Source organism: Peromyscus maniculatus, chromosome 2, assembly GCF_049852395.1.
Source record: "Peromyscus maniculatus bairdii isolate BWxNUB_F1_BW_parent chromosome 2, HU_Pman_BW_mat_3.1, whole genome shotgun sequence".
In the NCBI taxonomy this organism is placed as follows: Eukaryota; Metazoa; Chordata; class Mammalia; order Rodentia; family Cricetidae; genus Peromyscus; species Peromyscus maniculatus.
Genome location: NC_134853.1, coordinates 7,168,688 through 7,312,484, shown reverse-complemented (window position 1 = coordinate 7,312,484; position 143,797 = coordinate 7,168,688). Strand labels below are relative to the sequence as shown.

Sequence of the window (143,797 nt, the reverse complement as noted above, 5' to 3'; positions counted from 1 at the left end):
CACAGACAGTCACAGTCACTAAAAGCTACAGGACTCGCCAGGTGGCGGTGGTGCACACCTTTAATCCCAGCGCTCGGGAGGCAGAGCCAGGTGGATATCTGTGAGTTCGAGGCCAGCCTGAGCTACCAAGTGAGTTTCAGGAAAGGCGCAAAGCTACACAGAGAAACCCTGTCTTGGAAAAAAAAAAAAAAAAATCTACAGGACTCCATCTTCCCCAAGCTTCCAACATGGGGGTTCTTCCCAGGAGGAACAGATACTTCTTCTCTTGCTTCTGTCTGGCTGTTGCTGAGTCTGATCTAGACAAGTGTGGCCAAGAGGTGAGGCTTCCTTCTTCTGCTCAACCCCTAAGTATGGAACCAGGCCATGGTCCACAAGCAGAGTACACCAATAATACGGGGACCCCCAAAGACACGCAAGTCGAGATGACCTCAGACTAACTCCTGCCCACTCTAGCCACTCCATACATCTTCTACAGGGAAGGAGGGTCGGAATGGTCCTCAGCTCTCAAAGCAGGCAATAAGGACATAAGTCTCCTAACCACTTCCAAGGATGTAACTTCATTCAGAATGCCATTCCTTCCTAAGGAAAAGTTTAACATACTAGGACTGTCAAAGCAGGAGAGCAGGGCCGGAGTGGTAGCTTTGTGGATAAGATGGCTTGCTCCTCTCCCAGAGGATCCCAGTCCTGTCCCCAGCCCCCACATCAAAGGGCTCTAGCTCCAGGCGATCTGTAGTCACATATATACACATGAAAATAAAAATGCTGGAGAGAAAAGAATCAACAAACGGGAGGTTATGTGAGAAACAATCAGGAATGAAGCCCTGGGTTGCTGCTCAGATTGCTAAATGGTCTTTCTAATGGTCTTATAATAAAAAAAACCCCGACCTAGATATTGGGGTAAATGCTGAGAGATCAGAAAGACAAAGGAACAAGCCAATGCCACGTCTCATCTCACCAACTCCATGAATCTTCTGACTGAAATCCTCTGAGTCCTCACCCGAAAGGCTCCAGCTGAAGAAGCCCCTAGCTGAAAGGGACGCTTCTGCTTCTGCCGAAAAGCCTTTAGTTCCTGCCTCCTCCCACCTTATAGACCTTTCTCTGCCCAGCCATCACTTCCTGGGATTAAAGGCGTGTGTGCTTCCCAGTGCTGGTATTAATGGTGTGTGCCACCACTGCCTGGCCTCTATGTTTAATCTAGTGACTTGTTCTGTTCTCTGATCTTCAGGCAAATTTTGTTAGGATACACAATATATCACCACACTAGGTTCAATCTTCAGTACTGGAAGAAAGGAAAGGAGAAGACAGGAGAGAAGGGGAGACAGTGGAGTTAAGGGGAAGGGATTAGGAGACTGGAGAATCTAATTAAGAAGTCTAAACTGGCTAGCTAGTTTTGAAGGAGAAAACTGAGAAATAAGATAGATGGGAAGGTGGCCCCTTGGGTTCAGGTCAAATGTCAAGTACTGACTACAGAAATTATTGTTTTCAAAAAGTCACAGTTTGACTGGATTAGTATATAGGGATTTATGTTCCAGAGCAGACAAATGGGCCAGCAATTGATGGAGTCCCACAGCGGGTGTGGTCAGGGAAGCGTGGAAGCCAGAGTACCAATGCTGACTGTCATTCTAAACTGGGTCTCAAGAGGAGCAAAGGCAGACGCTTAACACTGTGGAAGAAGAAGCCTCCAAGAAGGATGGGGAGAGCCAGTCACTAAACAAATAAGCAAAGAGCAGCACCACACCCAAAGTAGGGACCATTGCCCATGTTATCTATACTATATTATCCACCAACAGAAAGTTACGAGATACACACAGCTCCAGGAAAAAAAAAAAGTAGATATTGCTTGTAAAAGCAACCTAATGTCCATTATGAGAAGGAAAATGTATAAGTAGCCACCTGAAGCCAAGGCAGGAACCCAGAGACGGGAACTAAGGCAGAACAGTGGAGGGAAGCTGCCTACTGCTCACTCCTGCTGGCTAGCTTGGCCACCTTTCTCACTTAGCCCGAGCCCACTGCATCACCCATGGTGGGCTGGGTCCTCCCATGCCAATTAGCAATAGAGAAAATGCCCACACACACATGCCCACAGGCCAATCTGATAAAACCAGCTCATGAGTTGAGATTCCCTTTTCCCAAAGGTATCCAGGTTTGTTGGCAAGTTGACAAAAACTATGACACAATTGTAATAGGGCCCCAGACCTTGGCACAACTCCATGATGAAAGTGCCCTTCAGACTGTAACACTCAGACTCTAGCAGACAGCACAACCAGGCAAAGCATAAAGACCTAATCCATCAAAGCACATAGTTCTTAGAAAGTCTCTAAATGTACTAACCTTGCCTTTTGGCTTCTGTAGTTCCACTTCTGGCTAACTGTTCTTGTTAACTGAAGTATACCAACTCAAAACATGATCTTTGTGTTTAGAAGTTTACCATAAGAAAGGGTTGGAGCTACACTGGGATTCTGAACACCCAGTATATTCACCAGCCAGCTAAAAAAGACTTCCTATGGGCTTAAATCAGTGTCCAAGGAATTTTCTCTGGTGAACACCCTGTAACAAGCCTCATAATATATATTTGTAGAAATAAATGAAAGCATGATTTATAAAGGAAATAAAGGTATATTTCCAGCATTATACCACATAGAGACTACAAATAAAGAGATAGAAATTACACAAAAAGAATAAATTAAAATCCTAGAGTCATACAGGGCAATGACCACAGTTTTTAAGATGCTAGATAGTCTGTACAGTGCACTGGGACTGAAAGAAAAAAGAATTAGTGAGTTGAAGATAAGCTGGTAGGGACTACACAAGTCAGAGAACATGGAGGAAACTGAACAGAAATGTGGCAAAGTACTAAGTGTGTTAATATGCACCTGTCTTAGTTAGGGTTTCTCCTGCTGTGAGTAGACAGCATGGCCACTCTTGTAAAGGAAAGCATTTAATTGAGGTGGCGGTTTACAGTTGCAAAGCCTCAGTCCATTATCATTATGGTAGGACATGGTGACATGGAGAGGTAGCTGAGAGATTTACATCTTGCAGGCAACAGAAAGTAGACTAAAACACTGGGTAGCATGTTGAGCATATATGTGCTGGGGATGTCTTTCTGTATGCTGTGAATGTGTTGCTCTGATTGATTGATTTAAAAAAAATGCTGATTGGCCAGTAGCCAGGTAGGAAGTATAGTATAGGTGGGACAAGCAGAGAGGAGAATTCTGGGAAATGGAAGGCTGAGTCAGGAGACGCTGCCAGCTGCCACTGCCATGAGAAGTAAAATGTAAAGTATCAGTAAGCCACAAGCCACGTTGCAACTTATAGATTAATAGAAATGGGTTAATTTAAGATATAAGAACTAGATAACAAGAAGCCTGCCTTGGCCATACAGTTTATAAGTAATATAAGTCTCTGGGTGTTTACTTGGGTCTGAGCAGCTGCGGCCTGAGCAGGACTGGAGAAAATTCCAACTACATATATGAGACATCCACAGTAACACACTTCCTCACACAAGACCACACCTACTCCAACAAGGCCACACCTCCTAATAGTGCCATTCCCTTTGGGGGCCATTTTCTTTCAAACCACCACAGCACATAAGAGCTGGTGGCACTTGTCATCAAGCCTGATGGCCAGAGTTCAATCCTCAAGATCCACATAATGGGTCACATTCTATTTTTTTGCTGTACTTGTACACACACACACACACACACACACACACACACACACACACACACACACTGTAAAGCTAAATGAAAACAGTAAGCAATAACCATGATACAGCCCCATAGGAACCTGAAGCTGTGATGTCTAGGGGCAGAAAGAGACTAAATTCTGCTCTAGAAAAGAGCGTTCAACTCTCCACTATTGCTTTGTTTTTTCTATGGTATCAGCTGGTAGATGTCACCAACCCTGCCCACACGGGATAAGAGCAAATTCTCCTTGCTCAGTTCACAGGTTCAAATGCCTTTCTCTTCTGCCTTACGAACACTCCTAGAACAATGCTTTACCAGTTGCCTTTCTTCATCACTGTGACAACCACCAACAGAAGTAACTTGGGAAAGAATGTACAGTGGCACTCAGTTTCAGGGTTACATATTGGCAAATTAGGAAAAAGAGCTTCGTCCAACACCAGAAGTGGATATAACTGGCAGGGTCTGCTCCTAGCATCTCACCTCTGCTAGCTAAGCCACAGTCCCAAAGGTTCTGCAACCTCCCAAAAATGGTCCCACCAGCTGGGAACCAAGTATTCAGATACACGAGCCTGTGGGGATCATTTCACACTCAAACAAGAGCACCAGCTATCTGAAAATCCCTTAATCCATTCTTGTTCTCACCTAAAATTAACTATTACATGGACTTTAGAGGCTGATAAACCCAAAATCTCCAAAGTAGGCCAGTAGACTGGAAACACAGAATGAGCCAAGGCTGCAGCTCAAACCCAAAGGCCAGAGTTTTTTCCTTGTCTAGCAGAGATCAACAGTCTGTCTATCCAAACTCTCAGCTGATTATATGTGGCGCCTCCACATTAAGAGAAGGGAGATGATATGTTTCAAGTTCTTTAATTAAGTGCTAGTATCATCCAAAAATATTCATAAAAATAATAATTCTTGACCATGTATCTGTTGTACCTGATGGTCTAGGCTATGCTGGCATGTATAATTAACCTAATTAATTATCACAGAAGTGATAGTTAATGGTAAGGGTTTCTTTCTGAGGAGGCAAAAATTGTTCTAGGCTTACCTACAGAGATGGCTGGAGTTCAGAAAAGGTCAAGGCCAAGAATTCGAAACAGATGAACTGTATAGTACAGGACTTACATACTGATAGAGCTATTTTTGGAAAAGAGCAGACTGCAATAACCATTTTCATATCCTTGAAGAATGCCAAAATGTTATGTCATCTACGATTTGTTTAAAAAAAAAAAACAAAAAAACAAAAAAAAAACCTAGTTTTTATCTACCGGCCATGAGGAAACACAAATCATTCTCTGGAGCAGTGGTCTGTTAATTAAGCACCCAGCCTTTATTCAGGCATCCTAGCACTGTATTGAACACTAGCCAGCCCTCGGGAAGACGTACTGATAGACTGATTCATTGTTATCCCTGTCATAATTGCTGTCGCTTGACACAAACCAAGACTTCCCTGGGAAGAGGTGAATCTCAACTGAGGAACTGCCTCCATCAGATTAGCCTGTGGGGATATCTGTGGAGCATCTTCTGGATTGTTGATTGATGGAAGAGGGCCCAGCCCACTGTGGGCAGTGCCATCCCTGGACAAATAATCTTTGCTGCATACAAACACTGGCTAAGCACAAGCCAGAGAAGAAAGCCAGTGAGCCGTCCTCCTCTGAGGTCTTTGCTTCAAGCTCCTCTTTGAGTTCCTGCTTTGGCTTCCCTCAGTGAAGGAATAAAAACTGTAAATTAAGTAATCCCTTCCTTCCTCCAAGTTGTGTTCAGTCCATGTTTTATCTCAGCAGCCCCCAAACCAAGCCAGGATACCAAAAGAAAGTAGATGATTATCCTGTGAAATGAAATATACTATATTCAAATTTTTTGAGTTTCATGTAGTCTGGCCTTGCTCTGAAATCACCAGGTATTCGAGGATGATCTCGAACTTCTGATTCTCATTTCTCCACTTTTGAGTTCTGGATCACAGGCAAATACCAGCATGCCTGTTTATGTGGTGTCGGATGTTGAAGTTGGGGCTTTGTGTGCGCTACACAAGTACTTTACTAACTGAACCTATATTCGCTTTTCTAGAGATTCAAAATGAGTAACCAAATTCGACTACTAACAGAAAACCTTGTAGACACTATGCAAAGCTGTCTGAGGGACATGGAATTATAATCCGTTATTCAAGTGGTCTATACTCAAGTTTATGAGCACACAGACACAAAATAAAATGTAAGTTGGACTTTTCTAGGTGAGTATTTCCCCATGATTAATCTTAGAGCAAACATAACTCCAGAAACCTATGATCTCGAAAAAAAAGTAAGAAAATAATTTGTATCAATATACATTGAATGAAATCTACTAGTCATCTAAGTGTATGCGTGCATACCTACACCACAAACATTCTCAAATACTTCAAATGCCAGAAACGAACTTGCCAACTAATCTTCCTTCATTATCTCGTTCATCACGAACTGGTAATACTATGAGTCTCTGTAAGCCAGGCATGGTGGCACACGCTTTTAATCTCAGTATTCGGAAGACAGAGACAGGCAGCTCTCTGTGAGTCGAAGGTCAGCCTGGTCTACATAGAGAGACCTTCTTTAAAAAAAAATCTATATACTACATTTTCTACATGTCAGGAATAATATGCAGCATACAACATTCTAATGCAAAGCTAATATGTTTATGCAAAAGGATTAAACTTGTCACTTGATTTCCAACTTTTCATAAGATTATTGTTATTTTATACCTACATAGTTTTAGAAGTATATAATAATAGCATAAAATCATGCTAAAAATCCTGTATACTAGAGGGGAAATTTCAAAAATAGAAAATCTAGGGGACTATTAATAATTCTCAAAATATTGTTGCATATAGTATCTCATAAACTTTTCACAACAGTAATAACAATTATTATTATTATTGCTACTACTGTGACTACTCCAACTCCAAGAATTGAATTTGTATTTTTGGATTCATACAAAAGTTCTCCAATAGTTGGAATGGAAGTACCCTACATTGGTAGATGAACCTGTTTCCAGAAGTCGTAGACTATTAAATGAAAATCTCATGTGTCATGGGTGGGCTACCGCCATAGCTGTGAGAAAGGTCCCTGGGGCTCCCAAACAATACGGGCAGCTGCCACTTCTGTTGGATTTCAACCTGCTCAAAGTAGTGATAACACATGACTATTGAATGCTCAGCCGTAAATGGGAAATCTATATTATCCCCCCAAGGTTTAGGGAACATCAAGGAAAAAGGAGAAAAAAATCTAGAGCCAGCACAAGTGTGGAAATTGGTGTTCAAGCTGACTTCAGTCATGACAAAGCTGTTGCACTCTTGAGCTCATGGTAGCTGTGATTAACTGCACAAGATGGGGCCTGCCAGCATCCTATCATGTGGTGGGAAGGGCCTCAGGGGGCCGATTCTCTCCGTGAGGATTTATATGCAGTTTTGGTTGACTGGGAAAGGAGCAACATTGTCTTCAATGGTGTAGCCATTGCTCAGTTGACCATATTCCTGTACACAATCCCTCACCTGTGCTCCTGTAAGCAACCCTAGTAAAACTGGATCAAACAGGAAGGGAGGGGGGAGGGAGGGAGGGAGGGAGGGAGGGAGAGAGGGAGGGAGGGAGAGAGGGAGGGAAGGAGAGGGGAGGGGAGGGGAAGGGAGGGGAGGGGAGGAGAGAGGGGAGGGGAGGAGAGAGGGGAGGGGAGGGGAGGGCAGGGAAGAAGAGAGGAGGGGAGGGGAGGAGAGAGGGGAGGGGAGGGCAGGGAAGAAGAGGGGAGGGGAGGGAGAAGAGGGGAGGGGAGGGGAGGGAAGGGGAGGGGAGAAGAGGGGAGGGAAGGGAAAGGTAGGGGAGAAGAGGGGAGGGGAGAGGAGGGGAGAAGAGGGGAGGGAAGGGAAAGGTAGGGGAGAAGAGGGGAGGGGAGAGGAGGGGAGAAGAGGGGAGGAGAGGAAAGGGGAGAGCAGAGGGAAGGGGGGAAGGGAGAGGAGAGGGGAGGTGAGGGGAGGGGATGGGATGGGGGAGAGGAGAGGAGAGGGGAGGGGAGGAGAGGGGAGGGGAGGGGAGAAGAGGGGAGGGGAGGAGAGGAAGTAGCTTGGAGGCTGAGGACATTCTCCTGCCCCAGTGCTATGCTGCCGTCTCCTGACACAGGCCAGCAGGCTCTGTGGGGTCAGAGAGCATCTACTTGCTTCTCCTTCAGTGAAGGGGTTTGCGTGGACTTAACGCCATACAGACATGTCTGAAAATTACATGAATGTTTTGAAGTTTGCTCCCAGTTAAGTGTATCCACACAGCAGCCCCCTTTAAATAATGCTTCTCAAAATCCCTGGTCCCCCCACGCTACTTGACACAGTAGTGAACAGGGTAGAAAGTCGGCATTCACTAAACCTTTGAGCTAAAACGCCTTAGGCTGGGACATGTTGCAGAAAGACATAACATGGAAACACAATGCTGCCCACCTCTGCCTCTGGTCCCGGAAGAGGCCTGTGCAAAGGGACATCTCTGCATCTCCAGTGTGATGGTGCCACCTCATACCCGGGCAATGCAGCTTTGCAGTTACCACTGACTGCTCCAAAAGCTGGGTTGACCAACAACCTGGGAAGCGTTCAACTAGTAGTCTGTATCACTTTATGTGGACTGACCATTAGGTATTGGATAACTAGCTGGTGTGCTCTTCCCCGAGGAAGACTGTTTCTCCCACTTGAGCATTCCTTAGGTGCCTGTAGTTATCACATTTGCCCTACTAAGACTAGACTGCTTGCTGACATTATGACATTGTTAAGAAGACACTTATTTCCCACACCACCAGACTGTGTTAGTGGAAAAGTTAGTTTCACTCATAAAATAGCCAGCTCATTCCTCCTTGGTGTTCCCACTGGATAAAATTGTCTGGCCTGGAAGATTACTGTGTGAGAGCCAGCAATGGATGGTATCCAAGCAGGGCAGGAAAGAACAGCATCCCAGGAGCACAGTGGCCACGGGAATCTCTAGCTGAGACAGGTATCATGGATGAGGTGCAAACTAGGAAGTTAAGCATCAAGCAGAGAAGAGCCGAGCGCTCCCCTCCCCAAAGGAGAGAGAATGTATCGTGAGTCTGGACCTTCAGTCAGTCACACAGAAGAATCCCAGATCAAGTTTGGAAGCTGATGTGGACAAGTGGTGGGTAAGAACTGGAACAAGTGCCGGCGGTAGTGGCTCACACCTTTAATCCCAGCACTCGGAAGGCAGAGGCAGGTGGATCTCTGTGAGTTCGAGGCCAGCCTGGTCTACAAAGTGAGTTCCAGGAAAGGTGCAAAGCTACACAGAGAAACCCTGTCTCAAAAACAAACAAAAAAAATCGAAAAAAGAACTGGAACAAACTGGAAAACCTAAAACTAGGGTGCTATGGCGTGAGGAGCGATGGGTGGCATAAGTCCAGTCAGTACCCAAGCCATTCTAAGTGAAGGATTCCCGTCTTTTACCGAATTCACGTGTCATCACTGTCTTCTGAATCCTCCTTATCTCAGGTTTACTGGGTTACACCTGTGGACAACATGGATCAAATGTCCATCCAATTAACACAGCCAACAATAATCATAACAGTAATGGTAATGATATTTGCGAGAACTGGCACACAACACTCTGTTCTCAACATATATTCATTATAGAATAAAGGTAATTGTGTGTATAAAAAAAGAAAAGAAAGGGGAAAAGGACAGGGAAGTAGGAGGGGCTGAGGGAGAAGGAAGAAGAGTAACAGGAGTGGCAGAAGAACTAGGTAGAGTGCTGGGGCAAATATGGCTGAAAACATTATGTACATGCATAAATTACCACAATGAAACCCATCGTTATGTACAACCAATGTTAGCTAATGAAAAGTTTAAGTTCTACAATACAATGAAAAGTAATTGCTGATCAAGTCACTAATTAAGAAGGGTGTTGTACTTGTTCCATTGCTGGAAAAAACAACCCACATGACACAAAAGGAAGGATTTAGCTTGACTTCTAACTCCCAAGAACACAGTCCATCGAGACACGGAAGGTTTGGTGCCAGGACCGGGAGGCAGCTGGTCACATCGCACCCATATTCAGAAAGCAGGAATCAATGGCTGCTGATAGTCAATGCTTTCTCCTTTTAATTCTGTCCAGCAATTACAGTGGGTCCTCCCACATCAATCAATCTAATCTAGAAAATCCCCCACATATATGCCGGACACTTGCTTCCCGGATGATGCTAGATCCTGTTGAGTTGACAGTCAACGTAGCCTGGCACAGGCATTTAACATTAGCCACCAGAAGAGAATTTTAAACGGGCAACAGCATCAGTAAAATCAGCTTTCAGTTTCTACACCAGACCAGACAGAAGATCGTTTAATGTCCTGGCCGACATCTTTTGAGTGTCTATATATATATAAGGAATTGCAAACTCACTATATTCTGTGATACTTACCCTCTGCCCACTTAGGTTTCTTATACATAAAATTCAATATTTTAAAACATGTTTCAGCTTTACTTTCACAAACTCAAAAGCACATATCTTAAAAGAATAGATACCACACAATATGCATGGAATTTTCTTCTTGATAAAATAGATCTGATATCAGAATGGAGTATCATTGGAAACCATAAATAGTTCCTGTTAATCCTTCAAGACTTCTTGGTACATGTGCAAACATCTACCCACAAAAGTCCATGTTTGGCTGTATTGTGAGTATTAAATAGGCATTAATCAGATTAGGAGATGCAGTGTACTCCACAGACTCCCGCAGTAACAAAACAAATTTTGCCCTACAGTACAGTTGGGGGTGAGCAATAATGTAGGAAACTGATGCGTGCTTTTTACATTCTCCTGGCCTGTGGTGGTCATCACTAGCAGGCCGAATAACTGAAGGAAGAACAGCACATCCCATTTGTCCAGGCTTCCATCGCCCTCTAGCGGTTATTTTGGAAGTAGTTCTTAAGAGCTGCACCTCAGAACTCAGGTCTCAGGTCGGATGGGAGAGTGGCATCAGCAGTACCTGGGAACTTCAGACATAAATGTTCAAGTCTCACCTTGCTCTCTGATAGAGACACAGTCAGTCTGTTTCAGTGACTGCCCATGTAATTCTGACACAAGCTAAAGGTCGAAAGGCACCATTCTAAGAGGAATGCATCCGTATTTGAAGTCCACGGAAAAGACTTAGGAGTTGACATGAAAGATTTATGCATATTTGGATGTTCTTTAGTAAAGCTATTGCTCATAATTCTCCTTTTATGTTTTTTAAAATTGCATTGCAGTGTGTGTGTGTGTGTGTGTGTGTGTGTGCGCGCGCGCGCGCGCGCGCGCGCGCATCGCGTGCCCATCTGCACATTCAGAGGTAAAGTAGACAACTTTCAGGCTCTGGCTCTCTCCTTCCACCATGTGGGTCCTGAGATGGAACTCAGGTCACCAGGCTTGGTGGCAGGTGTTTCCAACTGGATGTGCCATCTCAGTAGCCCCTATTTTCCTAAACTTCAAAAAGTCTTTTATGCATACAGAGTTACCAAGAAAAAACTTAAACGTTAATACTTTAAAAACTTAAAAGAGATTTAAAGTTCTATAAGGCATAAGTGAATGATACAGGAAACAGGGGATACATAGATAATAATAAATATATTAGATATTAAAATTCACTAGATATTAAAAATTCATCTTTAGAGTGAGCAAACTCAGCAAACATCTAACTAGGATCTAGCCACTTATTTAAATATCTGGCTATTTGTTTTGTTCATACTCCCAGTGACACCATCCCAGCTCTATCTTACACTAAGACTGAACATCACCAGGGCAGAAATGTGATAATTATATTATGGGCAAATAATATAATTATCACATTTTAAAAAGTTTAAAAACATGCATAACAGTGTCAGCTCTAGGCTTCTCACAGTAACCTTAACTGATTCATCGGCTAACGACTGCATGATACCATAGGAAGGAAGTAACCGTGCTTGAGGTGAAAAATCAGAGACTCCCAACAAGTTACCTGTATGAAACTGTTGGTACCAGTACCTCACCCATCCCTCTCCTCAGTTTTTCATGATCTCCACAGAAAGCATTCAGAGCAAAGAGAACAGAGTAGAGAAGACAGGCAGAGTTTATTGCAGAGAAAAAATGAGGCACCCTTAAGGTCTAGAGTTGGCAAAGGGCAAAGGAACCACCGAATGGGCAACATTCCCAAGGGGTGAGAACGGCCAGGGGTCAAAAAGATCATTGTGCCAACCTCCATTTGAGGTAAGCTTTATGCTATTTCTCGGAGTTTCTACAACAGATAAATTCCAAGGGGGTAGTTCTCCCGCCCAGGTGGCTTAAAATCCCACTTGAGACTGACTCTTAAGGGATGGAGGACAATGGTGTGTCTTTGTTCATTATTGAAAGCCTCCAGACAGATGGTACTCATGATCTTTTGGACAGTCTAGAATGTTGTGTCTCATCCAGGGCCAGGGGTCTGACTCAGCCTCCGATCTTCTGCAGTCTCAGGACCTGGCTTTCCAAGCTACTGACTGTGAGGAGGACTCTACCCTCAGTGTCCTTGAGTCTGCTAGTATCTGACTAGCAGCCTAACAGGTTTTCCAGTTTTCTATGTTGTCAAGTCTTTTTGAGGGTTAAATAAGCAGGCATAAGAGAAATCATTGCTAAGAACAGTTTAAATAAGATGTTTCATTAAGGTAATGTGGTAGTAAGATTGGCAAATATTACAGAAAAATATTGAAAATGTTAAAAATGAATTAAAATACAATTATAGCTACTGTACCCGTCATAACCACTATGAGCTCTACAGAAAATACCTCAGAGTGCTTGAAAGATAAACAAAACCAACCACAGAAAGAGATGGACTTTTAAGAAAGAGCACAGCAACTCCAGACAGGGCTGGCTGGGGAGATGGCTCAGTTGGGAAAGCCCCTGCTGTTGAAGCCTGAGGAAGTGAGTGTGGATTCCTGGAGTCTATGGAAACTGGGAATGAAGACATACCCTTGTGAATGCAGCTGGTGGTCGTGCAGAGACCGGCAGATCCAGAAAGCTCACTGGCCACCCACATGGCCACATCAATGAGCTCCGAGGTCAATGACAGACCCTAGAAAGTGGCCAAGGAAAGTTTCCACAAAGGGACCTCTGGCCTCCACACAAATGTGCACACCCTTACACTAAGAAGTACATACACACACAATACAACATGCGTACACAAGACATACCACACACACAAATAAAAATTACAAGCACAAATAGAAATATTTAAAAAAAAAAACTGCTGGAACTTCTACAGTCTTGGTGACTTTGAGGCCCAGGTGACAGAATGTGCTGTGACCCCAGATGCTCAAAAGGGGGGAGGAAAATCTTATGAGAAAACTAACACGGAGGAGAAATCACTCCATATACTAACTGTGCTAGTTCTGAATTCTGAATGTGAAGGACATAATCCAAGCAGCCCACCGAAGGATAAACATTACTTAATGTTCAAAATTTAAAATTCAAGTAAGCTGACTGTCAAAAGGAAAATCAAACTACCCTGAGAAATGAGGCAGCCAGGACGGCTCAGCAGATAAAAATTCTTGCTGCCAAGCCTGACTGCGCAAGTTCAACCCCCTGGACCCACACGATGAGGGAGAGAGCCCGTCTCTAAAGGTTATCCTCCAGTCCCACCCACATGTCCCACCTCCACACACACACAAGACAAATAAACATAATTAAGATGTTCAAAGTTAAAAAGGGTCTGGTAAAGATTATTCATAAAGCCAAGACACAATTCAAAATTAGTATATGTACAAGGAAACAAAAATGTGTCCCAGACCCAAGGTAAAAAAGCAGCAAATGGAGACCAATCCCAGAATGCCCTGGGCTATTAGAATTACCATGTAAAAATTATAAAGCAGCTTGTAAGAGCTGGAGGAAGGAGGTAGTGGTGTAGAACAGTTTTTTAGTCTGACATGGCTCTTACAGCCTGAAACTCACAGTCGCTGTAATATCTACAGGAAACTGAGTCCATCAACACTCTGTCGTGGAGGGATCATGGAACTGAGAGGCCCACCCCTCAGTAAGGACTCACAGTCAGTTATGGCTGATGAGAAGAGAGGGGGGCATAAAGTGACGGTGTTCCTGTAAACAACCACAATGAAACTCACTGGGTCGTAAAAAAAAGAAAAGAAAAAACTAAACTAAACCAAGATATAAAAGCAGGGAAGCTAGTTGGGAAGAGGGGGGTCATCAGGACAGAGAGGGATCAGGGGTGAACCTGACTGAAGTGCATTATGTGATTTATGAAAACGCTATAATGACACCCATTGTTATACATAACTATTTATATACTAATAAAAATGTGTCTATAAAGCTAATAATCAGTAAACAATGAATTTTCACAGCAGCATAAAAAGGAAATTATTTTAAATAATAAAACATTATTATGGTCTTATTTACCATGTACCATAACTCATTCAAGTTAAAGGTGACAAAAATAAGAAACAATGCATGAATATAACATTTTCTTTACTAGGTGATGAAACAAAAATAAAACATTTCTCATAAATTCATAACTTAGTGCATTAGAAAATATCTCATTCTACAATCTCTCTGTGCTGAGTTTCCATCAGTTTCATCATACTGTGTTTCTGCATTTCTGTTTGGGTGAAAAATTCCATAATAAACAGTAAGAAAAATAATCCCAAGGAGAAGAGCGAGAACTATGGTAGCACTAATAGGAATAAAATAGTCTGAATTAAAAATAGAGAGAGGAAAAGCCCAGAACACAGTCAAGATTCCCAGAGTGCCTAGCACCCTTACAATATAATAGCAAGACATTGGACATTTGGTATTCTGTCCCTTGATATTAAAAAACGTAAACACAAGGATGAATCCAACAACAATCCTATATAAGAATTCCATACTTAGAGAATTACAAAACTGTGTTTGCTGTATAAATGCCCAAATGAAACCCATGAGCCAAAGAAATAACAACAGAGACAAAGCAACCTTCACGTCCATAAACAGCAGAAGCACAACACTCAGCGCCCATGATAACAAGGTAAACAGCTTATAAAAGAGATATGTGAGTTTGGGGCAGACTCCACCGAGCAGATTTTTATCAGGCAATGATTTTCTTAAAGCTACTTGATAATCAACTGTTGACCAAGAAATAGCACAGCAGGAAATCATGATGACTGCATCTACAAAACAAAAGAGAAAAGACATATTGGTTTAGGAATGGTAACACTAATATTAGTAAGAATAGTAATAGAAGCTGGGTGGCGGTGGCGCATGCCTTTAATCCCAGCACTCGGAGGCAGAGTCAGGCCGATCTCTGTGAGTTCAAGGCCAGCCTGGTCTACAGAGCGAGATCCAGGATAGGCACCAAAACTACACAGAGAAACCCTGTCTCAAAACACAAAACAAAACAAAAAAGAATAGTAATAGTAATCGCAATAGTAAATTAGCATGTGCCATGCATGCTTTAGCAGTGTAGACACACACCAACACGCCCGGCAGTTTACTATCTAATACTTTGAGGGTAGATTTTGATATCTCCACATGGCATTAGGGGAGCCAAGGTTTGAAGAGATTCATTACTTGATTCTTATCATGCAACTGGAAAGTGATGGGACTGAAATTTGAAACTAAAGCTGTCTGAAAGTTGGTATGTTAGTGAATGATATCATACTGCTTTAGAATAATCTTGAATATATTCAGTAACAATACTTTGGCTAAACACTATAAGTCACGTTTTCTACACTCTTTGGCTTTGACCTTGTACACATGCCTAATTCACTGAGAGTAGCTTAATGGGGTATGAGACAGTTAAGCAGAAATTTGACATAAGTATACATCATGAAGAAAATCCTTTTTCGGGGTTGGGGATTTAGCTCAGTGGTAGAGCACTTGCCTAGCAAGCACAAGGTCCCGGGTTCGGTCCTCAGCTCCAAAAAAAAAAAATCATTTTTCATAACCTATAAGCACTTAGTCACGTGAACAAATATACTCTGAAATTCACAAAGTTCTAGAGGTTTGACATCTTTACTGTTTTCTCCCAACAAACACTCAAAGAAGAAGTTCCTTGCTGTTCTGGAAACGCAAGCCATTTCTAACCTCACTGTCAAAGCAGAGAATGTTCTCAAATAGATGAGAAATCAGAACGAAGTAGTCACAGGAGAAGACAGAGTGTGAGTGGCGCTGAGCCGCATCCACGGTCTACACGTGCCTAGTCAGCTCTCAGTGGTGTGTTTCTTTTTTTTTTTTTTTTTGATATATATTTTTTATTTTACAATATCATTCAGTTCTACATATCAGCCATGGGTTCCCCTATTCTCCCCCCTCCCACGCCCTCCCCTTACCCCCAGCCCACCCTCCATTCCAACCTCCTCCAGGACAAGTTCTCCCCCGAGGACTGTGATCAACTTGGTAGATTCAGTCCAGGGAGGTCCAGTCCCTTCCTCCCAGACTAAGCCAAGTGTCCCTGCATAAGTTCCAGGTTTCAGACAGCCAACTCATGCAATGAGCACAGGACTTGGTCCCACTGCCTAGATGCGTCCCAAACTGATCAAGCCAATCAACTGTCTCACCTATTCAGAGGGCCTGATCCAGCTGGGAGCCCCTCAGCCTTTGGTTCATAGTTCATGTGTTTCCATTCATTTGGCTATTTTTTTTTCAATAATTGAGTAAAACTGAAATTTATTATATGCCACAGTCGTCCTAGGGACCTCCATGCTATATATATAGCCTCTATGGTTCTATGGGTTGTGGTCTGATTGTTCTTTATTTTATATCTAGAATCCACCAATGAGTGAGTACATACCATAACTGTCTTTCTGGGTTTGGGTTACCTCACTCAGGATGATTTTTTCAGTGGTGTGTTTCTTGCCAGGGCCTTATAAACACCTTTCTCCTCTCTGGATTTTGGCACAAAACACGATGGAGCTGGACCTTACTTTCTCCTCTTGTTTAATTGAAATATCACTTTCCCCTAAATTGCCCAGTGACTTTTTAATTTTTTCAAATCTTATGTCTACAGGTGTTTTGCCTGCATGTGCCTGATGCCCATGGAGGCCAGAAGAGGGCACTGGGTCTCCTGGAACCAGAGTTAGAGATAGTCGAGTCATCTTATGGCTTCTGGAACCTGGACTTGGTCCTGTGCTGTGGAAAACCTTTTTCATTTTGTGTAGCTCCATTTGTTGGTTCTGGAGGCTAGCTCCTGTGCTGCTAGAGTTCTGTTCAGAAAGTCCTCGCCTACACCATTCCCTGTTTTCCTCTAGCAGTTTCAACATTTCGGGTTTTAAATTATGGTCTTTGTTCCACATTAAACTGATTTTTGTACAAGGTAAAAGATATAAATCTCACTTCATTCTTCTGTGGGTGACTCTGCAATTTTGTCAGCACCATCTCTTATTATTAAAAATGTTATATATTTTTAATAAAAAAACACATCATTTCCCCTTTCCCTTCCTCCCTCCAACCTCTCCCATATACCCTGTGCCTTGTTCCCTCTTAGAATCATGGCCTTTAAAAAAAAAACTGTTACTGTTATACATGCACACACACACACATACACACATGCCTCAATATATAAATTCATTTAGTGTTGCTTGTATGTACACGAGTTCAGGACTGACCACTCGGTATTAGATAACCAACTGGGAGAAACGATTTCTCCCAGTCCCGGAATTCCTTAGTTGCCTGGAGCTCATTGCTACGGATGGGGCCCTGTGAGATTCCCCGCTCCACGTTAGCATGTCTATTGGTGTTCTACTTCTTCGGGTTTGGTTTAGGCAGCCATATTGTTGAGGTATTGTGGGTGAAACCTCCCTGTCGTTTCTAGGAAACACATCTCACAGCAGACTCCCTGGACCTCCGGTTCTTACAAGAATCTGTTCACTCTTCTGCAATGTTCCCTGAGCCTTAGGTGTGGGAGTTGTGTTGGAGACGCATCAGCTGGGGCTGGGTGTCTCACAATCACTTGTTCTAGAACAAGGTTGCGACTCTCTGTAACAGTGTCTACTGCAAAGAAAAGGTTCTTTGATGAGGGTGAGAGCTCCATTTATCTGTGGGTACAAGGACAAATATTGCAAATACTGTTGGGAATTATAATGCTTAGTAAGATGACAGTGGTAAGCTCTCCTCTACGGTCCTTGACCTCACTAGTCCTGGGTAGTTGGCTAGGTAGGACACACATGATTTTCCTCCTGTTGAGCTGGCCTTAAGTCCAATTAGAGAGCTGTTGGTTACTGCCAAGATAATCACTATTGCGCCCTTAGGATTATCATGCCATCCTAGTTGTGATTCATAGGTATTACAGTTGGGTAGGAATATTGGCTGCTTCCCTCCCTTGGAAACTTGCATAATAAGTTCCAGCACTATGAAAGCTAGTTCTCGGGCAGAAGGGGCATGGGGGTGGGTGGGGAGGCAGAACTGTCAAGTCAGATCCCGCCTGGGTCCTCCTGGCCTTTTACTCAAGTGCCTGGTATCTTCAGAAATAGTGCATTGGCTCTACCTTTTGGAGACAAACAAGGACAACAGCAATAGCCTATATTGTACCACAACTGGAAAGGGGGTGTCTCGCGCCTGGTATTGCAGTTGTTTTCAGATATCTGTGGCTCTTGCAGGAGCACTGTTAGGCCAAGCCAACACCATTTCTTGAATAGACTGTCTTTTTCCACTGCATGTTTTAGACAACTTTGTCGACCATCAGGCAGCCATAGCTTATTGGTTTATTTCCAGACCCTCTATTCTGCTCCATTGGTCTACCTATCTGTTTTTATGCCTGTCCAAGACTGCCTTCATTACTACATCTTGATAGTACAACTTGAGATCAGTTATTGTAATAACTCCAGCTGTGTTCTTCCTCCTTATTATTGCACTGGACATTTGTTGTGTGGACTTTGGTGGATCCCCATGAGTTCTTAGATTACTTTTACTAGTTATGTGAAGGAAGGATGACACTGTAATTTAGATAGAAATCACATTGAAGCTGTAGATTACTTTTGGTGACACAACCATTTTTACAACCTTGGGTCTGCCAAGCCAGGAACACGGCCAATCTTCCCATTGCCTAGTATCATCTTTGGTTTCTGTTTTTCAGTGTCTTGAGTTTTCATTGTAGAGGTTTTCCTTCCTTAATTGGGTTTATTCCTAGGTTCTTTATTTTTGTAAGCTATTATAAATGGGATGCTTTCCCTAATCTCTTTCTCTGTGAGTTCTTTATTGGTATATATGAAGAGTTCGGATCTTTGTGTGCTGATTCTGTGTCCTACAACTTTACTGAAAGTACTTTATTAGGTCTAAAGTTTGTGGTAGAGTCTATGGAGTCTTACAGTATAGAGTCATACAGTCTGCATTAGGGACAGCCTGACTTCCTCTTTTCCTATGTTTATCCCTTTTATGTCTTGTTTATCTGACTAGGACTTTGAACTCTATTGAGTAAGAGAGATACGAGTAGTAATCTTTGTCTCATTCCCAATTTTAGAGGTAATGCTTTCAGTTAGTCTATTAGTACAATCTTGGCTATAGTTTTATTGTATATGGCCTTTACAATTTGAGGTATGATCCATTCATTCCTAATATCTTCATGATTTTCATCATGAAGGTATGTTGAATGTTTCAGAATCTTTCCTGCATCTCCTTCTTAAATTATTTATATAACATATTACATTTATTGAATTGAGTGCATTACACTAACACAGTATCTCTGGAATGAAGCTCATTTGATCATAATGTATGATATTCTTCATGGCATAATATGATATTTTTACATTTTGAGTAATTTTTATGATCATCAAATAACATCCAAAAAACAAAAAAAAAAAAGATGAAAAAAATCATTCAAAATTCCACTACCAACCACAGCCATACTTAATATTTTGGCACACTTTCATCCAAACATGTTTCTTTCTAGTCATTTCTTTGTATCCTTAAGAATACATTGATAGGCTGGGCAGTGGCAATGCACGCCTTTAATGCCAGCACCCGGGAGGCAGAGCCAGGAGGATCCCTGTGAGTTTGAGGCCAGCCTGGTCTAGAGAGCGAGATCCAGGACAGGCACCAAAACTACACAGAGAAACACAGAGAAATCCTGTCTCGAAAAAACTAATATATATATATATATATATATATATATATATATATATATATATGGAAATCCTTATAAACAAGTTTAATTAAATTTGATCTTATAAATGCTTTCTTACATCATTAAAATTCTCTGAAAAGACTCTTCTAAAAGCTATATGTTTTATTCTAAATGTCTACATAAATTTGTTTATCAAGTTCTCTATTGCTAGATAATTGCTTGCTTGCTCTCTATCTTTTGTTTTGTTTTGTTGTTTTGTTTTGTTTTGTTTTGTTTTGTTTTGTTTTGTTTTGTTTTTCAAGACAGGACTGTCCTGGAACTTACTCTGTACACCAGGCTGGCCTTGAATGCACAGAAATCTGCCTGCCTCTGCCTCCCAAGTGCTGAGATTAAGGTGTGTGTCACCACTGCCCAGCTACTATTTTAAATTAACTCTTCAAATTCTTCCCTTAAGAAGAAAAAGCAATAAAGTGGACACATGCATCCATCCCTACCCAGAAGCTATCTCAAATTGACAACCCCTTGCAAATGAAAATTTAATTTTCTCCAAGGGAGTCTCACTGGAGAAATAAACTACTCTTAAGTGTAGGCTGCATGCCCAACAGTAGGCGGCCAACAGAAAATGAGCTCAAAGGCATCTTTGGAGGTTCCTTGTCTCATAATGTCATACCAAGGCTTTTTCTTTCTTTTTTTAATTTTTAACTTTTTATCTATCTATCTATCTCTTTATCTATCTATCTATCTCTCTATCTACCTATCTACTACCCTACAGGTCCTTCGCACATATATTATGGTATTACTGAGTGTGTAAACAGTGGGTCTCTGTGTCTATATCTGCTTCTTGGGCTCTTTTCTTTCTGCTTTTTTACTTTGTCCTATTCTGATTTGTTTGGTTTTCTATCTTATTGTATTTTATTATTATCCCTTAGATGCTTGTTTGATTTCTACGGAAAGACAGAAAGAGAGTGGGTCTAGATGGGAGGGGTAAACTGGGAGTGGTAGAGAGAGGGGAAACTGTATTCAGGATATAGCATATGAAAACATTATCTTAAATTTTAAAAAAGATGAAAAGAAAAAAACAAAGATAAGGACAGAATCATAACATAAAGTTGCAAAAATTTGCTTGTCACGTCATTTTATAGTCAGATATTTTTAAACAATCTAAATTAACATAAAGAACAGAGTGGCTGGTAAATTATGGTTTATCTGTCATTTGTAGCATGATGCATGTGACAAGAATGAGGGAACCTTCCCTGTACTGATTTGTACAGCTCTGAGGATGTACAGTTGAATACAAAACAAAAAGCCAATTGCTATATTCTTTGTCTTACACGTAAAAAAATAAAACAAAACATAGCATACACTTCTTCCAGGTTCTCTGAAGGATTGCCTAGCAACCAACAGCAGTAGTGTCCCTTCTAGGCAGACAAGGGAAGAAACATAAAGAACAGAAATAGAAATTATATCTTTACATATTTCTTAATATTTGAAGCAAGTTGCTAAATTTCATTTGAAAATGCCATTTTTAGGATTAAAACATTCTAGAACAGTCCTGAGATTTATACAGCTATGATAAGATCTCTAGCCGGGGGTATCAAGGAAGACTTACACTGACTTAAGTTTGCCTGGCCGCGCTCCAGAAAGGCGTAGAGCTGAAGAATGAGCTGTGGGCAGCCTTCCAGGTAGGTCTCAAACAGCCTGAGCATGCTCAAGTCAGTGGCTGCGTCTATGGCCTCTTTGTGAGGATCCGTTTGTCCCTCCTTAAAACTCCTCGTTCTGCTGCTGTGTTTGAAAACCACATGGTAACCCTTTCTCAAGGCAAACCAATACCTATAAAGTAAACACAAGCATTTCTCCTCAGTCGCATACTTTTAGACATTACATTCATTTTAAATAACATATAAAAGATATAATTACGCATATGTATGAGATACAGATGTTTCAAAACAGATACATGTTCAGTGTTTAAATCAAGTTAAACATGTTTATCACTTCAAATATTTATTACTTCTTTATAGTGAAAAATACACAAAAATCCCTCTAGCTTTGTGAAATATACATACAATATCATTATCTATAGGCATCCTACTGTAATGGGTAGCCATTCCAGCTTTGATCTGGAAGTTCCAAACCCCATTGAGGCTTCAGTAACTGTCACGCCTACAAGGCGGGCCTAAGGGAGGACCCTGGAGACCCGAGATCTGGATGGGCCAGCTCTCTCTGTTCCTGGACCCTGGACGGTGGAGGTTGACTGAGCAGAGCTCCAGAGAACACCGCTGGACTGTGATACATCTTCCCCAGACCCTGCGACCTACCTATCCCTTCATTTGTAAGTTACACCACTAATAAACTTTCCTTTTAACTACATGGAGTGGCCTTAATAATTTCACCAATATCCTACCATGCAACAGATCTTCCTTTTTATCTCTTACTATTATTTAGCACCTATTGATCAACTCTCTGCACTTACACATTTTTATGATGTGTATATTTATGGACATATTGAAGCAATATATAAGTACAGAATTTTCCACAAATAATCCATTCACAGGCTTCACTGAGATTCGGGTCTCATGAAATTTTAACACCTGAGTGATGTGTGTATTAAGCACAGATGATCATAACTCAATTTTTACAATTTTTTACAGTAATCCTGAGATAGTTAGGAGCTTTTCTAATTTTTCAGTTGAGAAAGCTAAGGCTGTAAAGGGTAAAATGATTACTGATATTTATACAAAAATAATGGGATGACCAAAAGTCCAAATCCAGATTCTGTGATCCTTAACTACTGCATTCCAAAGGACAAGCTATAATTTAGTGTTGTGGTGCTTTGAATGTAATCGGCCCCCATAATCTTATAGGAAGTGGCACTATTAGGAGATGTGGCTTTGTTGGAGTGAGTATGGCCTTGTTGGAGGAAGTGTGTCACTGTGGGGGCAGATTTGAGGTTTCCTATGTTCAGGATACCACCCAGTCGACTTCCTGTTGCCTGCCAAATGGAAAACTCTCAGCACCATGTCTGCCTGTGTGCCACCATGCTCCCCAACATGATGATAATTGGCTGAACCTCTGAAACTGTAAGTGAGTCACCCCAATTAAATGTTTTCTTTATAAGAGTTGCCATGGTCATGGTGTCTCTTCACAACAATAAACACCCTAATTAAGACAAGTATTTATCAATTTATCTTAACTACAACACAAAACATTTCCCTACAGAATGTGAAGGCCAAAGAGGAGATTGAATCTTTTCCATTTTGTTTAGTAAATCATTAATGCCAACGAGGGGTCTATGAGCATTTTTATAGTAGAAATACAAAAGAAAAACAAAATAATAAAACCTTTCAAGGACTCCTAAAGTACCCCTGCTCAGGCCCTTATCCTAAAAGAACTCTTAAACAAATACTAACTACCAACCAGAGATAAAATTAATAATAAAAAAGTATTTAGAAGCAATCTAAGACTAGAATAAAGGCAACCAAGACACTATTTCAAAACTTATCAGAATTCCTTATTCACAGTCAGTTTCTTCACACATATAATAATAGACAGAAAGACAGATAGACAGAGATAGATATATAGCTATAGATAGATAAATACATAGAGATATGGATATAGATTTAGATATAGATGATCTATATATAGATATATTCACCATGCTGTTTAAACTAAAACCATGGAAAATTTGCAGACCCTGTAAAGTTCTTTCCAAATTTCCTAGATTCTAATTTCAAATATATCCAGACTCTAAACACTTTGTACCACTTATGATATGACTCCATCCCCAAGTTAATCAGACAACCCCTGACCCGAATTATTTCATTAGCTCCATAATAGTTCTTCCTGATTCTACTCTTTTTTCTTTTTCTTTCTTTCTTTCTTTTTATTTTTTTTTCCGGGACAGGATTTCTCTGTGTTGTTTTGGTGCCTGTCCTGGATCTCTGTAGACCAGGCTGGCCTCGAACTCATGGAAATCCACATAGCTCTGCCTCCTGAGTGCTGGGATTAAAGGCGTGCACCACGACCGCCCGGCTCTGGTTCTATTCTTTGGGGGAGGGTTGCCACAGCATATAAGTGGAGTTCAGAGAACGGCTTTGGGGAGTGGGTCCTCTCCTTCCACCATATGTGTGCCGAGGATCAATCTCAAGTTGTCCAGCTTGGCAGCAGGCACCTTTACCTTCTGAGCCATCTTGTCCACCCTGGTTCTATTCTTGTTCCTCATCTAATCTAGTCTCTTCACAACATCTAGATTGAACCCTTTAAATATAATTCATATGTCACTCCTCTAGCAAAATGTTCCAATGATTTCCATCAGATTTATAAGCCCAAATTCTTACCATATCTTCGAAGGTTCTCCATGACCTGCCTCCACACATACTACCATCACTGTCTTTCCATTTTTCTCCCCAACTCCAGTGTGCCTCCTTGCTATTTTTCACAACTTAAAGGCCTCTGTCTTCACTACCAAATCTACCTAGAGCTTTTCTAAACCCAATATGTTTTCATAGTTGGCTCCTTAACTTAAGTTTCTACTTGGTTGTCACGTCTATGAATTTTATTCAGTATGGGCTAGATGCCAGGGTAAAGAAAAATGTCAGCAACAATGACGACTGCATGGTCTCTGTCCTCAATGATCTTACAATTCAATAGGCATATCAAGTACATATACTACTAGCTGCAATATAAGGCAGAAGAAATAAACAATTGTTAGAAATATAAATACCACACCATCAAAGTATAGCACAGAAGGAAAACTAACACTGCCTGGGCCTAATTTACAATAGAAAGCTTCACTTGAGTCTCTTCTGGGTATCTAGCACAACAGAAAATATCTGGTTCCTATTTCTGAAGTGGTTTATAAACCAGTAGGTTAACTACTATTTAAAAACATGAGTTGGGTGGTGGTGGTGGCGGTGGCGGCGGCGGCGGCGGCGGCGGTGGCGGCGCACACCTGTAATCCCAGCACTTGGGAGGCAGAGGCAGGTGGATCTCTGTGAGTTCGAGGCCAGAGAGATTTCCAGGAAAGGTGCAAAGCTACACAGAGAAACCCTATCTTGAAGCCCCCCCCCCAAAAAAAAGAGTAGAAACTCAGCCAAATGTGGCAGTATGTACATGTAGACATGGTATATGTATACACATACAGGAGGATCACTTGAGCCCAGGGTGACAGTGAGACCATGTCTGTATCTATAGATAGATAGGTAGATAGATAGAAGACAGATAGATAGATAGATAGACAGACAGACAGACAGACAGACAGACAGACAGATAGATAGATAGATAGATAGATAGATAAACAGATGTTTTCATGGTTAGCGGTAATTGTCTATTTGACAGAATCTAGACTCATCTGGGAGAGGGGCATCCAGAATCTAGACTCACCTGGGAGAGGAGCATCCTAGGGGGATTATCTTGACTTGGTTAATTGGTGTAGAAAGATCCATCTTACCTGTGGCCAGGGCTATTCCCCGAGCAAGGGATGCTGGCCTCTATAAAATGAAGAGCTTAACACCAGCATGCATTCACTTCCTGTTCCTTGCTTTGAATACAATGTGACTAGCTATTTGAGATTCAAACTTCCTTGACTTCCCCACAATGGTAGATTATACCTTGAATTGTGGGCCAAGATAAATCCTTTCTCTCTTAAGCTGCTTTTTTTGGAGTAGGGAAAACTGAGAGAGGCAAAAACTCTAACAACATCAAAATGGCTTGATCCAAATCCAGATTCTGCCCATCTCTAACCTCTCTTTGCTCAGTTTCCAAAACTGAAAACTGGAGTTCTTCATCTTCATTCTGCTCAGTGAGCTGGGCTCCACATGAACTACCACATGAAAGATGCCCACCTGGACCATGTCAAGTGCTGTGTAAGCCCCTGGGAAACAAGGTGGACAAGCTGTTTACACTTCCAGGGACAGGAGGAGGAGTTGTGCTTAATAGTGTAATGAGTCATGGAAATTTTATATAAATCTTTGTTTGAGGTTAATTTCATAGAAAGGAAGATTTGAGTATAATTTCCTGATTGGTAGAACACTGTTTCAGTTTATGGAACAAATAGTCAATAAGCCCAAGAGAAAGAGAGTGCTTTCTTGGCATAATTTATCCCCATATATTCTCTTATTTTCCAGTGATGAATTAGTATTATCAAGTGAACTTTCATAGTGACAATAGGTGGCTTCTGGGAAACATACACATACCAGCAAGAAAGAGAAAAAAGAAAAACAACCCAAATCAGGAAGGAACCAAAGGGGGTTGTGTGAACTGCCCTGCATGGTTACTTGGGTTTTCCTCTGAATGCACCGGCAGTCCAAATGACACGAAGTAGATCCAGCTCAAGACTGGTCAAAATATCCCAATGAGAAGCCTGGGTGAAGCCCACAGAGACTTAGAATTTCAGGGTGTCCCAGAAAAGGAAACCAGGGGAAAAGAATCCCAAATGTGCCTGTTCCTCTGCACACGTGGGGAGACTCACTCTTCTCACGCCTGTGTCTGTGTCTGTTCCTCTGCACACATGGGGTTAGACTTGGAGAAACAGGGGAAACAAGTGAAGGGAACCCCTAGAGATTTCACCAGCCAGCTATATTAGGGAAGAGCTTAGAATATGACTCTCACCAAATTAGAAGTGACAGCAAATATCTCAGCAACTCCCCAAGTCCCAGAGAATGTCAAATGTAGAAGCATAAAGTATATCTCAAAACTAAGAGATTTTACCACAGGGGAACAGCAAAAGAGACTTGCCCAATCTAATACTCAACCAAGCTCCTGCAAAATATCAAGGGAATTTGCCTGTTATTTGGCTGTTGCTTTGAAAGAAACCAATGTCTTTACAAGTTATCAGTCACCTTGTAACAGTCACAGCACAATGGAAACATTCCTTGACATACAGCCAACGAGGAAATGCCACTCAAAGCAAAGTGGGAAAGCAGTTCCAGAAACATCAGTGAAGAGAAAATGCAGCCACACATGACACTCATGTTGAGATCAGCAAACAAAAACTAAAGTAAGCCTGAGAACTATGGTGATATAATATCTATGATGATATTATGGGTGAAAGGTGGGAAATGTAAAGAACAGACATGTAAACTAGAATAAAGTATTTAATTGAACTCTTATACAAGTAAAATACACAAAATCAAGATTAACTGGATGGAATTAACAGCAAATTTAGTCAAAACCAAACAGATCATTGAATAAAGATGGGTGTTATAGCTTGAATATTTGTGTTTCCCAGAATTCATACATTGAAAACTAATTTCCATGTGATGTATGGTGGGAGGGGTGTTCAGAGATAACTCAATGATGGGATTAGTGCCCTATAAATAAGACCCCAAAGAGTGTCTTACCCTCTCATCAACCAGACAACTAGAAGGCAGCTCCTAAGAATGGTAAAGCAGGACCTATGTGTTTGTTTGAATAAGAATGCCCCCCCCCTTGGTTCATATCTTTAAATGGTTAGAGAGTGGTGCTATTTGAAAGGATTAGGAGGTGTGACCTTGTTGGAGGAAGTGTGTGACTGGGGGTGGGCTTGGAAGTTTCAAACCCCAGGTGGGCCCAGTGGCTCTCTTCGCGCTGCCTGTGGATCCAGATGTAGAACTCTCAGCTCCTTCTCTAACACCATGTTGGCCTGTGTGCTGCCATGCTTCCTGCCATGAGGATAAAGGACCAAACCTCTGAACTATAAGCCTGTCCTAGATAAGGCTTTCCTTTATAAAAATTGCTGTGATCGTGGTGTCTCTTCATAGCATCACAACAGTGACCAAGACACTAGACCTTAACCTGCCAGGACCTTAGTCTTAGAATCCACAGCCTCAGCCAGGCGGTGGTGGTGCACACCTTTAATCCCAGCACTCGCGAGGCAGAGGCAGGCAGATCTCTGTGAGTTCAAGACCAGCCTGGTCTACAAAGTGAGTTCCAGGAAAGGCGCAAAACTACACAGAGAAACCCTGTCTCAAAAAACCAAAAAAAAAAAAAAAAAAAGAATCCACAGCCTCTACAACTGTAAGATATGAATTACTTTCACTTAAAGGCCACCAAGTCTGTTACCACAGACCATTTTAAATGTTATAGGAGCCTCACCAGACTAACATAATAGCTCAATAGAAACCAAAGGAAAGCATGTAGAAAAGGGGGGGAGGGTGAGATGAACTTGAAAACACCGTGTAGAATTTAAATCCCCAAAGAAAAGGAGACTAAACCAGGAAAGTCAATTTGACAAAATATTGGTGAAAATATGTTTCCTTATCATTAAAACAGCAATTTACAGATCCAAGAAATGTAATGAACCCAGACAGAAGTAATATAAATAAAAGCCACACAGGGCCACATCATTCTTAAATGCTCAGAGTTCAGTATATAGAGAAAAGACATCTTCTACACAGGAAAACAATGAAAATGTTAGCTGATTTCTCACCAGAAATAAGGTAAGCCAGAACACCATATCAGTAAATATACTAAGTAGAAATAGGTTCAGCACCCCACCTTAAAGAGGCTGTCAGATTTGATTTTTTAAAAAGGTGGGGCAGGGCAGAAAGTAGGTCTAAGATTAAAAGCAGTGGCAGCTCATCCAGAGGACCGATTCAATTCTCAGCACCCACATGACAATTCACAGGCATCTGTAAGTCCAGTTCCAGGGGATCCAACACCTTCTTCTGGCCTCTGCAGGCACAGTATGCATGTAGAACATAGACATAATGTAGGCAAAAATACCCATACACATGAAATAAAAATAAATAAATCTTTTTTTAAGATGCAAATTTATGTGACTAGAAAAATACTCACACATAAAACACAAGTAGTTTCAAAGGAAATCACACAAGAAAAGTTGACTATACTGACATCCCAGACAAAAATAGACTGGGGGAGGACTAACAAGAATAAGGAGGGAGTGTTATAACGACATAAGAATCAACTCATGATAGCATAACACAGCCAGCGGTGGCGCACGCCTTTAATCCCAGCACGTGGGAGGCAGAGGCAGGTGGATCTCTGTGAGTTTGAGGCCAGCCTGGACTACAGAGTGAGTTCCAGGACAGCCAGAGCTGTTAAGAGAAACCCTGTCTCAAAAAAAAAAAAAAAAAAAAAAATTGGCATGATAGCATAACACTCCTAAATCTGTATACCATAAAAAACATACCATATTTAGAAGCAATAGGCATATATACTTAATAAATAATTCATGGAAACATTCCTTATCATCCACCTACCAGCTCAAACACTATTTGTTCTTATTCTTAAAGGAAATGATCCTACGGTTGAGGAAATCCCAAGATTTCAAATCTGGACAAACCTGTGGATTTAAGGAACTGCTCTAACTTTGGCTTACATCTTACTCCTTGTCTCAGGAGTTTTCACTTCCTAGACTAAGAAATTATAAGAATAAATATTAACAAACGAAGGGGCATTTGTTACCTATCTTTCACTAACAGCCAACATAATTCAGTGGTTTTTCTTTCTCGGCTCCATTTAGTTGTTTGCACAGGAAACACATTGACATAATATTTAAAGCCATATTGTGACTAATCTCCATCCCAAGCCTATGATCCTACCTCTTGATCTCCACGACCACAATTCATTATTATTTGTTTCATGTGGACCTTCTCAACTCTCTTTGTGTGCATAAAGCAGACATGAACATAGACATCTTTCATGACCTTTGTCATTTTACTCAGCTATAAAGAATGAAATCGGCAGCAGGCAGAGGCAGGCAGGCCCAGCAGAGGCAGACAAGCCAGGCCCAGAGGCAGGCAGGCCCAGCAGGCGGTGGTCGGAACACAGTTGCAATAAAGACCAGAAACTGAGCTATTACCCGCTGAAGAGCTAGCGAAAACCAGCTCTTAATCAAGAGCTTGGAACAGGGACGCCTCTAATCCCAACACCTGGGGAAGAAGCTATCTCCGTGGGACGGAACCAGAACCAATCTGAACACTCTGTCTGAGGCCATCTCAGGGCCCAGCTGCTGATCCTGTGAAACCCAACAACTTGGAGGTGTTGGTGAAACTACCCTGCTCAGGTGAAATCCATCCGGGAGAGGATTCAGATGCCTACAGTTTGAAGTCTGAAGAAACAAGATCAGCTGAGGAGTCAACAAATGAACAAAACGTGACCTGGGAACACAGAAGAAGGCGCTGCCCAGCCACCAAACCAGATCACCAGAATCATAAGTATATGCTTCACCGACTGAGATCAGCTGCTCCTGAAGAAACAGCCCAGCAGCACCAATTTAACCAAGAACTCCTAGTAAACCAAGACTAAAAACTAGAACAAGAGAGGCACTCTCAGACACAGACACCACCTGCACAGAGCAGAGGAAGAGTAGACGCCAGTGCAAAAATACAGGCAACAACATAAAGACCTATATGGCAACATCAGAACCTAGTGATTCTACACCTGCAAGACCTGAACATACCAAGACAGAAGAAATCAATCCTAAAAATGACTTTAAGAAGATGAGAGAGGCCATTAAAGAAGAAATAAAAAAAATCCCTTAAAGAGGAAATAAAAAACTCCATTAAAGAGGAAATAAAAAAAATAACTTCCTTAAAGAAATGGAAGAAAAAAAACGAACAAAATAATGGGAAGAAATCAAAGAAAGCCAAGAAAAAGCAATTAAACAGATGAAAGAAACATTCCAAGATCTGAAAAATGAATTTGAGACAATAAAGAAAACACATGCTGAGGGAATGCTGGAAATAGAAATCCTGATGAACAGGAACTACAGAAATAAGCATAACCAACCGATTGCAAGAGATGGAACAGAGAATCTCTGACACTGAAGACACGATAGAGAAAATAGATTCGTCAGTCAAAGAAAACACTAAAGACAAAAAAGTCGTAACACAAAACGTCCAGGAAATTTGGGACACCATGAAAAGACCAAACCTAAGAATAATAGGGATAGAAGAAGGAGAAGAATACCAACTCAAAGGCACAGAAAATATATTCAACAAAATCATAGAAGAAAACTTCCCTAACCTAAAGAAAGAAATACCTATGAAGATACAAGAAGCTTACAGAACACCGAATAGGCTGGATCCCAAAAAAAGTCCCCTCGCCACATAATAATCAAAACACTAAACACACAGAACAAAGAAAAATATTAAGAGCCGCAAAGGAAAAAGACCAAGTAACATATAAAGGCAAACCCATCAGAATAACACCAGACTACTCAATAGAGACTATGAAAGCTAGAAGATCATGGACAAATCTCATGCAGACACTAAGAGACCACGGATGCCAACCCAGACTATTATACCCAGCAAAACTCTCAATCACCATAGGCAGAGTAAACAAAATATTCCAGGATAAAACCAGATTTAATCAACACCTGTCCACAAACCCAGCCCTACAGAAAGCACTAGAAGGGAAAATCCAACCCAAAGAAGCTAAACACATCCATGAAAAATCAAGCAATAGATAATCCCACACCAACATACACCAAAAAAGGACAACACAACACAACCACAAAAAATAACAGGAATTAACAATCACTGGTCATTAATATCGATCAATATTAATGGTCTCAACTCACTTATAAAAAGACACAGGGTAAGAGAATGGATAAGAAAACAGGACCCATCTATCTGCTGCATATAAGAAACACAGCTTAACTTAACTTCAAAGACAGACACTACATCCGAGTAAAGGGCTGGGAAAAGGCTTTCCAAGCAAATGGACCTAAGAAACAAGCTGGTGTAGCTATCCTAATATCTAATAATATAGACTTTAAACTAAAATCAATCAAAAGAGATCAGGATGGACATTACATATTTATCATAGGAAAAATCCACCAAGATGAAGTCTCGATTTTAAACATTTATGCCCCAAATACAAAAGCACCCACATTCATAAAAGAACACTACTAAAGCTTAAAACACACATCAAACCCCACACATTAGTAGTGGGAGATTTTAACACACCACTCTCACCGAAAGACAGATCTACCAGACTGAAACTTAACAAAAAAATAAAGGACCTAACAGATGTTATGACACAAATGGACTTAATAGATATCTACAGAACATTCCATCCTAACACAAAAGAATATACCTTCTTCTCAGCACCCCATGGAACCTTCTCAAAAATTGACCACATGCTGGGCCACAAAACAAATCTCAACAGATACAAAAAAAAAAAATTGGAATAACCTCCTGTATCTTCTCAGACCACCATACCTTAAAGTTAGACCTCAACAACAACAAAAATTATAGAAAACCTACAAACTCATGGAAACTGAATAATGCCCACCTGAAACATCAATGGGTCAAGGAAGAAATAAAGAAAGAAATTAAAGATTTCCTAGAATTCAATGAAAATGAAAGTACAACATACCCAAACTTATGGGACACTATGAAAGCAGTGCTAAGAGGAAAATTCATAGCTCTAAATGCACACATAAAGAAGATGGAGCAATCCCACACCAATGAATTAACAGCACAACTGAAAGCTCTAGAACAAAAAGAAACAAACTCACGCAAGAGAAGTAGACGCTAGGAAATAATCAAATTGAGGGCTGAAATCAACGAAATAGAAAACAAGAGAACAATACAAAAAAAATCAATGAAGCAAAGAGTTAGTTCTTTAAAAAAATCAACAAGATAGACAAACCCCTAGCCAAATTAACCAAAAGGCAAAGAGAGAGCACCCAAATTAACAAAATCAGAAATGAAAAGGGAGACATAACAACAGACAACAAGGAAATCCAGAGAATCATCAGATCATGCTTCAAAAACCTGTACTCCACAAAAATGGAAAACCAGGAAGAAATGGACAATTTTCTGGATAAATACCACATACAAAAATTAAGACCAGATAAACCATTTAAATAGACCAATAACCCCTAAAGTAATAGAAACAGTCATCAAAAGTCTCCCAACCAAAAAAAAGCCCAGGACCAGATGGTTTCAGTGCAGAATTCTATTAGACTTTCAAAGAAGAACTAATATCAATACTCTTCAAAGTGTTCCACACAATAGAAACAGAAGGAACACTTCCAAACTCTTTTTATGAGGCTACAATGACCCTGATACTCAAACCACACAAAGATGCAACAAAGAAAGAGAACTACAGACCAATCTCCCTCATAAACATTGATGCAAAAATACTCAACAAAATATTGGCAAACCGAATCCAAGAACACATCAAAACAATTATCTATCACGACCACATAGGATTCATCCCAGGGATGCAAGGATGGTTCAACATACGAAAATCTGTCAATGTAATACACCATATAAACAAACTGAAAGAAAAAAACCACATGATCATCTCATTAGATGCTGAAAAAGCCTTTGACAAAATTCAACACCCCTTCATGATAAAGGTCTTAGAAAGATCAGGAATACAAGGAACATTTCTAAACATAATAAAAGCAATTTATAGCAAGCCAACAGCAAACATCAAATTAAACGGAGAGAAACTCAAAGCGATACCACTAAATTCAGGAACAAGACAAGGCTGTCCACTCTCCCCATATTTATTCAATATAGTACTAGAAGTTCTAGCTAGAGCAATAAGACAACAAAAGGAGATCAATGGGATACAAATTGGCAAGGAAGAAGTCAAACTTTCACTATTTGAAGATGATATGATAGTATACATAAGTGACCCCAAAAACTCTACCAGGGAACTCCTACAGCTGATAAACTCCTTCAGTAAAGTGGCAGGATACAAGATCAACTCAAAAAAATCAGTAGCCCTCCTATACACAAATGATAAAAGGGCTGAGAAAGAAGTCAGAGAAACATCACCCTTTACAATAGCCACAAATAATATAAAATACCTTGGGATAACACTAACTAAACAAGTGAAGGACCTTTTTGATAAGAACTTTAAATCTCTAAAGAAAGAAATTGAAGAAGATATCAGAAAATGTAAGGATCTCCCATGCTCATGGATAGGTAGGATTAACATAGTAAAAATGGCAATCTTACCAAAAGCAATCTACAGATTCAATGCAATCCCCATCAAAATCCCAACACAATTCTTCACATACTTGGAAAGAAAAATACTCAACTTCATATGGAAAAACAAAAGACCAGGATAGCTAAAAGAATCCTATACGATAAAGCAACCTTTAGAGGCATCACCATCTACCTCAAATTCTACTATAGAGCTATAGTAATAAAAACAGCTTGGTACTGGTATAAAAACCGACATACAGACCAAGGGAATCAAATTGAAGACCGTGACATTAATCCATGCACATATGAACACCTGGTTTTTGACAAAGGAGCCAAAACTATACAATGGAAAAAAGAAAGTATCTTCAACAAGTGGTGCTGGCATAACTGGATGTCAATATGTAAAAGATTACAAATAGATCCATATCTGTCACCATGCACAAAACTCAAGTCCAAGTGGATCAAAGACCTGAACATAAATCCAGTTACACTAAACTTAATAGAAAAGAAAGTAGGAAGCACTCTTGAATGCATTGGCACTGGAGACCATTTCCTAAATATAACACCAACAGCACAGACCCAATTAATAAATGGGACCTCTCGAAATTGAGAAGCTTTTGCAGGGCAAAAGACACAGTCAATAAAAAAAGACAGCCAACAGAATGGGAAAAGATCTTCACCAACCCAACATCTGACAGAGGATTGATCTCCACAGTATATAAAGAACTCAAGAAACTAGACATCAAAATACTAGCTGGGCGGTGGTGGCACACCCCTTTAATCCCAGCACTCGGGAGGCAGAGGCAGGGGGATCTCTGTGAGTTTGAGGCCAGCCTGGTCTCCAAAGTGAGTTCCAGGAAAGGCGCAAAGCTACACAGAGAAACCCTGTCTCGGAAAAAAAAAAAATACTATACAGTCCAATTAAAAAATGGGCTAAAGAATTAAACAGAGAATTCACAAAACAAAAATCACAAATGGCTGAAAGACATTTAAAGAAATGCTCAACATCCTTAATCATCAGAGAAATGCAAATCAAAACGACTCTGAGATACCACCTTATACCTGTCAGAATGGCTATGATCAAAAACACCAATGACAGTCAATGTCGGAGAGGATGTGGAGCAAAGGGAACACTCCTCCACTGTTGGTGGGAATGCAAGCTTGTACAACCACCGTGGAAATAAGTATGGCAGTTTCTCAGAAAATTAGGAATCGAACCACCTCAAGACCCAGCCATCCCACTCTTGGGCATATACCCAAGGAATGCTGATTCATACCATAAAGATACATGCTCAGCTATGTTCATAGCAGCACTATTTGTAATAGCCAGAACCTGGAAACAACCTAGATGCCCGTTAATGGAAGAATGGATGAAAAAACGTGGTACATATACACAATAGAGTACTACTCAGCAGAGAAAAACAATGAAAGCATGAAATTTGCAGGCAAATGGATGGAACTAGAAAAAAATCATCCTGAGTGAGGTAACCCAAACCCAGAAAGACAGTCATGATATGTACTCACTCATAAGTGGATTCTAGATATAAAATAAAGAACAATCAGACTACAACCCACAGAACCATGGAGGCTATATATATAGCATGGAGGTCCCTAGGACGACTGTGGCTTATAATAAATGTCGGTTTTACTCAATTACTGAGCAAGCCTCAATGAAACATCTCACTATTAAGATAAGAATACATAATCTATCAAGATGATAATAGAAAAATAAATTAATTAATTTTAAACAATAAAAAATAAAGATAAAAGAAAAATTTGAAATATTAAACAAACAAACATTTTACTAAAGTTAAAAAAAGGGAGAACTAGGGACTCATCATTCCTCTCCACATTCTATTCTTTCCCTTGTTTTATATTTTTTAAAATTTTTTTATCAGTGGATTGTGCTGGAGTTTATTGGTGGATTCTGCTGGAGGATCCAATGCAGATAAACACTGGAGGGCTCCTGTTGTAAATCACCCTCTGGAGCGATGGAAGGATCTTTCTACTAGCATGTGAAGGAGACCCGATCTAGTGTTGGTGTGGCCCCAGAGTTTGGTTTATGTCTTTCCTCAGGACAATAAGGTTCCTCTTTGGATTCTTGAGCACTGAACACTCCCTGTGGCTGCTGCTGAAGCCCAACATGACAGAGACCTAATGGGTCTTCATGAAAAAAAATCTACCCTTCTGATGCCAGTGGAGATTGAGAGCTCAATATGGCCAGCTTTGGCAAGCATTAATGTATGCCTAGGAACTGTAGCCATGAGATTGGATTCTCCAGAAGAGCTGCCAGCTAAAGTCATGCTGGGATCAAGAAAAAACGGGCCTTGGCAGTTCGTGTTCCTGGAGTTGTATCCATGCCAGTGGATGTCCACACAATCCAGAAGAGAATTTGACATTGCTGTTGCCACTGTTGCTGTTATAACAATGACGCACACCGATGCTACTGTTTCTGGGATTACCATTTCATAATTGCTTACTATAGCTAGCACAGTGGAGACCCTGGCAAAAGTAGCTACCACAGTTAGTTAATCTTTCATTCTATTGGGCATGATAAATTTAATTCAGTAGTTATATACATCTCAATTGGCTTTGAAAATTATAAATTTATAAACTCAAGTTCCAGTTGCTTTTGGGATACTATTTTACAAGGACTCCAATGTACAGTATGGCTCGTTAAGGAAGGGAATGGCTGAGTTGCCTTAAGCCTACTGGCTATGGGTGAGATAGGACCTCTGTTGGTCTTTTCTATATCGAACACATAGATTGCAAGCCCAGTACCACTTTGAGATCTTTGGCAGCAATTAACCATGCAGCTCACGCACGACTGAGCTGGTATGATAATGAGTATTCAGAGACAGGTAATGCCTGGGGGGCACTCACCAACCTAAGACAGAGCACCTGTGTGGCCTGGGCAGGCGTCTCCATGACGGGTAAGGTGACCTGCTGACATCCCATGCAACCCAAGTCAGAAGCTCATTTTTTAATAAAAGGGGGACCTGTAGGTCCCTGGCCCCCGTTTTGGATAACTGTTGCCTTGCTTGCGGACCTTGACCTTGATATCCTCCCAATGCTAATTTCCTGCCAGGTTCCACCATCCTGAATGCTTAAGGGAAGTTCCTTGTCTGTGTATCCTGAATAATGGGCGTTAACAGCTTAGATGCAAGATTGTAAAATATCAGTAGCAAACTTCTGCCCTCCGGGGTCCTCCCATTGTACTGTAAGCCTGTATTTAAGACCTCCTACCCCCTTCAAGAAATGACATTCGACATTTACAATTTAAAAAAAAAATATATATATATATATATATATATATATATATATATATATATATATTTGAATGAATTCTGCGAATGTAATCTATGAATACCACAAATGTGATTAATATCATGAGTGTAAATAATGAATATCATGAGTGTAATTTAAAAAATAAATAATAAATAAATAAAAATTAGGGGCTGGAGAGATGGCTCAGAGGCTAAGAGCACCGACTGCTCTTCCAGAGGTCCTGAGTTCAATTCCCAGCAACCACATGGTGGCTCACAACCATCTGTAATGAGATCTGGCACCCTCTTCTGTATACATAATAAATAAATAAATAAATCTTTTAAAAAAATAAAATTAAATAAAAATAAAAATTAAAAAAAGAATTAAATAGTCCATTTGCAAAAAAAAAAAAAATAGATGAAATTGGAGACCATAATGTAAGCTCAAGAAACCAAACTCAAGAAATAAAAGTGTCATATTTTGTCTAATATATGGAATCCTAGATATATATGACATGAAGATAAAGGGGAGCAAGGGGTCAAAGGTGAAAAGGATGGAAAGACAAAAGATGTAAAAGTTGGGGGGAAGACAAATATCACAAGTGTTCTCCAAAACATGGAAAGTCGAAACATGAAAGTCATATAAACAGAAATAAGTCTGCTTGGGTGGTAGAAGCCGAGGAGGAAGAGAGACGAGAGGGATAACAGAAGGGTGAATGAATGTGAGCAGAGTACACGATACACATGTATGAAACGCACTGCATTACATGCTAATGGAAAAGAGTAACATAAAAATACACCTCCCAAAGTGTAACCCTTACATCTTTTGACCTAGTAGAACTATGTAGCTGACCTCCAACTCACAGAGACCCGCCTGGCTCTGCCTCGGAGTGCTGGGATTAAAGGCGTGTGCCACCACTGCCCGGCTAGCTATGTAACTCTTCTTGGTCATATGTGCAACACAGTAAGCCTTATTTACTATAGATCCATTTGCATATCAGCACTAACCTCTACTCCATTCCTTTTCATCTAACTGAAAATGTGCACTTCCAGAACTGACTAGAACACTGTCTTTTCAGCTCCCCTAACGCCAAAAAATTTCTCTTTCATTGAACATTTTGTCTCTCTTAAACACAGTGAAATGCCTATTAAATGAAAACACTGTATTAATGAATCTGAAAAATTCTGGCAGTAGAGCAATGACTCCCACAAACAGCAATAACAAAGAGCAAGTTACCTTTGTGCTACTTTCAAATAAAGAACCTTTGTACTTTTGCTCCTGACTACTCAGTCACAAGGATGGTCATGTCTGTTTGGATTAAAGGATTCCAACGTTGGTTACAGTCTCCCCCAGCTCACACTCTGTCCTGGAGCAGCCAGCCTGTGGGAGCCCCCTCCTCCCAGCCCAACTCCACCTCTTGGTGCTGACTCAGGATGACCCTACCCTTTCATCCCAGTCTCTCCAGACTTACCCTGCCTGCCAGAGCCTCTCCTCCCCCATACCTCTATTCCCTAGGAACCCAATCACCCCCGCCCCAGCTCTTTCCTATAGCCCCTCCCCTCTCATTTCCTTTCTGTTACCCACCAACTTGCCAAAGCACTCTCTACCAGGAACCAGACAGTTACCACATTTGCCTAGGATCCAGAGAAGGCAACAGAAACCAAAGAACAGAACAACTAACCAGCAATAACAAGACCAGATATCAACATCAAGAAACACCTCAAACATCGTAACTCAGGATACCTAGACCTGAATGCAAAAGCACAAATATGAATGGCCAAAACAAGATGCTCCACCAGAAAACAGTAACCTTATTACAGCAGGCCTGAAGTTCTGTGGAAACACAGAGTTGAATAAAAAATGAAATCACTTCAAAACATGAGAGTAGAATTTAGCAAAGAAATCACTAAAGAAAACCAGACTGAATAAAACAAGTGAAAATTCTAGGGTTTCAAACAAAAACCCAGAGGTAAGCTTACCAACTGTGGTGGTTTGAACAGGAATGGCCCCCATAGGTGCATATATTTGAATGTTTGGTCATTAAGAAGTGGCTCTACTTGAAGGGATTAGGAGGTGTGGCCTCCTAGTTGCAGGAAGTGTGTCACTGAGTTTCAAAAGCCCAAGCCAGTCCCAGTGTTCTTTTTCTCTTCCTCCTGCCTTCGGATCTAGATGTAGAAATCTCAGCTACCATGTCTGCCTGAGTGCTGCCATGCTCCTCACCATGAAGATAATGGATGAAACCGCAGAAACTGTAAGCCAGCCCCAATTAAACACTTTCCTTTAGAAGAATTGTCAAGGGCATGGTGTCTTCACAGCAATGAAACACTGGCTAAGACACCAACAGAGTACAAAACATGAAGGAGAAAATCTTGGCTGTTGAAGATAAATTAGAGGATATCAAGAGCTTATTCAAAGAAAATGATAAATCTAAGAAAAATGCAGGTTCAACATTCAGGAAATCTAGGACACTATGAAATAAACCAAATCTATGAATAAAAGAGATAGAGTAAGAAGAAGAAACTCAAGTCAAAAGAAAATACTTTTAACAAAATCATAAAAGAAAATTTCTCTGACCTAAAGAAGATACCTAGGGCTGGAGAGATGGCTCAGTGGTTAAGAGCACCGACTGCTCTCCCAGAGGTCCTGAGTTCAATTCCCAGCAACCACATGGTGGCTCACAACCACCTGTAATGAGATCTGGTGCCCTCTTCTGGCCTGCAGGGACATATGCAGACAGAACACTGTATACATGATAAATAAATAAATCTAAAAAAAAGAAGAAGATACCTAGTATCTTTATATAAGAAGTATATAAAAACACCAAATAAATGGGACCAGAAAAGAAATCTCCCATGACACACAATAATCAAAACACTAAATGGATAGAACAACAACAACAAATAGGGATATTAAAAACTGCTGTTAGGGTCCAAGAATCAAAAAAAAAACAAAAACAAAAAAAACAAAACAAAACAAAAAAAAAAACAGGTTTGAGCAAGCCAAACATTTATTCAGAAAAACTGATAGGGAGGCAGCAGGGATCAAGCTCCAAACCATGTCCCCAAGACAAGGGCAGCAGCCAGTTTTAAAGGGAAAAACCACAAAAAGGCAGTTCCTGAGTCCTGACCAATCATAATGCAATGTGGAGAGAAGCGGTTGGGGACTTTCCTTAGTGGTACACTTCCAGCCTATAAGGGAGTTATGTGGTTTGGCACCCCAGATTCAGCTCTGGGCCACCCACCCAGAGGAGAATTGAATGTTAGTGTTTGGCCTTATTCTAGACACCTGCACAAGGGGGTTGGGGGTTGTAGCCCAGTCTCATGAACTGGGTATCAGCTTAGAGTAGAACAAACTGGAGCAAAATGGAGTTCTTGCTGTTAACAAGAAGCTAACACTGCAGGGGAAAAAGAACAAATAACATATAAAGGCAGACCTATTAGAATAATACCCGACTCCTCAATGGAAACTCTAAAAGCCAGAAGGCCTGTAAAGATGTTCCACAAATTCTGAGACTTCAGATGCCAGCTGAGACTACTATACCCAGCAAAACTATCACAACTGACAAAGAAAGAAAATGTTCCACAATGAAACCAAATTTAAGCAGTATCTATCGACCAATCCAGCTCTATAGACAACACTAAAAAGAACCTCAGTCTGAAGAGGATAACAATACTCAAGAAGACAGAATTGATAAATGTCAGGATAGAATAAAAACAGGGAGAAAAACGTACACCATAACAACAAAATAAATACTATTCATTCATAGTACCCAATATTAATGGTCTCAGTTCCCCCAAACAAAAGACATGGATTAGCAGATTGGATTATAAAACAGGATTTATCTTTCTGCTATATCCAAGAAATAAACCTTAACATCACCTTAGGGGTTAAGGATGGACAAAGATATTCCAAGTAAGTAGACCCAAAAAGCAAGCAGGTGTAGCCATTTTAACAGTCAAAAACTAATCACAGGTGATAGAGAAAGACACTACATACTCATTAACAGAAAAATCTACTAAAAGAATAATGTCATTATAAACATGTACACACCAAACATGGGGCACCCAAGTTCATAGAAGAAACACTACTGCAGCTTAAATTACATACGAACCTGGATATGCTGATAGTGGGAGCCTTCCATATCCCACTCTTGCCAACCAAGAAGTTATCAAGACAAAACAGAAAAATGCTAGAGATAACTGACATCATAAATCAAATAAACCTAACAGATATTACAGAACATTTCACCCAAATACAAAAGAATATAACTTCTTTTCAGCACCTCATGGAACTTTCTTCAAAATTGACCACATAACTTGGGCACAAAGCAAGTCTCAGCAAATATAAGAAACTTGAAATAACACCCTGCATCCTATCTGACCACCACAAATTAAAGCTGGATATCAACAATAGAAAGTATAAAAGAAATGGGGATGAAAACAAACTTTTAAAATTGAATTAAAATGAAAATACAGCATACCCAAGCCTATGTGACACAGTGAAGGCAGTTCTAATAAGCAAGTTCATAGCTCTCAGTGGCTACACTAAAAAAATTAGAGAGATCTCATATTAGTAACTTAGTAACACACCTGGAATATCTAGAACAACAAGAATAAATAACACTCAAAAAGTATAGATGGCATGAACTATTCAAACTCAGGGAAGAAATCAATTAAATAAAAAACAAAATAAATAATACAAAGAATCAATGAAATGAAGGGTTGGCTCTTTGAGAAAATCAATAAGATTGACAAGCCCTTAGCCAAATTAACTAAAAGACAGAGAAAGAAGATGCAAATTAATAAAATTAGAGATGAAAATGGGTACATTACAACAGATACGGAAGACATTCAGAGATTCATTATTGACATATTTTTAAAATCTGTACTTTACCAAACCAGAAAACCAAAAAGAAATTGGTGAATTTTTTGATATATAGCCTAACAAGGTTAAATCAAGATCAAATAAGCAATTTAAACAGACTTGTAACCGCTAGTGGAACAGAAGCAGTAATTAAAAATCTCACAATTCCAAAAGGCCCAAGGTCAGATTGATTCAGTGCAGAATTCTACCAGACCTTCAAAGAATCATTAACTCTAACATTCTTCCATTTATTCTACAAAGAAGAAACTGAAGGAATATTGCCTAATTCTTTCTATGAGGCCACTATTACTCTGACACAAAAATCACTCAAAGACCCAACCAAAAAATTACAGACCAATATCCCTTGTGGCATAGAAGCAAAAATTGTCAGTTTAAAAAAATCCAAACTGAATCCAAGAACACATCAAGATTATCCACCATAGGCTTCATCCCAGAAATGCAGGGATAGTTTAGCATACCTAAATCAATAAACAATCCACTACATAAACAGACTGCAAGGAAAAGATATATGGTGATATCATTAGATGCAGAAAAGGCCTTTGACAAAAATCTAACATCCCTCCATGATAAAAGTCCTGGAGAGACCAGCGATACAAAGGATATACAAGGAATATAAGAAATACGATTTACAGCAAGCCTACAGGCAACATCAAAACATCAATCTAAACAGAGAAAAACACAAAACATTTCCACTAAAATCAGGAATAAGACAAGGTTGTCCACTCTCCTTACCTATTCAACATAGTAACTAAAGTCTTAGCTAAAGCAATAAGACAATTGAAGACGATCAAGGGAATACAAAATTGGAAAGGGCCGGGCGGTGATGGTGAACGCCTTTAATCCCAGCACTCGTGAGGCAGAGCCATGCGGATCTCTGTGAGTTCGAGGCCAGCCTGGGCTACCAAGTGAGCTCCAGGAAAGGAGCAAAGCTACACAGAGAAACCCTGTCTCTAAACCTCCCCACCCCCCAAAAAAAAAAAAAAAACGGAAAAGAAGAAGTCAAAGTATTTTTATCTGCAGATTATATGATTTTATATATTAAAAAAAAAAAACAACTAAAAGCTCCACCAGGAAATGTCTACAGCTGATAAACACTTTCAGAAAGGTAGCAGGATATAGAGTTAACGCAAAAAACTTAGTAGCCTTCCTCTATACAAATGACAAACTGAGAAAGAAATCAAAGAAGCAGTCCATTTCATAGCCTCAGAAATATAAACATCTTGGGATAACACTAATGAAACAAGTGAAAGATTTGTAGAATAAAAACTTTAGGACATTGAAGAAAGAAATTGAAGATGATACCACCATATAGAAAGATCTTCCACATTCGTGGACTGGTAAGATTAATATTGTGAAAGTGACCATTCTACCAAAATCATTCTACAGATTCAACACAATCGCCATCATAATTACAGTACAATTCTTCACAAAAATTAAACAATTTTCATCTTTATATAGGAACACACAAAAATAACTAAGACAATTTTGAATAATAAAATAATGTCTAGAGGTGTCACAGTCCCAGATTTTAAGTTGTTCTACAGAGCTATATGTAATAAAATAACATGGGATAAAAAGAGACATGTTGATCAATGGAATCAAACTGAAGACCTAAATATAAGTCCACACACCTATAGACACCATATTTTTTTTTTTTTGCAAAGAATCCAAAAAGGCACACCGAAGGAAAGTAGCATCTTCAACAAATGGTGCTGGTCAACTGGGTGGCTGCATGTAGAAGAATACAAATAGATCCATATTCATCGCCCTGCACAAAGCTCAACTCCAAATGGATCAAGGACCTAAACACAAGCCAGATACACTGGATCTGATAGAAAAGAAAGTGGAAAATAGGCGTGAACTCATTTGCACAGGGCGATCTTTCTGAACAGGGCACTGGCAGCACAGACATTAAGATCCACTACTAATAAGTGGGACCTTGTGAAGCTAAAAATCTCTGTACGGCAAATATTAGACACATCGTTCAGGCAAAGCAGAAGGCTGGCTACAGAAAGGGAAAGAGTCTTTACAAATTATACACCTGATAAAAGGTTAGTATCTAAAATATGTAAAGAACTAAAAACCTAACCAGCAAGAAAACAAATAACCAAATTTTTAAATGAGGTACAGAATTAAACAAAAGATGAAACACAAATGGCTGAGAAACACTTAAAGACATGTTCAGTGTTCTTTAGTATCAAGGAAACATAAATTAAAAATACTTTGAGATTTCATTTTTTACCAGTCAATATGGCCAATATCAATAAAACAATTGAGAGCACATGATGGCGAGGGTGTGGGGAACAGGAAACCCTCATCCATCGCTGGTGGGAGTGCAAACTTGTACACCCACTATGGAAAAGAGTGTGTCAGTGCCTCAGGAAGTTGGGTGTAGATCTACCTACCTAAAGATCCAGCTATACCATCCCATTCAAAGCACTTGCAGAGGGTAACGGGCAGGGGATGGGGAGAGTGATGACAGAGAAGGCACTGTTAACGAATCCAGAGAAGGTCTAAGAGTTCAGCAATGAGTCGGGCGGTGGTGGCCCACGCCTTTGATCCCAGCACTGGAGAGGCAGAGGCAGGTGATCTCTGTGAGTTGGAGGCCAGCCGGGTCTACAGAGCGAGATCCAGGGCAGCCAGGGTTCTACAAAGAACCCCTGTCTGGAGAGAAAAAAAAAAAAAGAGCTGTACATAAAAACTGATGGCAGGAAGCATGTGATATGTGCCCTACTTGCAAATGGGGAACCTTCCACATTTGACTATGTAAATTTAAAAACGGATAAAATAACAATGCTGGTGATAAACATTTGCACTCACCTTGTAAAAACTCCTCCTTGCAAGCAATGAAGTAGAAGAAAATAACGCTCGCTTTCTTGTCCTGCTTTCTTTAAATCATCCTTCAGCCACGAGTAGCTAAAACACTGGACTATGAGTGTTCCACAAAGCACGAAGCTTAAAGTTAAAACACCAAACACATATTGTCCATCATGGAAATACCTAGCAGATAGGAGGATGTCCGCAACCAAGTCAGTCACGTAGATCATAATGCCAAAAACCGACATCGCAAAGTTGCATTTGGTGTATTTCATTATGAATGACTAAGGCACTTGGTTAGCTACTCTTTTTCAGATACAAAAATAGGCGGGGGGGGGGGGGGGATGCCAGAATGAATAATATTTTATCCTGTGACTTAGCACTGAATTTTAATTTTAATTTCTACTTTTAGTATACTTAGAGAAAGGAATATGGGGATAGACTTCAGGGACCGAGTGTATATCTAACATTCATGAAGTCCTATATTCAGTCCCAAATACCAAAAATAAATAAATAAATATTATGAATTGGAACACTAAACAAAAGTAAACAATTTTAACTTTCTTTTTAAAAAATCTCTAATCCAGATCCAGTGGTACACGAAGGCCTTGCCGTATCTTCTCTTCTACCGTGATCTTCATTACAGATAACGATGTCTAAAACAAAATGAAAACATGTTTCTAACTCTTAACAATAAAGCCTGGCCCATGATTTTATGATCCCATATCGCTAAATGTAGCACGAAATACACTTCTTAGAAAAGTCAAATCTCAGGAATATAGTTACTAGTTGATAATGTCATCTCAAACTCAGGTACTTATCATTTAAAACTATGTCTTCTCACAAAAGTATTTATTATAGAACCATTTATATTGGCAAAAAAAAAATGCAAGCTACCTAAATGTTACCTGATTTCAAATCACAGGCCTGGCACAAAAAACATACATGTATACCAATAGGTCAGACCACAGGAGCCAGAAGTAAGCCCACACAGCAGCAGGCAGAGCTTTCACAAGTGTCAAAACCACTCCAGAGGGGAAAGACAGCTTTGTCAAGAAATAGTGCTGGGAGATCCAGATGTCCACACCTGGAAGAATGAAATTAGACTCCTGTCTCTCACCTTGTACAAAAATCAATCCCAATAGATCAAAGACCTTAATGTAGGAGTTGGCTTTGTAATTAATAGAACTTCGGAGGAAAAAACAGGCCACAGGCACAGACAAGGACTTTCTGAAAAGGACTCCAAAGACTCAGGAAATAATAGCAAGAATTGACTACTAGGACAGAGTGAAACTAAAGAGCGCTTTCACAGAAAAGGAAACATCTACTAGATTAAAGATACAATCTGAAGAATGGCAGGAAAATCTTTGTCACTTATTAGGAATTAATACCTAGAGTCTATTTTTTAAAAACTAGAAAAATTAAACATTAAAACAACAAATTATCTAACCAATGGGCAAATGAACTTAACTGATAGTTCTCAAAAAAATGAATAAAACTAGTCAATAAACATATTTACAATGTTCAGCATCCATAGCCATTTTGGAAATGTCCATCAAAGCTACACTGACAGAGCGAGAGAGATCTCAGCCAGTGCGAGCACGCATTACTGCCCAGCCGAGGGCCTGCCTGGGTCTAATTTCCAGCACCCACCAGTTTCCAACACCCACATCAGGCAACTGACTACTGCTTGTTAACTTCAGTTCCAGGGGATCTGACTGTTCTCCTGGGTCCCAGGGCACTAACTCAGATATATGCAAACCACACACACACACACACACACACACACACACGCACGCACGCACGCACGCACGCACGCACTCACATGCACGCACACACACACTCACTCACTCACTCACTCACATAAATACAAATAAAGAATAAATCTTAAATAAATAACCATATTGAGATTCTACCCCACTCAATCAGAATGTTAAATCATCAAGTATTCAAGCAACAAATAATACTGGTGAGGATGTGGCATGAAAGAAACCTTCATATACTTTTAGGATGGATATAAATATCTGTAGTCACTACAGAAATCAGAATGGAAGTTCCTCTTGTAGATATCAGCATAGATGTCTATGAACAAGTAAATGGATAAAGAAAATGTGGAATAACTATACAACAGAGCATTATTCAGTCATTTGCAAGAAAATGAGTGGAGTTGAAAGATTATCGTGTTAAGTAAAAGAAGCCTTGGAAAGGCAAACATTGCATGTTTTCTCTCATATGCAGAATCTAGACTTTTACAGGGTACTCAAAATTTGGAAAGAGAAAAGGACAGTAGACGAGGTGAAGAGGGGAGAGGAAGTAGTTATGGGGAAGTGAATTAGATTGGCATACATGATATACATGCATAAGAGTAACATAAGGGCCGGGCGGTGGTGGGGCACACCTTTAGTCCCAGCACTCGGGAGGTAGAGGCAGGTGGATCTCTGAGTTCGAGGTCAGCCTGGGCTACAGAATGAAGGGCTATACAGAGAAGCCCTGTCTCAAAAAAACAAAACAGCAACAACAAAAACAATATTGTAAGGAAAGCCATTTCTTTATAATAAAATAAGACCATTAAAAAAGTATCAAAATACACTTAACAACAGTACAATAGCTATGAAAATTCTCAATATGCATTTGAACCAGAAATTCCATGCAGGGTTCCAGGCTAGAGTTATGTTTATAAATAGGCACAGAGAGATGTACTCTTTTATAGTGGTAAAAACTGAAAACTACCTAAATGAGAAGCCTACTTCAATAAACTGTGATACATATTAATAGCCAAATGGTGCAATCTTTAAGAATATTAAGTAAGTTCATTTTAGATGATCTCAGAAGATCTCTAGAACATACTCAGTGAACAAAATGAAAGATAAATGGTAATTATAGTTTTTAACTATATAAGGAGCGAGAAGGGAAATGAGCATGGGAAGAAAATACAACTTCAGTCATTGATTGTTATGCTTCTATGCTGTTTGAATTTAACAATATATACATGTTCTTGCATGTTATTTTAAGAGGAAAGCAACAGTAAATAACACGAGTAATTTGAGTTAATAAGAAAATGTTTATCCTCCCTCTGAGCTAACACTCACTGAGCACAAGGTGACTGACATTGAGCTAAAAATAGTTCTTTTAACAAATGTAGGAGGTAGATACTATTATGATCCCTGCTGTATTAATGTTCTGAATGCAGTTTAATAGCAAGACTTATCTGACTCAAGCATTTTTGTTTTGTTTTGTTTTTCCTAATTACCAGTAGTTCACCAAATAAAACAAACAAACAAATCCAGATATCTGTCTGCTATACTTTGGCTCAGATTTAAGAATATTGTATTCTATGAACTGCAACATTCTTACAATATATATAAAGTCTGATGCTCTTACAGTAGCAATGACTTAATTATAGAAAACAAAGATTTTGAACATTTTCCCACCTTCATTCCCCAGCATGTAACTATCATTATTTGTGTCTCTTTGGATTTTGTTGTGTTCTAGTGTTTGATTTTAAAAATTACTCTTAAAGTTTCATTTAAAAAAATAGATAAGTAGCTTTTGACTTGGGACTAGGGCAGAAGTACTAAGATGTCACTAAACATATCTCTGCCACTTTGTACTAAGTATCTATGAAAAGTGAGATTCTCGACACTGACAGTTATAAAATATCTATCAACTCCAAAACTTGAAGACACTCTTTATCCCGCAGTGCAAATATTCAGCCAAGAGAGAATTCCACATGGAAAAAGAAACAAGCACATCCATCTTATCGTTATTGAAATTTTCTTTAATCTTTAATAAAGGATAAAATGATATGTCTATTAAAATTATAGTAAAACAAATTTTCTCTATAATTTAGTATCAGTAAATGTTTGATCTGATATTGATTTTTGTTTGCCTAGATGTGTGAAGCTGCATAAAAATTTCATGGATCACAAATGGGAAAAGTTAAGCTTTGCTTTATTGAGTTGTCCCGAAGGCTAAAAAAGATAACCCACAGCCGGGTGGTGGTGGTGGTGGTGGTGGTGGTGGTGGTGGTGGTGGTGGTGGTGGTGGTGGTGGTGGTGGTGGTGGTGCACGCCTTTAATCCCAGCACTTGAGAGGCAGAGGCATGTGAGTTCAAGGCCATTCTGGTCTACAGAGTGAGTTCCAGGACAGCCAGGACTACACACAGAGAAACAAACAAAAAAAGATAATCCATACAGCCCATAGAACTCCCTAGAAAAGTACTTGGCACACAGGACTCAAGAAATGGTGGTTATTATTTGCTATATGCCTGATTGTCTGTGGAAACAGCCGAGTTTCCCAACTGACTTAATTTTCTGTAACTGAAAAGGTTCTTTTTTACGGTGTGATCTCAGAGCTTTGAAACACAAAGGAAATACGATGATAAATACTTTATATGTCGCTGGGCAGTGGTGGCGCACGCCTTTAATCCCAGCACTTGGGAGGCAGAGCCAGGCAGATCTCTGTGAGTTTGAGGCCAGCCTGGTCTCCAAAGTGATTTCCAGGAAAGACACAAAGCTACACAGAGAAACCCTGTCTCCAAAAACCAAACAAAAAACATAAAAAACAAAAAAATTTATATGTCAACTGTGGTTTTATCTGTGGAATGAATGACATTTCAGAAGATTGTTTTTCTTCATCATTCTTTACCATATGCTATAGATTAAACCTTTTCTCCTCAAATTTCACATATCAGATCCCCAATTCCCAAGTATGACCTATTGGGAGATGGGAACTTTCAGAGAAAACAACCTATCTGACTAGTCTTAGAAGGGCTGGTGATGCAGCTCTGTTCAGAGAAAATTTGCCTAGGAGGAGGTCCTGGGTTTGACCCTCCATGCTTCAAAAAGGGGTGTAGGGAGAAAAGAAGAGGGGAAAGAGGGACAGGGGGAGGAAAAAACAGCCGAGAAAAGGCCATGTGAGAATAGAGGATGTAGCAAGGAGACAGCCATCTGCAACTGGAGGAGCGAGTCAGCCTGTCCAGGAACCACCCCTGTGGCTCCTTCATCTTGGACTTCAGTCTCTACAAGTGCAGTAAAATTGTAATCCGATAAGTCAGTGGTGTTCTCCATGGGAACCTGAACTCTCTCTAAAAAAAAACTTTTAGTACTGTAAAGGAAAGAATCACAAAAATGCACTCGCGCACATACACACACACAGTACTACTGTTTCATATCATTTCCCACTTGTACACACTCTGTTTAAAAGTCCACAGGATAATCCTAGAAGGTATTACACTCTACTTATTGAAACCAAAGTAAAAATCTTAAATTCCTTCTCCAGACTCTTCCAGCAAAACGATTTATAATCAGATGAATTCAGAATATTAAAAGTTGACAAAAATGCAATAGTTAAGCTGAAACTTCACATAGGATTTTTAATGTAACTAACTTACTCAGTTATAGACGATTACACACCTAAGTAGTCTGTGTGCATATTTATCAGTCCATCCCTAAAGAGAGCTCCCTTTACCTGACATGATTAAGTAAAACCCCAACAGCTTTTTGTTAACATTTTTACAAGGTAGAGTCATTTCTAAAAAACAAAACTGTATTATTATCAGAATGTTACTTAATAGACTTGTTAACATAGCAATGTCCACATTACTGATTCAGTCAGACAGAACAGAATTCCAACAGGAAGCGAGTCTACACAGCAACCTGGTAAACAACGTAGCCATCATAAAGACATCACACAACTCTCTGAATAACTATAGTTTTATAACTTGTATTACAGATAGCCCATTTTTACCTCCACAGTTGATCAGCGTTCCAGTACCACCCGAGTGAAACCACCACCTACAAAATGTGGCTTCTACTTACGGACTTAATGCCCAGCTGTATGGCTAGTTGGCTGCCAGCCAAAATATATAACCTTTGCCCTAGTACAGGATCACCCTGCCATAAAGCAGTTATTTTAAAAAAATTAAAACTAGGAAAGTTTCACTTAATCAACCAAACTTAATTCATGTAAAACTAGACTTACTTGTGACAAATCTAAAAGTCTTCTTTAATTCAATGCCCCGTCTTCAAAATCCTCACCTTAGAGATTTTATTTCTTGACTGAACACAAGGATAACAAGCGTATAATCCTTTTGGATCGAACACTAAAATGAAACCAAAATCACCTGTTAGTCACATGTAGCCTTCTCCAATCTGTTGATAAGAGTCCCTACTGGGGAGAAATAGCACATTTCCTTCTTTATGTTTAGACTCCAAGCTTTAACATATTTATCACTTAACAGTTAAGAAAATGTCATTTGATACAGGAAATATCCTATTCACAACAGCTTCAAACAATAAATAAATAAAATGCCTAGGAACAAATCTAACCAAGGAACTAAAACTGAATGGACTCTACAATAAAAATCTTTTTTTTGTTGTTGTTTTTTGTTTTTTCAAGACAGGGTTTCTCTGTATAGTTTTGGTGCCTATCCTGGATCTTGCTCTGTAGCCCAGGTTGGCCTCAAACTCACAAAGATCTGCCTGGCTCTGCCTCCCAAATGCTGGGATTAAAGGCGTGTGCCCTCACCACCCTGCTTTACAATAAAAATCTTAAGACACTAGAAGATGGAAAAACTGCTCATGCTCATGGACAGGCAGATTGAATTGTGAAAATGGCTGTGTTACCAAAAATGATCTACAAATTCAATGTACTCCCATCCAATGCCCAATGACTTCTCCACAGCATTAGGTAAAAGTCCTAAAATTCACACAGATGCACAAAAAAAACAACACACAGCTCAAGTAAAAAGAGCAATGCTGAGGTATGAACATAGCCCATTTCCAGTCACAGCACAGAGCCATGACAGCAAACACAGTGTGGTGTGGACACGAGAACAGGCAGGCAGACCAAAGAATAGACTAGAGAGCCCAGGAAGACAGCCACGGTTACAGCATAACTTGGGGCTGAGCACTTGGGAGGCAGTGCCAGGCAGATCTCTGAGTTGGAGGCCAGCCTGGTCCATAGAGCAAGCTCCAGGACAGTCAGGATAACACAGAGAAACCCTGTCTCTAAAACACACACAAAAAAAAAAAAAACAAAATAAACAAACAAGAAATAATGCTGAGAAAACTGGGTTTCCACAAGTAAACAGATGAAACTAGATCCATATTTCTCACTCTGTGGAAGAAGCAATTCAAAATAGACCAAAGCTCTCAATACGAGACTTGAAATCTTTAAACTACTAGAGGAAATCATAGATGAAATACTTCAAGATGTGGGCAGAGTTAAGGATTTTCCGAACTGGACTACACAAGAAATAAACCCAAGAATTGACAAACTGGATTACATGAAATTAAGGGCTTCTAAACAGCAAAGGAAAGGATGGCCACTCATCAAGTAGGCACGCCATCCCATCCTCCACCAAGGAGGACAGCCTCACTGGGATTTCTCCCACAGACTGCCCCCACCCCCGGATGTTTCTTCTGTGTAGAGAATTCAGCCTTGGTTGTGTGTCTGGGCACTTGCTGGGGGGGCTGTGTGACCCCTGACAGAGCAAGAAGACATGCTATCTCATACAGTCTGAGACAAGGTCACCACATTAGGATTCCCCCTGTGGACACTCCAGATCCTGCCGGCTCAGCCTCAGTCGCATATCTCACGACCATGGAACCACCTGTGATGCAGTCTAGGGGTGTTGACCGGGTTCATTTTCTCTGCCACTTAAAGAACTAAAAGGCAGGAAAATCTGAAGCTCAAGAGGTAGCAGAGAATCTCCAGCACCGCAGACAGAATCAGCCGTGGAAGGAAGGTGTTTATTGGGGGTGAGGAGACACACATGTACAGCAGACACACAGAGAAAAAGACCCTCTGAAAAGCAGGTCGGGGGACTCAGTAAAAAATCCTGTCCCTTCTCGAGGGCTGGGGGCTTAAAAGCCTCAGAGGAGCTTTCCTCCCCTAATTCGGGGTTGGTCAGTTTAAATAAAGCTAGAATGGTTGATTCATCCAGAACTGTTGTGACATGTCCTGAGCAGGCCTTGACCTCATGGAGCCAGTCCATCAGCAGGGCCTGCTGGTGGGAGACAGAAGTCCACAAGACCTTGTTTGAAGCTGCCAGGCTTTTGAATCAAGTCAGGAAAGTAAGGAAGAAGCTGGACATCTTGAAAATTCACCTCCCTTATTACCTAGTCACGGCCCCTCTCCCTATCTGTCTGCCTAACAGAGTCTAACTCCTGGGCTCTCACTAGCCCAGCCAAAAGGGACACATTAACACACAGGATACGCACAAGGACAGCTGTTTTGGAACTTCCTCCAGGGACGCTTCCCCCTCAGGCTGCTCAGCCTGGGTTGCATGCCTTGCTCCCCCAGTAGCCAGCACCAGGTCATCCTGCCTCCCCAACTCATCTTTGGTTCTGGTCAAAAGTGTTGTGGCGGACTTTTCCCGGAGAGACACAACACAACAGTCCAAAGTGACAGCTGCATCAATGTCCAACTTAATGAACCCGTGAGTTTTTTCCCCTGGGATTACCAACAGGAGTATGGGTGAGAGGTCACTTCCGAGCAGGGATGACTCAGAAGTAGCAGTGTCACCAGAAAGTCCACCCCAGCATGGATGGCGACTCTGACCTGCCAAACCACGGAAAAAGACGTTGGGACTGCAGGGCTATCGGCCAGCTATGCATAGAGCTCCACGGTTGCAGTTTCCAGCACTCATCATCCACATTTGCTATAAATAAATAAATATCGGTAGAATGAAAACACCTGACATAAACGATTTTGATGGGTACCCCAAGTCCTCTTGAAAGGACATATTGTACATCACAAATATGACAATTTCAATAACGCTTTTCAAATTAAGCTCATTCTTGAGACACAAAACAAATTTATTCCACATAGCAAACATATATTTGAACTACTCTGAAATATTGAACTGTTAATTTGTGAAGTCATTTCTTCTGTAAAGAATGAATGATTAAAACTGACTATCCAGGGCCGGGCGGTGGTGGCGCACGCCTTTAATCCCAGCACTCGGGAGGCAGAGCCAGGCGGATCTCTGTGAGTTCGAGGCCAGCCTGGGCTACCAAGTGAGTCCCAGAAAAGGCGCAAAGCTACACAGAGAAACCCTGTCTCGAAAAACCAAAAAAAAAAAAAAAAAAAAACTGACTATCCAGCCGGGCGGTGGTGGCGCACGCCTTTAATCCCAGCACTCGGGAGGCAGAGGCAGGCGGATCTCTGTGAGTTCGAGGCCAGCCTGGACTACCAAGTGAGTCCCAGGAAAGGCGCAAAGCTACACAGAGAAACCCTGTCTTGAAAAACCAAAAAAAAAAAAAAAAAAAAAAAAACTGACTATCCTAAAAGTCAGACCAAAGTATCAATCACTCAATTATTTCTAAAAGGAGTAGGCTAAGGCAGTGAATGTGCTCTACATCTCTTTGGTTGTATACTTGTTATAACTTGATGGAGATTATAGAACCTGGGCACTTTCTTGTAGGTAGCTTAGAACTCAAATTTTTTTTTTGAAGAGTTAAAAGCCCAGAGATCAGAGCACTGGCCAAGAGCTAAGACCACCTTATCTTACCACTCGCTGCCATCCTTCCTGAGTGAAAGACCTTCTTCCTGTGTCCCGACTTTTTATTGCCTTTCTGTTCTGCCTTCTCATTGGTTCCAAACCCAACCATATGACTTCCTTGTCACTGCCTGTCTATACAGACCTCCAGGTCTCTATGTTCATACTGAGATTAAAGTAGAACTCAAATTTTTAAAGTGGGAAGCGATAGTTAATATTTGCCAATTGAAAAATACTTTATTAGCTGGGCGGTGGTGGTGCAGATCTTTAATCCCAGCACTCGGGAGGCAGAGGCAGGCGGATCTCTGTGAGTTCAAGACCAGCCTGGTCTACAGAGTGAGTTCTAGGACAGCCAGAGCTACACAGAGAAACCCTGTCTGGAAAAACCAAAAAAAAAAAAAAAAAAAAAAAAGAAAAAAAAAAGCCCAAAAACAAAAAGAAAAATATTACAGAGAAAATAAGCCACTTTCATCTTGGATACATTTCTAACCTATTTCCCTGGGCAAGTGGTAGGATAGAGAGGAAGACAGTCAGGCTCCTCCACTCTCCACAAATGGGATCATGCATTGCTGCTGCTAACCAAGTAGAAACAGAGGCCCAAACGCAGAGCTGGGGTCTTCCAAACTCCGTTTTACATTTATAAAGTGGGGATAAATTGTGCCTGATAAAGTGTTAGGGACCACATGGGATTTTAAGAGTTGAGGATTAATGGGGGCTGGGGACATAGCTCAGGTGGTAAAGAGCTTACCTTGTAAGCATGATGACGACCTGCGTTTGATCCCACAGAACCTACATAAAAATGTGGGGCGTGGTGTCACATTTTTACAATACCTGTCCTGGGGAGAGGGAGTCTCCCGAGGCTGTGAACAGCTGGCCCATGGAGCCGAGCTGGTGAGGGGTAGACGGACGGACGGCCTGAGGATGGCACCTGAGGTGGTCTTCTGGCCTCCACAGGTACGCACACAATTTTTGTTTTATTGTTGAGGATTTAAAAAGGGACGGGGGAGAGGCCTTGGCAAGAGCACTCAGGTAGGAATGCGAGGTAAGCCTCCGTTGCACCGTTTACTATGAAAGCTAAGTTATTCTTCAATCGCACACCCCGCCACTGCCCAAAACCCAGCCCGCCATTCCTTCCTGGGGTGGGGACTCATGAACTACCCCACCCCTGCCTACCCTTATCCCCCCCACACCCCCGCAGGTTAACTTCCCAATGAACTAACGTCAGTCACTCATCGTGGTGACTACGCTCGACTGCTTGGGTGCAAAGTCCGCAGGGACACGACGACGGAGCCGGCTTTCCGCTTCGCCTCTGCGGGTTGTCACGCCCCTCCAGGCCTCCTCAGGCCTCCTCAGGCCACCTCAGGCCACCCCAGGCCACCCCAGGCCACCCCAGGCCACCCCAGGCCTCCTCAGGCCACCTCAGGCCACCCCAGGCCTCCTCAGGCCTCCTCAGGCCACCTCAGGCCACCCCAGGCCACCCCAGGCCACCCCAGGCCTCCTCAGGCCACCCCAGGCCACCCCAGGCCACCCCAGGCCACCCCAGCCCACGGCCACCGCAAACACCCTCCCGCGGCTGCCAGGCAGGCGGGGCCTCCGTGACGGCCCCGCCCCCGCCGGCTGCCAATCCGCTCCGGACCGCCTCCTCCCGCGGCGTCACGTGACCGCCGCCCCGCCCACCGGGCCCGGGGCGCGCTGCGCGCCGAGTGACAAGCTAACTCGTCGCCGGCGGTCGGCCGGGCTGAAGATGGCTACCGCCCTGCAGCGCATCGAGCGGCTGTCCAGCCGGGTGGTGCGCGTGTTGGGCTGTAACCCGGGTCCCATGACCCTGCAAGGCACCAACACGTACCTGGTGGGGACCGGCAGCAGGTAAACGCCCCCCTTCCCCCCACCCCGCCAGCGCGTCCCCCCGAGCTCCGCGGAGGACCGAGCGCAAGCAAGCAAAGCACAGACTTTCCGCTTCCGAATCACGGTGTGCTTGCTGCCCGGCTGCCCGCAGGTAGTCACCGTGTTGAATTGGGGGATTTCCTGGAGGTAGTTCCGGATGTTGGTGCACGCCTGGAATCCGGTGCTTGGAATGCAGAGGCCAGAGGGTCGCCACAGGGTCGAGGCCATCCCGGTCTACGAAGCCATTTTCAGGCTTGGTAGGGTCTTATAGCATGGCCCTTAACCACCGTGCCCCAAAAGTTGGCAGTATTTGCTTCTCTGATTTTGTTTTGCCCGTAGCCTCCTGTTGTGCAAGCTACTGACAATGCTGAAGCCATTTCCTTACAGTAGAGGGCAGAATTTTGCTTCCAAAATTCAACCTGAGACTGTGGGTAGGAGAAACTAACTCATTTTGCTTTTTCTTCTAATTGTGTATAGCAAGCATCGCTTGTTTGCATTTAAAGTCTCTACTATATTTACTCTTCTTGAGGAAAAGACATTTACAAGCAGTCAGCTGTAAGGAGATGGAAGTATTCCGAGTCAAGTAGGCCAAAGGTTAAGCCCTGCGTGAACAAGGCCACGGTCAAGTACAGGACTTTTAGGCTTCCTGCACACTTTAGGGGCATAGAAAATTAAGCATCAGAGTGTCTAACCTCTAGGGTATAGTCTGAACTGGGCTGCCCTCAGCCCAGTGAGTACACACGGACATTCTCTTCGGTGTGTCATTTAAAACCCATTCTGAAGCCAGTACCTAAGAAGGAGAGGGCAGATAGTCCGAATAACCCCAGAGAGTTCCCTGGGAGAGTGCCCTGTTGGAGATCGATAGATGGTCCCAATAAACTCAACACAACCTGCTTTTCTTCGTTGGCTAAGAGATGGCTGGTTTTATGTGAAAACCAGATGAAGAAGTTGGCTTGCATGTAGAGGCCAGACTGTGTGAAAAATACACACTGTATCCTTAAATGTTTGAATCACTCAGCATAACAAAATGCTTATGCTGAAAGAGACTTAGAAAAACTGAAACTAATTGAGGAAGGGCAGATTCATAATCGTCCATTAAGCAACTTAAGTTACTAAGAATGCATGCCCAGTGGAATCACTCGAGCTATTTAAATAATAATTTTTTAAAGATTCATTTATTATGTATATAGTGTTCTGCCTGCGTGCCAGAAGAGGGTTGGAAGCCACCATGTGGTTGCTGGGAATTGAACTCAGATCCTCTGCAAGAACAGCCAGTGTTCTTAACCGCTGACCCATCTCTCCCTCCCTAAATAATTTTTTCTGGGATATTTAAGTAATAAGTAAAGGCCGGGAGGTGGTGGTGGTGGTGGTGGTGGTGGTGGTGGTACACACCTTTAATCCCAGCACGTGAGAAGCCAACGTAGGCAGATCTCTGTGAGTTCAAGGTCAGCCCGATCTACAGAGCTAGTTCCAGGACAGCTAGAGCTGTTACCTAGAGAAACCCTGTCTTGAAAAAAAGAGAAAAAAGTAATTAGTAAAGCTAAAATAATTAATGCGCAGATGATGCTTCTCAACTAAACTAAAGGGTGACTGGAAACAAATATTAACTGAGTCCAAATCAGATTTGTGTCCACTACTCCACTTCACAAAAGGCGTAAGGTTATAGGTGGCTTCTGTCTCATTAAACTCAATGGCGTTTTTTTATATTTTTGGGACCCATTGGCCATCCCCTCCTTGGTTTGCTAACACTGCCTCCTCTCGCTGCTTTTCTCACATTCTCCATCTTCATCAGATCTTGGCATTCCTCTAAATGCAATCCTAACTTCATTTTTTCAATTTCGTTTACTTATATATTTGTGTGTATGTGTGTGAGCTCACAACATACCATGGCAGGAATATTGACGTTGGAAGGTAATTTATAAGAGGTGATTCTTTCCTCTCACCCTGTTATCCTGAGGATCAAACTCAGGTTGTCAGAGTTGGCAGCTAGCACCCTTACCCACTGCGCTCTCGCCTGCCTAACCCTAAACTCCTGTGATGATTAATCATGACTGTCAACTTTACTGAATTTAGAATCACCTAGAATACAAACTTTTGGGAAGGAATTTCAAGAGAGGTTTAACTGAGTAGCACGGCCTACCCTGAACAGCAAAAACACCATGTACTCAAGTCCTAAGCTGAACTTGAAAAAGAGAAAACAAGCAGATCACCAAGTATTCCACTAACTCTCTCTCTCTCTGCCTCTTGACTATGCACATGATACGACCAGCTGTCACTTCTGCCACCAAGCTAGAATGGCCCTTGCCATCACATCGTCCCTTCCATAATGGCCCGTGTCCTCAAACTGAACCAAAATAAAGCCTTCCTTCGGTCGCTTTGGTTGGGCCTTGTGCCACAGCAGTGAAAAAAGTGTTTGTACACTCGACTGTTCAGACGATCTTACCTGCTTCCTTATATCACCTATCATCTGCTTATTAATAACACCCAACTTTAAACAAAAGCCCAACTTCATCAGGCTCAGAGCTGGATGCATTCTGAAATCTCCAGCATTCTCCATTTTTCAGACTGCACTCATCTTTCCTATTAAAGTTAAGCCCAGGCCCTCCTGAGTTGGTGGTCCCTGTCATGGTAAACAGAACCACCATGAATTTGGTCGAACAAAATGCCTAAACACTCACTGGCTTTCCCCCCACTCCTGATACACAACCAAGCCATCTTGGAAATCTGTTTGTGACTACGATCCACCAGTTCAGTTCTGTGTAGACATCTGCATCAGCCTCCTAACTGGCTTCGACTTTTGTCCCTCCTCAGTCCATCCTCCCAAATGTCGCCATCTTGTTCATCTTAAATGGCTCTGGTCCAGCCTTGCTGGCCTTTGTGGTGTCTCAGCTGAGGCATATCATTTCTCTTTCAGGCTGTGGTTTCCACTTTCTTCTTTCTCTACACAGTCATCCCATTGACGTAAGTTCAGCCAGGATGTGTTTTTGTGCCTCTAGCACCAAGTCTTCCGCAGCAGAGGGAGTAGAGTGAATACTTGCTGAGTAGTTGCTTACATTTTTCTCTTAATTTTTGCTTTTTTTTTTCAATCCTTGGAGTACTGACAGCTTTAGCTCTTCATCCTCCCTTGCTTTGATCAATTTATAGATATCAAAGTTCAATAAATCCCTAGTAGACCTACTTTGATATTTAATATGCACATACTGATTAAGCATTTTCCAGGGTAGTGTCACATTCTTCCTCTGTTCAAGAACCTCTGATAGCTGAAATTCTAACCTTTCCTATCAAAATTGCGTATACTTTGAGGACAGGCTTTTATGTTTTTTGGGTTTTTTGTTGTTGTTGTTTTATGTTTGTTTGCTTGCTTGCTTGTGTGTTTGTTTTGGGGGGGTTCAAGACAGTGTTTCTCTGTGTAGCTTTGCACCTTTCCTGGAACTCCCTCTGTAGACCAGGCTGGCCTTGAACTCACAGAGATCCACCTGCCTCTGCCTCCCGAGTGCTGGGATTAAAGGCGTGCGCCACCACCGCCCGGAGGCTTTTATGTTATAATAGAAAAAGGCCATAGAGTTTAGAATATTTTTGGGGTGGATGTTATTTGAGAATCTCACATATGAATACTATGTTTACATAACTCCCTCCCTCCCCTCCTCCCTCCAGCTTTCCCTGTGTCCTCTCTCAAATTCAAACCTCGTATGTACTGTTGTTACATATAGGCATGTGTAAGTACAACCTGCCGAGTCCTTTTAGTATTGCCCATATGTGTATGTGTTTAGGGCTGCCCACTTAGAATTGGATCACCCATCAGAGGGCTCTTCCCTGGAGAAGACTGATTCACCCTCTCAGCAGCCCTTAGCTGCCTATAGCTCTTTTTCTAGGAGTGAGGGAGGCATTGTGAGATTCCCTCCATCCACGTTCGCATGTCAGCTGGTGGTGGCATTTTCAGATCTTGTTTGGACGATCATATTGTTGAACATGAGTGCAGCTTCCCTGTCTTGTATAGAAAACATTGTCTTGCAGCAGCCATCCTGGTTCTCTGGTTTTTACAACCTCCCCTCCCCCAGTATCCTGAGCCTCTGTGTAGGGCTTGTGTTGTAGATTTATCAACTAGGCTGGACACTCCATGGTCAACTAACCTTTACCTACTTCACAGTCCTGGCTGCTTGTTAACTGACAATCTCCCTAGCATGTTCTTTATCTATACAGTTGATTTTATAGTACCTACCTCATAGGACTATAATGAGGCTTTAGTGAAATCTCCATGAAAGCATTTATCAAAAACAACAAAACTTTATCATGAGGAAAGCGTATTACAGTGTTTGTGCTGGCCAGTCTTATGTTAACTTGACACACAAACTAGAGTTCTCTGAAAGGAGGAAACCTTAATTGAGAAAATGCTTCCATAAGATCCAGCTGTAAGGCATTTTCTTAATTAGTTATTGATGGGGAAGGGCCCAGTCACTGTGGATGGTTCCATCCCTGGGCAGGTGGTCTTGGGCTCCATAAGAAAGCAGAAGCCTTGGGGAGGAAGCCAGTAAACAGCACTCCTCTATGGCCTCTGCATCAGCTCCTGGCTTCAGGTTCCTGCCCTGTGTGAGTTTCTGTCCTGACTTCCTGTGATGATGAACAGCAGTGTGGAAGTGTAAGCCAAATCAACCCTCTCCTCTCCGACTTGCTTTTTGGTCCTGGTGTCTTATCACAGCGATAGAAACTCTGATAAGGTCAGTCAGTTATCAATTCTGTTGACTACCCTGGGCTCATAATAAGTGGTCAACAGCTAGCAATTTGTTGTATGAGTGAAAGCAAATGGACACCCAGCAGTTAGTAACTATCTTAATGTTGATATAACTTATTATTGATATAAAATCCCTAGAAAGAAATGGATTCTGCTAACTTGCCCTCACTTGAATTTTTCTCTATTCATAGAAGAGATTATGTGTCTACTATGTTCCCAGCCTTGAGTTCTGGTGAATAAATCAGCCCTGGACTTCTACAGCTTCATCTACACTCTTTCTCCTGAGCCCTTTATGAGTACATGAGATAGCCAAAAATCTAGGACCATGGTCTAGGGAGAGTTTCATATTGTAGTTTGTTTTATATGTTTTTATTTTAGTGTGACTAAATGTACAGAGGGCCAAGCATTCCACAGTCTATTCCAAATGTGGAAATGAATCCATGAATTCCTGGAGCCAAACAGATGAGTTTCCTGCCGTTATGGGGCTCACATTGGTAAAGTAGTAAAGGGTATGCAAATAGCTGAGTAAAGTAATGCCTCACTTCATGGTACGTGAATAACTGTGGGGTAAGCAAGGAAGGGTGGCCAGGATGCCATCTGAAGTCACGGTAACCCAAGTCAAACTCACGTCCGAATCGCTTCCTCCGGTCTCTGCAGTCTTTGACGCAGACCCAGTACACCCCCAGACATCTCAGAATATCGACCTTCTTGGTTTTTTTCCAGGCCCTATTACTTGTGCCTTCTAAACGTTCTTTAAGCCATTTCAGACCGCATGTGTTCACCCAATAGGGCCTTATAATACTTCCGTGAGCCAACGTGACCGTATCCAGAAGAGTTGACGGTGTCTTTCTGAAGTCCATCCACCTGTCTCCTCACTGAACACTGGCCGTGAGGTCACTGCCAGCCCGTGTTTAGTTTTTCATTACATTCATGTAATGAATTGGGAGAGTGTACGTGTATGTTTTGTTTGTGTGTTTATGTGTATGTGTGAACTCACCGCCACATACATGTGGAGATCAGAGGACAATTTGAGGGGTCAGTTTCCCCTGCCACCACGTGGGTTCCAAGGATTGAACTAAAGTCGCCAGGCTAAGTTGCAAAAACAACCATCTTGCTCACCTGAGAGGTCAATTTTTTAAGTTTTATTTTTAATCATAACCTCAAAGTTTAGACAAATTAATCAACACATAATTTTGATAACACATACATTGTATAATATTTAAGTCACATTAAACATGTATCTCCTCACTTATAATTTTTTGTGAAAACTTTCAAAATCCATCTAGCTTTTAATATTTTTGTTCTTAGACGTCAATCTGCTATACAAAAGCATACTATAACTGTACCAGTACAAGACCAGTTGTTTGTATTGGCTGTATACGGTGATATTTTATTTGTATTAAAATGTTATTTGTATGTTAATAAATAAAGTTGCCCAGAGGTCAGAGCTATTAGCAAGCCATAGGAAAGCAGGGCAGTGATGGCGTACGCTTGTAATCCCAGCACTTGGTAGGCAGAGCTAGGTAAGTCTCTGTGTTCAGGGATACAGCCAGTATTGGATACACACGCCTTTAATCTCAATACCAACCACAGAAGACCTGGAGGTCTATACAGACAGGCCGTGGCGAGGCGGTCATGTGGTTGGGTTTACAACCAATGAGAAGGCAGAACAGAAACTCTATATAAAGACTTTAACACAGGAAGTAGCTCTGGTTCAGAGAGGTAGGACCACGGCAGGAGGAATGGTAAGGTTTTAGCTCTGAGCTCTGACCTCTTGGCTTTCTTCTTTGCATTGGTTCTGTGTTTCTTATTTAATAAGACAGTTGGTTACATCTACAGCTGTAGCTGTTAGAAACAAACCCATCAAATGTAGTATCGCCATCCAGTTATTTCTTTGACCATTTGGGGGGGGGGGGGTATGTGTGCATGTTGTATATGTATATGTTCCTGTGGGTGTGTGCACATGTACATGCAAGTACATTTAGCCTTTAGGGAGGCTAAAGATCAATGGCAGGTATCATTTTCTACCTTCTTTTTAAAACATGGCCTCTCACAACCTGGAACCACGTTTTTGGCTCTGCTAAGTAGCCAGGGAGGCCCCATCATCCATCTGTCTCCTGGAAGGTCAGTGAGCCCGGAGATCTGAGGGTGCTCCTGTATCACTTCTGTGGACCCCCATCCACCCCTCCCATCTATCCCTCTTCCTCCTCCGCCCCCTGACGTGACAGGCCAAGCCACCATATGCCTGCCTTTTTCTTGAATGCTGGGGACCCCAACTCAGGTCCTCATACTTAAAAAGCGGGCATATTACCCTCTGAACCTTCCCAGCCCTGTGTACCTGATCTTAATATCCTGAAGAAATACACTGAGCTAAATGTTGTCTTCTTTGTTTGGGTCCTCCACGGGACCCTTCTACCCATCATTAGAAAGTAAGCAAGGTTGTTTATCTTCCTGCGAGAATAAAGGCATGGCACACAGTGATCTGTATAGCTATAGATGACCAATGAATGGATTTTGCTTGTCAAGGTTTGTCTTCCTCAGACAGCCTAAATTCATTGTTACTATGAAATGCCATGAGGTAAGAAGTACATAAATGGCTCTTGAGGAAAATGGTACCCTGATTCTTTCATTCCAGAAAACATAGAGAAAAGTCAATCCTTCAACTGCTGAGGAAAGCAAACAAAAACACAGAATAAAAAACAAAACACAGCCATAGGTGTCTTAAGTACAGAAATAAACTGGCTCGTATTTTTCCTGCGTGCTTCCCTACAGCCCTTTTTCCTGCGGAAAAAATAATGTAAGGTTTTAGTGTTGAGTTAGGCATCTAGAATCCAGACATTTCTTTACATTGCTTCTGTTCCTTCCTGCACGTGCGCGTGTGCGTGCGTGCGTGCGTGCGTGCGTGCGTGCGTGCGTGAGTGTGTGTGTGTGTGTGTGTGTGTGTGTGTGCGTGCGTGCGTGCGCGCGCGCGCGCCTTTTCCCCATGAGTCTGTCTTGCTCCCCACTTCTCCTCCATTACCTCTTCCTCCCCCACCTCACCCCTGGATAGCTCCCCATCTACTTCCATGCCCTATTAAAAATGTATTTAAGCCGGGCGTTGGTGGCGCACGCCTTTAATCCCAGCACTTGGGAGGCAGAGCCAGGCGGATCTCTGTGAGTTCGAGGCCAGCCTGGGCTACCAAGTGAGCTCCAGGAAAGGCGCAAAGCTACACAGAGAAACCCTGTCTCGAAAAACCAAAAAAAAAAAAAAAAAAAAAAAATGTATTTAAATCTAGATCCCACATGAGAATCCATGTTTGTTGTATGATTTTGATGCCGGGGATAATAGTGGCTCCGTGGAATGAGTTTGGCTGTTCTCTTTCAGTTTGAGAAGCACTGATGTTAACTGGACTTTAAGGTTCAGTAGGATTTAGTAAGTGAATGTGTCCATTGCCAGGCTGAAATTTCTTTATTATGGATGTATATGAGAATATGTCTATTTCTTCTAGATAACTCATGGATTGTTTTGTTTTGTTTTGGGTTTGTATTTTGGTTTGGGATTTGCTTTGTTTTTTTTTTTTCTTTAGTTTCAAACAAAGTATTCCTAATAATCCTCTGGATTTTATTGGATACTCTTCTACTCATGAAATCTATTCTTTTCTGTACTTTCATCACTGAAACTCCTCCTTCCTCCCCTGTATTTAGTATTCCTTTTTTGTGTTTTCTGCAGAGCTGACTTGGTGGTCATGGACTTCCTTAGTGTATGGAGGCAGTCCTTGCTGACTGGTTAGAGATGGCACCTCTAGAGCTTGGGTATGCAGTAGTGCCGTTTTCTGCCTCCCCTGGAAGAGCAGTGAAAGGTGTCTGGAAATGGATTGTTCTTGAGGCCGCCAGTTCACCAATAACAACATGGAGACTTATTAATTATGAAAGCGCGCCCAATAGCTTAGACTTCTTTCTAACTAGCTCTTATAACTTACATTAGCCCATTTCTGTTCATATATGTGTCTTGCCGTGTGGCTTGTGGCTTTTACCTCCTGCATGTCTGTTCCCTCTGGTTGGCGACTCCACCTTTCTTCTTCCCAGAGCTCTCTGTCCAGAAGTCCCTGCTGTGCCTCCTGCCTAGCTACCGGCCATTTAGCTTTGTGTTAACCCAGTCACAGTGACACATCTTCACACAGTGTAAAGGAATATTCCACAACATTTCCCCTTTTTATCTAATAAAAAAAGAAAGGTTTTAACTCTAACACAGTGAAACTATATACAATAAGAACAATTATCAGGTCAGAATTACATTTACAATGTCTAGTCCATTTGTATTTGACAAATGTGCATAAAATACTCCATTATCTTTTTGTACTCTGTGAAGAGGTGTTAATCTGACTGGTTTAATAAAAAGCTGAATAGCCAATAGGTAGGCAGGATTTCTGGGCAGAGGGGACTCTGGAGAGAAGGCAGCATCGCCAGCCAGATGTGGGATAACCAGGACGGGCACAATGGAGATGAGGTAACGAACATGTGGAAGAACGTGGATTAAAAAGTATGGGTTAATTTAAGTTATAAGAACTAGTTAGACACAAGCCTAAGCTAAGGCCCAGCTTTCATGATCAATACTAAGCTTCTGTGTCTTTTTTTTTTTTGGTGAGCTGGAGGCCCAAAGAAAAGCCCTGGAACGTGCAGGTGCCCTCCTCCATCTCAAAGCAGGGGTGAAGGAGGCACCAGGGAGGACAAGTCCCTGGAGTATCTGCTGGTCCCACGCAGATCTCCAGTCTCGTTTCCTCCTTTGTCTGCAGCCTGGAGCCAGTGATGGGGCTTCTTTATTCGGTGCTCTTAAGTTGGAGTCCGTTATTCCCTTGGTAAAGCTAACATCCAGTTATTTCCGGACGTCTCTGTTGCCTTTCTGTTCACTGTGGCCCGCTCTTGCCTTTCCACAGGTTTGCATCTCACTCTTCAGTCGTGTGGTTTCTTTTGTGGGGACACAGGAGAGTGTAATTTGTCCCTGTTTTGCCATCTTCTTTCTATCAAAAGACCATGTTTCTGTTTCTTCTGATTATTATTATTATTATTATTATTATTATCATTATTATTACATTTCTCCCTTCCCTTTTCTCCCCCAGACCTTTCCATGTACCCCTCTTCACTCTCCTTCAAATTCATGACCTCTTTCTTCACTAATTGTTATAATGCACACACACACACACACACACACACACACACTCCTAAATATAGCCTGTTCAGTTTGTATAATATACTTGTGTGTGTGTCTTCAGGCTGCTTGGCACTGAACAACCAGTTGATGTTCTCTTCCCTGGGGAAGACCACCTCTCCCATTCCCAGCTTTCTTCACTTGCCTATAGTTCTTATGTAGGGCTGAGGCCACGTGGGCTTTTCTCCACCCAGTTTGGGGTGTCTATTGGTATCACCCTTGTTCATCCCTCATGGGCAGTTATGCAGGTGAGACTGTGTGGGTGGGTGTGTCTTCTGATTGTTACTAGGAGACATAATCTCACAGCAAACTCCCAGGTCCTCTGGCTTTTACAATCTTTCTGCCCCCTCTTCCACAATATTCCCTGAGCTTTAGGTATGGGAATGTTTTGTATCCATGAGGACTGGGCTCCACAACTCTGTATTTGTTTGTTTGTTTGTTTGTTTTTCGAAACAGGGTTTCTCTGTGTAGTTTTGGTGCCTGTCCTGGATCTCACTCTGTAGACCAGGCTGGCCTTGAACTCACAGAGATCCGCCTGGCTCTGCCTCCCAAGTGCTGAGATTAAAGGTGTGCGCCACCACTGCCCAGCCCACAACTCTGTATTTTGATTGGTTGTGGTTTTTCTGTAGTAATCTCCATCTGTTGCAAGGAGGTTCCTTGATGGAAGCTGGAGGGTGTTTATCTATAGATATAAACCTGCTCAGCAAGAGGAAAACCATGCCTGGAACTGGAAACCTAGCCAGCATACTCAGTGCTAGTGAATGGTTATTGGCCGAGAATCTACAGCTTCTAATTTAGTAAGCGAGCACGATCCTAACAACAGTCTATAAATGTGTCCATTCACCCACAGAGAAGACCACATTTCTTTCTCTCTCTCTCTCTTTTTTTTTTTTTTTGGGTTTTTCGAGACAGGGTTTCTCTGTGTAGCTTTGCGCCTTTCCTGGAACTCACTTGGTAGCCCAGGCTGGCCTCGAACTCACAGAGATCTGTCTCTGCCTCCCGAGTGCTGGGATTAAAGGCGTGCACCACCACCGCCCGGCGAGAAGACCACATTTCTCTAAGGGTGCTGTGAAGTCAAATTCTATGAGATACTTGAAGAATGTATAAACCATTTGGAAGGCAGAGTAGGTAGGAGCACATATTCTGTAGTCAGAAAACCTGAGTTTGAATGCAGAGTAACACCAGGCAAGTTATTTAACTTCTGGATGTAGTGATGCAATGCCTGCCTTAGGAATACAGTAGGAATGGCGCTGTGTTCACTTTAATTGCTATGCGAGCGCTCGAGATAACTTCCGACGGCCCTGGTTCACATTTACATTCAGCTATAATTTCTTTCTAAGAACTCCCTTACAGTAAGATTACATTAAACTGAAGTAATATGTTAAAAGCAAAATTTTCTATTTGCTCAAATTTAATGTAAGTTATCTGTGTAAGAAATATGCTAATGTGAATTCCAGGTTCCAACTGTGATTATCTTCCTTGTTGTTTGTAGGAGAATCCTCATTGACACTGGAGAGCCATCAATTCCAGAATATATCAGCTGTTTAAAGCAAGCCTTGGTTGAATTTGACACAGCAATCCAAGAAATCCTAGTGACTCATTGGCATCGTGATCATACCGGAGGGATAGTTGATATTTGTAAAAACATCAGTAACGGTAAGCAGAAAACATTAAGCTCACTGAGGAAGGCTATGCTTGAGGAATAATTTATAATTTAAGCTTTCAACTATGTTGATATTTAATTTTTTTAAATTGATATGACTTGAATACTGTCAATTTTAGCAGACATGAGATGTAAAGCTCTGTTTTCTTTCCAATCCTTTCTCCCTTCCTTCGCTCAGTGGTAGAGCTCAGCTTTAGTAGTCTCTGTGACAACCACAGTTTCAGACATAATAACTAACAACTCGTAGGCATTTGCTGTGTCTCAGGCATTGCACTAAACCCTCCCCATGGCGACTCTAAGGCTGTTCTCTTCTTGTCTGCTCCCAGCAGATTATCTGGGCCTTACAGAACTCTAAGACAGCTGCTACGATAGATGGGGAGCTGGGCGACACATCAGTGTGTCGATCACTTTCTCTCCCTGAAACCTGTTCAGTCCTGACATTTGACCTGTCCTCTTAGTCCCTTTATCCTGCCATCATATTCCTGATTGAGACATTCATTAAACAAACATTCAGGTGCCACTGTGGGTCAGTACTGTGGACAAAGCCCAGTGTGCTGTCAGGGCTGTCATTCCGCAGCTGGAACATCCATGATCCAAAGTCCACACCTGATGCCGCAGTTGACAAATGGCGGTCAAAACACAAACACCCTGAAAGTGTCGCATAACATTTCCTTTGGGATTGCTCTAAGAGAACATAGTGCTAGGTTCCGTACAAAATAGCAAATATTAGTATAACTACCATTCAGTTGATCTAAAGAAAGTAGAAGAGAAATTTGACACAACTTTTTATAGCTACAGCATGCCAGTGCTTTCTTGAGAGAGGCCTTGCCTGCCCTTGGGGGCGTTACTGCAGCTGCATGAGCTGTGTGCAGACGTGGGCCGCTTGGCATTGAAATGGTACCAAGATGCTTTGCGTTATCATTCCCGTATTCCTTCTCTACGTCCCGTCACTACATTCTTATCCCCTCCAGCTGTACTCTAGTTTGCCCTGCTCCGAGTTGGTTTACGGTTTACTTACTGTAGGGCAGATATAGTCAAGTAGCTTTCAGTGCTGGCTACCTGGTTGGGTTTTTTTTGGTTTTGTTTTTGTTTTGTTTTTTTAAGCTACATGTATTTTATAGGCAATACTAAAATATATAAATGCCATTTATATAATTTCTTTGGCAAGATAGAGTAAATTTGAAGCAACTGATGACATTTTTTTTTTTTTCAAAAACCATCAGTTTAGGGCAGGAGATTTGGCTCAGTGGTTAATTGTGTGTCCTGCCCTTCTAGAGGATGAGTTCAGCTCCCAGCACACATGTCAGGCAGCTCATAAGCACCTGTAAGTCCAGCTCCAGAGGCTCAGATGCTGTCTCTGGCTCACATGGGCATTGCACACGTGTGGCATACGTCACACACACACACACACACACACTAAAAACAAAACAGATCTTTAAATTAAAAATCATTAGTATCAGCCACGCCTTTAATCGAAGTACTCTGGAGACAGAGGCAGGAGGATCTCTGAGTTCCAGGACAGCCAGGGCTACACAGAGAAACCCTATCCACAAAACAGCAAACAGAACCCCGACTGTCACCTGTGAATGTCTCCCGTTTCCAGCGCCGCTGCCCTAACCTGGAGTCTTCCTGCTGGACTGTCGCAGCCATCCCTCCACTGTCACCACCCACAGCTGCCATTTGACCCGCCGATACTGCCACACTGTCATTTAAAAACGCTACAGTGGTCACAGTGGCCAGGCTCAGTCCTCTCTCTGTCAGCGGAGCTCATCTCCCTGGACGGCTTTTCTCCGCTCTTCCCAGCCGCAGTAGTTCGCATTAGACAAGGGGAAGCGTGGTCACCCTAGACCACCGCACCCACCACGCCCACCGCACCCACCGTCGCTTCCCCAGCTCTCCGGATGCTTGCTCCTTCCTACAAGCTTTCCCCGTCCCTTTGCCCAGCCTGCCTTCCTGTCAGTCGTGGCTCAGCTTCTGTCCAGTCCTGACTCCTTTCCTAGTAGCCACCCTTTGTCCGGCTCCTGCTGCTTCTCCTGGCTGAGCTCGCTCTCTTCAGGATTGCAGGAGGCTTCCCTGTGGGTCCTGCTTCCAGTTCCCCGGCTGTCAGATTTTCAGTGCCTTAGTTCACTGCACTCACTGTCCTGGGTAAATGATTGGCCCTGTAGATTGGGAGAGGATTGATTTTCCTTCTATCAGTGAGGAGTCGTGCGTGTGAAATTTATCTTAAAGGTTTACCCTCTTAGCATCCGGGACCTCTTTCAGCCCCGACAGCACAGTCTTATTAACTACTGACACGTCCAGTGGCCACCTAGATAGAGAAAAGTGCTCGCGTTCCATCACACTGTCCCCTCGTCACCTCCCTGGTGTCAAGTGGGGAACCATCTGAAGTTTTTACACAGAAGAGAAATGAGTAGAAAGTCACAGGCTTTTATGGGACCTACAAGGGCCTGGGAGAATCCAACGCTTTGGAACCAGGTGAACTAGTTTCACCTCAGAGATTCGCGGCTTTAATTCTTCCTGTCTCCCTGTTGTCTTAATGCCAGGGTTTTGTGTAGTCTTTAGTGGCTGTTGCCTGTATGAACGCTGATCTCTTCAAAAGCTGAATCTTGGAGTATGACTTAATATATTTACATGTTTTATGACTAGACACTACCTATTGCATTAAAAAACTCCCACGGAATCCTCGGAGAGAAGAAATTATAGGGAATGGAGAACAGCAGTATGTTTATATAGAAAATGGAGACTTGATTAAGACGGAGGGAGCCACTCTCAGGTAAGGAAATGTCCCTCAGGAAATGGGGGCCTGTGAGTGTGTGTGTTATTAAGAAGGATGAAGGCGAAGTTAGGTCTGTTTGCCTGTGTGTGTGAAGAATCGGGAATCTGACGCATTTAGTCCTCTCAGGGAAGAGAAAGGGCTGGCTTGCAGACAGAAAAGCAAGAAGTTTCTTTTCACTCTGTCTATCCTCTTTAAGTGCTTTTCTTTTGTTTCTTTAACAAATTCCTACACGAATACAAATTGAGAAAACTAGGCCCAGGCATGATAGCTCATAGACATGGGAGGCTGGTGCGGGAAATGGGCCCTAAGTTCAAGTCCAGGGTACGTGCCAGGCAACTGAGTAAGTGCCAGGTCAGCTTGGGCTATAGTGTGAGACCTTGTCTCACAAAGCACATTGATATTAAAAGTTAACATCCCCCCTTGGGTGACTGAGGGATCTTCCTGAACCTCAGTGCAGGCTTTCCTGGTGTTCTCACTTTGAAACGAGACCTAGACCTATTGTAAATACTTCTGGGGTAGGCCCATGACCCCTCATGACATGGGTCTGGGATAAAGCATTTCCAACTCTGATGTTTTGAAACTGAACTAATGGTCATTCTCTGTCTCCTGGAATCTGTTCTTGCCTTCAGACCTTAGAACATCCACTGTGCTCTGCAATTGGGATGTTAATCCAGGGTTACCTTTAACCTTTCCACTGTTCTTCACCTTTCCCCTTTCCCCGGCTCCTCATCACACTGGGTTAGATTTCGCCTCAGAAGTGCTTGTCAGGGGCTACAAGATGCCCGGTGGGCAAAACCATTTGCTGTCAAGGTTGATGACCCGCGTTCAGTCCCTCGGACCTCCATGATAGAAGGAAAAGAACTGACCCCCAAAAGCTGTCCTTTCACCTCCACACTCACCCTGCCCCCAGCCAACCCCACATACAAATAAATGGAAGCGTAACTTTAAACAAATTCAAATGAAACGTTTGTTAGTGCTGTCCCCTTTTCATGTCTGCTGCTGCTCTCTTCTCCCTGACCCTCATCTGCAGGCCTCCCCGTCTAGTCTCCCTGGTACCCAATCACTTGAGCCTTTGCTGATTCCCCCTGGCTACAAGACAGTGTCGACTGTCTCCACACTTCCACGGTCAAGCCTCATTTCTGGTCGTAACTCCACTACCCCGCTCACAAACACCATTACATATGTAAATCCTTGTGGGCGTGTTCTGTGTTCACACCTCGTTCATGTCTCCCCTTTCCCTGAGCCATGTGTAAATCCTCGTGGGCATGTTCTGTGTTCTGTGTTCACACCTCGTTCATGTCTCCCCTTTCCCTGAGCCATGTGTAAATCCTCGTGGGCATGTTCTGTGTTCTGTGTTCACACCTCGTTCATGTCCCCCCTTTCCCTGAGCATTGCTCCTCTCCTCAGACTCTCTCCCTGGCACACTGTTGTTTGCCCAGCTCACGAGTTCCTTTGAGTATCCTTTCTCAGCAGAATCCTGCTCCCTCCTCCGGCTCTCATCTAATTCTTGTGATTTCTCTAAAGCACTTAATAACTGTGTTATAGTTTATGTGTGTGAGTAGGTGGCTTCTGACAATTCACAGTAGTAGTTTATGCCAGTTGCCATAGCAAGCTAGCTTAGAAATATAATAGTTCAAACATTAAAAAAATTTCTAAGTCACATTAAGTCCAAAAAAGATTCCTGATTTGTGCGTGGCCTTCGGGGTGTAGAGCAGGACAGTGATTTGGGTTCCTTTGATCATGTGACTCTGCACCCCTCTGCACTAGGCTTTCAGAATCCCTACACTTAGCTCAGTATAAAAGTATATACAGCAAGTATAAAAGAACATGAAGAAGATATCATGCAGGAGGTTTCATGGGCCAAGGCTTCTGGTACATTTGCTATAAATTCAGGCATGTCCTGCACATGATCGTAGAGATGCAGGGACATGAACACCATGCCCAAGATTAAGAAGAAATAGGATTGGTAGTTGGCTAGTCTTCCTCTTTCCCAGGCATATACCGGGTTGATCTTTGTGTCCTCTGTCCCTGGCACATAGAAGGCACTGAGTAGTCTACGAACAGTGTCTTTAAATAGGCAAGTGGGTGTGCAGTTGATGTGACAGGGGAAATGAAGCCGAGAGGAGCCACTGTGCTCTTCCAAACCAGTGTCCCCTCTTAGCCAAGGTACCGTCATTTTTACAATCACGGGTGTCATTTATCTACCAGCTAGTTTGGGGGGGTAGGTTTCTTAAAATACTCTAGTTAACACACACACACACACACACACACACACACACACACACACACACACACACACACACACACGAGATGAACTCAGTACCTTGTACTCACCAAGGGTCTAAAAGGCTCTGGCTTCAATTCCTAGTGCTGCAGGAAAACAAAATACAGAACAGATAGACAGGTGCTTGATTGGATTTTCTCATAGTAACACATTTTCTATTGCTGTGACCAAACCCTATGACCAAGGCTGGTTTATAAAGGAAAACGTGTAATTGGGCTTACAGTTTCAGAGGGCAAAGCAGAGGTATGATGGCAGGAAGAGCTGAGAGCTGCATCCTGATCTGCAAATGGGAACAGAACGGGCCCTACCATATGTCCCCGAGCAGGTGGTTTTGTTGTTTTTTGTTTTCCAAGACAGGATTTCTCTGGGTAGCCCTGAACTTGCTCCTTATACCAGGCTGGCCTCAAACTTGGAGATCCGTCTTCCTCTGCCTCCCAAGTGCTGGGATTAAAGGTGTGCACTACCATGCCTAGCTTAAATTTTTAAAAGCCTTCATAGTTTCAGTATTTAATATTAAGGTCGGTTAATTTTTATTTTTTGGCAAATGGTGAACTCCAACTTATAGTTATTTCACTTCTTTTTTTAATTAAGAAATGCTTTTATTCAATTTACATACCAATCGCAGATCCCCCTCTTCCTTCCTCCCACCCCTTCAACCCTCCCCCCTCCGCAACTCATCCCCCCATTCCCTCCTCCCTGTCTGTCTGTCTGTCCTGTATTTGTTTTAGAGGGCTTGAGGCTACAAATCAGGGCCCTGTCAGAAAAGAAAGGTGGGAGGGAGGGAGTGTGTGTGTGTGTGTGTCAGTGTGTGAGGGAGAGTGTGAGTGTGTGAGTGAGGGAGTGAGGAAGTGTGTGAGTGTGAAGGAGTGTGTGAGTGTGAGGGAGTGTGTGAGTGTGAAGGAGTGTGTGAGTGAGTGTGAGGGAGGGAGGAAGTGAGTGAGTGTGTGAGTGAATGAGTGTGAATGAGTGAGTTTGTTTATGGATACAGATTAGATTCTAGCTTGAAATTGTTTCATTTTGTGGGCAAGATTTCATTTTCTTCTCCATTTTGATAAATACAGGCCCTTCTGAATCCTGAGATTTCTCATTATCTGTTGTTCTGTGTATTGTGGGGGGATTCCTTCTTAGCCCTCTTTTCCTGAGATTTCACAGTTAAGTGCTTTTGTGAGTTTGTAGTTCTAGGGCCTGATAAGGAGAAAACTACCTTTGTTAATGTAGACAGACTTGAATTGAAAGGGGTCCATGGAAATAGATGCAGGAACATTACCGTGGGGTCTCACTGTGGAATAGAGGGACTGGGCTCCACCCCAGCTCTGCAAGGGCAAATGGGGAGTGAGTTAAGGATGAGAGCATGGGGACTATCTAAGAAGTAACCAGTCATAGGGTCCTTCCGGTATTGACAGCAGAGCACTTCCCCGATCTGACTACTCAGATCAGCTGCCTCCAGGACAGAGAGGAAAACTCAGTGTCAGGTCAGCACAGGAGAGCAGCGTGTCCTCTGTCTTCTTAGGGCCTTGTCAAGGTTGGAAAATAATACCGACGGGCAGAATGACGGGAAAAATTAAAGCTATGTCTTTATGAGACACTGGAGTGTTCGGAAATAAAGACCCATATTAACAGGGAACACGGCCAATTTTTATGCTCTTTGATGGAGTCAGCAGTCATAGAGAAGTGAGACTGGACAAGCGGTGGCCTAGGCTTAGGAACTGCAAGGCCTGTTGGCTCAGACTCTTCTTCAGAAGAGTTCTTCTGTGTCTGAGTATGAAGCTGGGGCCTCAGAGCAAAGCCAAGAAGTCCTTACAGGTTTGAAAACTTAGTCAAAGCAGAGAAGGCATTAGGAGGTCAGAGAAACCGTCCTGCTTTTCCTGTTTCTCTGATGCCCTCTGCCTGGCCCACTCGGGATGCTGGAAGTGCCCTGTTACAGCAGAGTAGACTCCGTAAGGCCTGTCATTGGGAAGAGCTCCCAGGGGGCTGGAGAGGTGGCTCAGTGGTTCAGAGCACCTGCTGCTCTTGCAGGGGACCCAGGTTAGGTTCCCAGCCCCTCATGATGGCTCAACCACCTGGAACTCAAGTTCAGGGGATCCTACACTTTGTGAACACTGTAGGCACGAGACACACATGGTGCACATATAGATATGAAAGCACAACATTCATTTACATAAAATAAATATGCTTTTGAAAAGAAAAAGGAAAAATTCCCGGGAGCCTGACCAAAGTTAGCCATAGGAAGAAATCTTTGTCCAGCTCCAGATAGGACTTTTGTTCTAGAAATTGTTCTTGCAGTTGCTTCTGGTCCATTCTCTCTCCTGTTTTCTTGGTTGGTTTCCCAGCCCTCCAGGTCTTTCCTCAGAACCGCACTGGGCATCTGCTCCACCCCGTCCTGGTTTCCATCATCTCCTTCCTCCTGCACCATGGAGCTGTGTGTGTCTCCATTTGTCACTCTCCTCCCTTGGTGCCCCTTCACACTAAGCTCTTCTGGTTAGCTTGAGATTCTCTTTTTACCTTGCTGAGGGCTTTACCATCAGTTTTTTGGGTTTTTTTAATCATCAGTTGTAAAAGGTGGTTCTTTGTAGTTTGTTGCTTCTGGACTCCTTTGCTTTTTCTTACCCACTGCATGCCGTGTATGCTAATTATCTTAATTAGCCTCTCCTAGTTCCTGCTTTTCTTCTGCTGAACACTGAGCCCTGAGAACTGGGAGAAGGGAGAGCTGTAGGCATGAACCTCATGGTGCCTTAATCTAGTAATTTAATGTAGTCTGTTCCCAAGGTAGTAAAATGACTTAGAAAAAGCTTTCTTGAGGTCTTCAGGAAGGGTAAAGACCTCACTGACAGCATTATGTAAACTGATGTAAAAAGGAATCTACCTGTGTTGGAGTTATCTTCATTTTCTTAGCGTATTATCTCCACTTCCATCCATGCCTGGTTTACACTTTTGCAAGATCGAGTCCTTTGTTAACAGGCTTAGAGCACTTGCCGAGCAGCTCAAAGTAAGAATGGAACTTGAATATTTGGAAAGTTTCTGTTTTGTTTGAGGTTTGCTTGGGATTTTTAGTGTTAAGGATCGAACCCAGGACCCCACATGTTCTACCCTGGGCTACAGCCACAGCCTGAATATTTGTTAAACAGATTTTCTTTTTTTCTTTTTTTTTCAGATTTTCAATCTTTTTTATTTTAACCACCTTCCCCTTACTGTCCCCTCTTCTTCCAGACTCCTGACACCCCAAATCCTTAGCTTTCAGGGAATTCTTCGGGGTGATCCGGGCTGTTCTCATCTTCCTCTGTCTGTTTAGGCCTCAGCTTTGCTTCGACTGTTGATTCCCTGTCCTTCACCTCTCACTTTAGCATCTCCGGTCCTGGAGCTGTGCTCTCCCACCCACTCTTCCCATCCCCGTGGGGTAAGGAGACCAGATGCCGCTGTACACTCCACTGTCTTCAGCCAAAACCCCACATTGAGTCCCTAAGCATTAAATAGAAATACGCAGTTATATTTGCCCTGTCGCCAAATAGTTCATTATTGAGAGTTTTATTTAAAATATTTCAAGACCATAAAAATCAATGTCTAAATCAGACACAAAGGCAACTGAATTAGTTTCTGAAGCTAAATAAAATTAAGTTTGAACTATATTCTTCAGGCATTTATTGCTACCTTCTGTGATTCACTCATCTAAAATGCAAAGGTTGCTAGAGCCCACCTCAGAGTAGTATAAGGATTAAATGCACAATACTCACAAGCTCCTGAAGTCAGTGTCTGAGACGTGGAAAGCTATGGATTAAAATGAGATGCCACTGAGAGCTGAGTGCTGGAAACAGAGCGTGGAAAAAAGAGGGAGTCCTGCCTGTCAGGAGACTGAATGGTAAACAAGGAAGACTGTGGGACACTTACAGAACAAGGGGAATTCAAGATACACAAGTAAAACGGGACACCACCATCCCCAGGTCTAAATGTGGCTGAGAAATCAATCAAGAGATGCTTTGCAGAGCAAACTAGTTAGTCTTTTTGTTTACTGTTGGTATAGATATAAACCTTAATGTGAATATAAATAAAAGCCCTTGCAATATTTATCATGACTTAAAGGTATCATAATCAGTTTTGAAGTTGAAAGGGTTTTTGTTAGCAAATATCAATTATAGACAATAATGGGTTTCATCGTCACATTTTCATTCCTGAATATAATGCATTTTGCATTATTACCCTTTATTATCCTGTCCTCTCTCGCTCCCTTCCCACCCTGCTGATCCTCTTCTTCCTCCCAGTTAGTCCCTCTTCTACTCCCACATCATTCTGTGTGTGTGTGTGTGTGTGTGTGTGTGTGTGTGTGTGTGTGTGTGTGTGTGTGTGTACATGTGTGCACGTGCATTTCTACCAATGAATTTGATTAGGATTACTTACAGGAGCATAGATGAGGGATTATTTAGAGTTTGGGCAACCAAATCAGTGGCTGCACTACCAAAGAAAAGCACACAACAGGTTCTGCATACCCACATTTAGGATTGTTTATGGGTCTTCATCTCATTCAAAGGCCTGTTTATCCTTGTTTCTGTATCACACTGTTCTAAATGTTTTTATGGTTTACACACTTCACATTAATAGGTACCTCATCTTTATTTAATTAGATTTTTTAATCTGTTTGAGTGTTTTGCCATCATGCATGTATGTGCACTGCATACATGTTTGGTGCTGCAGAGATCCGGAGGGGGTGTTAGACCCCCTAGAATGAGAGTTACAGATGGTTGTGAGCCACCGTGTGGGTGCTGGGAACCAAACTTGCATCCTCTGTGAGAGCAACAGTGCTCAGAACTGCTAAGCCATCTCTCCAGCCTCTACACTTACTTAAAAAATAAGCGGAAACAAATACATTTAAAAAATGTTTCTCTTAAATGTTTATATAAATACTATTAGAGTAAATTTTTATTTTTGAAACATATAGCATTGTGCCACATATTATGTAGAGCACTTAGGTATTTACCTAAAGTATTTAATAATGTATAAAAACAATAAGTAAATGAAAACTTCAAAAACCACTTTTGTTTTTTAATTAGCATAGGAAATTGAAAAGCTATCTTCTTACTAAAAGTTTTATTTCTCAATAATCTTAATTTTTATCTTTTTATATTTTTATGTATTTTAAATTTTTTGTAATCATCTTTTTATAAAAGAAGAAGAAAATGTGTTATTAAATTTGTACTTCTGAATAAGAAAAGTGATCTAGTAATAGGGGATATTTGTCTGTAGTCAGTTTCCCATGAGCACCCAGGAAAAAATGAGATGATGAGATTGTTGACTCCTTGGTAGCATGTTGATGTCTTGTCTAAAGATAATAGAATTATTTACTCCTCAACATTTTCTCCAAGCCTATGAATTCATATGTGTTATTTTATGATTCATAACTTTTGACTAGAGTTATATACACTCCTGGCCACACTGATGACCACATGTCTTTACTCCTGGAAGAAGAAAATGCCATATTTTCTGGGGATTGTATCCTAGGAGAAGGAACAACAATATTTGAAGACCTCTATGATTATATGAACTCCCTACAAGACTTACTAAAAATCAAAGCTGACATTATATATCCAGGTGAGTGATGTTTTTACTCCAGTTACCGGGTGGCACAGCTGTGGGGTTCACTGTGGGGTTCACTGTGGGGTCCACTGTGGGGTCTTTCATCGGTCTGTGCGTCACTTTTGGTGCCAGAACCACACTGGGTCTGCTATGGTAGCTCTAGTATAATTTAAAATCAGATACTAGGATTCCATCAGCATTGCTCAGATTTCCTGTGGCTATTTGAGGTCTTGGGTCAATAAATTTGATAACTGTTCTTTCTGGTTGTATGAAGGATTTACCAGAATTTTGATAGGGATTTGCATTGAATCTGTTTATCATTTTGGGTAAGGCTCTTTTCACAGTATTAATTCTGCCAATCCAGGAGCATGTATTTGTGTCTCCTTCAGGTTATTTCTACAGTGCTTTATAGTTTCCATTATAGAGAGAGGTCTTTCACATCTTCTCTTTGTTTATTTATTTATTTATTTGCCTTTTTTATGTTCAATTTTGTTTAACTCTTTTCTCCTTTTGGTTAGTTTCACTAAGGGTTTGAGAGTCTTATTCTTTAAAAAAAAATCTCTTTTATTGGTCCTTTATATTCTTTCCATCTCTATTTCATATTCATTACTTTCTTCCCTGAACTGTTATTATTTCTATTTATTTTGACTTTTCTTATTCCAAGACATAAAGGTGCTTTGGTTATTTTGGTTATTTGTTCCAGGTCTCTGGTTTTTTTTTGTTTTGGTTTTTTGAGACAGGGTTTCTCTGTGTAGTTTTGGTGCCCATCCTGGATCTCGCTCTGTAGACCAGGCTGGCCTCGAACTCACAGAGATCCGCCTGGCTCTGCCTCCACCCAGGTGCTGGGATTAAAGGCATGCGCTACCGCCACCCAGCTCCTGGTCATGTTTTTTGGGGGATTCTAAATGCCTCTTAACTTGAATGTCCATTTCTTTCCCTACATTTGGGGATGTTCTACTGTAACGTCACTGAATACATTCTCTGTCTTTTGTCAGCGACTTAGTTTCTCTTCAGATACACATCCATAGGCGTGGTCTGTCTATCTGTCCCAGCGGTCTGGAGTGTTGTGGCCATGGTTGCTTATTGATATTTGAATGTAACCATGTCGTAACGTCTTCAGTCCTTGATGCTCTCTCCTCTTGCTGGCCGGGGTCTTCCCTCCCATAAGAGCTTCCCTTCTTGTGTCCAGCAGCCACTGCCAGCCCCGGCGTTTATGGCCTGTGCGGCTAAGTAGGTTCTCCCGGCGCCAGAGGTCCACTAGGTTTTGCACCCAGAGACGGCAGATTTCTAAGCCGGGGTGTGCACACATATCAGAGTTCCTCGACCGACATGTAAATCTGAGGGAACTCAGCAGTCTGCTCGCCAGCATCAGCTCCTTCAGACACTGCCAGGCGCTCAAGCCCCTTGCAGAGGGGAGGCTTCCGGGAATCCACTGCCGAAACAAAGCAGGCCGGCAAGGGAGTGGGAAACATCTCCATCACTGTTGCTCCTGTCAACTGACTTCTCACAAAAACCACATTTTAGCTGTGGAACTCTGGGTAAGACTTGCCCTCTGTACTTTAACTCACAGTGTTGACATGTCAGGTTTCCATAGCAACTGTAAAATGGTACATTTCCAATCTCCAGAAGAAGAAACCTGTTATATGTCAGATATCACTGCACTGCTTACAATATGAATGTTCCCCCCATCGTAGAAGCTAAAAAGAACCCAGCAAGAGCCCCAGAAGGAAAGGGGGGATTGGTTTGTTTTCTGACTTGCTCCTAACAAACAGCCAGGGGAGGATCTGTCCGCACTTGCAGTCTCTCCTGAGTTCTCGGCGCTTAGGAAATCGTGTACCGTAAAGCTGGGCGTGCATAGCATCACGACACGAGAGGAGTCGGCTCCCCAGCTGCAGGAAAGCCAAAGCAGCAGCTGCCCAAGGCACCCCAAGCCCGGCCAGAGAGAGGCCGTCTGCAGAGGTTCTCAGTGGAGCCAGTGAACCTCACATCTTATTAGCAGGGACGTGTTTTCATGGAAATTATGCTCTGTCGCCATAGTTACCTTACAGTAAAGACTGCTTCCCTGCAGGTACGACGCAGGGGCCTTTACAGCTGTGTGCTTACAAAGCCCTGTGAAGTAGGTGCTGGTGTCACTGCACCCCTGAAGAAACAGGCTAAGAAGGAAACAGCTGGTTATAAACTCAAGTCCAGTGCTCTTTATGTGATACTGGGTTAGCCTGCGTCTGGGTGTTTTGTTCTTGAAGATTTAAAATATCCCTTTTGTGGACTTCTGTACCGTAGTGCAGTGTTTAAAGGGCAGGCGAATTTCAGTGTAACCGCATCTGGGTGGTCACAAGTTCTGGATGGCTGCATTTGCTGTAAGATTTTAGTTCTCTTGTGGGCCTCCGACTGCCTTTGTATTCACCCTTTTCAGTCTTGTTAGTGGACTTGCTACAGTGGTTAAGACTGTGCCCATAGTGGTTAAAAACTGCCGAGGAGGAATCTCAACACCACCCCTTCTTCCCTGTATAGCTGTAGGCAGGTGCCTTCCCCGTGGATAGTAATAATACCTACCTCATGGGGTCCCTTGTAAGCGCCCCGTACTTCAAGTATGTGGAATAATACTGAGCACCCAGGAAACACTGCATACTACCTACCATGATTGTGGTCACTGTTTTAGTGCATATATTATTGCTAAAATAGATCTTACATTTTAAGGTACATAATATTATATAGTTTTACTTGATATAATTCTCTAAAGGTTTTTGGTATTATGCACAATTTTTTTGTTGCCATCAAAGCTTTATTTTTCCCCAAGCTATCTATAATGTAGTGCTGTTTTATTAACATGTATTAATTTTACATAATAATCAGTTTCCTTATGACCTTTTCATGGGTTTATATGATGTATTTGAGGGACTGAAGAGAGGCTCAGTGGTCAAGAATGCTCTCTGCGCTTTCAGATGGTAGAAGTTCAGTCCGCATGTCGGGTGGCTCACACGGGCTTGAAACGCCAGCTCCAGGGCCAGTGACTCCACCAGCACCACCCCCCCCAGACATACACATACCCACAAATAATAGAATACATCTTTAAAAATATTCTTTGACTATATTTCCCTCCACTACATTTCTCGTCCCCCTCCCAGTCCCACTGACCCCTTTCTCTCCCCAAACCCCTCCCCCTGTTTTCATTGTCTTTGGTGATCCAGTGAGTTTCACGGGGGTTGCTTACAGGAGCTTGGGTGACGGATTCTGCAGGAGGGACACTGGGGGGTTGCCAGCGGCTGCACTGAATAGGAACATGTCTCTTCCTCTCCAGCAGCTGTTAGGAGAGGTGGGAGAGTCTCCTGAGACCTCCTCCCATCACAGAAGGGGAATCACTATCAGGAAAAGGCATTGGAAAAATTAATACAAGTATTTTCTTGTGGGACTGAGAGCTAGGTCAGGCACTGGAGTCTTACTGTGCAAGCACGGAGACTGAATTCAGTCCCCAACAGCTAGTGTTCCCATAGTCCTGGTGCTGGAGAGGCAGTCAGGAGGCCCACTTCGGAAGGTCCTGTGTACACAGTCTTTAAATCTTGTGCGTGGTGTAGCTTTCCAAGCAATGGCTATTTATGTACTCATATGCTTTTCAGTACAGCATATGAATTATTCTTAAATAGAGTGAATTAGCTTTGTACTTAATGTTTTTTATTTGGTTGTAGTAATTTGTATAATTCTTTTAATGCAGGTCATGGCCCAGTAATCCATAATGCTGAAGCTAAAATTCTGGAATATATTTCTCACAGAAATAGCCGAGAAGCACAAATTCTTACATTAATCCGTGAAAACTTTGAAAAATCATTTTCACTGACTGAACTTAGGAAAATGATTTACCAGGTGACTTTCTTTCATCTTATCTGTACATGGCTACTGTTCACTGGGGTATTATTCAGTAAGCTATATGGTAAGCCTAATATATTCCAGGCGAACACAAGTCCTTTGATTCTGTAAGTAATGATAGCTGTCTTGACTTGAGACCAGTAGATTAAGAAAGAAAATGTCCATAGAGAACAGAATGACCATCCTGAGCCGTCGTTAGACCTTCCTTACTTGACTCACAGGAGAAACTGCTCTGGGTGCTTTAGTAATGACAGATACTGTGCCAGCCATCTGGGTTATCTGGTGTCCAGGCCTCCAGTAAATGACACAGAGTGATCTTCTAAGTAAACAAAAACAAAAAACAAAACAAAAAACCTTAGGATAATGGCCGTGAGAAGTTGTAGCATAACAATGGAAAAATATGCATGAAAAACCATGAACAGAGTACTTTCTATAGGGAAGAACAGCACACCTCAGTATGTGGCCTCTGGGTACATCCCTGAGCACTGTGTGGTCATCAGGTAATGTTACTCAGTGTTTCAACAAGGTTAATATCTGCTATGCAGGTAGAGTACCTTAGTGACTCAGTGTACAGGATTTGGCAGATTGCCTAAGTTTTTAAAGTCTGTTATGGTTCACACAGTGGTACACACATGTAGTCTCAGTACTCAGGAAGCAGAGACAGGGGGATTGCAAGTTTGAGGCTAGCCTGGGGTATATAGTGTTGAGTTTATAAAGGTAACCTGGAGATAGTAGCAATTAGTAAAGGACCTTAAACATACCATAGGCATATGTCAAACTGTTAAATCATATTCAGTGTGCCTCATTTCAAAAGAGAATGATGAACAAATGAAAATACCTTTGACTGGGGATGTAGTTCAAGAGTAGAGTGTTAGCCTAGCATATTCAAGCCCTGGGTTAGGATTCCCAGCACGATCAGGAAAAAGTCATTGGAAAAATTAATACAAGTATTTTCTTGTGGGACTGAGAGATAGGTCAGGCACTAGAGTCTTACTGTGCAAGTACAAAGACTGAATTCAGTCCCCAACAGCTAAAGTGTTCCTGTAATCCCGGTGCTAGGGAGGCAGAGACAGGAGGATTCCTGGAGCTTGTTGCTCAGCGCGTCTAGCTGATCAGTCAGCTCCAGGTTCAGTGAGAGACAGACCCCTTCTTTTTGAGAAAATAAGGCGGAGAGCAATCAAGGAAAGACCCAGTGTCAATATTAGCTTCAGTGTGTACATATGTGCACATGCACTCATGCACACACACATTAGCTTCAGTGTGTACACATGTGCACATGCACTCATGCACACACACAGTCAACATTAGCTTCAGTGTGTACACATGTGCACGTGCACTCATACACACACAGTGTCAACATTAGCTGCAGTATGTACACATGTGCACGTGCACTCATGCACACACACATTAGCTTCAGTATGTACACATGTGCACACGCACTCATGCACACACCCAGTGGGAAAGGGGTATTGAAACTGTGTGAAAGAGCTCATTACCTCTCTAATCCAGCGTGTAGCCACTCTAACTATATATTAGTACATTGAGGGTCCAACCCCACCCTAATCTAAGTACAGTCAGCAAAACTCTCAGACCGTGTCACAGATGAATCATGAAGTAATTGCTCATGCCTGAATAGACATTGAGTCTTCATTCAGGAATATATTCTGTGTATACACAGAAGCATACTCAACCATGCAAGTGTGTGAAGCACCTAATGCATTCAGAATGGCATGGGATAGCCTAAAGTGATTTAGTCATGCAGCATGTATTTGACTTGCCACACGCTAGAGTAGGTGCAGAAATACATACATAACTATGGACCCTTGCCTTGAAGGGTCTAAGGATCACTGAAGACAGACCTATTTCAACAGGTATGGCTCCACTGAACACACTAAACACATTAGACACTGCACTAAGTTTTATATAAGTTGAGCATCCTTAAACCAAAATACTCTAATACTTCAAAGGCTTCATATGTTGGAGCATTTTGAACACTCAAGTCTTATATTTTTTTCACACAAAACTTGAGGTTCTATACACCACATATTAAGATACAAAAATTAAAATCCGTTTTACCTAGTGAAGATGCAGAGTAATGAGCTTTGTCTAAAGAAGGAGTAAGCATTTCCTAGGCCAGAGTAGAGGAGAAAAGAAGTCATTCTAGACAGTGAGGGCAGGTCTAGACACGGGATAATGATAAACCAATGTGTTGGGAAACCCACCAAGGAGACCTGTCACAGGAGCACAGACTGCGGCTGTGGGTGGACAGGAGAAGAGACCAGAAAATGAGGTGGGAAGAGGAGATGTGATCAGATCACAAGAAGACTTCACTGCAAGTGTCAGAGGTTACCCAGTGACATCTGGGAATGGTCGCTTTCAGATCGTAGGTGGGTAACTTACACGATGAGATCTAGAAAATCACACTGGTGGAGAGTCAGTCTGTGGTTCTGGTGCTTACAGAGAATAGGAGTTGAAAATTGAGATTTGGTAGTCACCAGTGCTCAGTGTTTCTGTGTGTGTTAGCTGAGGGAAAATGAAAAGGGAAACTAGTTGGTGTCCCACACCTATAATCCCAGAACTCAGGAGGCTTCGAGAATTTGAGGCCAGCCTTGCAGACAGTGAGTGGCCAGGTTGAACTCTCTCAACAGCTCTTTGTAAACATCAATGTTTAAGGTGAGTCTAAGGGAGAATATGCAAGAAGACTGTGAATGCTAAGAGAAGTGGGATAAATGCACAAAAAGCAGTCTTCAAAAAAAGAGAAACAAGCCAGTTAACTTCATGTACAGAGAGGGAGACAGACAAATCCAGTGAATTTTGACTGAGATAATTTGATAATCTAGGCAAAATATTTCCAGGGAGCTGAGAAACAGAGTATTCTGGTTTTGTTCCATTGCTGTGATAAATCACTCTGACCGATAGCCACTTTCGAGAGGATTTATTGATGTATACCTGCAGGTCACAGTTCATCATCCAGGCAAGTCAGGGCAAGAACTCAAGGTGGGAACCATGGAGGAACTGCTTTAGCTAATTTCTTATTTCGTATAACCAGGCCCCACCCATCTAGGGATGGTACTGCCCACAGTAGGCTGGACCCTTCTAGGTCAACTGATAATCAAGCCCCCTACAGACCTCTGTGGACGGTCTGATCTAGGCAGTTCCTCAACGAGGCTCTCCTTTCAGACGTCTGTGGGCTGTGTCAGGATAACACTTAAAGCTAACTAGGGCAGAGATAGTGAATTTAGTCAAGAAAATTGACTTCATAATTATAATCCTTATTTAAAGAATAAAATAAAATTTCTCTTTATTCAAATGGCATGTCAATATTACATCATTATTTTAACAAGAGTAAAGGAAAACTGTGAGTCATAAGGTACAAAGATATTATCATAATACCTAAGAAAGCATAAAGCAGATTCAAAACTATTTGAAAACTAAGAATAATTTTTATATTTATTCATTCCTTCATTTATAAATATTAATGAGTTTCTATTGTGTGTCAGTATGCTAAACACTAGGAATTCAGGGGTGAACAAAATAAGACACGGCTATTGTTTTTATGGCATTTGTTCCAGTTTATCTATAGAAATAGCAAAGACCATTTGCAAGGTACAAATGGTTTGGGCTGGTGTTATATTTTTTTATTTGATTTTGGTTTTTTTGAGGCAGGATCTCATATATGGCAGGCTGGCTTCAAACTCACAATGTAGCCAAGTATGACCTTGAACATCTGACTGTCCTGCCTCCCCCTCGGAGTGCTGAGAATACATGTCCACCACTCCCCCGTCTATGTGATGCCGGGAATGGGGCCTGGGTTTGTGTGTGGTAGGAAAGCCATCAGCTGAACCTCATCCTGACCTGTTCACACTAAAGTGTACTCAGGTTAAACTTCCTTTTTCTGGTGTGTGTGTGTGTGTTGTTTTAAAGATTCCAGACAACTGTCTTCTTCAGAAATGAGACTCCCTTTCATCCCTGTTACCTTTCAGAATGTTCCAGAGAATTTACATAAGATGGCAGAGCATAATCTCCTGCTTCATTTGAAAAAACTAGAGAAAGAAGGAAAAATATGTATGTATTTCTGAATTTTAATGCCTTTACTACTAGCATTTAAACATGTTTGCAGGTGCATGGGTTTCTTTTAAGTTAAAACAGCTATCTGAGTTCTCCCTTAAATATCACATTCATTAGAGAGAGATAAACACAAGGAGTAGGGTCAGATCCTGCCATAGACACTCAAAGTTGTGCATCAGGAGCATGGCCTCTTCTAGACGCCAAGATCAGGAAGTGTGGTACACTTGAAAACAGGCACAGTTCTATGTGCTAGTGAAAATAGTGACGTCAGAGATAGTCAAGTGTTCTGTAATTATTTCCTTATGGTAGATTAATAATTGTAAAAGCCTTAGTCATATGTTTACATAGAAGAAGAAACTCACATTATAGTCATCAACAAAATTCATATAAGGAATGTGCACTTTTTCTAATTACAAAATAATTTAAAATCCAGTGGATATACTTAGCTTTTGTTTTTACTTTCTGGTTTTCTTTCTGCAGTTTACACCACAGATCCTGACAAGAAATGGAGAGCTGTACTTTAGTTTCCAATGAATGACGCTCTATCTTGTTTTGCTTTTAGAGTATGGTATGTTCTTTTAGCTATAGATTATTTATAGAGAATATCAAATGTGGGACTTTGAGAATAGCCCTGGATACTTTTCTAAAATATGTAAATTATATTGTACATATGTAGGACAGGTTATTGATCTAACCTGGGCCTTGGAACATTTTACCAAAAGTTCAGAATCTAACACTTTGTCAATTTCCTATGGATTAAGTAAAATGGTTACTTAAAAATAACAAAACTTGCACAATTCAAACCATTTATTCCTTTAGAGTTTGGTTATGTATTAGCATTTGCCAGTAATAACTGTTTTCTTTAGCTACTTCAGCACAGATGTCTTGTCTGCATACTCCTTCCTTTTCTTCAGCCCTGTCTATACCTTTTACATAGTTTATTTCCTCTTTCAATCAATTATATCATTTAAGTATTGAGTCTGTAGCTCTATGTTATATTTGTTTTCTTATAATGGTATCCCATAAATGATTCATGTTTATCATTGATGCTCCCCAACATGATGATAATGGAGTGAACCTCTAACACTGTAAGCAAGCCACCCCAATAAATGTTTTCTTTATAAGAAAAATATTAAATAAAGCAACTTCAAATACTATGTGATTCCTAATAATTATTTTTAAAGATTAATTTTTATTTTATGTGTGTGGGTGTTTTGCCTGCATGGGTGTCTGTGTGTTACATGCGAGCAATGTGCACCGAGGCCAGAAGAGGGCACTGGAGCCCCTGGAACTGGAGCCCCAGGTGTGGTTAGTCATCGTGTGGGTGCTGGGAATCAAACCTGTTTCTCTGCAAGAACAGCCAGCGCTCTGACCTGCTGAGCCATCTCTCCAGGTCCTAAATAATTATTTTTGTAATCCACTGATACAACCAATATGCTTTGCAAGTTTAGATTGTAGTACAGAAATAGTCATCAGTTTATATATGAATTATATACAAAAAGTATTTTCTTTTCATTAGAAGAATGTAAGGTAGGCCTTTTAAAAATATAAATAACATTCTTACGTAATGGCTAGATTAGTGATGCTGTGTAGTAATTTCCTTCAAATTGAAACATTTAATTCTGGAAGGAGGTTCCTAAGACTCAGGAAGTACATTACATTTACAGGGCTCAGGAAGTAAGTAACTCATAAGTCTCAGAAAGTTCCTGAAATTTGATTCACCAAGTCCCTCCCCAAGGTTACCTAAGGAGTAATGATTGCTAGGGAGAAGAAACTTCTCACCTCTTGAGCTCCCTACAAGTGATTCAGGGGAGCGCCAGGAATGAAGCCTCCATGAGTCCACACACCTGCTGGAGTGGGCTTTTCAATAAAACAGCTGCCTTTGAATCGCCCAGGAGCCTCGCAGTAAGTCTGCACCCGCTTACTGTAAATGACCCCACTAAACTCAGTGCTCGCTAGGCAAGGACTCCTAAGAGCACTGCTTTTGTCTGTCATTTGTTTCTACGCGGATGTGTAGACTTCACATCTCCACAGAAAATCTTGTACAGTACAGTGTAGTTCAGCAATGCTGAATTGACCCAGATAGGGCCCAAGTTGTAAAACTAAAATGAGCTCAGAATTCTAAGTGTAGGTTTCCCTTACTCTCCCTTTAAGGTAAGATTTCAATTTATAAGAAGTGTTCTTTAGTGTTTTCACCTTCTGCCCCTTTTCTTAGACCCTAGCATTTTTATGCTACCTTAACACATTTGTTCTTGTTCATGGAATTAAGTGTTCCACACTACATAATAACTATAAACTGAACAATTAAAAGCCAAAGCCAATGACCCAATTCACAAATGGACAATTTCTCCAAAGAAATACCTAAGTGAAAAGATGGTTAGCATCACTAATCAATACAGATCAAAACCACAGGATACTGCTTCCTGCCCATTTGGATAGCTGTTGTTTTCCAAAAATAAGAAGAGAACAGCTCCTGAGATGTGGGGAAATTGGAGCCTTTTTGTACAGGTGACAGGGGTAAGGTAGTGTGGCCTCCTCCAGGGAGGCTATCTAGAAAACAGGACCCTAAGAAAGACACAGGGATCACCCAATGACAGAGAAATGGATGAGATCTACATGAACAATCTGGACGAGAGGGGGGGTAATGAAGGACGAGGGTCGAGGAAAAGAGAGCCTGTGGGAGCAGGAGATCCCAGCTGGATCAGGAACAGAGAGGGAGAACAAGGAATAGGAGACCATGGTAAATGAAGACCACATGAGAAAAGGAAGAAACAATGTGCTAGAGAGGCCCACAGAAATCCACCAAGATACCCCCACAATAGACTGCTGGCAATGGGTAAGAGAAAGCCCAAACTGATCTACTCTGGTGATAGGATGGCCAAACACCCTAATTGTCATGCTAGAAATCTCATCCAATGACTGAGGGATCTGGATGCAGAGATCCACGGCCTGGCCCCAGGTGGAGCTCCAGGAGTTCAGTTGGCGAGAAAGAGGAGGGTTTGTATGAGCAAGAATTGTTGAGACCAAGATTGGAAAAAGCAAAGGGACAAATAGCCAAACGAATGGAAACACATGAACTATGAACCAGCTGAGGAGCCCCCAACTGGATCAGGCCCTCTGGATAAGTGAGACAGTTGATTAGTTTGATCTATTTGGGAGGCATCCAGGCAGTGGGACCAGGACCTGTCCTTAGTGCATGAGCTGCCTGTTTGGAACCTGGGGCTTATACAGGGACACTTTGCTCAGCCTGGGAGGAGGGGACTGGACCTACCTGGACTGAATCTACCAGGTTGAACTCAATCCCCAGGGGAGTCTTTGCCCTGGAGGAGATGGGAATGGGGGGTGGGTTGGAGGGAAGGCAGATGGGGGGGCGGGAGGGGAGAGGACAAGGGAATCCGTGGCTGATATGTTAAATTATAAAATACAAAAAAATACAAAAAAAAAAAAAGAAGAAAATGGAATTACTGTATCATTGAGCATTCTACTTGGAGAATCCTTCCAAAAAGCTGACTTAAACAGATATCTGTGGGGCTGACAGAAAAACATCTTAAAAACAAGAAAATCTGACATACGCTCATCATGCATGAATTCCAAAGGCATAACACTAAGGGAAACAAGACACTAAAAAACAGATACTGTGATTCTCCTTGCATGGAAAACACACAGCAGCTAAGTTCATAGAGACAGAAGGTAGAATGGAGAATGCAGTGATCTGGAAGAAAAGGAATGGAGAATTACTCATTTCAGTAAGGGACAACATAAAAAGTTCTGGGCATGAATGGTGAAACCGAGTGGTATCCCTAAAATGATTAGTAATAATCATAAGTGTCCCCCATAATACCACCACAAAAAAAAATGTGAATGCATATCAATACTCTCTAGGCTAAGAGACTATAATTTTATTGATATGTGAATAATTAGCTTACCTGTTACCTTGCTTTTTTCCCAGAGGATTAAATACAAATACCATTCAATTGATCAGATCAGAAAGAAAAAAACCAGTCTCGTTTGCCTCCGTCCCTCATGTCCCACTCTTCCTAGTCTACCTCCCGAATTCATCACTCTTACCAGTCAGTGCTGCTTAGTCCCAGCCATCATCCTTTCTTCCTGCATCAGTAAAATGCCTGCTCACTTTTAGCTCCTCCTTCCGTTTTTGAAAGAGGTTGGGGAAGAAGATGAAAAGGGCATTCTGAGTTGAGGAAATCTCATTTAAAAATCCATACAATTGTTACATTGCCCTGGCACACTTCACATACTGCACATTGCAATTAGATCTTTTCAAAGTCGGGGAAGGATGGGAAGCTACTAAACTATCAGTCATTTAGAGAGCCTAGCAGCAGAGCTCTAACAAAAGCAGTGACATATGAAATGCTCTGTGCTCGGGACTGTGCCAGATACCAAGGAGACAAAGGTGAACAGAACAGCATCTGGACTCTCAGAGTGAGCTCATCATCTTGTTGTCAAGACAATGTAAGTAGCGTTAGATTTGTTTGAAGCAAAGGAAGAATATCTAACCTGTTGGGCTATAGAAAGCTGCTAATGGAAGGCTGAGCTCAGGCTATACAAAGGAAGTGGTAGCCACGTGAAAATGCAGTACTTGTTTAGATGAGAAAAATCGTTCCAGTTGGAATAAACTGTGTGTGCACATAAACAGAAAAAGGCATCCTGTGTTTGAACTAACTTATATAACCAGAATATATGGTATTTGTGATGGAGACTACAGTAGACTACAGTACTCTTTAGCTGTAGGGAATACATTCCAACACCTCTAGTGGATATCAGGTGATACCACAGATGGTATTGAATCACACACACACACACACACACACACACACACACACACACACACACACACACCTACAATAAAGTTTGATTTATAAAAGACAGTAAGAGGTTCACAACAATGACTAGTAATGCAGTGGAGCTGTACCAGTGTAGTATAATAAAGATAGGTGCACAGCCAAGCATGGTGACACATGCCTTTGATCCCAGCACTTGGGGGGCAAAGGCACATGGAGTTCTATGTGTTTGAGGCTACCCCTAGAGCTCCAGATCAGCCAGGGCTACATATTGAGACCCTCTTCAAAAAGAAAAGAAAAAGCTAAGTCCCCTCCTCCAAGTATCTCACTGTATTTTCTCTTAAAAGCAGCTCTCTCCATCCTCTCTGGGCCTCATCTGAGTCACCAGCATCACTACCTTTACTTTGAATGTGAGTAAGTAAAATAAAGGTTACCTATACACAGGCACTGATCACAGTCCTGTAGAGATCTGACATTCTACGGAGCCACTGAGTGACTAACAGTCATGGCACAGACAGTGCCATGATGGGATAAAGGATGATTCATGTCCGGAGCCGCTCAGAACAGGACAATGTGAGGTTTCACCTCATTACTCAGAACAGCATGCAGCTCAGGTTCCAGGGCCTAGCATGATTAGTATAATCATCTAGTATTATTTTGCCTCAGGAGCCAACTGCCATTATAGTCACGCCGTGCCTGGTTCTAGTCCTTTCCTCCCCAGTCAGCACACCCAGGAGCCTTGGATTACTCAGCTGCTACTTCCTCATGTTCTGTTTACTCAAGGTATTTTTTTTCTTTTATTTATTTTATTTTACAATACTATTCAGTTCTACATAACAGCCACAGATTCCCTTGTTCCCCCCCTTCCTGCCCCCCTCCCCGTCCCCCAAGCCCACCCCTTTCAGCACCTCGGCCTGCTCTCTACTCTAACCTCAGGTTGTTTGCAACTGAGTAGCTCTTCATGTCTCACACAGAACCGAAAGGAATACCTAGACAGATAATTACTTTTTAGTTCTTCTCATGTTCTCTCATATGTTACTGGCCAGCCTTTTGATACCTGTTCCAAACAGCCATCTGGCCCAGAACCTTATAAACAGAGGCACTGGGCAGGGTGAAGTTTGGAGATTGGATTTTGCAATGCAGAATGTGAAGGACAGAAGCAGGGAGGGATTTCAGAGGGACAGAGGACAACAGGTATGAGTGCTACTTAAAAGGAGAAATAACGCCCAGAGGAGTTGGGAGCATGGCTTGTTGGCAAAGCATGAAAACCTTGAGTTTGGATCCCCAGCACCCACTCAAAAAGCCAGGCATGGTGGTAATTACAAGGTGCACTTGTAACCCCAGCATCAGAGAGGCAAACGCTGAGGATCCTTAGAGTCTGTTGGCTAGTCTGTCTATCCAGGCAGTGAGGTTTGAGTTCCATGAGAAACCCTGTCTGAGAAATAAGATGGAGAAGAGATCGATGAGGACACCCACCATCAACCTCTAGCCTCCACACACAATCAGATGACCCCACGTACACACTTTTAAAAAAGAAAAGAAAGAGGAGAAACAGTACCCAAACGGATGTTTAATCTCTGAGAATGGGAGTCAGGTAGACAGAAGTCTTGAGACAGCTGGGATGTCTGACTTGGCACTGCGTAGATGAGATAAGCAGCAGAGAGGCTGTAAGGCGCTGGTCTGCTACACACTGCACGGAAGAGAAAAGATGAATTTCCTTCTAGAGACGCCCAGCCAGAAGACAGAAGCGGAGCTAAACAGATGAGGTATATTTTGTTGTCAACTGGAAGCTCTTGTGCTCAGGCAAAAGGTTGGTGGTCAGTGCAGGTAACTGAGCATCGGGAACGAGAGGGAGCCAGGCTTGAGAACAGGAATCTCTCTTACCTTCCCATCTACTTTGCAGATCAAAGACTCCAGGTGGACTGGCTTATGCACAGGATGGGGGACTTGGCCATGGGCAGCTCAGAGCTGTTGCCCTGCCCAGCAGGAATAGCTGGTTCTTCCAGCTGTGCTATGAAAGGTCTTGGGGAAAAGATTCAGTGATTTATACAGGCTCACTACCCTTACTTCGGGTGGTGCTGCCTTTGGCCCCAGGTTAGTGGCATGGCCTCCCCTTATGGCTGGAGTGAGGAAGCCACATTCCCAGAAACAGTGTCACAGGAAGACTGTGGACAGACACCGTTTGCTTACTACATAGGTCTCCTTTCTGAATGTGTGAGCGATACTTCATAAGTCAGTTGTATGCTGCAGCTCAGAGGCTGAGCAACCTGAGTCTTTTTTAAGACAGGGTCACTTATGTAACCCAAGCTGACCTTGAACTCTCCATGTAGCCCAGGCTGGCCTGAAACTGATCTTCAGGCCTCACTCAATCTCTGAGTACGGATGGGAACTGCAAGCTTATGCTACCATGCCTGGCTCTGCAACCCAAATCGTGTGTGTGTGTGTGTGTGTGTGTGTGTGTGTGTGTGTGTGTGTGTTTCTGGGAACTTTGAGCCTTTTTATCTCTAGGTTGTCACTTCAGGGAAAAGTTTGTGAAATGGCTAAGAGTGGAAAACTAGAATTCTGAAAAAAGCGAGAAAAGATTCATGTGCTAAGATTCTGAATTCTGTCAGTTACCAGCGCCCCCTCCCTCCAAGTCTACATGTTCATCAGGGGGACAAATTACAGTGAAACTTGCCACAAAACTTTGAAGAGTAATATTCTCATCGCTGTCGGTCTTTCTACCCTATTCTGTTTTTAAAGTGTTGGAATGTTTTGTTTTAGTTAGGAAAAAAAAAGTTCAGAATTTGAAGTACTAACCAAGAAAATCAGTTCTGCCTCTGGGCTGGAGAGACGGCTCAATGGTTAATTGCTCTAGCTGCTCTCGCAGAGGACTGGGTTTGATTCCTAGCACCCACATGGTGGCTCACAACCATTTGTAACTCCAGTTCCAGGAGATGAGATGCCCCCTTGTGGCCTTTGCAGGCACTGCACACATGTGGTACACAGACATATGTGCAAGCACCCATGCATAACCATAAATAAAAATAAATAAATCTTTAAAAAAGAAAGAAGATCAGTTCTTCCTGTATGAGTAGACAAATTCAGAATGAAAATGAGAACCTGTGAGGGATACATACATATGTGTATTTGTTTTGTTTTGTCTTTGAGATAGGGTGTGGTGATATTGTGTTCCCCAATATATCATGCACCCTTATAAATTTATGTGGGGTCAGAGAACAGAACAGTTACTAGATAGACATAGAAGCCAGAAAATGGTGGCACTCACACCTTTAATCCTAGCATTCCTAGGGCAGAGATCCACTCGGATCTCTGTGAGTTCAAAGCCACACTGAAAACAGCCAGGCATGGTGACTCACGCCTTTAATCCCAGGAAGTAAAGGCAGGAAGAAAGGTATATAAGGCGTGAGGAACAGGAACTAGAGGCTGCTTAAGCTTTTAGGCTTCTGAGCAGCAGTTCAGGTGAGATTCATTCTGGATGAGGACTCAGAGGCTTCCAGTCTGAGGAAACAGGATCAGCTGGGGGATTGGCAAGGTGAGGAAGCTCTGGCTTGTTCTGCTTCTCTGATCTTCCAGCAGTCACCCCAATACCTGGCTCCCAGGTTTGTTTTTATTTTTATTTTTATTTTTTTTTCTTTCTTTCTTTTTTTTTTTTTTTTTTTTTTTGTGTGTGTGTGTGTGTGTGTGTGTGTGTGTGTGTGTGTGTGTTTACAGGTGGGCCCATTGTATGTCTGTGTGAGGGTGTTGGATCATTGAGTTACAGACAGTTGTGAGCTGCCTTGTAGGTGCTGGGAATTGAACCCAGGTCCTCTGGAAGGGCAGTCAGTGCTCTTAACCACTGAGCCATCTCTCCAGCCCCTGGGTTCGTTTTTATTAATAAGACCTTATAAGATTCGTGCTACAATGGGGTCTTGTGTAACCCAGGTAGCCTAGAACTTACTGTGTAACTGAAGGTGACCTTGAACTTCTGGTCCTCCTGCCTTTACCTCCCAAAGGTTGGAATTAGATGTCTCAAGTGCCACATTAGTTTTATGCTGTGCTGGGGATGGGACCCAGGGCCTCATACATGCATGCATGACAAATGCATTTACTTCTATATGAATATTGTCTTGGGGAAAATACCCAAAATATAAAGAAAACAATAGCATAGCTTACATCTCAGTAGAACTTACAGGTGGCTACAAGAAAAGAGAGAGCTCTGGAAACTTTATAGTATACACTTATTTATCATTCTGAAATTTTAATTGTTTTAATGTGTTTTATATTTAAGATATAAATGATAGAACATTTTAATCAAAATAAAAGGCCCATGCAGGTATAAGGACTACTTCCCATAATCCCAGTACTCCAGTGGCTGAGGAAGGAGGTACACAAGCGTGGCTAGCGTGAGCTATTACAAGCTGGCCCACACTAGCTCTGTGACTCGAGTGAGAAAATCCACATCCCACAACAGCAGAGAAGCATAGGACCTGTGGGAAAATGGAACATGAGCTACCAGCCTCAGGTATTGAGAAGCTCGTGGAAGAGGTCTGGATCAGAGATGGAGTGGGAAGTCCAGGCTGAGACTGCAATTAAAGGAATGGGCAAGTGTGTGTAGGCAGCCTTGGATGGCTGCACTGCAAACACTGTTGGGAGACTTAGAAAGACCTAACAGGGGCAGTCACTGGGCAGTGGTGCCACAGCAAGGGGTACCAGGTGTCTAAAAAAGGAAGATCAGGGGGCTGGAGAGATGGCTCAGAGGTTAAGAGCACTGACTGTTATTCCAGAGGTCCTGAGTTCAATTCCCAGCACCCACATGGTGGCTCACAACCATCTGTAATGAGATCTGGCTCCCTCTTCTGTGTACATAATAAATAAATAAATAAATCTTTAAAAAAAAAAAAAAAAAAAGGAAGATCAATGTAGATGAAGCACTGTTCCTTGGAAATTTTATTTTATTTTTTTTGCTACTGGTTATTTATAATAGATTGGCCACATGCTTCTCATTACTCCTTTCCAAGATCCATTTAAAAAAAATAGTAAATAGGGCTTTAGCTATAGTCCAGCGGCAAAGCATTCAAGCGTGCCTGAGGCTCTGGGATCAGTCCCAAACACCACAAAACAAAACAACAACAAAAACAGCAAGTACATAGACATACGTATAAAAGCAGAAGTAAAAATTACAAGCCTGTGTGTTAGTTAGTTTCCCATCACTGTAACTAACACCTAAGGTAGTCAAATTAAAAGAAGAAACAGCCTGGGTTTTACCGTTTTCAGCCCATGGTCATTTGGTCTGTTTCGTTGTGGCTGTGGCGAGGTGGTACTTTATGGAGGGAGCACATGGTAGAGGAAACTGCTTACCTTCCTTCCACAAGACCCCAACTCATAAGGTTCCAGCACCTCTCCAGAGGTTGATGAGCACCTGGACCTGTGGGGAAATTTCATCCTCAGACCATCACAGCATGCCCAGAGTCATCCAGATTAAAGCAGGAGGAAGGGGTTTCCAAGAGAGATCTCCAAGGGGTCAGGGAGTGGAGTAATAGGTTACCTATTTGAACATGCAAGGGAAAGCAGCGATGGTCATACAGAAGCCATGCTAAGCATCTGAAACTGGTGGTGAATTCATAGAAAGCCAGACTGGTAGATAAAATGAAGCAATTATTGATCCCAAGAAACAAGTTATGCAAGAAAGGAAATAAATATAAAATAATTCCTCTGCATTTTTTATGGGCAAGTATAAATAGACTACAATTTTTACCATAAAATAACAAGATTAATGAAGTGGGGTTTCAAAGTTCTTTATTATCTCCTATGATAGCAGAGAGTCTGAAATTGGCAAATAGAGCCAAGAAATGGCTCTATAGGGTTGGAAAGATGGCTCGTTAGGGTAGAACCGCCACGATTAAATCACGAAGGATTTGTAGCAAGTGAGAGAGACCAGGACAAAGAGACACACACACAGCACCTTGCCATGTAATGTCCAGTCCTGGCTTTAAACTCTGCTAGCAAGGAGGATCTGTACCTCCAGAACAATGAGTCAAATAAACCTCTTTTCTGTGTATCTCTCTACACTGTTAACTTTGTGCCAACTTGGCACAAGCTAAGGTGAGTCATCAGCAGGGAGGCAACCTCAATTGAGAAAATGCCACTATGAGATCAGCCTGCATGAGCTGGAGAGATGGCTCAGTGGTTAAGAACACTGGCTGTTCTTCCAGAGGTCCTGAGTTCAATTCCCAGCAACCACATGGTGGCTTACAACCATCCATAATGAGATCTGGTGACCTCTTCTGACCTGCAAGCATATATGTAGGCAGAACACTGTATACATAATAAATAAATAGATCTTAAAAAAAAAAAAAAATCAGCCTGCAGGCAGCCCTGTAAGGGCACTTTCTTAGCGATTGATGGAGGGCCCAGCCCATGGTGGTCCTGGGTTCTATAAGCAGACTGAGCAAGCCAGTAAGCAGCACCCCTCCATGGCCTCTGCATCAGCTCCTAACTCCAGGTCCTTGCCCTGCTGGAGTTCCTGTCCTGGCTTCCTTCAATGATGGACTACAATGTGGAAGTATAAGTCAAATGAACCCTTTCCTCCCCAATTTGCTTTTTGGTCATGGTATTTTTGTCAAAACAATAGAAACCCTAACAAAGACACTCATCCAGTCTATGAAATTGTGCCAGCAGCAAAAAAAAAAAAAAAAAAAAAAAAAAAAAAAAAAAAAAAAAAAAAAAACTTTACATAAATTTAAAAAATTATATTTCCTCTGTCTTCTTCCCTAGGCTAATGCTCAGTTCCCAACTAAAATAAACTACTAATCAGTATTTCTGCGTGTGGCCTTTTGTGTTTCTGCTGGTTGTGGTAGCGGCAGTTCATCTGTCCAGGCAACTCCTCTCCTGTACAGAACAGCAGCACCTCCTTCAACAACCGGTTGTCAGCCAGAGCAATTCACTGTGTTTAGTGCAGGGGGTTGGTACCTAACAATTCTTAGTCTCTGGCATTTTGTTATCATTCATAGTATTTTATTATTTCCATTTCAGTTGGAGCTAAGTGCCACAATGTGACAGATTTAGTCTTCACATTTAGTCCTCCACATTTTATGAAATAAAATTTACATTCCTCATACTGAAAACTTAATACAACAGTTTTCAGACCTTAAACGAGTGGTTTTCCTTAGCCTGTCTCCTCACTTGGAGTGGGCAAAACACATTCTGTATTGATAATAAGGTTAAAACTAATGATGTGTGTGAACTGTGCTTCAAGGAAATGCGTGTGCTTTAATTTATTCCCTTGTGCTGTGAGCTCTGTCCGAGAGCCCGTGGGCTGATGCAAACAAGGGAGGAGCTCCAATAATCCTCGGCCACGCTGCCAAGACCTTGCTTCTACTAGGCACTGAGCCATGTACCATCTTTTGATGATTACAGGATATCTGCTTCATTCCATCACTCATAAATTCCAGAGGCGCAACTCCCTCTCACTGTGGAGGCAGTTTAGGGCCGCACTCTGCAGAGATGATGCACTTCATACTAATTGGGACGACAGTGACCCCCTAGGTAGCCTCCCTGGCTGAAACTGAAGCATCCTCAGAAGCTGCTGCTGCCTCCACATGTGCCAACCTTCCCAGGAAGCAGTCACCTACTACCATGTTCCTGTTCTATTCAGGAGAGCCAGGGCTTTCTTAAAAGCAAAGCAAATCCAACTACGTCTCTCTGTGATGGCCCACTGTCTTGCAGACCCACCCTGCCACATACGACCTCCCTTGGCATTTTCCTCATATCTGAGTTGTTCCGTACTTCTTTCGCTTACTCATGTTCATGTTACAGCAACGTTCTTATCCCGCGTCTCACTATCCCTTTCCTCCAGAACCCTTTATCATGTTCTAAGACACCTGGAGTGTCTTGTTGTTTGCCCAACACAGCTTCCTCTGTGTTTTACTGATTGGGCAAAGCACATGACCAGGATGGACCCCAGTACGTGACCCAGTTATCCCTGTTTCAGACGAGGTGGGGTTCGTTCAGGCTGGGATGGCCATAGACTATTATCACTGTTTCAAACAAGAACACAGGCTCAGTGAAATCCCTTGTTTAAGGTCTAACAACTATTACATTAACTTTTAACTTCCATCATGAAGACTGAATTTTGTGAAAGTCAGGATTTTACTAAAGGGTGGGTATTGTAGTTTGTGGCAGTTAACTGCGGAGGTTAAAGTATCATAAAGGAATATGTGAATGTCCTGTTAACGATGTAACTACAACATCTGATGCCTGTGTTAAGCCCTGAAACCACCTATGTAATGCACGTCACTGAGTAAGGTCAGCCAGCTTCTCATCACTGAGATAAACAACTTAAGAGGTCAAGGCTCCACATTGGTGTCAGGTTTCAGCCAAAGGGGACCTTACCTGCTCAATTGCTTAGTCCTGTGGTAATTTTCTCTGTAAATCGGGCTAAAGGCAGCCAGTAATATCCTTGGTTGGGTCTGAATGCTGTGATGCTTTTAAATTTCCTCGGTTCACTTTCAAACCCTGCCTCGCAGTGTCTCTGGCTATGGACGACGGGTGAGTTCTTTGCGGTACAGCCGGAATGGCCCGACTCCAGTTCCCAGTGGAGTTCATTTCCATCCGACACTCAGGATCACTCTCACCATTTGAAGTCCAGCTAGCAGTGTGTTCTGAGCTCACACCAGAGTTACCCAACCACCCTTGCTTACTACAGTTTTAGATTTTCTTCTAGCCAGCTTCTCCAGACTTCTCCAAATTCCTTCCACAAACCAGTTCTAAAATCTCCCGACCCACATAGTCCCTCAATAGTCACAGCAGTGATCCGACTGCTTGGCACCAACTTCCTGTCAGTTTTCCTTGCAATTACAAAATACCCGAGAAAACTAGTTTAAAGGAGGACACATTTATCTTGGTCCCCAGTCTCAAAGGTTTCAGTCCATGGTGGCTCAGTGACGTCACTGTCTGTGGACCGGTGCTGAGGCAGACGGGAAGTGAGAAGCAGAGAGGAGAGGCTCGTCTCAGGACAGCCAGGACACAGGAAAGCAGGGCACGAGACCAGAAGCAAGCTATACCTTCCTTTAGAGGCACAGCCCAGTTCATACTTCCTCCAAGTGGATCACATAGTCTAATGAACTTCCCATAGCACTGGACCATCTGGGGACAACCCAGGAAGCCTTTTGAGGGATACTTCATATCCAAACCACAATAATATGTAACTAGTCCTTTTCAACAAATGGGTTGATTGACCAGATAATGTTACTAAACTGTTACCACCATTACCATGATAAATAAAAACAGGGACAGACGACATAAAGAGAAACCAGTTACAGAAGTCCAATTTATCACTGGGGGATATGTTATAAGACCTCCATGTATACCCGTAACCATGGATAATCTGAAGTGCTGTGATTTAATTCCTTTTCCATCCTAACTAAGTACTTATCACACATTATAGCCATATTTTTGTGGCTAAGGTAACCCAGCCAAGCTGGCATAAATTTCTTTTTCCCTCTTGACAATTTCAGGGGTAGAAGCAGTCTGGGGCTTTCTTTAATTTATCTAAATTTCCAGCATTCATTATTCACACAAAATGTGGCCATTAGAAAATAAAGTTGGGGTTACTTGAACACAAGTTCTGATGACCTGATAACCAAAATAGCTAAGACAGATGGGTAGTGTATACTGCATGGAAACACTGCATAAAAGATAACTGACACCCTGTCAGGGATAGTGCAGAACAGCACAATGTTACATCAAGTTAGCTGGAATGGATCCTATTTAAAACTTATGAGTTATTTCTGGAATTTTCCATGTAGTAGTTTCAAACTGTGGTTGACATCAGATAGTTGAAACCACAGAAAGCAAAGATGCAACTAACAGGTGGACTACTAAAGTAGTAGTCTGTTTTAGTAAGGGTCCCCAGTATTGGAGCTTTTTGAAAAGCAAAGGCAACTGGTTAGTTTAATCTCAAAAAAAAAAAAAAAAAAAAAAAAACATGTTCTCGGAGGACAACTTTTAGGAGTTAGTCCTCCCTACCATGTGAGTTCCAGAGACTGAGCTCAAGTTGTGAGGTATGGCAGCAAGCACCCTCACCTGCTGAGACGTCCAGCTACCTCCAAGATTTCAGTTTTAAGCATACCGGGTTTCCCCATGCTTGTGTCTGATTTTAGAAGACAACCAAATAAAGGGTCCCCGTAGAGAGCAGAAGCTGCAGGCCCCAGCCGGGCTGATGAATCATTCCTGGACGGCACACAGGTGGAAATGGCTCAGCCCGGCAGGAAGAGTCAACACCACTAAAAATGAAAAGCAGCAGCTCTCCGAGGTGGCGAATGCAATAAAGAGGAGCAACAAACTGAGCCAGCGCATCCATGTCATCGAGGCTGATGGGGGAAGGGGGTGCTTAATTATGTAGATGGCGCTTGAATAGCAGCTACTGTCAAACAATAGATTCTTCCGGATCTCCAAGAGTCTGGATGATGAAGCTTTGTAAAGCTCATACCAGCCTTTCATGCTAGAACCCTAACAACTGCTTTATTCTGGGCTCAGCTGCCACTGTGCCGAGTTAATCTAAGTTATAGCCTCTGAATCTGAAATGTATTAAAGACACACTGAATAAGTCAAGTAGTAAGTGGGAAGAAGAAAAGGATAATAATTATATTAAAGGACTTAATCCCAAGGGGAAAAATGTGCTAGAAGACTAGCTTCTGTGAAGCCAGGGCCAAAAGTGACAGAGTACATCAACTAGACGGTGTTCCAATCAATCCCAGCCCAGGGCAACCAAGCGCAGGTCTCATCTTCAAATGTCTGATAGCGCTCGAAAGTGATCATATTTTCTGTTACGTAAATAAAATCTATTTATGCCGGGTGTGGTGGTGCACGCCTTTAATGCCAGCACTCAGGAGGCAGAGGCAGGAGGATCTCTGTGAGTTCGAGGCCAGCCTGGTCTTCAGAGTGAGTTCCAGAACAGCCAAGGCTACACAGAGAAATCTTGTCTTGGTGGGGGGGGGGGAATAAGTTTGATAGAAATACATATTTCTAGCCCTATTACCTTGGGCAAGTGTCTTTCTGAGCCTCAGTTTCCCCCATTTTTAAAACACTTTACCGTGTATGTGTGTCTGTGTGTATTTGCCGTGTGTGTGTGTGTGTGTGTGTGTGTGTGTGTGTGTGTGTCTAGAGAGGCTAGAAGGAGGACTAGGACCACCTGGAGCTGGAGTTACAGGTGGCTGTAAGCCCTGGCCATGGGGCTGGGAACTAAACACACTCGTCTGGAAGAGCGGGCAGGCGTTTACCGAGCGTTTACTGGCATCTCTCTGACCTCCTGTTCTCGGTTATTTTTATGGGCGCTTTTTTCGCACTTACTTTCACATCATCTCAGAAGTACTTGTCTGCTCTTCCGTCTGTCTCTTCCAGCTTGAGTGTGTGATGTTGCCCCACAAGCTCCGGTATTTGAAGGCTTAATTCCCGACACTGGTCCCAGGCCTGCTTTAGAAGGCTGTGGAACTGAGGAGATAGGATCTAGCTGGAGGAAGTGGTTCACTGGTGGGCAAATCGGAGGGTTATAGTTCAAGCTTGCTTTCCACCAGCTCTCTACTGCTCTTTGGTCCACTGAGATATGAACAAGCCACACGTTACATTCCCCACCGCCATAACTGGGAGCCACCATGAATCCCTTCATGCCTTCTCCATCATGATGGACTATAGCCTTCTCTATCATGATGGACTGTAGCCTTCTCCATCATGATGGACTGTAGCCTTCTCCATCATGATGGACTGTAGCCTTCTCCATCATGATGGACTATAGCCTTCTCTAACCAGACTGTAGCCTTCTCCATCATGATGGACTGTAGCCTTCTCCATCATGATGGACTATAGCCTTCTCTAACCAGACTGTAGCCTTCTCCATCATGATGGACTGTAGCCTTCTCCATCATGATGGACTGTAGCCTTCTCTAACCAGACTGTAGCCTTCTCCATCATGATGGACTGTAGCCTTCTCTAACCAGACTGTAGCCTTCTCCATTATGATGGACTGTATCCTCTCTAACTATAGGCTAAAAGCAAGACTCCCCTAAGCTGCTTCTTTTGGGCATTTCATCACAGTGACAAGGACAGAAACTAAAGCAGCATCGCATATAGCCAGGTAGACCTAACTTCTCTGTGCCAGGTATTTTGTTACAGCGACTGAAAGCTAACTAATACAGCCACCTTTCCCTATACACTTCTTCTGAAGATGCTCTTTAAAAAAGAAGCTAAAATTAGAAGTCATTCAGTTCCCAGTAAGGCCACAGCTAATTCCACCACGCTCAAAACCCTTCCTACCTGTAAAAGTTCTCAGTATCAAGTAAAGCCAACCATGTTGAACCCTAACAAGATGGCGCTGAGAGGCCATGAAAAGGAGGCCTCTCTCATACACACGTGCCTATGATGGAACCTACGCAAAGAACTCCTCCTCAGAGCTGCAGTATCCAAGGTGGCTAGCACAAGGATACTGACTAACCGTGACTGTCTCTGCTAATGTCACCTCCTGCAGCCACCCTTGGAAGCAATGTTGCCTTCAGGTAGCTTGGGTGGACTTCTTTCTGTCTTTTGTCGCCTCAAGTGTGCCTGCTCCACCAGAGCAGTGTATCCCGGATTTCAGTCCCCTGCTCCTCCCATGTAAGTGCTATGCAGTGGAGAGTCAGTCTCTCGCACATGCATTTGGGGTTGATACACCTTCCTCAAGTCCAAGGTCAAACCTCTTGTGTCACCCGGTGTCACCCCATTCTCTCCTACATGGTTCTGTTCATCCCTCTGACTTCAGCTCAAAGTCCCTTCTGTCTCCAAACCTTCCCGCGGCATCCCCCAGGGTGTGCCACCAGCAAAGTCCTTCAGAAGCCCTTTCTGGACATTTTCTTCATTGTCTTTCTTAGAAGTCAGGCTACAGCCCTAACTGGAAACCGAAACCTGTTTTCCCTAGAGCATTCTCAAGAAGCGGTTGTTTTCCCCCCTCCCACGCCCCACATACCACAGAGCCCAGGGGCAGAGCGAGTGTCTTTCATGGCCCCCATTGCTGCTGACAGGCAGTTCTTCTCCAGCTGAAAAACCCCAGTTCTTCTGAAAACCCACACCCTCAAATTCCACCACCCACTCAGCCCCGAGGCGGTCATCTGCCAGCCTCCTCTTCCTGGTGCACGGCAGACATTAGTATCTGGCTCACGAGCTGGTTCTCTTTCCATCCCGCTCTTTCCGACATTCTCTGTGGCTTAGTGGCCACCTAAAATGTGTGCCAGGAGGTTCGTCTCCTCACCTCCACTGCTCTCTCCTCCTCAACCCACCTCAACCACCACCACCACAACCACGACCTCCTGTAATCCTACCCAGTCAATCTCATGCTCAGGGAGCAGCGTCTGCAAACATGTCTAGCATCCCTAGCTCTGGCCATGCCCTCCCAAAGAACCCACAACGGCTCTTCAGCCTCACAGGCGCCCCCTATCGAAAAGGCCGATATTTCTCCAGGCCGCCGTCTCTTGTCAAAGAAATGGCATGGAAAAGATGACCCACACCCAACGACTTGAGCAGAGTTTCGTGAAGGGCTTATTCACATAGACCAAGGGACCCAGAAGAGATGATGGAGTGTTGAGAGATAAGGCACGTGGTACACTGTTGCCACCAACAGCCTGAACGGGAGAGGAGGAGGCCACTGGACTCCAGGGAGAGCTGAGTGAGGGGGGGTTGACAAGAGAATCATCCCGGAAGCACAGTAAGCGGAGGACATATGGAAGGGAAGTACATATCCCACTCCCTTTGACTTCCAGTTCTACCCAGCTGGAGGCCAAGAGCCAAGAGCCCCGGTGATGCAAATGTTTGCATCTACAAATGTTTGTCTTTCACCACAGTGAACACTGTGAGGTCGTGGAAATGGGACGTGGTGTTAAAAACTATGGCCACTCCTCCGCGGACCTTGCTTCATCGTCCCCGTCCTCATCTGCATACATATTTAATATCCTTGCTCCTGTCACACCGGCCTGACAAAAACATTCCTACCTCCTCTACACCTGTATGCAGGCAGGAAAGTGTGGCTGCAGAAAAACTATGTGTATCTGCTTATGAGTTCACTTTCATTTCATGTCCAAAACTCTCAAGAAGGCCCAGCTGTCTGGTTATGTTCCTCTAATCCACTCACCCTCCCATGAGTTTTCCAGTTCTCTTCCCAAATACCATGACATTGACTCTGGGCCTAGTACTTTTCCTGAGAAAACAGAAACCATCAAGGAAAGAAAACTGCATCTGGGCATTGCGGTATCCCTCTACAGTATGGTGCGGGCTCATCCTTGTCATCACAGGTGAGTGACCGGATGTCATCACCTTTGACCCACTCAAGGGCTTTTCTCCTGCAGTCGCTTGGGTAGAAGAATGACTTCCTCGTGGGCCATTCCACTGGGATCCATGATGTCATACTACAGAATAAACAAAAAGAAAAGCAAAACCTTCCTTGGGTCCTCATGAGCTTCCGGCTCACTCCTCTGCTTTGTCTTCCGGAAGAGAAGCCCTCACTGACTTCTTAGACTCGTTCCTCCATCACTTCCCACTCTAGCCAGCCGTGTGTGTCTACTGTTCCTGAGAAACCATGGTCTTGGTATCAGTTAGGTTGCTACCAGGAACAGGGTAGCATTCAAATCGATGATCTGGGCAAATTTCATAAATGGTATGGGCAAGGGGAAAGGAAGCCGTACGGGATAATGCAACGTCTGAGCCTTCTGACATGTACAGAAGGGACAGAGGCAGAAATGGTCTCCTGACAGAAGCAAGTCTGTGGCAGATGGCTGGCCGCAGGGCTGCGTGGAACCTTCAGTCTTTAACTGGGGACAGCAGGAGCCCAGTGACTGACCATCTCTTGCCGGGTGGGACTTCTCCAGATGCTCTCCCCGGACTGGCTGCAACTCCTTCAGCCTCACCTCCGTCCGAAGGCCTTCCCGCCCCAGCCTCCTGCCTTTCCCGCATCACGGTCAGAAAGCTTTCCCTGCTGACCCTGCTGCCCACTACAGCTGCCATAAATGATCCCACCAACACGCTAGGCGTCTAAATCCGGGGTGCTGACTGGTGACAAACAGATGACCCAAACTGACATTCCATCTTGCCAAACCCCAAAACCATTTCAAGTGTTGTTTTTTTTTTTTTTTGTGTGTGTGTGTGTGTGTGTGCTGAAATGTGATTTTATTTGTATGTTAATAAATAAAGTTGCCTGGGGGTCAGAGCTAATAGCAAGCCATAGCAGAAGCCAGGCGGTGGTGGTGCACGCCTCCATTTAAGGTCTTTTGACTAATCAGATGTGGTATGTTGAAGCAACTGAAGTAAAAGCAGCATGGGGTATTTTCTCGGAAATACAAGGGTAAACATAAGTACATTTCAAGTTGGTACAACTGAGTTCCTAACTTAACGAACGCAAAGTCAAAGCAAGCACAGCCAGTAGAGAAAGGGCAGCGGAAGGATTGCCTACGACAGGTAAGGAGAGCACAGGAGGAAGGCAGGGACTTTATTCAGGAAGCGTGTGTGTGTGTGTGTGTGTGTGTGTGTGTGTGTGTGCATGCATGCATGCGCGCATGTCTTAGTTAGGGTTTCTTTTGCTGTGAAGAGACACCATGACCATAGCAACTCTTATAAGGGTAACATTTATCGGGGTGACTACAGTTGCAGAAGTTTAGTCCCTTATCATGGTGGGACATGGTGGCATACAGGCAGACATGGTTCTGGAGCTGAGAGTTCTCCATCTTGACCAGCAAGCAACCAGAAGTGAACTGTCTCACTGGGCATGGCTTCAGCTTGTATGAGACTTCAAGGCCCGCCTCCACAGTGACACACTTCTGACAACAAGACCACACCCACTCCAACAAGGCCACACCCTTTGGGGGCCATTTTCTTTCAAACCAAGGTATTCCTCTCCCAGGCCCACAAAGTTTAGTAGTCATGTCATAATGCAAAAATGCATTTAGTCCAACTTCAAAAGTCCCCATAGTCTCTAACAATCTCAAACTTATTTAAATGACTAAAGTTCAAAGTCTCTTCTGAGATTCATGCAATCTCTTAACCGAAATCCCCTATAAAATAAAAATGAAAAAAAAACAGACCACATATTTCTAATATATAATGGCACAGAATATCCATTACCATTCCAAAACATAAGGAAGGGAGCATAGCGAGGAAACACTGGACCAAAGCAAGACCAAAAACCAGCTGGGCAGACTCCAAACTCTGCATCCCCATGTCTGATGTCAAAATGTTCTTCAGATCTCCAACTTCTTTCAGTTTTGATGAACACAACACACGTCGTTCTCGTGGGCTGGTTCCACTCCTTGTTCAGCAGCTTTCCTCTTCAGGTGTCCCATGACTCTGGCATCTCCAAAATCTTGGGGTCTCCTAGCCAATCCAGGCTTCAACTTCACAGCTTCATGAAATGGACTCTCTAGTTCTTCATTCGGCTTTACTTAGGTGCAGAGGCAAATTCCATAACCTCTTTCTTCTACCCTTAACTCTAAAGCCAGGACCACGTGGCCAAAGCTGCCAAGTTCTGCTGTTTGCTGGGGCTGGAATATGGCCACATTGCTCAGTTACATCTTCACCAGATTTCTGGTTTTGATGGTTACTTTCGCTGCCTAAGCTTGGCTGTCCTGGAACTCATTCTGTAGACCAGGCTGGCCTCAAACTCAGAGATCTGCCAGCTTCTGCCTTCCAAGTGCTGGGATTAAAGGCATGAGCCGTCACTGTTCAGTTTTTATTCCATTTCTTAATCTGTTTATCTCCTTGAACACAGGACTTAGGTCATAGCTCCATTCCACTTCCTGGTGCTCCTTTTCTCCTCAAATTTTACATTTTGTAATTGACCCTGCTCAGCTTGCTCCTTTTCAGTATAAATCTTCATTAGAGTTCCCACCAATAACCACACAACAGAGTCTATAGGCTATTTTGAGATTTCCTCTGCCAAGAGAATTAATCCAAAACTCTCTAATTTAGCCTCAGGTAGACTTTGCAGATAAGGGCAAAACGCAGCCACATTCTTCACCAAAATATCCCAAGAACAATCTCTAGGCAACAAACTAAAATTCTTCTCCTCTGAAACCTCTTGAGCTAGCCTCTGACAGTTCAAATAACTCTTAGCACCACTGTCTTCCATGTTCCTAATAGTATGGCCCATTAAGTAGCACTTAAAGCATCCCACTGCTTTCCTAACTCAAAGTACCAAAGTCCTAATTCCTCCAAACAAAATAATGGCCAGGTCTATCACAGTAATACCCCAGTGCCTAGTACCAACTTATGTCTTTGTTAGAGTTTCTATTGCTGTGACCAAGCACTGTGATCAAAAAGGAAAGGGTTTATTTGGCTTACAGTTCCATATTGCACTTCATTACTGAAGGAAGTCAAGACAGGAACTCAAGCAGGGCAGGATCCTGGAGGCAGGAGCTGATGCAGAGGCCATGGAGGGGAGCTTCTTACTGGCTTGTTCCCATGGCTTGCTCAGTCTGCTTTCTTATAGAACCCAGGACCACCAGCCAGAGATAGCACCACCCACCATGGGATGGGCCCTCCCCTATTGATCACTAATTGAGAAAATGCCTTACAGCTGAATCTCATGGAGGCATTTCCTCAACTGCGGCTCCTTCCTCTCTGATGACTCTAGCTTGTGTCAAGTTGACACACAAAACCAGCCAGTACAGTGCGCGCGCGTGTGTGTGTGTGTGTGTGTGTGTGTGTGTGTGTGTGTGTGTGTGTGTATGAGCAAGATGAAAGGAAGCTATATGGGATACTCCAATATATATAGACACACACCTATAGGAAAGCATTGTTAAGCATTGCCACATCCTTGAGCATGCTCAGTTAAGAAGTACATTTCCAAGCCCAGCAGTGGTGGCCCATGCCTTTAATCCCAGCACTGAGAAGGTAGAGGCAGATGCTAGAGGTTAGCCTTGTCTACAGAGAGAGTTCCAGGACAGTCAGGGCTACACAGAGAAACCCTGTCTTGGAAAAAAAATGTGCATTATGAGAATGCTCAGCTTAAGGTCATACTTGAAGACTGATGCATATTTTGACATGCTTTGCTCCAGGTCATGGAGCATATTTGTAAGGCTGTTGACATTTTAGGCAGGAATGCTTCTGGGCATAGTTGGCTTGCACTGTAACGTTTTAGCTGAAAATAAAGAACACTGATGTAGAAGCCTGTCCACGATGGCTCCTGCCTCGCACAGCAGCGGGAGGTAGAAAGATGGTTAATAGTTTGAAAGAACAAGCACCAGCTTTAAAACCAATGTCAGTAGAATGGCTACCCTTCCACTTCGCACTGACCCTTGGAGAGCGCTCAGCCTGTTAGCAATGACTTAAGATAACCATCACTGTCAACTTCCAGAGACCAGGGGTCACCAAGGAGACATCTCCAGGCTATCTCAGGGAGTTTTCAGAGTTTAGCTGAGGGAAGACCTACCTTGAATGTGGGCGGCACCAATCATGAGGCTGGGATCCCCGATGAAATAAAAGGGACAAGAGGGGAGCCAGCAGCATACCAGCATTCGCCTCTCTCTGCTTATTGCCTGTGGACATGACAGGACCGGCCACCTCCAGTTCCCACAGCCACACACCTTCCTTGTCGTGATGGACTCTGTCCTCTCAACTCGGGTGCCTAAATAACCCCTTCCCTCCAATAGCTTTCGTCAAGTGTTCTATCACAGCGAGGACAAAAATAAAAAGCTACAGAAAGCCCGCCGAGAAGTAGGGCGGTGGTGGGGACTGCTGACTGTATGTTTGTAAGCCTCTGGGACTGGTTTGTGAGAGAAAATTAAGGTACGGACCTGTGGTTCTCAACCTGTGGGTCTCGACCCCACTGGGAGGCCAAATGATCCTTTCACAGGGGTCACATACCAGATATCCTGCACACCAGACATTTACACAAAGATTCATAACAGCAGCAAAACTACAGTTATAAAGTAACAATGAAAATGATTGTATGGTTGGGGTCACCACACATGAGGAATGGTATTACAGGGTCGCAGCGTCAGGAAGGTTAAGAACCACTGCTGTGCAGTGTTATAAGCAGAGCTGAATGGGACGTGCTGATGGGAGTGTGGGAGAGTAGGTCAGAATGCAACAGAAAGTTTAGACACTACGATTCTGGCTCATAAGGCTTCAGAGAGTAACAGGGACTGTGTTGGAAACTGGACTAGAGGCTATTCGTGACATTCGGGGAAGGAATATGACGGCAGCCCGCCTGTGTCCTGAGAACTCAAATGAGACTGAATTCAAGTGGTCAGCCCTGAGATCGTATACGTCCAGCTAACATTATACAGACTGAGCAGGTTATATTTATGTACTTAGGAATACGTATATGTATACAGGTAACAACGAAAGAAGAGAGGCCAGGACTTTCAGAGACAGAGGAGAGGGCTTGGAGGGAAGAAAGGGAATACAGGAAATTATGTAATTATGGTGAAAAAATGAAAAAAAATACTAAAAAGGTAACGAACGAATTTGTTTGGCAGAAGAAATTCCAAGACAGCATAGGACTCAGGCTATGATATGGCTATGGTTCACTACTACTTAAAAAGATGCATTTTTAATTGTGTGTGATTGTGTGTGTGTGTGTGTGTGAGGGTACATGCATTTGAGTACAAGCACCTGCCAAGGCAAAAGGTTAGAAGCCACCTGCTGTGGGGATGGTAGCCAGACTCGGGTCTCCTAAAAGAGCAGTCCAGTTCTTAACTGCTGAGCCATATCTCCAGCTAAATCACTGCTTTTATTTACGTTTTCTGTAAGAAAAGGCAGTGAGCAGAGCCAGAAGGTGGGAGGGTGGGGGAGGGGTGCGGGGGGCAGGGGCGCCAGGGGGAAGGGGCGTACAATTTGGCAAGAAAAGGAGTATCTTAGTTACTTTTCTATTGCCATGATAAAACACGATGACCAAGGCAACTTAAAAAAGAATGTGTTTAATCTGGGCTCCTGTTTTCAGAGGGTGAGAGTCCATGATGGCGTGGCAGCAGGGACAGCTGAGGTCTCACTGCTTGATCAGAGAGTGGGAGAGAGAGAATGAGTCACTGGGGACTGCGGCAGCGCATGTCCTTTGAAACCCTAAAGCCTCTCCCCTGTAACACACCTCCTCCAGTGAGGCCACGCCTCTAACCCTTCCCAAACAGTTCCACCAAACAGGGACCAGCATATGATGAGCCCATAGAGGTCGTTCTCATTTAATCCACCACAAGGGGCTGCAACACGTTTACAGTTGCACACGAGGTAGGTGCCAGGAAAGGAGCTCTAATGGCTGGCACGGTGCTGTGGGCTGATCTCAACTGTCTACTTGATAAGATCTGGACTCACCGGGGAGATCTGAGCATGCCTTTGTAGGCGTTATCTTGATCAGGCTGTGGGAAGACACACCTGCTCCGGGTGGCACACATTCCCTGAACTGTGTGAAAAGAAGAAAGTGAGCTGAGCACAGGCATTAATCTTTCTCTGTTTCTTGGATATTTGTTTTATGTTTATTTGTTTGTTTGGTTGGTTGGTTTGGTTCTGGTTTTTTGAGACAGGGTTTCTCAGTGTAGCTCTGGCTGTCTTGGAACTCACTATGTGGACCAGGCAGGCCTGGAACTCACAGAGATTCACCTGCCTCTGCCTCCCCAGTGCTGGGATCAAAGGTGTATGTTACCACCGCCCGGTGACTGTGGATGTTTGTAACCAGCTTCAAGCTCCTGCCACTGTGAGTTCCCCATCATGACAGATTGCAAACTCAAATTGCAAGCAAGTAGCCCTTCCTTCCTTCCTTCCTTAAGGTGCTTTAGTCAGAGTATTTTATCACAGCAACAAAAACATCAACTAAGACAGGTGCCCTGGAGCAGGACCACCCTGGAAGCTCCAACTTGTAAAATTGCCCATCAATGTGAAAGGAAAGAGACTGGAAACAACAGCTGGAGGGGCCCCTGCTTGAAAACAAGCACCCAGAGAAACGCTTCCAGTGTTCAGTCACCACGGTGGAAAGAGGCCAGTAGTACTACAGTAGAAGGTGCCAGAGCCGGAGCACAGCTTAAGCTGGCAAAGGAACTTGGCAGCATAGTCACGGGGTGCTACTTTTGCAATTGTGCAAAATTCAAGAATTACAGGGTCATAAGGGCTTGCATCAAGGTTCCAAAACAGTGGCCAAGAACTGGCAATGTGTGGCGGGCTTGGATTTCCTGCCAGGACTCCTTGAGAGGAGGCAGAAGTAGGCAGATGTCTGTGAGTTTAAAGGCATCCAGAGCAGCATAAGTGAGATCCCGTCTAAAAGCAAAACCACTTGACAAGACAGTGCCAAACCTTAGGAGACACAATGAAAAGATGCCACGTTCCTTTGGAACACTGGTGTAGCGGGAAGGCAGATTTTCGATCAGAATACAGCATGCCACTTCATAAAAGCGAGTATGCTAACCAGCTTTCTGTCACTGTAGCAAACAGCTGGCATAGACAACTTCGCCTCCATTCCAGTTTCGGGAGTTCCAGTCTGTGATTGCTTGGCCTCATCACGTCTGCCTCGTGGTGATGTGGGACACAGGGGATGGGATGGAGCAAAGCCGCTTACCTCAGGAGAGAGAGGACAGGAAGAGGAGGAAAAAGAGGGAGAGGGACAGACTGAGACCTGGATATGGTGGTATTGTGTTCCCCAAAATATTGTGCACCCTAATAAATTTATCTGGGGTCAGAGAAAAAAAAAGTCTTCAGGGAACCATGACCACGCCTAACAGTGACTTTGAAATCTTCAAAAGGATGACAGGATCCCACAATGATGATTCCACATGGACTATGGTAAAGCCATTAAGCTGATTAACATCATAGAAAGACTGTTCAGGACAATTTCGAGATGACTAGCTGAGATGATCCAACCTGAGATGATCCAACCTAACAGACTACTCGAACAAGGACTTGTGACAAATGATACAGGACTTGACAATTAACCTAAATTTTTTCTTTTCAAGATTCCCTAAAGATATCTTCACCCCTAGAGGAAAAAAAAGAAAATATAGATATGAGATAGATCATCAAATCTACTCTGAGAAAAATAATAAAAAAAATAATAGGATAAATAGGTAGATCACTGAATCTACACTAAAAAAAAGGGAAAAGATATAAAAATAACAAAAGGTAGACTACTGAATCCATTATAAAAAAAAGGAGAATATGGTCATGATAAAATAAAAAGAGAGATTATAAAATCTACTTTTAAAAAGGAGCTACTTGTTTTAAATAAGATAAGTAATAAAAATTTTTTGTCTGAGTTTATCAAATGCTATTGGACTGGACATTGTAATATATATAATAGAATTTTTTATCTGAATCTGTCAAATGTTAATGGGCTAGACATCATTAATGTAATCTTGACTGTGTATATTGTATATACTTATTGGACATAATTTTTCTTGTATTAGTTATAAGCTTTTTTTAATTCTAGACAAAAAAGGGGAAATGTGGTGGTATTGTGATCCCCAAAATACTGTGCACCCTAATAAATTTATCTGGGGTCAGAGAACAGACAGCCACTAGATACAGAGGCTAGAAAATGGTGGCAGTCACCCCTTTAATCCCAGCATTCCAGAGATAGAAATCCCTCTGGATCTCTGTGAGTTCAAGGCCACATTGGAAATGGCCAGGCATGGTGACACATGCCTTTAATGCCAGGAAGCGAGCCTTTAATCCTAGGCAGTGGTGGTAGAAAGCAGAAAGGTATATAAGGCGTGAGGACCAGAAACTAAAAGCATTTGGCTGGTTAAGCTTCAGGCTTTTGAGCAGCAGTTCAGCTGAGAGCCATTGGGATGAGGACACAGAAGCATCCAGTCTGAGGAAAAAAAACCAGCTGAGAAGTTGGCCAGGTGAGGTGGGTGTGGTTTGTTTTGTATCTCTGATCTTCTAGAATTCACCCCAATAACTGGCCACAGGTTTGATTTTATTAATAAGACTCTTTAAGATTCCCTGGAGGGAAAGGAAGCAGGGACTTGGGAAGGGCAGCCCCATGTTCTCCACCAACCGGGTTTGGTGGCTCATGCCTATAATCAGCATTCAGGAGGATAAGGCAGGAAGGCTGCAGTGGCTTTGAGGTCAGCCAAGGCTATAGAGTTTGAAGCCAACTTGTGTTAAAGAGTGAGACCCAGTCTAAAATACAAAACAAAAGCCACAAAAATAGGAATCTCCCCATGACATACTTCTTCCAACCAGGCCTCCCTCTCAGAGTTTCTATTGCCTCCTAATAGCCCCAGCAGCCCTGGGCGAAACTTTTAGCACATAGCTTTAGGGGGCATTTATCATCAACACCAGAACATTGGTAATCTGCACAAGGTTACTTTCAAAGATTATATATATATGTGTGTGTGTGTGTGTGTGTGTGTGTGTGTGTATGTATGTATGTATATATTCTAAAATTAAGTTATGGTGACAGTTGTGCAATTCTGTAAATACACAATAAACCAATCAGATTATACACCCCAAATAAGTGACTTCTATAACTTTTATATCCAAGCTCCTTTAGAATACAGCTGAATCAGAAGATAAGGTTAGTTAGGTCAGCCACGAAATCTGTGAAAGTTTTCAAAGATGTCACTCATCCGCTAGACTTGAAGGCACCACAAACTCTGCTAAGTAGAAAAGACAAGCAAATGTTCCAGACAATGAGAGGAGCCCACACAAAGGCAGAAGGGGGCTTGGGAAAGCATGCCATGGCTTCTTAGTATGAGTATTCAGCAATGCGGGTCAAAGAAACAGGGGTCACAGGGTGTGCTGGACAAGACCACGCCTGTTTGGTAGGCAGGACCAGTCATGAAGGGAGATTTAGTCAAGCTGGCTTTCCACGAGGAAAAGGCGGAAACAGTGAAGAATAGTGCTTTCTTAAAGAACATTCTAGAGGGGGAAAAAATTGAAAGGTGGGAATCCCTGGAGGGAAGTGGAACTCATGGTTTTAACCAGAAAGGAAAATAATAATAACAGCCTCTCTACTGAGCACTTCCCTTGAAGGTAGCACCTTTAATTGCTAGAGCGAGCGCCACCACCCTCCCAACAGAGGAAACTCACCTGCTCTGTTTCCCCTGCTGGTCTTGGGCAAATACAGCTTCTGCATGCCCTGGTCCTTGTTTTTCTCCGGTTCTTCAGCTCCATTTAACGTTTCGCCTTCAAAATCCTTTTTAAAGATTCTCTCTCTGCACGAGAATGAAAGCCCGTAAAAATAGGTTAGTTTGAAATTTTCCTTCAGTTCTGAATCCTCAAGTTGAGTTCCTGGTACTGGGGTCGACTCCCAGTCCATACTTTTTGAGTAAATGGATACATCAGTAAGGAAGTTGAGTCTCACTGAAGTAACTTATCTGTGAAAATGCAGATAATAAATTGAGCATTGATTCAACCACCACCTTTTAAAACCACTATGAATACACCAGAGATGTAACATCCCAGGCCAGGTCCCCTCTTGGGACTTCTGAGAGTGGCGATAGGGGAGACCGAATTGCCTTGTTTTAGTGCTGGAATGGATGTCGAAGGATAATAAAAAGATGCAACATAAATTGATTTTGGCTTCTAGATTGGGTAAGTAGTGCAGCTTTTCAGGAAAAATAAAGACCCCGGGTTCAACAGAAGCAGGAAAAAGGAGGATGTGGCCGGGAATCTTTTTTTTTTTTTTTTTCCCCTCACAATTTCCTAAATAGCATAAATACCATGGAACAAGTCAATGTAAACTCCCGGTGGAGTGGAGGGTGGGAAGTCACAAAAGAGCTGGAGACAAGCAAGAGTTTTTTCTTTCTACTTCCAAACAAGATGTTGCTCTGTAGCCCTGGATGGTAGTATACTCGCAGCGCTTCTCCTGCCTCAGCCTCGCAAACCATGGGATTACAGCAGGCAGCCACAATCCCTGGCTGGGCCGCTGCAACCTCTGAAGGCAGATGCTCACACTATGGAAAGAAAAGCCCTTAAATGGGCAGGCTACTTCGTTTTTCCAGGTCTTCTGGGCAGCGACTGCGGCTTACACAACTGCCCATCCGTGCGGAAGGACGCCCTAGCGCCCCGGCCAGGGTGGGCCAGGAGGGGCGCGAAGGGACCCCGGCGGGCGGGCGGCGATGCAGACCGCGGCGCACGCGACCGCGGGGACCCTGCCCAGAACGCTCGCTCGCGCGCGCTCCAAACGACTCCCAACCCCCGGCCGGGCGCGCCACCCCGGCCTCGTGGCCTCCAGCCCGCGGGGGGCGCTGTGGGCCGCCGGGCGCGGCCACGGCGCGAGGAGCGCGCGGGCTCTCCCCGGTGCGCATGCTCGGCTCCGCTGCGGGCTGGCTTTTTTTTTTTTTTTTTTTTTTTTTTTTTTTTTTTTTCCGGGCCGCCCCGGCGGCTGCGTACTGGCCGTGGGATGGGAAGTGAAGCCCCAGCGAGCGGCTGCGGCGGCGGGGCTGTGCGGAGCAGCCAGCGGGAGGCGGCGGCGGCGCGGCGGTGAGCAGCCGAGAGCGCGGAGCCCGGAGGAGGGGAGCACCTGCAGGTCCAGGCGGCGGCTCCACCATGGCGATTCGCAAGAAGAGCAACAAGAACCCGCCGCTGCTGAGCCACGAATTCGTGCTGCAGAATCACGCGGACATCGTCTCCTGCCTGGCGATGCTCTTCCTGCTGGGGCTCATGTTCGAGGTGAGCCCTCCGTCCCGGCCCCCCCGAAACCCCCGGGCCCCGGCCGAGGCAGGCGACCCCGGAGGAACCGACCAGCGCCGCGCAACCCCCCGCAACGCCCCGCGGCCCTGCGGCCCCGGCCCGGCCCGCCGCCCCCTCCCGCGCCGCGCAGTTCCTGCTTCCCGCGAAGGGTTACGTGGCAGCCGGCGAGGGGCCGACGGGGGCGGCGGGCGCGGTCGTGGCGCTGGCCCTGCGCGGTGGGCGGACCCGGGGCCGGGGCAGCAGGGCCGGGTGACTGACAGGGACCCCCCGACCCACCCCGGCGGCTGCCGCCTGCGCGGAGGGCGGGGACGGGGTCACCCGGTGCCCCCCTCGCCCCGCCGACGGCCACTCACCCAACTTTCCGCCTTTGCCTCTCGGTTCCCCGAGGAGGATCGGGTCTGATCCCGACCGCGGCTCGCAACAGCTGTGTTGAGGAGTTGAGAGCTTTCGTTTCTCGAAGCAGAGGCGACGAGACTGTCAGGAGTGTGTAAATTCTCTTCCCACAGATCTCAGTATTTTGATGACTTATTTAACAGCTGTTGAATGTGGGTAATGAAGTTTGCAAGGTGAACCTGTAACATCCTACGGGTTTTTTCCACCCTCCTCGGTACATCCGCCCACTCCCCCCCCCCCACATGTCTAATTTTTTTTTTTTATCTGTAAGCCTGAGTTTCATTAAATATATTGATGATTACCATTTTGTCTCCTCTCCCCTTGGCATGTAACCTAGTGAGGATATTTTATTATTCATTTTTACTAGTTTTGTTTTTTTCTTCTTTTCTACTGTCGAGAATAGAGCTTAAAAGATGTGAGTGAAAGCGAGAAACTAATGGAATTGGGTTTTGGTTTTCCATTGAGCCCATTTGGGGGGGGGGTGATCATTAGATAACTTTATGTTATGCTTGCTTCTCTTCTAATAGACTTTTCTGAATCTACATATGGGCACTACTCACAGTGTCACATGGAGTTGCAGCCACTGCTGAGGGGGTGACAGAGTGAAGGGAAAGTAGAACCACCTTGTCAAAGAGCTTACTAGCAACCCCAACCCGAGACGTAATTTGTCTCCCCCAACAAACGAGGTAGAAATCACTTGCACAGGCCACACAGCTGTTGTTGAAGAGTCGATCAGATAATGTGGCTTGTGGAAGTCTGACAGTATTATATGATTGGGTGGTATTTAAAATGGGGTTTGGTGCGCGCCCTGTGGTCAAATGCCTGCTTTAGTTATTTATTCAATCTTGAACCCAGGGCTGGTGCAGGTTGGGCAGGAGCTCTAGACCTGACCTGTACCCCCAGTCCCTGGTGCTTGCTTGTTTCTGCGTGTGTCAGAAGTATGGCTCTGGGCTCAGTATCAGCCACACGATGCTAAATATTTGTGATCTCTGAATTTATGACATTTTTTTTTCCTGCTATGATATTAAAAGTAATACATCAAAGTAGTTGGTAGATGCTTGTCATGAGTCTGAGGCAGAAGAGTTGTGAATTCAAATCCAGTGTGGACTACATAGTGAATTCTGAGTCCCTCCCTGTCTTAAAAATAATAGTAATAAAAATAAAATGCAATCCTTTCTTGTGCACAGCAGTTTGTTATGACTGGCCATCTCCAGCTCCTCCTGGTAACAATTCCTAACTTGAGAGGCATAATTAGGGCTGTGATGATCTGTAGAACACATTTGCAATGCTCTAAGTGAAGTGAAGTATAAACCAGAAATTTGGACACCAAAAGCTCTGTTTTTATGTAAACTGCTTGGTATTCTTTTGCCACGTTTTTTAGGGAAAGTCACTCTTATGTTGATGATTATTTGGGGAGGGGAGACAGCGTCTTTCCGTGTAGCCCTGGCTGTCCTGGAATTTGCTATGTAGACCAGGCTGGGCTCGAACTCACAAGAACCACCTGCCTCTGCCTCCCAAGTGCTGGGACTAAAGGTTTAACAATAAGTGAATTGTTTTAATACTACATAGCTTTTAAAATCACTCCCAAAAGGAGTGAGTGCTAAAATGGTAAACAGAACAGAGCATTTGTGCAAGTCATTCATTTTCCTTAACCATATGTTAAAGATTTAGGTTTTGAAGGCACATTATTTATACGCAGGAGAAGCTGGCTGGATGGGTTTTTGCTGTTTGACTTTTAAAATAATTACCGCTAAATCTCAGTCAATCTAATTATAGAAGTACAGTATGTATGCTGAAATAATTGAAAGGCTGCTATTTTACAGAACCGGTAAGCCTTTTGTGGAAGAATATTGAGGAAATATTAGGGGATTTATGGTGAAACCAAGAAGAACTGACATGGTGTGTTACTAGCCAAACAGACAGGCACACAGGGATACTCCAGAAGTCTGCATTCTGCAGCTAATTCAAGTTAGGGACTATCAGAACTTAAGAGTCCTTATCTAGAAATGGGTTATTCCAAGACTTAAATTACCTATTATATGTAGTGCCTCACTCAATGTTTGACTTATAGGAAGGTAGCTATGGTTATTCCTTAGAAATTCATCCAGGTTGGAAAACAGATGGCAGATTAAAAACAGAAGTCTCTCTCTCTCTCTTTCCTTCTCTCTCTCTCTCTCTCTCTCTCAAGATTGAGGAAGAAGTAATCTAAGGGGAATGTTTAATTGTAGGACCTTTTTATTATACAAATCTTGTAAATAATAATGTTTTCTTTTTACAGCCGTTGTTGATCTACAGAATGCAAATACTGTTAGTGATTTTGTATTTAAAATAGGGAAAATGGAACAGTATAAAAGGATGTAAGGCTTCTTTGGAAGCTTCCTGGAAGGGATGCTATGGAAGAGTAGAGGGCTCCACAGAACCCTTGAGAGGCTAGACCTTGAAGATGGGCGGTCAGGGTCATAGGCTATTTGGCTGTTTGTACCTGATAGGTTTGTGGATATTGATATTTACAGTTATCATGGGACAGTATTAAAGGATCACTTAATTTATTTCTAGATTTATTGGTGCATATGTGCGCGCATATGCACACACAAGTCTTTGTACCACAGCACATGTGTAGAGATGAGAGGACACCTTTGTATTTGGTTTTAATTTTTTTACATGTATGGATGTTTTGCCTGCATGCATGTCTATGTACTACTTGTATGCCTGGTGCCCTTGGAGACCAGAAGAGGGTGTCAGATCCCCTGGAATTGAAGTTAGTTGTGAGCTTTGTAGATGCTGGGAATAGAACCTGGATCCTCTGGAAAAACAGCAAGTGCTATTAACCACTAAGCCGTCTATACAGTCCCACAAGTTTTTATTTATTTATTTATTTATTTATTTATTTATTTATTTATTTATTTATGGATAGGGTTTCTCTGTGTATCCCTGGCTGTCCTAGAGCTCACTCTGTAGACCAGGCTGGCCTCCAACTCAAAAGATCTGCCTGCCTCTGCCTCCTGAGTGCTGGGATTAAAGGTGTGCGCCACCACCCGGCCAGGTTTTATTTGTAAACATAGCTTGCTTTAATGGCATTACCCCATCTTTTATTTTTTTATTTATTTTTTTTTAACTTTTTTTTTTATTTATTATGTATACAGAGGAGGGTGCCAGATCTCATTACAGATGGTTGTGAGCCACCATGTGGTTGCTGGGAATTGAACTCAGGACCTCTGGAAGAACAGTCAGTGCTCTTAACCTCTGAGCCATCTCTCCAGCCCCTACCCCATCTTTTAAAAAACAATTTTATATAAACAATGGAGAAGTAGAATTTGATAGTCAGAAATTCACATGGCTTTAGGAATCCCGTGTGTACAGTAATCATGCCTACCTCTAACAGTACAGAATAGTTTTCCTCTTTATAATATGAAGACACCAAGCCCCTACTGATAGCCACTCAAAAAACCCACTGAAATCTTATAACTTTGCATATGTAGACTTGGATCTCTCATTAGATTGTGGTAACCTATGTAAGATAGATCTAAATTAATTTAACTTTTTTTCTTATAAGTGGATAGTAGTATAAATGTCCAAAACGGCCATTTTTACTATTTAAGTAATAAGCACCAAGGTGGCATGTTTATACTCTACATCTTCCTGCCAGCTTGCTGAAGCAGTGCTGGATGAGATGTGAAGTTAGGAAGCCGGAAGTGGCAACAGATGACTTCCACTGGACATTTTTGGTGGGTAGAGCCCTTATTTTTCCCTCTTGCCTAATATCCCATGCTAAGCCAGCTGGAAGCCAGATCTTAATTTTATTTAGAAGCCTTGCATAAAAGGATAATCTAATTTTTGTTGTGTTTAGAATTTGGTACTATATTCATCTTTGAAGACTTACATTTGCCATGTATGATGGAAAACAAAGTTTTCTCTAGCTGTGGTATTGATAACCTTATATTAGAAACTGAAAATGGGGGACATGCAGGCAGCAGAAGAGACAGTATAGATATTGTGCACGTATACATGCCCAAATACCCACCCAGCGCACGTGTGTCGGGGCCAGAGGACAACTGTGCAGAATCTGTTCTCTCCTGTCATTGTATGTGTTCAGGGAATCAAAGTTGTCAGCCTTTAACCCACCAAATCTCATTTTATTTTAAATCTTTTTTTAGCCTTGTATTGAGAGAGAGAGAGAGAGAGAGAGACAGACAGACAGACAGACAGACAGACAGACAGAATGAGAATGTTGGGGAGGTGTCAGAAGGTGACTTGCAAGAGCCAGTTTTCTCCTTCTAGCACAGGCATCCCAAAGATTGAACTCAGGTGTCAATCTTGGCAACCAGCGGTGCCCCCCCCAGCCGCCTCCCCAGGTTTTAATGCTCTCCCCTTGTTAGCTCTTGTCTTCATAGCCTCCCCGCTCAGTAACTCACTTTAGTGACCATATTCTAGACGGGTTTGTTTTGTTTCGTTTTAATCATGGGCCTGAGTTATCTCTAGATCAAGAGTCCTAGGGTAGCAGAGTTCAGACACAGCCCACACAGTGTTTGCTGCCCCACACCCCATCCCCCGTCCTTCCGCCAACTCTAGCTGGTCCACGCTGCTGGAGTCACCTTGCCTCTTCCTTTCCTCCCGTGTCTTAGCTCTCGCTGCTTCATTTTTCTTCCTGTAAACTTAACTAAAGTGTTAGAACCCCAGGGATGCCTGCAGCCTCATCTTTTACTGCACTGTGGGTTCCGTGAGTTTGCTATGTGCAATATCTGTGATGGTTTAATAAGCCGAGTGTGATGAAAGATTAACAACAGTAATAAGATAGAACAATTACACTCTAATACCAGTTACGGGGAGGCGGCCTCTCGTTATCCTCTTACGTTGTGTCCACCCTTCTGAGGTGAGGTGAGATGAAATGAGGCGGATGATGCACGTGTCAGGCTACGGTGTCAAGGTTACCGGGCACAAGCACTGCCCTGAGTTCATCCAGGAGCCACAGCAGCCATAACAGGCCAGCAGTGCCTGCATGGTGAGCGCACTGGACGGAGGTGGTTGATGGCCTGGGTTAGACAGTGAAGCAGCACAGGACTCACCACACTGCTCGCGATAACACAGTTTAAAACTGGCCTCCCGTCAGTCTCCGTGTCTTCAAGGCTGCCATTGACCACGGATACCTGAGAGCCGTGCCTAAGCGGGGACTGCTGGTCCTTGCTGTGCCTGGCCTTTTCCTCACCTGAGTCCTGGGATTGCAGCCTGCACCAACATAACCCAGCTGTTTCTGCCTTTTATATGCATCTCACTTTACATTGTTGAGGGGTTCTAGAAACAATCATGCACGTGTTGATATCACAGAATTTTGCCTCAGACATGACCTGCCATCTTGTGCTTGTCCTGGCCAGGCAGCATTGCATTCATTATATATACCTACCCCCCCCCCCCACGCCCCTGCTTGCAAGTAAAACAAGTTTTATCAGATGTCAGCTGCTGTGGTAGTACAGCCTTGTGATGCTCGGGCTGGGGAGGCTGAGGAATGATTTTAGTTCTGAGGTAGCCTTAGCTGCATGTCAGATACCGGGCCAGCCTACCTCTCTCTCTGTGTGTGTGTGTGTGTGTGTGTGTGTGTGTGTGTGTGTGTGTGTGTGTGTGTGTGTGTGTGTGTGGCGATGGGTGTGGGTGTGTGTGTGTGGGTGTGTGTGTGTGTGTGTGTGTGTGTGTGTGTGGCGATGGGTGTGGGTGTGTGTGGAGAGATACAGATACACAGAGACTGGGTGGGCTGATGGGTGGATCCTCGTTCGTTCATTCCCCCTCCACTCCCTTGCGTATAAATTTCTTCAGTTCACTTAAGTGAGACAGTAAGTCCATCCCTGACTCATGACAAATTAGTCAAACACAAGGCCCACCCCATACACGGTATATAAGAAACATGAAGGAATTCCGTGCATAGAGCTGAGTGCCATCTGCAAAACATCCTGTGGCATTTGTGCAGAAACCCCAGAATGTAAAAACAAAGAGCCAAATTGCTACTGATCTCAGGCATGTGGATAAGGGAGACTTAGCCTGTGCCACGTCACAGCTGAGGAGGAAGCGGGCAGGAGAACTCTGCTTATAGTTCTCTTCCTAACACATCTTCCCACTGTTTTCCTCTTTGTATTTAATTCCTCCTTTTCCCCGGGAACTGTCCTTTGGCACAAACTCATTATCTGTCCACTCCTAAAAACAGCATCATCGTGACTGTCAGCTAAGAGAATCTGGTGCCATCTTGTCACACTTAGGCTTTCAGTCCACTGCAGTTTGACGTCTCCGAATCCTTCACTGACATCTCGCAAGCTGTGACCTGTGAGGACTTCCTTATCTCACCTTTGGGAAACGCGACTTTGTAACTCCTCCGCTTTTTCAGACATTCTCCTCCAGGCTTTGGGGATGTTCACTTTCTGTCACTGACGTTTCTTTTTAGGTTAGGAGACCGCTGGTTTTCCCATGATGTCACAGTGTGGGAAGTCAGGCCGTCTTGAGGTGACCCAACTGCTCTGGGTCTGTAGTGGAGTGAACACCGGACGGAGCAGCAGCTGTTCACATCCTGACCGACAAGCAAGAGACAGGACAGTGGCGCCTCACGGGCCAGGTGACCAGGAAGGCTCCCGCCAGACTCCACGAACTCCTGGTCCTAGTGGTCACGGGCTGAGGGCCAGGCTTTGGCACACGGGCCTTTAGGAGTCACCCACGCATAGCAGGGACTTGAGTCTTGGCGTTCTCTGTCCACTCTACACAGTGCCTACTTGTGTCGATGATGAAAACGCTCCCACAGTTCAGCTTCTGTCCAGAAATAGCAATTCCCGAGTCTTTAAGCTCACTTCTGCCCGCCGGGTTCTAGATTTGGATGTAAGTGGCCAGCAGCTGTTTGCAACCATGCATCTCCCAGGAATCTCAGTTAGTTGATCAGTTTCTTCCCTTCCGTTCAAAACCTGCTCTTCTTGTACCCCACGTTTTTATTAGCGTTTGTCACCGTCTTGTGCACGCTGTAGGCACCGGTAAGTAACGTCGGACCCTTTCTTTTGCTTACCAAGTGTTAGTTGGCCTCTTAAGTGCCTCCTCTATCCACCCCACCGTCCTGGTGCCAACTCTACTGTCCTTCATTGGCTGTCTTGCAGAAGTCTTACACTTGGCTTGCATGTTTACTCTGTGGTGGTTCACCTTCTGTTTATCTCTAATACGGACAACTTTCCTAGTATATTTCTAGGTCCCATGCTGGGCCCTTCTTCACCATTGCATTCATACCTCACTGTGGAGGTCAGAAGACAACCTCCAGGAGTCAGTTCTCTCCCTCTACCGTGTGGGCTGCTGGGGTTGGGTTCAGGTCGTCAGGCTTGGTGACAAGGCCCTTCCCGGCTGCGCCGCCTCTGCAGCCTCCCCATACTAGGTTCTGAGCACAGTGACTGGATGATGTTGGCAGGACCCCAGCTCAGACGGCACTTATTTCGTAATGTACGGTAGAAGTGAACGCAGTCCCACCGTGTCGTGTGACTGGAAGGAGAGGGGCACCCTTGGGGTGGTCTGACAGAGGAGCGCCCCACTCTGAGAAGACAGATGTGATGGAACTGAGCTTTAACAGGAGGAGACTGTGGAAGGGGCCAGAAAGCAGAGGGGACCTTTGGAGACATGGAGGCACGTCGGCCACACTGTGCCAGGAAGGTTGTCCGCAGGTAGAGCAGGGAGCATGGTAAGATGATGATGGTGGCGGAGGTGTGGAGAACCCAAGGGGGCCTGAGACCCGTGTAGGTTACCACCCCTCCTTAAAAATCTTGGGGTCACACTGAAGCACCTCAGTGCTGTTTGTGTTTTTCTGCCTCTCGTCTGTGTACTGTGGCCTGACCTCAGGTTTACCTTGTTTCTGCCTCTGCTGCTCTCTGCACCCCCTGTGCACCTCGGGGACGTCAGACAAGCTCTTGCCCACACCTCTGAGAAGCATTTCCTACCCCAAGGACCAGCAGAGAGCTTGGTCCTTTATCCTGAGTGTCTAGTGGAGACAGCTGGCACAGATCCTGCAGTATCGGAATAGTCTGTTTACCACCCCTGACGCAACAAGGCTTCTTGTCATGGGATTAGTTCATTCATCAGTATTTGAGCCTTTCTGGTGGAGCACTGGCCTTGGTGCCTGTGAGTGCTGAGTAAACATTCCATCCTGTGTTCTGACCACTTTACTTTGACCAGTAGTCAAGTTGATGAGATACCTGCTGACCAGTTAACCAGGCATGCGGGGGAGGGAATGAACACATAGACGCTACATGTGGTCCATCCTCAGTTACACAAACTCTGCTTCCTTTTATTAATTTACACGTTTTCCTTGATGGGAACTTCAGTGAGTGTTCTGTAATAGAGAATCGATATTTGAGAAATCATTATTTACTGGGTCAACCGAAGCCATCGTTTTATTTTTGAAATGTCAACAGTACACATGGGTTATGTGATCCGAATTACAGAAAAATCCTTCAATGACTTGTCCTAACTCCAGACGCTACTTGTGATCAGAAGTTCCCACTGTGTCTACCCAAGGTGCCACGGAATCGGGGGCCTTGCTTCGTGAAGCTGGGGGCAGAACCTGTGATCTTTCTGCCCTTGATGTACTCATCTGGGAGAGTGACAGCTGACGTTTCTTGTGCTTTCTGCCCCCAGATAACAGCAAAAGCAGCCATCGTCTTCGTTGCTCTTCAGTACAATGTCACTCGGCCTGCGACAGGTAGGTCTTTATGCAGACATGCCATTGAACAAATCGGGAGGTATCCATGGACACTAAAATCTATGTTAATCTCTAGTGTCTGGGCTTTCTTTTATCCTAAGCAGGGTACGAAACCTGGTTTTATGTGTTGATTGTTTCTTATATATTTTGTGCATGGTCTTGAAATTCCATCGGAGACTTCTTTGTATTGCTTCCTCTAATCCTCTCCTGAAGGAACTCCTGAGAGTCAGTGAGCTCATGCAGGTTGTTGGGCATGCGGACTTCTCGAGGTGCGCTCTTCTGGCTCAGTTTTTCTGCCCTTTGTTATACTTTAGGCCAGGGATAATCCCTTCAGACTTACTCTTTTAATTTTTTTTTTATTCTGCCTTAAGCAAGTATTTTGCCTAGAGAAAATATTAGTAAATTCTAGGAATTCTCAGAAAATTGTGTCCACATTATGCTTTCATTTTAGAAAGGTTTGTTTCCAAGTTATGCTCTGTAAAAGTGAAGCTGCAGTGGGAAGTTGGCTGCGGCAGAGTACTGTGGTTGGCTCTGGGAAGCAGAGAGAAGATGCCGCTGCTGCCTTAAGGAAAAGGGAATGTGTCTGCCAGGGACCTGCTGCGGGGTTCCCACCCTGGCGGAAGACCAGAGGGACTTCAGAATCGACAGGCTGAGTTGATTCTGTTGTGTGTAGTTGCACAAATGCTTGGTTGAGTGGCTGGGAAAACAAGTTGCTCGAGACTGTAGTGTTGCGTGGCATTGGAGATGCCAGAATGCTGTTGTCACCTAAATGCCCCTAAACAGACCTCAGAACTCCACGAACAGATGCCAGCAACTCATAAATACGAACATTTATTTTGAAAAACTGAAAGCAAATTCAAAAATTAACGTAACTTTTAAGTAGTAGCCGCATCTCTCTGGTGCTTGGAAACCAGAACCAAAGCAAACAAGTCAAATTACCTTCAGTGAGAATCATAATGGAGGGCCAGTGCAAGTCCAGCCGGAGGGCGCGGAGGCTCTCAGGTGAAGTCCGCCAGGTAGTGGTGGCTCCCTGTGTTTGGTTTCTGGTGGCCGTGACTAACATATGTCAGGTCTTCTGTAAGTATTCCGTGGAGCTTTGGGTGGCAGACGGCCTCTTGAGCTTTCGTTCCCCATGGCTGGGGACACTCAGGAGAAACCGTGATAGCGCTGTAGAAGTTTACTCAGTTAATCTCCTTTTGTTTGTTTCCATAGCTATGTTGTACCGAGTGCTGTTTTCATAATCTCACATATATTTTTTTTGTGTGTGTGTCCTTTTTGGCTTTCAGAAGAACAAGCTACTGAATCAGCATCCCTTTATTACTATGGTTTCAAAGATTTGGCTACAGTTTTCTTCTACATGCTAGTGGCGATAATTGTTCACGCCATAATTCAGGAGTATGTGTTGGATGTAAGTATACACTCTTAGAAATCCTATTTTGTAGAGCACTGCTAGTTCTCCATGCTGCAGTCATGGTATGTTAGGTGTGTTGTGTGCTGTGTTCTTGAGTACTAATACCTGCCTTTGTTTTTAGAAAATTAACAGACGAATGCACTTCTCCAAGACAAAACACAGCAAGTTTAATGAGTCTGGTCAGCTTAGTGCATTCTACCTTTTTGCTTGTGTTTGGGGCACGTTCATTCTCATCTCTGTAAGTATGTCACTCGGCGGTCTGAACCTCATTCACACTGAGCCCTCTGCTCGGGAAGGAGGGTAATTAAGAGTAATTTCCCGAGAGCGGAGAGTCTGAGCTGCTGACTGGGGATGTCATCCTGAGATCTTGGCACTTGCAGATCTCCCCATTCACAAAAAGGATCCCACGTCAGCCTCAGCTTGCCGGGGTTAGAAAAGCAGAAATGTTGTTAGTCAGTTCCTCCTCGAAACAGTCCGGGCGGCTCCCAAGCAACCTAAGCATATAAATGTTCAAGTAAGACGATCAGGACCTTCAGCTCTCTTTAGTGAGGAGAGGGAGGCCAGTGTCAACTTTAATGTTAAATAACAGCACCCTTCATATTCCATTATGTGGCTTTCCACACTTTTGAGATGGTTAAGCACATGATTCTTTTAAATCTTCATGGTGGGTTTTAATAAGAGTCAAAGTAAGATGCCTGGGATCTAGACTTAATGTCAGAGGTGTATTAAAACTCAACTTCTCAACCCAGTGTCCAGCCCATCTCACTGATGTAATGGACATAAAGGAAATGTCAGCTTAAAATCTGTTTTATGTGAGCTTTTAGTGTAAGAATTACATTGGGCCGGGCAGTGGTGGCATGGGCTTTTAATCCCAGCACTCGGGAGGTAGAGGCAGGCGGATCTCTGAGTTCGAGGCCAGCCTGGTCTACAGAGTGAGTTCCAGAACAGTCCAGGCTACACAGAGAAACCCTGTCTTGAAAAACCAAAAAAAAAGAGTTGCACCAGGGATACATAGTCTTCTTAAAGTTGTCACTTTAGGTTTTGGAGAGTTGGGTTTTTTTGTTTTTTGGTTTTTTGGTTTTTTTTTTGCTTTGTTTCTTGTTAATTTTTCACCAAATACATCCAGTTTTCTGAGAACAAGATTTGCAGAGCATTGTGTGCGTTGCCTCATTGTGGACTTCTGTCAAGAAGCGCTGTTTTCCGTTCTCTGATTACATGGATAAAACACATCCTCCCAAAGCTGGCCCACAGCTGTCACGTTCTGTTGCTGTTCATTGCACACCGTTAGTTTGCGGTACTTCTTTCTCTCCTGTACAGCGCTGAAGGATACTTGAAATCGGGTACTGTATCCTACCTGGTTTATGTCTCATACTTAACTTAGCTAGCATAGGCCGTTCAGATCACATTGGAGAGCTACAACATTGGGTTTTAGCTTGCTCTTTGGAACCTTTTGTGGGGAATTGTAAATGTTTGCATGGTACTCATAGGCCAATTTTCCTGTCTCTTAGGAGAACTATATATCAGATCCAACTATCCTGTGGAGGGCTTATCCTCATAACCTGATGACGTAAGTTATTTTTTTTTTATCAGGCCTTTCTTAACTAAATACTGTTCCTGTCACAAACAAGCCGAACCCATTCCTGTTCCTCTCTTCCGGACTTGATGCTACTACATGGAGTGGGTGCATTCCCTGCAGCAGAAGGACAAGGGCATCACCACTGTCCTGAGGAAGAAGAGCCGCCGTGTGCTGGTCTCTGTTTGCATTACCTTTGCCAGCATGAGACAGCTGATCTTAACCATTCTTTTTAAAGATTATTTTATGTATACGACTTTTTGCCTAGATGTATGTACGTGTGCCACCTGTGTGACTGGTGGAGAGGAAGTCAGAAGGCGGCTTCAGATCCCTGGAACTGGAGTTGTGGGTGGTTGTAAGCCGCTGTGGGTGTGCTGGGAATCAAGCCCGGCTCCTCTGTAAGAGCAACAAGTGCTCTGAACTGATAGGCCCTCCATCTCCCCAGGCCCTGATTTTAACCAGTTCAGTTTGGTGTTCTCTTCTCTTCCTACACCCTTGTCCTTCCCATCTGCATGGCTCCATCTTTCCGTGGTTTTCTTGGCTTTCCCGTGCCCACTCCGTCTCTTCGTTCCTTCATTTCTGTCTGTTCTGGACTGTTCCCGAGGCCGTGGTTCTCCTTTATCTTGCTGGCATCCTGCGGGTCTGTAGCTTGTTTCCGGGAGCTTAGTGGACGGGACACAGTGAGCTGTTCTTGCTCTTCAAGCCTCAACCTGCCTAGTGCTGCTGCTGCACGTGGGTTCTCCTCGCTGCTGCACCTGTAACGAGTCCCTCGTACCTCCTGTTGTTCAGCTTATATTTGTATAGCATCTATATAATTTAGATTGCTCTCTGGTCATCTCACATGTGTGAGTTCTGCTTTGTGTCCAGACCCACCAAGACTGTACCTTTCAACAGTGGAGTGCTCTCTTTCTGATGTTGTTTGTATATTCTCTCTCTGCTTAGAAAGTTCTAGGTGCTTCCCACCTGGAAAGTACTCACTGAGTACTTGGTGATCTAAAAACTAGAGAAAAATTTATGAAGGAAGGGAGTCACATGGCTGTGCGTGTATTTGAATTAAATGCAGCAGTAATATCCCCCTTACTGAGTCATTCTCTGATTTAAAAGAAATAAACTAGAGTGATGTGTTGACCTTTTGTAAGATGTAGTTATAAACATCATACTTACATGCAGCTGTATTACCTCCTGGAAATGTCTTCAGATTGGCTTTGTGGTCTCCATTTTAACATATAGAGAGCGTGAGAAGGGAGATGATCAGTCAGAAGGGCAGAGGTTTCTAATGTAAAGAGGAGCCTGTGAGTGACTGAGATGCATCTCCTGGGAACCCTCCTGCACCTCTGTCCTGCCTTTAGTTCTGCCTCAACCTCCACGTGTTTGCAGCCGGATGGAAACCATATTTCACTAAGGAAACAGCGGGGTATTTGACACTGAGAACTGCCCGTTTCCGGTGACAGTTACTCTATGAGCCATTGCTCTGCATCAGCCCCTCCCCCTTTGGGCATGTATTTGATACAAACTAATGGGTTTCGTTGTGACGTCCGTCGGGTGGTCTCTTGCCCCATTTCCCCGTTGGTGGAGCCTTCTAGGTCTGTGGGTCAGCCGTGCCCCGGTGGATGCCCATAGCTGGCATGACCTACTCCTCAGCCTTCGGGAACTGACAGGCAGGCGGCTTTGCTCAGCGTTGTGGCAGCGGAGTGGACTGCACGGTGGGCAAACCCAGCGAGCCGGCCGCTGCTCGAGCTGCGGAGAGATGGCTCAGTCTCGTGAAACGACAGCGAAAACATGGCTGCCTCGTCTACCCCGGGCTCTCGCGCCTGTTCGTATTGGGGTTCTTTTGTTTCGTTTTAAATACTATACTTTAAAAGATACGTTTGCTTTCTCACACAGCTTTCAAATGAAGTTTTTCTACATCTCCCAGTTGGCATACTGGCTCCATGCGCTCCCTGAACTCTACTTCCAGAAAACCAAAAAAGTAAGCGGCTGTGGTTTAACTTTAGGGATTGTCTTGTCGTTTCTCACACGGAATACCCGTCCTGGGCCTCAGCCTTGTTTCTGCCGTTCCCCACCCCTTCATTCGAAAGCCAAGATTCCTAAATATTTCTTTTAAAAACCAACGATTTTGTTTCACTTTTACATTTAACATGCTGGTTGCTCACTTTTAAATTAGTGGTAACTTAAATTAAAACTTAAGCAAGATTTTAAGATGTGTTAGTTTCCTCTTACTGGTTTCTGTGTTTTGGGGGTGGGGGTGGTGGTCAGCAATTTATTTCACAAGTAACTAGTTGGTGTCCAATTGACAGTTCTGTGTGTAAGTCCAAAATAAGAGTTCAGTGTTGACAGAAATGTAAACCACAGTTGAGTTTCCAGCAGGGCAGCCCTTCCTGATGGGTGGGGTGGGGCAGCCCCTTTAGCCTTGGGAAAAGGCGTTTGCTTAGAGAAATGGGTGAAGTACGGGCGCTCTTGGTGCCCCCTTTCTGAAGCCGGCCTCCATGTCATTGCACAGTCAGGTTCCTTTATCTTAGGGACCTCTTGTTCCTCTGCCCATCATCGCTTGAAGCCAATGCCGCCGACCTGTGCTCTGGGAGGCTCCCTCTGTACCGTCTCCTCCTCTCTCTGTACACCATGCCTTAGCCGTTACACCATATTCCCTAAGTTTATCATTGTCACGGGAGGGTTGCGCTTTCAGGATTTCCTTTTCCCATGATTAATCAAGTATCTTTATTTTTGTGTAGATAGATTTTTAAAAAAGAAAAAACTCTGTGGGATTTATTTGAAAATAATGTCAGGGAGGGATAAATCGGTAGAGATCTAGACGAGACAGACAATTTCTGTCTTTAATCACTCTGAGCCTGTTCCAGCTGCACATGAGTTCATCTTACTCCTTGTTGGTTGTGTGCAGATTTATGTTTGCCACAGTTAGAAGGTTCCTGACTGATTGATCTCTGCCCTCTCATAATGCACAAGTAGTCTTTGAAAAGTGCGTACCAGTCGGCCCTTTATCATCAGGCTGTGCCCGCTGTCTGCTGGGGTCAGGAAACAGTACCAAGTAGAGGCCATGTCCTCTGGCACATGTTGCTGTTTCTGTAAGGTGGAATGCTTTCCCAGTTACCACACAGATTAGGTATAATTGCACAGGTCACTGCTTTTGAATGTCTAGGAATGAGTAGGCCCACAGTTTCCAGGAGCTCTTCCCTGTCTGCCGAGCTCCTTGGAGTCTTAGGTGTCCCAGCCGCACTGTTCAGAATAGTAGCTGGTGGCCCCCGGTCAAATCAGTACAAACACAGTCCCGCTTCCTAGTCAGACTGGCCTTAGAGCCTTTTATCCATGTGTGGCTACCAACGACCGTGTCGGGTAGAAGGTACACACACACACATTCTCTCTCTCTCTCTTTCTCTCTCTCTCACTCACTCACTCACTTTTTAAAAGATGGTTTTTCTGTGTGGCTCCAGTCTGGATAATAACTCATGATCCTCCTGCCTCGGTCTCTCCTGAGTGAGGGAAGGCGATAGGTGTGTGCCACCATTTATGGCCTGCACAGAGACTTAGGGAACATTTGTGTCATTGTGGAAAGCTTTGTTGGACAATAATACTGAGAGTGTCATAGTTTCTTGATGCTTTACTGCTGGACATGGCTCAACTGTTTGAAGCTTTCTTCGGGTGTTTGCATACCCATGAGAATAATACTTGTAGATTTCGTTATTAATCAGTGTCTGCATCTTGCTCGCTGACCCTAGTAAGTTAAGAAGGAACATTTCAAACAGTTGTGCATTTTAGCTTCCAAAGCTTCTTTCTTATCAGTTCTTGCCAGATGGCATCTCTCCAGAAATGCAGTCTAGTTTTTAGGGAATAATTTGCATAACTTAGAACTTAAACTATTTTTAACACTTACACGTGACAGTTGAAAGTAACTGTTTCAAGTAATTAGCATAATTTGAAAGTAACAGCTGCATATGTGTTAAAGAGTTTCTTAAAATTTCCTCTATGAAATGTATTTTGGGAAGAACTCTTTACTGGAAGACAGTAGTACGGTGCTTGTTGTGAACCAGTCTCCCGGGCGGATGAATAAGAAAGGAACGCTGTTAACGGGTGGAGAGGTGTGGCGGTGGCAGAGAGTGAGCTCAGTGCCCTTGATTGGAAGATTTCAGTCATGTAACTGGAGTGTGAGCACATCTCCATTTTGTCCGAGAGGAGATTGGAAATGGCCTTTCTTAGCCAGGCATTGTAGGGTGTCCCACAGTCCCAGTTCCTGGAGGGCCTGGAGCAGGACTGCTGAGTCCAGCCTGAGCAATGTAAAAAGAGACCTCATCTCAGAGAGAGTAATTGCTTGGCTAGTTTGACCTTGCAAGATTTGAAGGAAGTCGAGAAATAGTCAAATGTTTTGTTGCTGATAATCAGACTGGCTTTGATTTTAGATAATATAATTGATTATTATATAGAATACTAGAAATGTTTCCCCATCCCTGCTTCTTGACAGCCAGAGTCGCCTTTCCAATCCCTGTCACTCACCACTAGCGCTTCCCTTTGAATTATTGCAGAGCTTTTTCATAGTCTGTCCTTAGACCTGCATCCGGGATTTAAAGAAGCAGTGGGGGGTATTTTAAGTCTCTGTGCCTTTCACAAACACTGATTATTACTCAAAACCATCAGTATAGATCCCTGTAATAGGAGAGCTTTTTAAAATGTCAGTTTAAGATGAGATCCTCGACTAACAAGTAAAAAATGTTGCTTAAAGTTATTTATAGTTTCGGAATTCATAACTTAAGCATACTAATTAGATTTTCCATGAACACTGAGATTATTCAAGTTTTGTGGCATTCCACAATTTCCTTCTCCATAGCTGTATGGACGTTAGTGTTGAGGACACACATAGCCAGATGTGGCGGCGCACACCCAGAATCACACCACAAAACTTCCTCCGAAAAGTTTTTTAAAAGTAAAATGACTGGGAAACTTTATTAACGGACTCGTTGTTGTAAGTGTTTTAGTTTGATAATCATAAGCAGAATCCTGACGTGGCTTTGGTGGAGAAAGGTAATCCCCACAACAGAATCCTAGGACTGCGAGTCAGTCTGTGCTCAGCCGCACACCTGCTCCCCCGTTCGCCTTCGCCGGGCCTGGAGCTCCCATAGCTGGGAGGAGCCGTCCTGGGACAGCTGGCGGACCCCCAGACTGCCCAGCAAACTGGTTTGGTGACATCCTTCCCTCTCAGAAAGCCAAGTTCTCCCCAGACCCCTTGCTCCTCTCCCTTCCCCCACACCCTCGGTGACTGTGAGCACCAGAGCCTGGTGTCAGACTAGCGTTTGCTTATCATCTCCAGACATGTGAGCTCCAAAGCACATGGCTTCCTCCCACGGACTGCAGGATGACGGGGGAGTGTGACCCGGGACAGTACACCGAAGCCGTCATTTTCTAGATAACACTGTCTCCAGTTCGTCTCACCGTTCTTACCTGGGGGGGGGGGTGTTCTCCAGTGGCTCCCCGTGGTTGTGTGTGTCTCCTCGGTTCTGCTTTCTTTCATGGTGTTGGTCTGTGGGGCAGAGATGAGCTGCCTTGCCCAAGCCCACACCTGTGGGAAGCGCAGAACTTGTTTTCTTAGTTACTTACGCTTTTCCTGTGGTGCTCCTTAAAGCAACAGGCCCTGCTTTGGAAATGCTTGTTTGTATGCATCTAAGGGAACTTTTACTTAGGAAGAGGTTCCTGGATAACTGGCCTTTGGAAAGCAGCTGACACCTTTTAGCAGCTTGGGGAGTTAGGGCGGGTTTCAGTGAGGGCGGGTTTCAGTGAGGGCGGGTTTCAGTGAGGGCGTTTTACCTGCCATCATTACTGACCTGTTGGTTCTAAGACACAGTCAGCTGGCTATGAGAAGGACACAGGGTGGGCTGGGCTGTTATGTTAAACATGAAGTGTTGCCGTGTTCATCATCTCTGGTGCCTTTGTGCTTACAGGAAGATATTCCTCGCCAGCTTGTCTACATTGGTCTTTACCTCTTCCACATCGCTGGGGCTTACCTTTTGAAGTGAGTTGGGGTTTGCTTGGGTCTGTGTGGAGCAGCAGATAGTGTGCTAACTTCACGGAGCTGGCAGTTAACCTTTCTTCGTGTGTTCTGTCCACAGCTTGAACCACCTGGGCCTTGTTCTTCTGGTGCTGCACTATTTTGTTGAGTTCCTTTTCCACATTTCTCGTCTGTTTTATTTTAGTGATGAGAAGTATCAGAAAGGGTAGGTACTGTCTTTTGCTTGTTCACCAGTGGTTTGAAGTCAGGGGATTGTCAAAGCCTGTGTCCTTGAATTCTACAGTTTTCTTAGTACTACACCAAAAGAAAATGGAACCACTTGGCAATGTTCACGCTCTGTATTTTATTCTTTAAAATGGAGTCTGTCTTGGCTGGAGAACACACATAAAGTGTGAGAAAAGAAGCAAATTCACAGTTTCTCTGATCTCCATACATAGGCCATGGCCTACATGGACCCCTCACCCACCCCGCACAGCATACATACAATAAATACAATTGTTAAAAAGAAAGAAAGGAATAGGTAGTGCAGCCCTAAGAATATGCAAAGATTTCAATAAAGGATCAGATTGGAAAGAAAAACCCGAAAGGTGTCACTTGTAAAGAGTGTGACGCCTGTAAATGCTGAAAGGGCATTGTTTGCAGCGCTGCCCCGTCTTGGCTTTTTCCAGCATGTTTCAGCCCTTCAGTGAATACGTTCTGAAGCACATGGCAAGTATCTAACAATGAACAAAAATGTCCAGTGGTTGTCTGCTGGAGTTGTGAAAAACCAAAATGAGGTCATCGATGCCATGGACCTCTGACAGTACACTGCGGTGTGTAGAACTGCCCAGGCATCTGAATACAGAAACCATTTTTGCAGAGTAAGAAGTGCTGTTTCAGGAGGTGGAAAGAGCTTGTGTAGAGCAAGCGTGAGGACCTGGGTTCCGATCCCCAGCCTCAGGAAAAAAGCCAGGTATGGGGTGGCAACAGGAGGACATGGGTCTGGGCAGGCCAGGCTGGCCAGTGGCCGAGCGACCTTGTCTCTCACAGTCCTGAGAATGACTGAGGAAGACCCCCTCGCTGATTTCGCCCTCCAGGCTCAGCACACACGCACACTCATGACACAGAGACGTGCTGCTTGAATATGCGTGTGCTCAGGAGGAATCCATTCCGGTAGAACCGTCTCCTCTTGATTTTGTTCCGTGACTTTGCACGTTTCTCTTACAGGTTTTCCCTCTGGGCGGTTCTTTTTGTTTTGGGAAGACTTCTGACCTTAATTCTTTCAGTCCTCACTGTTGGTTTTGGCCTGGCAAGAGCAGAGAACCAGAAGCTGGATTTTAGCACTGGAAACTTCAACGTGCTGGCGGTTAGGTACAGTCCTCTCATGTCCCACCGTTACTAAACATGCCACCGCTTGGCCGTGTTACCACATCATCACATAAGTGCTCAGTAACTTGAGGCTAGGAAGTCCTGGACTTGGTTTCATGCCAGCTGCAGTTCCTTTCTACATTGAATGATAGTACTAAGACCCCCTTTAACTTCAGATTAATTTCTCGATGGAATGATCATTTCTTAACATAATCTTGCCAACAGAGTGAAAGTGTTAGCCATAGTCATTACCGTCAAATCACAGTAGGTGCGTTCTCCTCATCTCTAATTTCTTGTCGTTTTCTGCATGCTTTTCAGGATCGCTGTTCTGGCCTCCATCTGCATCACACAAGCCTTCATGATGTGGAAGTTCATTAACTTCCAGCTTCGGCGGTGGAGGGAGCATTCTGCCTTCCAGGCCCCACCTGTGAAGAGGAAACCGGTCGTGACCAAAGGCAGGTCTTCCAGAAAAGGAACAGGTTGGTACTGACTAAGCCGTGGAAACACCGGAAGTGAAAGCCTGGGGAACCATAGCTACGGGGCGTTTAGTTTCCAAATCTTACCAAGACAGCTCTGTTACCTTTTGTTTTAAAAGAAGGAAAAACACGTTTATGGAGTACACTTCAAGGACAGTGGTCTAGCCAACGACAAGAGTGCCTGCCTCTCTCTATCCAGCTGGTTAAGAGGACTGGAGGCAAAGTGACCCTCTGGCGTTCCTCTCCTTGAGTGAGGGGTCAGTCACTCTCAGGAGCGGTCGGCAAGCTGGAGTTACAGCAGAGCAAGAGCCTCACTAGTGACTAGCCGAGTGGGTGTGGCTCGGCGGGTTGTCAGCATCTGTTCAGGGTTTCATATCTCCAGCCCCTTCCCGACTGTAAGGAGATCAAGTTTTTATGTACATAAATCTTCTGATTGCTTGGCGCTTTAACTCTGCAAAGCCTGCATCCACTGCTCTCTCCCGTTGGCTTGTGACTGAAACACATTGACACTGCAAACGATATTTTCGGTGCATGTGCTTCTTGGAAGCGGGGAGTCGCGGCTGTAAAGACACATCCGCATTGGCTTGTTCCTGCTAAGTCCTGGCTCCCCTGGGTTCCCTACTCCAGCTTTGTCCAGCAGTTCTTGAACCTGTGGATCTCATTCGTCTCTCTCCCCTCAAACAGCTTAGATGCTGGACTGAACTGACATCACCTCTGTAGACGGATGTAAAGATCATTTGTATTTCAGTACATGAGTATCATACACGCCTACGTTATTGAGGTTATTTTGAATTACAGTGATACTTTGTAGTTCTTCTTTACAGTTATTGTGTGTGTGTGTGCATTTGTGCCAGAGCATGTGTAGAGGTCACAGTAGCTTCTCTCCTTCCACCATGTGGGGTCCGGGGATCAAACTCCTCAGGTCATCAGGATGGGCGGCAAGTGCTTCGACCCCTGAACCATCTCGCTGGCCCCCAGTAATGCCTTTCAGCGGTGACTTTATTGGGGTGTGACCTCCACATCATACAGTTGGCCTTGGAAGGGTACACATCACCATTTAAAGCAGAATTCGGTATTTATCTGTTGAGCATGTGTGCAGCGATCACAGGAGTACCTGGAGGTGTTGGCCATCCCCCTCCACCATGTGGGTCATCGTGCTTCACGGTGGGTGCCCTCACCCTCTGAGCCATTTGGAGGAATACAAACGTTTTTAAACTATATTTGCTAGCTGGGTGTGGTGGTGCATGCCTTTAATCCCATCCCTGGGGAGGCAGAGGCTAGTGGATCCCTGAGTTCAAGGCCAGCCTGGTCTACAGAGCAAGTTCCAAGACAGCCAGGACTACCAGAGAAATCCTGCCTCAGGATGGGGGGTGGGGGAACCACAATGTTTACAAAGTGATACCAACTGCTACCTAATTCCAAAACATGTTATAAAAGCTTCCCAGAAAGAGCCAGGTGTGGTGCTGTGGATGCCGTTAATCACAGCGCTTGGGAAGCAGAGGCAGACGGGCAGACAGGCAGAGAAAACGCCTGTACCTGTGGGCGGCTCCGTCCACTTCCTGCCCGAGCCCTTGGCAGCCACTGTTCAATCCTGTGTCTCAGTGGTTTGGTCTTTGCTAAATATCTTCTCTGCATGGCACAATACAGTAGTAGGTGCTCATCTGTGACTGGCTTCAGCTGACATAGTTTAAATTTTCTGCACATTACTGTAGGTATGCAAGCATGCATGCGTGTGGGCGGGGCAGAGGCCACCCTGTGGAGGTGGTTCTTCCACCTCACTGGGCTCCAGGGGTCAGACTTGATTCTGATTGCTGAGTCATCCTGTCCGCCTCAGCATAGTATTTTTAGGTTGTTTTATTTTTCTAAACGACATTTTCATTTATGGGGGGAGAGGGTGGAGGTGCCCATGTGCCATGCTGTGCCTGTGGAGGTCAGAGGACAACCTCTAGGAGTTCTGTCCTTCCACCTCTGGATCCTGGGGGTGAAACTCAGGTTGTGGCTTGGCAGCTGGCACCTTCACCTGCTGAGCCATGGCACAGGCCCTTAGCATCCTGTTTTGAGGTTCATCTGTTAGGGCCTAAGCCCTACTCAGTCTTGTGTGGATATACCATACTTTGTTTATCTGCTTGATGGACACTTGGGCTCTTTGTACTTTTAACAATAAGGTGATGTAAGCACACCTATACATGTCTTTGTCTGCACACCTGTTTCTGCCTCTTAGATATATATATGGGGTGTGTGGAACTGCAGGGTCATTAGGGAGAGTACTCAGACTGTTATCTCAAAGTGGCATCGTTTTAGTGAGCTGAGTCTCAGGTTTATACACAGTTATTCTTGTACTGTTTTCTGGGAAGACTAACCTCTCTCTAATGAATTTTGAAAAATTAGTCAGATCTGAGCTCTGGATTTTGCCAGATGTATTTAGGTGCCTGTCACTGTGCAGGTAGACACTGCCTTGCTGTGGCATGTGAGTAGTGTACTGCCCTTTTTCTGTAGTGTGTGGGCCGCTCACTGCATTGCTGTGGTGTGTGGGTCGCTCACTGCATTGCTGTAGTGTGTGGGCCGCTCACTGCATTGCAGTGGTGTGTGGGCCGCTCACTGCATTGCAGTGGTGGGTGGGCCGCTCACTGCATTGCTGTGGTGGGTGGGCCGCTCACTGCATTGCAGTGGTGGGTGGGCCGCTCACTGCATTGCTGTGGTGGGTGGGCATCTCACTGCATTGCAGTGGTGGGTGGGCATCTCACTGCATTGCAGTGGTGGGTGGGGCGCTCACTGCATTGCAGTGGTGGGTGGGCCGCTCACTGCATTGCTGTGGTGGGTGGGCCGCTCACTGCATTGCAGTGGTGGGTGGGCCGCTCACTGCATTGCTGTGGTGGGTGGGCAGCTCACTGCATTGCAGTGGTGGGTGGGCCGCTCACTGCATCGCTGTCTTTCTGTGGCTTTGGAAGTTTTGTGGACGGGAGATGGAGGGTCTCCAGTTTTCTTCTTTTTCACAGTTTGGTCGTTTTAGGGGCCTAGCATTTCTGTGTGAATTTTAGGATCTGCCTTTCAGTGTCTGCAAGAAGCACCTGGAGTTTTGATTCAAATTTCCTTTAATCTGTAAATTGCCTTGGGGAGCATTAACATGGATGTCTTTTCATTTATTCTGCTCTTTAATTTCTTCCAATTAAATTTTATAGTTATCAATCTAAATGTCTAGTACGTGATTAAATTTCTTCCTAAATATTGTACTCTTTTGGATGCTGCTATAAAATAGAATCCTCTCCTTAATTCCATTTTCAAGGTGTTCCGTGTGAGTATGGAGGTGCAGTTGGTGTCTTCATGGTGATCTGTTCCAGGTTGTTGGGTGTGTATGTACAAGTGCAATTGGTGTCTGCATGGTGCTCTATTCTAGGTTGTTGGGTGTGTATGTACAAGTGCAGTTGGTGTCTGCATGGTGATCTGGATCCTGAGACTTTACTGACTGACTTTAAAAGTGCTTTAGTGGGTGTGTGTTCTTTTGGATCATCCACAAGTGAAAGTAGTTTATTCACCTTCCTGGCCAATCCAGGTGCTTTATGTTGCATTCTCTTGCTAAATTATCCTGACTTAAGAACAGGTATGGGCATGGTGCATGCATAGAGTCCAACAAGTGTAGGAGACCAGCTCCCACATTTATTTATCCCAGGGACTCTTGAGGAATGAGGGATAGGAGATTTAGATAGAAATAAAGAGGGGGAGAGAAACAAAGAGAAACGCAGGATAGCCTCGGGTGGGCCTGGATCCTTATCCACCAGCCCAGAACATTATTCCAAAGGGCTATTTATAACAATGTTAGGGGAGGGGCAAAGGACCTCCCCCTTGCTAGATACAACCAAGTGTAGACCCTTAGAAATACCTGGTACTCGGGTCCGTGGTCCTGTCAACCTTTTATGCAGTCCTGCTGGGCACAGCCACTAGGGAACATAGATGGGCTCCAACAGACAAAGATGTCGGTGCCTTGCTCCTTGCCTTTCTCTCTCAGATGGTCTCTTACTGAACTGGAGTGAGGTCATGGCAAGCAAGCTCCACAGTTCCCTGTCTCTACCTTCTGAGTGCTGGAGTCACTGGCGTGTGTGGCCACTAGCAGCTTTCCTGTGGCTTCTGGAGATTTGAACTCGGGTCCTCAAGCTTGTGCAGCAAGTACCGTTGCCCGCTGAGGCATCTCCCAGCCCTCTTCCTCTTGATAACATATTGCCTTCATTCCTGGCATGCACCCACATTAGGGATGGATGATAACGCAGCTTTGCTGTGTTGGGTTTGAATTATTTGGTAGGATTTTTCCGTCTGTGTTCATAGAAAGGATTGGCCTGTAATTAGCCCTTTTTTTCAATATCCTTGTCAGGTCTACTAGCCTTGTAAACAGTATTAGATTTTCCCTTGGTTCCATGTCAGCATTGTTCTGTAAGTCACGGGAGGACTCCACGGTGACTCCGTCTTTGTAGATTTGCACTCAAGATAATGAAATTATTAAGACCTCTGCTTAATTTCTCCCTTTCAGTAACTTGTGATTTTCAAGGAATTTATGCCTGTTTTCCTTGTCAGTCAGAACCAGCATTTAAGAGCTAAGATGTAGCTCATGGGTAGAGCACCTACAGAATGCATGAACCCCAGTGTACAATTTCTAGCACTGTTAAAAAAAAAAAAAAGAAAAGAAAAGAAAAAGAAAACTTTTTAAATCTTGTTGTTGTTTTACTTTTTATTTATTTGTATGTCTTTTCTGTGTCATCAATTCCTGCTCTTGCTTCCAGGCTTAGGTCTGGTTGACTGTTTGTTTAACTGGTCTTGAGATGGCTCCTGGTCAGGGATCTTCACATCTCCTCGTGAATCACCCAGAATTCACTGCGGACTTTCTCCCTCATCCCTGTGTTGGGTAGACTCCTCAAACCTTGAACACTGTTCAGTTGCAAACATTTTAGAATTGTAATTTGAGCTCTCTTTTGAACCGTGACTGTTTTGTGAGTCCATTTGATGTAGTAGATGTCTGCCATTTGGTGCTTGTCTGTCTGCTGGTGTCTGACTAAATCCCATCCTGACTAAAGACGGTTCCAAAGGGTCTCCCTTCCTAAACTCTGCTGAGACTTTGATTACAGGTCAGCCTGTCCCCGGGTTCAGTGAATGCTCCTTTTACACCCCCAAAAGGACATATATTCTGCATCTATGGGGTGTGATTCACAGAAATCCACCTGCCTCTGCCTCCCCAGTGCTGCTGGACCTGGCACACCAGCAGAGTTTTAAGGAAGAGGCTACAGTCCACCTTTAACTGTAGTAGTGACCGTACCTAATGACACTTGTTCTGTGCTTTAAAGAAATACCTTAAGGTCTGTGCCACCCAGTGGGGACAGTTGCAGACCTTGTGACCTGACAGCAGTCCTCCACCCGACCTCCTTTTCCCTCTTTCTAGTAGTGACTTTCTGTTGCTTCGCTGCCCGGTTCCCGGTGTGGTCAGCCTCTGACCTGCAGACACCTCGTGCGTAGCGATTATGACTCAGTTTACCTGTGCTTCTCTCCTTTCAGAGAACGGCGTGAATGGAGCGGTCACATCAAACGGAGCAGACTCGCCCCGTAATAGGAAAGAGAAGTCTTCATAGTGGATCGTCAACTGATGGATTAATGGCCCCCAAAGAATCTGCTTTCTGCTCTGTCTTTCGGCACTAGCGATTTTTCTGTTGTTGAAAATCCGGTTTATGCTCTTTGATTTCTGCTGTTGTACCGTTCCTGCATTTTAAAGGGCATTTGAGGGGAGGATGATTACCGTGATTGAGAAAAGATTTTAGCTTAGACTCAGCTACCTGCCTTCAGAATAGTTTAGGGACCACCACATATTTTATTTTGCTTTTTGTCTTGAATGTTTTTTCTAATGGTTCGGGGAAAGACCATTTACAGAAACCCCGAATAACCAGTGAAAATTTTTCTTGCTCTCACCGATTTTTTATAATATTAGCAAGGTGACCTGTTCTAAGAAGGTCCTATTTTTTAAGTTGTCTTTCAGGGTAAAATGGAAATACTATAAAGTCAGATGTCAAACTTTTAATGTTTTCAGTGTTCTCTAATTTTTAGGAGTTTTTTGTAGCCTTTACACCTGGAAAAAAGATTTGTAAAATCACCAAAATAATTGTGTGCTTTATTTTCTAGGTAGTGGTTGTAGGTGTTACATCCCATAGTTATTGCAAGATTTATTACCGTATATTGGAGCAGATGTCTTACTAACATAAGAGTACTTAGGAAGTGAAGTCTTGTTGTGCATTTTCAACATATATCAACTGGCAATCAGAAAATGTTTACTGTGAAGAGGAATATCAACTTACATAGCCCTTTTTGGTATGTTTATTAATTCTTAATTGGGCTTGTAAGTTTGATAAGCATAGCATCTTAATGAAATACCATTTAACCTGCAAACCCTTGGAAAATGTAATGCCTACTTGATTTATATCTATAAAAAGGTGTCAGGTAATTATATTTGGAAAACTAATGCACTAACTTTAAAGAAATTGAAAATTCAGGTGGTTAGTCTTAACAGAAGACATGCTTTATGTTATACTATAGCTTTGGACCCATCTTTAATTGAGAAACATTTATCTGTATAAAACATATTTTTGGATAAATATATATATATATATTTGTATCTACAGAAAGGCTCTAAAAAGCATTTGAGTAAAATATTGGTTCCCTTTTCTATGGTTCTCCTTCCACCCCTTACGTTTGGTCTGTCCGCTGTCGCTCGTACAGTACACGCAGTGCTCCGTGTGGTGTCCACGTCTTGTTCCCATCTCTCATCTGTCACCAGCTGAAAACTGTTCGTGCCATTTTGAATAGAAAAGCTGCGGGGCCCCAGGCCTGTGGCTTAAGTTGCCATGCTGCTAGGAAGTTGTGCTTTCTCTTTCCAGCTGTTAACCTAACTTCCTGGGGAAAGTAGTAGCTCTCTGTAGCATTACCAAGTGTCTGTGGAACCAAATTTCTGCCATTCAAACTGGCATTATATTGAGAAATCAATCAAAATAAAAAATTTTTACTTTCAAAAGCTGCTTCCTGTCCTTCACTGTATGTTCATGCTATTTTGAGCATATGTTCTCATTATAATGTACTATTAAAGTCCCTGTTTTTCATACGCAAATACGCTTCCTGGTACCCGAGCAGTGGTGGCCGTCGGGAATAGTCAGTGTTCCCTCCTCGTGTAACTGGAACTTTTTTGAGGTATTTGCAACACTGTGTTCAATACAGTAGACTGCATTTCAGGACAGGAAAAAGAGGGCCTTAGTGTGTGATTAGAACTTGACAAGCCACACAGAGAGACACAGTCTAGTTGTAAATTATGCACCCTGGATCCCGGCTTCCTCAGACCCTGCAGAGGGTGCC

General features: G+C 43.4%; 4 protein-coding genes and 1 long non-coding RNA gene across 25 annotated transcripts; 3 read left to right on the top strand and 2 right to left on the bottom strand.

The window, feature by feature from the left end:
* Window positions 1–14,133: 14,133 nt before the first annotated feature.
* On the bottom strand, window positions 14,134–53,158 carry Xkr9 (XK related 9). Of its 12 annotated transcripts, none has more exons than XM_076563725.1 (5): window positions 53,142–53,158; window positions 50,615–50,679; window positions 44,580–45,232; window positions 21,326–21,546; window positions 14,134–14,827 (listed from the first exon to the last, which is right to left on the bottom strand). In XM_076563725.1, the coding sequence occupies exons 3-5, from the start codon at window positions 44,849–44,851 to the stop codon at window positions 14,199–14,201; spliced, it is 1,122 nt and encodes a 373-aa protein (XP_076419840.1). In that variant the 5' UTR covers window positions 44,852–45,232; window positions 50,615–50,679; window positions 53,142–53,158; the 3' UTR covers window positions 14,134–14,198. The 12 variants fall into 12 exon arrangements, with proteins under 12 accessions (XP_076419840.1, XP_076419838.1, XP_042126671.2 ...); XM_076563723.1 differs by lacking the exon at window positions 53,142–53,158 and adding an exon at window positions 45,485–45,663; XM_042270737.2 differs by lacking the exon at window positions 53,142–53,158 and adding an exon at window positions 45,485–45,663 and having other exon boundaries at window positions 50,559–50,678.
* A 2,575-nt stretch (window positions 53,159–55,733) lies between these two features.
* On the top strand, window positions 55,734–87,250 carry Lactb2 (lactamase beta 2). Its single transcript, XM_006974698.3, has 7 exons — window positions 55,734–55,947; window positions 67,372–67,535; window positions 70,189–70,315; window positions 78,001–78,179; window positions 81,874–82,022; window positions 86,009–86,090; window positions 86,574–87,250. The coding sequence occupies exons 1-7, from the start codon at window positions 55,826–55,828 to the stop codon at window positions 86,615–86,617; spliced, it is 867 nt and encodes a 288-aa protein (XP_006974760.1). The 5' UTR covers window positions 55,734–55,825; the 3' UTR covers window positions 86,618–87,250.
* Window positions 78,598–117,079, bottom strand: LOC107400947 (uncharacterized). Of its 10 annotated transcripts, none has more exons than XR_013048935.1 (5): window positions 115,770–116,054; window positions 114,905–115,029; window positions 111,194–111,281; window positions 96,233–96,299; window positions 78,598–82,344 (listed from the first exon to the last, which is right to left on the bottom strand). XR_013048935.1 is itself a non-coding variant. In XM_076563727.1 (5 exons), exons 1-4 carry the CDS (start codon window positions 115,131–115,133, stop codon window positions 92,463–92,465), a joined length of 504 nt encoding a protein of 167 aa, XP_076419842.1. In that variant the 5' UTR covers window positions 115,134–115,230; the 3' UTR covers window positions 78,598–82,344; window positions 92,451–92,462. The 10 variants fall into 10 exon arrangements, 2 of the variants coding, with proteins under 2 accessions (XP_076419842.1, XP_076419843.1); XM_076563727.1 differs by lacking the exon at window positions 115,770–116,054 and adding an exon at window positions 92,451–92,582 and having other exon boundaries at window positions 114,905–115,230; XM_076563728.1 differs by lacking the exon at window positions 115,770–116,054 and having other exon boundaries at window positions 114,905–115,230.
* Tram1 (translocation associated membrane protein 1) lies at window positions 116,141–143,462 on the top strand. The gene is made up of 11 exons (XM_076563720.1): window positions 116,141–116,488; window positions 125,543–125,606; window positions 126,893–127,014; window positions 127,139–127,255; window positions 128,526–128,584; window positions 130,475–130,559; window positions 134,533–134,603; window positions 134,701–134,805; window positions 135,807–135,950; window positions 136,266–136,426; window positions 141,959–143,462. Exons 1-11 carry the CDS (start codon window positions 116,366–116,368, stop codon window positions 142,030–142,032), a joined length of 1,125 nt encoding a protein of 374 aa, XP_076419835.1. The 5' UTR covers window positions 116,141–116,365; the 3' UTR covers window positions 142,033–143,462.
* Window positions 136,433–141,111, top strand: LOC143271791 (uncharacterized). The gene is made up of 2 exons (XR_013048937.1): window positions 136,433–139,761; window positions 139,818–141,111. It is a non-coding gene; the product is annotated as an uncharacterized LOC143271791 (long non-coding RNA).
* Window positions 143,463–143,797: the final 335 nt, after the last annotated feature.

Excerpts from the sequence above, each read along its gene's own strand:
- LOC107400947 (XM_076563727.1), bottom strand. The coding sequence starts at position 115,133 with ATGGACTGGGAGTCGACCCCAGTACCAGGAACTCAACTTGAGGATTCA. Across the intron at positions 111,282-114,904 it reads CAGCAGGGGAAACAGAGCAG|TTCAGGGAATGTGTGCCACC; the intron begins GTGAGTTTCCTC and ends CTTTTCACACAG. Across the intron at positions 92,583-96,232 it reads TGGGGTCTTGTGGAAGGAAG|TGTGTAGCAGACCAGCGCCT; the intron begins GTAAGCAGTTTC and ends TCTTCCGTGCAG.
- Lactb2 (XM_006974698.3), top strand. The coding sequence starts at position 55,826 with ATGGCTACCGCCCTGCAGCGCATCGAGCGGCTGTCCAGCCGGGTGGTG. Across the intron at positions 67,536-70,188 it reads TTGTAAAAACATCAGTAACG|ACACTACCTATTGCATTAAA; the intron begins GTAAGCAGAAAA and ends TTTTATGACTAG. Across the intron at positions 82,023-86,008 it reads TTAGGAAAATGATTTACCAG|AATGTTCCAGAGAATTTACA; the intron begins GTGACTTTCTTT and ends GTTACCTTTCAG.
- Tram1 (XM_076563720.1), top strand. The coding sequence starts at position 116,366 with ATGGCGATTCGCAAGAAGAGCAACAAGAACCCGCCGCTGCTGAGCCAC. Across the intron at positions 127,015-127,138 it reads TTCAGGAGTATGTGTTGGAT|AAAATTAACAGACGAATGCA; the intron begins GTAAGTATACAC and ends CTTTGTTTTTAG. Across the intron at positions 135,951-136,265 it reads TTCAACGTGCTGGCGGTTAG|GATCGCTGTTCTGGCCTCCA; the intron begins GTACAGTCCTCT and ends CATGCTTTTCAG.
- Xkr9 (XM_076563725.1), bottom strand. The coding sequence starts at position 44,851 with ATGAAATACACCAAATGCAACTTTGCGATGTCGGTTTTTGGCATTATG. Across the intron at positions 21,547-44,579 it reads CAAGGAGGAGTTTTTACAAG|GTATTGGTTTGCCTTGAGAA; the intron begins GTGAGTGCAAAT and ends TTTACTTTATAG. Across the intron at positions 14,828-21,325 it reads CCAGGCAAACTTAAGTCAGT|ATGCAGTCATCATGATTTCC; the intron begins GTAAGTCTTCCT and ends TTTGTTTTGTAG.